Source organism: Poeciliopsis prolifica, unplaced genomic scaffold (assembly GCF_027474105.1).
Source record: "Poeciliopsis prolifica strain line A6 unplaced genomic scaffold, Auburn_PproV2 SCAFFOLD212, whole genome shotgun sequence".
NCBI lineage: Eukaryota > Metazoa > Chordata > Actinopteri > Cyprinodontiformes > Poeciliidae > Poeciliopsis > Poeciliopsis prolifica.
The window spans coordinates 40,393-171,125 of NW_026562587.1; the positions used below are offsets into that span (position 1 = coordinate 40,393).

Below are 130,733 nucleotides of genomic sequence, written 5' to 3' on the forward strand. Positions count from 1 at the left end.
GTCACTGTGGGTCCAGCTGTTGATTCAGAACCAGAACCTTTTGGATCAGCTGCTCTGCTTTTTTTTTAGCCGAGGCATGATTCCCAATCTGGACTTCCTGTTGGAGGGAGTGCGACCCGTTCCTGCGGTTCTGGTAGGACCCGTTTTGATTGGTCCAGGAATCTGTGTTCAAAGAGAACCACTAGCTGGTTCTGGAGCAGAGAACCGGGCCTCATCAGGTCCAATAGACCAGAGCAGAACCAACTGGATCAGATTGAGGATTCCGGTTCTGGTCCGAGGTTCTGCTGAGATTCCATCCAGCTTCAGGACAATCACCATAATTCAGAGTTTCTACGCTTTGATGACATCACTTCCTGTCCCAGGACCCGACCTGCAGCAGAACTTCCTGTCCTTCCATCATGAGGGAGTTGGAGATCCGGTTTGGACCCGGTTCAGCTCTGGGTTCTGCTCGAGTTCTTTGGATAGTGGTCCAGAACCAGACCGACCCAAAACATCAGGATGTCTCAGTTGTTTTGTTTCCTACTAAAAACTAAAATAGAAAAATGAGAATTTGCGTTTTTATTGAACACATCAGGAAGCCACGACCATATATGGAGCCCAGTGCGAATACTTAATGAGGACAAAACCACTCTGAGTGTATCAAAGCTCCTCTATGAGGACAGAGTGCCACTCTAACCAGAAACCCAGATCAGGAATGAGCTGCAGGAGCTGCTTTTACTTTAACTATGCAGTTCGAATTAACCAGTTGTTCCTCTGGGGTCAGAAGTCAGTCAGGGGTCAGTCAGAAGCTCCTCCCCCTGCGACCAGCTGCACTCTGAGTTCTCCTTCCAGGACGACTGGTGGGTGTCGTAGACCTCCTGTGGATCAGAACCGGTCAGAACCAGTCAGAAGTAAGGATAAGTGGTCAGTGTAGGGCCCGGTTCTGGCGCGGTTCTGGCCCGGTTCCCACCTTCTTCCAGATGGGGGCGCTGGCCTTGAGCTGGGTGACGGCGTGCTGGATGGCCTCCTGGCCGTCCTGGCGGTGCGGAGAGGAGATCGCCATGACGACGCTGGCCTCGCCCACCTTCACCCACCTGAGGGAGGAAGAGAAGGGTGAGGCTCGGCGTCGATGACATCACAGCGTGGCGGGCGGAGCCTCACCCAGGCGGTGGTGGATGCAGACGTGCAGCAGCGAGGGCCAGCGGGCCCTCAGGGCCCCCGCCAGCCGGCTCAGCTCCGATTGGACCATGGCCTCGTACGCCTCGTACTGCAGACCAATCACCTTCCTGCCCTCCGCCTGGTCCTCCCGGGTCGCGCCTGCACAGGAAACGGGTCAGCAGTGCCGACAGGGCAGCGGGTTGAGACCTGGTCTCTGATCGCTTGGTATTGATCCAATTGGTTGATCAGAACTGAAGGCCTGCCCTGAGGAAGAGGAGGATGATGAAGGTCGTACCTATAAACACAGAGACGGCGCCACAGCGGCTGCTGCTGACGGAGTCCACCACTTCCTGTACCGACAGCCAATCATGGCTCAGCCTGAAGATGTCCCTGGGCGGCTCCTCCATGTGCAAAGATCGGTCCGGTTCTGGTTCTGGTTCTGGTTCGGTTCTACCCTCCGCTCAGCGGCGGCACCACGGCCACCTCGTCGCCGTCCTGCAGGTGCAGCTGCTGGTTGCCGATGGCGACGTACTGCCGGCGCACGGCCAGCACCACGCGGCCCTGCAGCGCCACCAGCCTGCAGAAACATGACGAGTCAGAGCGACGAGTCGCCGTCGGAGCGTCGAGTCGCCGTCGGAGCGTCCAGTCGCCGTCGGAGCGTCCAGTCGCCGTCGGAGCGTCGAGTCGCCGTCGGAGCGACGTGTCGCCGTCGGAGCGTCGAGTCGCCGTCGGAGCGTCGAGTCGCCGTCGGAGCGACGCGTCGCCGTCGGAGCGTCCAGTCGCCGTCGGAGCGTCCAGTCGCCGTCGGAGCGTCGAGTCGCCGTCGGAGCGTCGAGTCGCCGTCGGAGCGTCGCGTCGCCGTCGGAGCGACGCCTCCTGAGATTCTGGGCCTTCCTACCTGGGCTGTTTCCGTAGCAACAGAGCCCACAGGTCCCCGCTGCTGATTGGTGTTGGCACGGCAACGAGCTGCTCCTCCCTTAGTCCGGTCAGCTCGGCGCTCCTGGCGAAGTACAGCACGGTCACCTGAGGAAGACACAGTTTTTCCTTCCACTCAACTTCCCACCAACCAGCGGGCTCTGAGCAGCCATTGCCATAGTGATGACCTTTGGCATCTATAAGACATTTCAGCAGCAAGACTGATCAATGCATCGGATTATTGATCAGATTGTTTATGAATGTGTCAAAAGCAGCTCAGTGATTAATGAAGGACAAATTATTCACTGACATTTTTAATCAGCTTTACAGACAAATGCGTCTCAAAAGCAAAATAAAAATGATTTCAAACAACATAAAGTCCATTTGACAGATTGAAAAGAAATCCTTGATTCATGAGAAATAAACCATTTAAGGAAAATGCATTAAAATTGATTATTAACTTCAGTGAGAGTCTCACTCTGATGGAGCTGACGAAACAACAACCTGATTTTATGATTAGATTTATGTGAAGGCGGCCATATTGTCGCTCTTCAGATCCATGACATCTTTACAATAAATCTAAATAAACATTTATTTCACAGAATTTAATCAAAATGTTGGAAATTGTCAGTGACGGTGTCAACACATCATGGTTGTGACAAACAACCAGGAATAAACCAGGGGTCCTCAGAGATTCTGGTGACCACAATAATGCCTGATTTTCTTACTTTTTTATGTCTGACGGGTGTTGACAAAAACTTGGGACAGAATATCAATCAGTGACGTGAAGCAGAGCCTCCCGTCATCATGGAAAAATAATTTATATTGCTGTTGTCACCCTGTGGTTTGGACTACAAAGTATTTATTTTTATTGAGCTTAACCAATTTTGATGATTATTTCTTCAAAATCTCTGAAGTTGTTCAGAAGAGCAGCAGGTGAGGCAGCATTGAGTCGAGCCTCACCTGGATTCATCAACCTCTGGCCCACTGCACTGCTGCTACTCAGCAGCTCCTCCTGTCTGACCGCCGCCACTAAAACGCTGACAAAATATTTCATATAGCAACTGATTTGACAACATTTAGCTCATCTATATAACCTTCAGCGCTTTTCCTCTCCAACTGTGTGTGTAACGTGTTTTGAGCTGAGCAGAAACCAGGGAACAGACTGGAGGTGAGGCAGGCAGTTCTCTGGCCTCATGGCAGGGGGCGCTCATGATCCCAGACACTGAGACTGCACACTGCAGAGGAAGAGACAGTAACAGGAAGATAGCCAGGGAGCTAGCCTTGGAGCTAGCCATGGAGCTAGCCCTGGAGCTAGCCAGGGAGCTAACCACGGAGCTAGCCCTGGGGCTAGCCATGGAGCTAGCCTTGGAGCTAGCCCTGGGGCTAGCCTTGGAGCTAGCCAGGGAGCTAACCACGCAGCTAGCCCTGGGGCTAGCCTTGGAGCTAGCCCTGGAGCTATCCTTGGAGCTAGCCCTGGGGCTAGCCTTGGAGCTAGACAGGGAGCTAGCCAGGGAGCTAACCACGGAGCTAGCCCTGGGGCTAGCCATGGAGATAGCCAAGGAGCTAACCACGGAGCTTCCTCTGGGCTTTGCACTCGGCACTGTTTCCATGGTAACATGGCCCGCTCAGCTCTTTATGATGTCATACAATATTTATGACAATATTATACATAATATTTAGAAAGGGATTTATATTTACTTTCTTACATCTTTGTATTTATTGTATCAATATTTATAAAGAACATGGATGTGAGTTCTTCACATACAACCACTGACAGTAACCCATGATGACCTGGAGCTAGCCTTGGAGCTAGCCCTAGAGCTAGCCCTGGAGCTAGCCTTGGAGCTAGCCCTAGAGCTAGCTTTGGAGCTAGCCATGGAGCTAGCTTTGGAGCTAGCCTTGGAGCTAGCCCTAGAGCTAGCCTTAGAGCTAGCCTTGGAGCTAGCCCTAGAGCTAGCTTTGGAGCTAGCTTTGGAGCTAGCCTTGGAGCTAGCCTTGGAGCGAGCCCTAGAGCTAGCCTTGGAGCTAGCCCTAGAGCTAGCCTTGGAGCTAGCCTTGGAGCTAGCCCTAGAGCTAGCCTTGGAACTTGCCTTGGAGCTAGCCCTAGAGCTAGCCTTGCAGCTAGCCTTGGAGCTAGCCCTGGAGCTAGCCTTGGAACTTGCCTTGGAGCTAGCCCTAGAGCTAGCCTTGGAACTTGCCTTGGAGCTAGCCCTAGAGCTAGCCTTGGAGCTAGCCCTGGAGCTAGCCTTGGAACTTGCCTTGGAGCTAGCCATACTGTAAAGTCATGTCATAGAACAGTCTATCGCCGTCCATCGTTGTCCACGTTTCCTCATGTAAACAACAACATGCAGCAGGTTTATATTTGTAAATCTGGTGACTTTCTGAACGTCACTGAATTTGAGGTTTTATTTAAAACCAGTTTTACTCAAGTTTTCTTCCAGTGGTTCTGGTTGGTACTGGCCCATTTGAACAGGGTGGGACTAAGGCTACTGTCTGGACCTCTGCTCTGACCTCTGACACAGGTGGAGGTTGCTCCATCCACACCACCCACCCGAGTGGATGAGGCTTAGTGCCATCAGCTGTCAGCGGGCTGAGCAGCGCGGTGCAGAGGAGAGAGAACTGTTGGATCATCCCGTCTGCGAAGTAGAGAGACCCGATTCATCAGAGGCCTTTAGAGACGACGGCCGGGGGGTCCGGGGCCTTGGGCCGGGCCGGGCCGGCCGGGCCCAATCAGACGTCCTTCAGCCGGTCGTTCTGTGGCCATGTTGTTGCTTGTATTGATGAAATGAAATAAGTTTGCAGAGAACTTCTTTCTCCCGTCATGACAGAATGTTGTTCACAGTATTTCCTGTTGGTGCAACCAGGAAAACCTTCCGTTTGTTTTCAGGGTTCAGCACGATGGAAAAGTTTTTCTCTGGCATCCGGATGATCTCAGGGTTTCATCTGCATTTGGGAAACACGTCACTGGTTGTCTTGGCTTTGCACCTCATAAATAAATAAATTCAGCTTCAGCCATAAAATTAATTACCTAAAATTTTATTGGATTCGGACCGGAAGGTTGCGACTGCCTGGGTTAGATCAGGTCACAGAGCCCTCTACATGCAGCATGTGACCTATGACCTGTCAGCGCTTCACGCGGCGGACTCTGAGGTCTCGTGCTTGTCCTGCGGGTCAGCCCCGCTCCAGAACTCCGTTAGGAAATCTGAGAATTTACAGATTTCTGCCTGTTACCGAAACAAGCACACCAGCAGAGGATCTGACCTCACTAATATGGAGTCTGGCTTCAGTTCGGCGATGGATCCGCATTAATAAACCTTTAATCACTTCCGTTCAGACCGATATTGGCGAAGGCTTCAGTTATGTTATCAGTTAAAAGTCAGCTAGAATCGGACAGAAAGTCAGAGGAGTTTGGTAGAGACTAAAACAACTACTACAAACTCACCTGCGCAGACATGAATCCTCCTGCCGCGGACAGAACTCACCTGAGCAAACTCTGACCGACCCCAGCGAATGTTCATACGCCTCCCGCTTCTCCTTCTGCTCCCTAAAGCAAACACATCGAACCGGTGTCGCCCCCTGGTGGACTGTGGTCGGCCTGCGCTTCTGCTCGAACACATCTGGACCAATCAGCGGCTGGTTACCTGTGCAGGGCGGAGTCACTGCGGAGGGAGGGCTGCACGGTGGTGGCAGCACGGGGATGTGGGCCTCCGGGTGTAGATTTAAAGCTGGATGATGAGTCAGGTTGGGGTGTGATTATGTTTACTGGGGTTGATTTTATTCCTTTACAATGAACAAAAACTGGATTCTGTGTTTCCTTTGGTATTTAAACCAGATTGATCTGAAACCCTGAAGAGAAAAATCAGAAACCAGGCGGGTGAGAACAATATGTTCTCAGTTACTGTCCAGCACAAAACAGACACTGGAAACCAGTGAGGTGGTGAAGCACTGAATCAGATTTACAAATATAAACGCTTTGCATTTATTGTTTATGTATGGAAATCGCTCATGCGCACAACACATGCGCACAACACATGCGCACAACACATGCGCTGCACAATGCTGGAGGCCAGAGAGACTTTTCTGTTGCATGCCGTCCAAAAGCCACATGAACTCAGAGAAGCTTGGAAATGCAGGTTTTATGAACACAGTGCTGTGCTGCACTGCAGAGGGAAACACCGGAGTTCAACTCCAAACCGCTTCCTTCTCACTCTGAGTGGAGGCCAAGCTCCACAACAACGACACTTTATGCTTCAGGATTCAACACCAAAAAACAGTCCAACAAAACATCCAGTGCTGCAGTGGTTTCAGACTGAAGGTTTACTAATCGGTGATCGCTGTGGTAGGTTAGAGCTGCTGCTGCTGTTAGTTTAGCTAAACAGCTAAGCTAACAGCTGCTAACCGCTGCTAACAGCAGCAGCAGTGTGTTGTTTCTTGTCTGCATTACTAACACATTGTAACCCACCGGCCTCCCCTGAGTCACATTTGTCCAGCAAATGTTGCTGGACAAAAACAAAACTGATTCAGTAAAACATTCAGAAAATATATTCATCCATGAACTGCAATTCATTATCAGATAATGATCAGATAATAATCTGATTATTGTCTGATTATAATTATAATAATCTCACGAAGATGTTTTATTGAACTGAGATCTTCCTTCAGACTAATTTTACCTAAAATATTACAGTTCATTCAGGTTGGACAAAAAGAGAAACAGTTGTCATTAAAACAGCTAAGAGAAAATATCGCAGAGAACACAAACAGACTCCTGAATGTCCTAGTTAAAACCTGTATTCCCATCTCAGCATTCAGCCTTAAAAACACACATATGGCACATTAAAGTCACATAAAACCAGAGGAGCAGAGCAATTCATCAGCTTCCTGTCAACGGTTTCAAACCTTCATTCCCTCCATCAGTGTTTCTGCGTTTCTCTCCTGTCATCGTCGGGACCCGACCTCCTGCTGGGAAAATTACTCTGGCAACTCTGGGAAAATGTTCCTGCATCTTTTGTATTTGAGAACTTAATGTTTGTGTAAACTCTATATGGGGGCCTTAGTCCTTCTGGGTCCCTCCTTGGGCTGAGGGAATTGTTCTAATTAGGGGCGATCCAGAAGCTGAGATCTGTCTTGACGGGCCCCGCCCCATAAAATGGACACCGCCCCCTAAATGGGCCGCACCTCCTAAAACGGGCCCCGGCCCCTGAACGATTCCCTGACCCTGGACGGGCCCCGGCCCCTGAACGATTCCCTGACCCTGGACGGGCCCCGGCCCCTGAACGATTCCCTGACCCTGGACGGGCCCCGGCCCCTGAACGATTCCCTGACCCTGAACGGGCCCCGGCCCCTGAACGATTCCCTGACCCTGGACGGGCCCTGGCCCCTCGCCAGTTCCTCTTCAGCCCCAACCCCACCAGACTGGATGACCATCAGGGCTCTGTCCAGCAGCTCTCTCTCTCCATCCTGCAGCCGCTCCCTCCTCTCTCTGAAAGCATTGGCATCGGTCAGCAGCTGGTTATGCACCTGGTGGAGCCATGGACCGCAGTACAGCCTGAAGGCAGGGTCAGGGGTCAGGGGTCAGCTAGGATACGGCCTATCAGAAGGTCAGCCGGGCGTTTGACTGCAGCAGGACGGCTCTGGCAGAGGGAAGCAGAGCAGCTGGTTCAGGTGGAGGCTCTGCCTCAAGCAGGTCAACCAGCGGCTGAAAGCATGAGCAGCAGCGACCTGCAGGGGGCGACGAGCGGCCGCACCGACAGCCGACTGGACCGCACTGCCTGGAACACAGACACACCATCCAACCATCATCCAACCGTCATCCAACGGTCATCCAACCACCATCCAACGGTCATCCAACCACCATCCAACCATCATCCAACCATCATCCAACCACCATCCAACCATCATCCAACCGTCATCCAACGGTCATCCAACCACCATCCAACCATCATCCAACCGTCATCCAACGGTCATCCAACCGTCATCGAAAGGTCATTCAACCACCATCCAACCATCATCCAACCGTCATCCAACGGTCATCCAACCACCATCCAACCACCATCCAACCGTCATCCAACCGTCATCCAACCGTCATCCAATGGTCATCCAACCACCATCCAACCACCATCCAACCGTCATCCAACCGTCATCCAACCGTCATCCAATGGTCATCCAACCACCATCCAACCATCATCCAACTGTCATCCAATGGTCATCCAACCACCATCCAACCATCATCCAACAGTCATCCAACCACCATCCAACCACCATCCAACCATCATCCAACCACCATCCAACCATAATCCAACCATCATCCAACCACCATCCAACCATCATCCAACCGTCATCCAACGGTCATCCAACCACCATCCAACCATCATCCAACCGTCATCCAACCGTCATCCAACGGTCATCCAACGGTCATCCAACCACCATCCAACCATCATCCAACCGTCATCCAACGGTCATCCAACCACCATCCAACCATCATCCAACGGTCAACCAACCACCATCCAACCATCTTCCAACCGTCATCCAACGGTCATCCAACCACCATCCAACCATCATCCAACCACCATCCAACCATCATCCAACCGTCATCCAACGGTCATCCAACCACCATCCAACCATCATCCAACCGTCATCCAACCGTCATCCAACCGTCATCCAACGGTCATCCAACCACCATCCAACCATCATCCAACCGTCATCCAACGGTCATCCAACCACCATCCAACCATCATCCAACAGTCATCCAACACCATCCAACCACCATCCAACCATCATCCAACCACCATCCAACCATCATCCAACAACCATCCAACCATCATCCAACCATCATCCAACGGTCATCCAACCACCATCCAAACCATCATCCAACGGTCATCCAACCACCATCCAACCATCATCCAACCGTCATCCAACGGTCATCCAACCACCATCCAACCATCATTCAACAGTCATCCAACCACCATCCAACCATCATCCAACCACCATCCAACCATCATCCAACAACCATCCAACCATCATCCAACCGTCATCCAACGGTCATCCAACCACCTTCCAACAATCATCCAACCGTCATCCAACCGTCATCCAACCGTCATCCAACGGTCATCCAACCACCATCCAACCATCATCCAACCGTCATCCAACGGTCATCCAACCACCATCCAACCATCATCCAACGGTCATCCAACCACCATCCAACCATCTTCCAACCGTCATCCAACGGTCATCCAACCGTCATCCAACGGTCATCCAACCACCATCCAACCATCATCCAACCGTCATCCAATGGTCATCCAACCACCATCCAACCATCATCCAACCGTCATCCAACCACCATCCAACCATCATCCAACCGTCATCCAACGGTCATCCAACAGTCATCCAACCACCATCCAACCACCATCCAACCATCATCCAACCACCATCCAACCATCATCCAACCATCATCCAACCGTCATCCAACCACCATCCAACCGTCATCCAACCATCATCCAACCATCATCCAACCACCATCCAACCGTCATCCAACCATCATCCAACCACCATCCAACGGTCATCCAACCACCATCCAACCATCATCCAACCACCATCCAACCACCATCCAACCATCATCCAACCACCATCCAACCATCACCAACCACCATACAACCACCATCCAACCATCATCCAACCGTCATCCAACGGTCATCCAACCACCATCCAACCATCATCCAACCACCATCCAACGGTCATCCAACCACCATCCAACCATCATCCAACCACCATCCAACGGTCATCCAACCATCATCCAACCGTCATCCAACGGTCATCCAACCACCATCCAACGGTCATCCAACCACCATCCACCATCATCCAACCGTCATCCAACCACCATCCAACCATCATCCAACCGTCATCCAACGGTCATCCAACCACCATCCAACCATCATCCAACCGTCATCCAACGGTCATCCAACCACCATCCAACCATCATCCAACCGTCATCCAACGGTCATCCAACCACCATCCAACCATCATCCAACCGTCATCCAACGGTCATCCAACCACCATCCAACCATCATCCAACCACCATCCAACCATCATCCAACCGTCATCCAACGGTCATCCAACCACCATCCAACCATCATCAACCGTCATCCAACCACCATCCAACCACCATCCAACCGTCATCCAACGGTCATCCAACCACCATCCAACCACCATCCAACCATCATCCAACCATCATCCAACCATCATCCAACCACCATCCACCATCATCCAACCGTCATCCAACAGTCATCCAACCACCATCCAACCATCATCCAACCGTCATCCAACCATCATCCAACCACCATCCAACCACCATCCAACCATCATCCAACCATCATCCAACCACCATCCAACCGTCATCCAACCGTCATCCAACGGTCATCCAACCACCATCCAACCACCATCCAACCGTCATCCAACCACCATCCAACCGTCATCCAACCGTCATCCAACGGTCATCCAACCACCATCCAACCACCATCCAACCGTCATCCAACCACCATCCAACCGTCATCCAACCACCATCCAACCACCATCCAACCGTCATCCAACCACCAACCAACCACCATCCAACCGTCATCCAACCACCAACCAACCACCATCCAACCATCATCCAACCACCATCCAACCGTCATCCAACCACCAACCAACCACCATCCAACCGTCATCCAACCACCATCCAACCGTCATCCAACCACCATCCAACCATCATCCAACCACCATCCAACCACCATCCAACCGTCATCCAACCACCATCCAACCACCATCCAACCACATCCAACAGTCATCCAACCACCATCCAACCGTCATCCAACCACCATCCAACCACCATCCAACCGTCATCCAACCACCATCCAACTGTCATCCAACCACCATCCAACCACCATCCAACCATCATCCAACCACCATCCAACCACCATCCAACGGTCATCCAACCACCATCCAACCATCATCCAACCGTCATCCAACCACCATCCAACCACCATCCAACCGTCATCCAACCACCATCCAACCACCATCCAACCACCATCCAACCATCATCCAACCATCATCCAACCACCATCCAACCATCATCCAACCGTCATCCAACAGTCATCCAACCACCATCCAACCATCATCCAACCGTCATCCAACCACCATCCAACTACCATCCAACCACCATCCAACCATCATCCAACCGTCATCCAACCGTCATCCAACCGTCATCCAACGGTCATCCAACCGTCATCCAACCGTCATCCAACCGTCATCCAACGGTCATCCAACCACCATCCAACCACCATCCAACCGTCATCCAACCACCATCCAACCGTCATCCAACCGTCATCCAACGGTCATCCAACCACCATCCAACCACCATCCAACCGTCATCCAACCACCATCCAACCGTCATCCAACCACCATCCAACCACCATCCAACCGTCATCCAACCACCAACCAACCACCATCCAACCGTCATCCAACCACCATCCAACCGTCATCCAACCACCAACCAACCACCATCCAACCGTCATCCAACCACCATCCAACCGTCATCCAACCACCATCCAACCATCATCCAACCACCATCCACCACCATCCAACCGTCATCCAACCACCATCCAACCACCATCCAACCACCATCCAACGGTCATCCAACCACCATCCAACCGTCATCCAACCACCATCCAACCACCATCCAACCGTCATCCAACCACATCCAACCGTCATCCAACCACCATCCAACCACCATCCAACCATCATCCAACCACCATCCAACCACCATCCAACCGTCATCAACCACCATCCAACCATCATCCAACCGTCATCCAACCACCATCCAACCACTATCCAACCGTCATCCAACGGTCATCCAACCACCATCCAACCACCATCCAACCATCATCCAACCATCATCCAACCATCATCCAACCACCATCCAACCACCATCCAACCGTCATCCAACCACCATCCAACCACCATCCAACCACCATCCAACGGTCATCCAACCACCATCCAACCGTCATCCAACCACCATCCAACCACCATCCAACCGTCATCCAACCACCATCCAACCGTCATCCAACCACCATCCAACCACCATCCAACCATCATCCAACCACCATCCAACCACCATCCAACGGTCATCCAACCACCATCCAACCATCATCCAACCGTCATCCAACCACCATCCAACCACCATCCAACCGTCATCCAACGGTCATCCAACCACCATCCAACCACCATCCAACCATCATCCAACCATCATCCAACCATCATCCAACCACCATCCAACCATCATCCAACCGTCATCCAACAGTCATCCAACCACCATCCAACCATCATCCAACCGTCATCCAACCACCATCCAACCACCATCCAACCACCATCCAACCATCATCCAACCGTCATCCAACCGTCATCCAACCGTCATCCAACCGTCATCCAACCGTCATCCAACCACCATCCAACCACCATCCAACCGTCATCCAACCACCATCCAACCGTCATCCAACGGTCATCCAACCACCATCCAACCACCATCCAACCGTCATCCAACCACCATCCAACCGTCATCCAACCACCATCCAACCACCATCCAACCGTCATCCAACCACCAACCAACCACCATCCAACCGTCACCAACCACCAACCAACCACCATCCAACCATCATCCAACCACCATCCAACCGTCATCCAACCACCAACCAACCACCATCCAACCGTCATCCAACCACCATCCAACCGTCATCCAACCACCATCCAACCACCATCCAACCATCATCCAACCACCATCCAACCACCATCCAACGGTCATCCAACCACCATCCAACCATCATCCAACCGTCATCCAACCACCATCCAACCACTATCCAACCGTCATCCAACGGTCATCCAACCACCATCCAACCACCATCCAACCATCATCCAACCATCATCCAACCATCATCCAACCACCATCCAACACCATCCAACCGTCATCCAACCACCATCCAACCACCATCCAACCACCATCCAACGGTCATCCAACCACCATCCAACCGTCATCCAACCACCATCCAACCACCATCCAACCGTCATCCAACCACCATCCAACCGTCATCCAACCACCATCCAACCACCATCCAACCACCATCCAACCGTCATCCATCCACCATCCAACCGTCATCCAACCACCATCCAACCACCATCCAACCATCATCCAACCACCATCCAACCACCATCCAACCATCATCCAACCGTCATCCAACAGTCATCCAACCACCATCCAACCATCATCCAACCGTCATCCAACCACCATCCAACCATCATCCAACCACCATCCAACCACCATCCAACCACCATCTAACCATCATCCAACCACCATCCAACCACCATCCAACCACCATCTAACCGTTACATATCATCCTTCTGAGTCTCACCTCCATTAGTGTTTCCTTGCAGGAAGCCAAGGACCAGGGCCTGGAGGCAGGGGATGTTGAACCTGTCTAAGGGGTTCTGCTGGCGGTTCTGGTACCAGAACCGGGTCACACAGACTGGCAGCTTGAGTTGGTCCGGGATCTGTTCAATGTCCAAGCCTGAACATCCCAGTGCTTCATACAGGACTCTGCGGCGCAGATCTCAGGAGCCTGCAGAGGAACTAAGTCATGATTTTATTTTCATCTTGATCCTGAGAAGAGAAGCAGCATGAACCGCTGTTCAGTTTGGAGCTTAAAGGTGCAGCAACAGTCAGGCTGTCCTTCATTCTCCCCAATGTCTACTGTGAAATAACATCCAGTCCCTCTCTTTCCCTCTCCTGCCTCTGACATCAACACTGTCACCTTTCTGCCCAGTCAGTGACTCTGCTTGTCATAAAAATGAATGTTAGCCCTGAAAACAACACTGCCCCCATGTGGAAGGGCTTACTTATAGGCTGCACTTCTGTATTTCTGACCAATGTTGCTAGTCTGTACCACACTGAGATCATAAGCTGCTCTTAGTCTAAACCTCAGCAGGTTGCCATGATGGAGCAACTCGGGGCAACGCCAAAGGCAACGTAAACCCCAGGATTAGCGGAGCACTCCAACCTGCAGGGGCAGCATAGCTTCTAGAGGTGTGCATCGTCAGAGGAGAACATTTATAGTTTACATGGATGCAGACAATAGAAATAAATGACCAGCAAGAACATAGCAATGTTCTAGATTTTTAGAGACATTAGTTTGTTTCACTCATTGTTTATTAACTGGATCTTGTTAAGAATTAAAAAGAGGAATAACTTGATCTTAGCTCGTTAATTAATTCTTTGTCCCGAATTCCTGTGTCTGTGTAAGTGTGCAGAGAGAAAAGAGCAATCATACGACGTCAGACTTCAGATATCCAGATTTTTATCCAGAGAAAATCAATCCAAAAAAGAACTTTACAATAATCATCTCACCTAGATCATCAAAAGTCCAAGACATTACAAAACAGAGACAAAGAACTGAGTAAAAAAAGACAAAGAATAACAGAAGATGCATCTTCTGGGAAACTCTCACTCAGCACAAGAGAGATTCCAACTTCTGCTGTGAAAACAAACATTTTTATAGACTGCATATTCTCCTCATTTAAATATATGCATTAGGAGGTGTGTTCTTTTCCTTTGTGTGGGCTGTCTCAATGTTAATTTTATTACCTCCTGCTAAAGAGCCCCAAAAACAGATATACGGCAAACCCTTCTCGTATCAGCCGCTGTCCAGTTTGATATATGATTGCAGCTGCAGCGCTATCTGTGCCTCAAAATGTTTCCACAAGAAAGTAGTTTGTATTTTTAACCAAGCTTGCACACAATGTAATGCTAAATCATGACTATAAGTTTGGATCTAAACTAACTAATTAAAAACATGCTTAAAGAAATATAGTTAATTGTAATATAGATAACATTATTTATAAAAAGTTTTAAGATCCTAGTGAACTTTTGAACCATGCTCAGGAATTTGTTAATTGTCTGGCAGACAGACTCTGTCTAAAGAGATCAAGGAGTCTAGGCCTGCTTTCTGTCTACTCCTCTGCGTTCAGAGAGTCACCAGCTGTCCCAGTTTGGATCTGTATCTAAGTTTATCTTAACCTAAAAGTTAACTTATGTACTATTGTGCTACTTTAAAATTATTATTCCAACAATCTCCTGACATGTTGTGTTACATGTTCCTAGCGTGTTACCAAGATCTCTTGACATCTTGTTACAGTCGTAACTCGTTGTGCCTCATGTATAACGAATTACTGGCACGTTACTGTTGGTGATACGAAATGTTGTGATATCTTGCTTCTCGTCTATTTTGAACTTTCATTGCAACAGGCAGCATGACGTGAAAAGCACGATCCAAGTGAAGCAGTTTTACCTCATTCAGATGTTCCAGCTGCAGTTTCTGCAGCTCCTCTGGTGACACACCTGCTAGGACAGGGGTGACCTGTTTAGGACGCATATCTTCAGCGCCCTCCCGGTCATATTCTGTGCATGGCTCCGTTCCAAGCATCAGTCCGTAGAAGAACTGTCGGATCCGGAGGGAAGCACTGTAGCTGCTGGGCTGGGAGAAGTCCTCCACCAGTGGAGTCAAGGTCATCGACTTCTGGGTCACAACAGATGTGACAAAGGAGGTCAGTCTTCCTCTCTGAATTTCCTGGATGACCCACTGAGGCAGGTTGGGACGCGGTGGCTCATGTAAGGCATATTGTTGAGCTGAATTCAGGAAAAGTTTGATGTCCTCCTGCTGAGATCTGCCAACCAGCTGCAGAGCTTCTGTCACAGCCTCTTCGGGTGTCTTCCACCAGAAATCTCCTAAAAACCTGAGGATGGCTCGCTGTCGACCAGTAGAGGATCCTCCTGGCTGCTGAGCTTCAGGATATCTTCTGATTAACTCTTCAATGTCTTCTTTTTCCAACTGTGAGTAATCATTTCCCAATAAAGCAGCAAAGACGGGCATGTGCTTCTTCTCTACATGAAAATATCTACAAAACTGTGAGATTCTGTAGCGCCGAGCAGGAATGGCTCCTTGAGTCACAGATTCCCACTGGAACCCATCAATTGAAAGAAAGCCTTTGTGCACATCAAAGATGTAAAAATCTGAGTCGTTGGACAGAACGGGACATTTCCTCTCATTGGCCCTCAGAGCAGCTGTCACGTCTGCCTCTCCGAAACACTGCTGGATCTCCACTGCAAGCTCCTGAAGAACCTGGATGAAGACGTCTTTGACCAGAGGAGGCAAGATGTTGTCCCACTCGCCAGCCCTGGACTCTGACAGTCTCTTTGCTTTCTGAAGTTTGTCTTTCAGACGATTTCCAACAGTTTTGTTCTTCACAGGTTCTGCGCCTCCATCCAGAACGACTAGTGGGGTGACTTTGCAGCTCTTCAGGCTGCTGAAGAATCGACGGACCAGACCTCTGAATGCAGAGTAATCTCCTCCATGCTGCTGGTCCAGCTTTGGCTTGGAGTTAAAATACAGAGAATAGTAGAGATTTGGACCGTCAATGATGATGGCGCTGTCCCTGAAGCCAACATCCTCCAAAGTGCCTGACTCTTCAACCAGAGTCTTCATTCCCTTCACGCCCATGGTCCCTGAAGGTCACAGAAAGGTCAACGTTGCTGAACGTCTGTGGACTCTTCTCTCTACCAGGAACCAGGAAGGAGGCAGGCTGCCAAACTGGAACCCACAGCACCAGAACCTGTTTCACCAGTGAGTCGGACCAACACCAGCTGCTGGTGCCAACTAAATTCAATAGTTTGAATTGTTTAGTTGACCTTTGACTTTGTGACGCTTCCTCCACAAAGAACCATCAGAGAAGACATCCAGATAAAACTGCAGGTTAACGCCTGAGAGCTTTTGGTTCTGTTCTCATTAACTTCTGTGATGCAAGACCCAATGGACCAATCAGAGTTCAGCAGTTTGGTCAGATGATTCCTGACAAACTGAAACTTAAGATCCTCAGATCACATTTCATTTCACACAGTTCCTGCTGTCTGTCTCACTGAAAGGTTTCCTGAATGTTTGTGACTCGATGTGTGAGGTTACAAAAACTAAAAATAAAGGAAGTCCTCCATTTTCCATTTAGAAAGTGTTGAAATAGAATTTTAAATAGCACAATAGCACACAGGCTAACCTTTACATTAAGACAAACTTAGATAAAGATCCAAACTAAAACAACTGATCACTCTGAACTTATATAAATCCTATAGGGAGGATCTTAAAGAAAGACAGACTGAGACTTCCTTAACTCTCTTTAGACAGGGAGTCTGTCTGCCAGACAATTAACAAATTCCTTAGTGTGGTTCAAAAGTTCACTAGGATCTTAAAACTTTTTATAAATAATTTTATCTATATTAGAATTAAATATATTTCTTTAAGCATGTTTGAATTAGTTACTTCTTAGATCCAAACTTATCGTCATTATTTAGCATTACATTTTGTGCAAGCTTGGTTAAAAATACAAACTTTTTCTTGTTGAATCATTTGAGGCAGAAAACTAAAACAGACAGAGGAAGTAATTTAGCTCAGGGAGAGTTGCAGGAGACGCCTGGTACGGCAGAGACCCAGTTTGACGATCCATATATCTGCCTTTGGGTTCTTTAGCAGGAGGTAATAAAATTAATACTAAGACAGACCCCACTGAGGAAAACACACCTCCTAATGCATATATTTACATTTAGAGAAAGGCACAGGCTTATAAAAGTTTTCGTTTGCAACAGAGAATTCAAATTGCTTTCTGCCCGAGTTCGCAATTCCCAGAAAAATGCATTTTCTGTTTTCTTTCTTTCAACTCATGCAATTATTTCTGTTTTGTCGCGTCTTGGACTTTTGATAATCTGGGTGAGAAGCTTATTGTGACATTCTGTTTGCATTTGAATTCTCTGGATAAACTCTGGATATCTCAGTCTGATGTGGTATGATTGCTCTTTCTCTCTGCACATATTGAGGCTCAAGAATCCAGGATCAGAGAATTAATGAGCTAAATCAAGTTATTCCTCTTTAATTCTTAACAAAAGATTCAGCAAAACCCAGCAGAACTTGTGGATTGGATCAACAGGGAGCAACTTTCTGAAGCACAAAATGACTCCAGATGTTTTCATTTCAACAATAATTACATTTTTATTGGACCAGATTTGCCCAGAACAGAACCAGAACAGAACCAGAACAGAACCAGAACAGAACCAGAACCCTTCACATTTTCTTCATCAGTTTCACAGAAAACAAAGAAATTTACAAAAATATTTCCCAGAATTCCCTTGTCCACAGAAAACAACCAACCAGATTCACATTCACAGGGAGAACAGTGAAACATCGTCTCCATGGAAACACACACACACTCTACTCCCATGTTGCCGCAGCAACGAGACAGTCGCAGTGTTTGACCTCAGATGGCTTTAATTGTGAAAGAGCCAGACTTCCTGTTTGCTGCTACAGCTTCATCAGTCGATCTCCACGCGAAATGCACCGATCTCCATGGGGCGGAGCTCCTGCGCCTGGTGGGCGGAGTCAGGCTGGTCGTGGTCCCGGAGCAGCGTCAGGCCGGAGCGGCGCAGCGAACGGAACCGCAGCGGAGCGAACACACCGTCCAGGTCCAGCTGCAGGAGACACAGATCATCGGTAAACCCGGGAAACTGACGCAAAACCTGAGTCCAGAGGAAGTCCAGAGGAAGTCCAACCTCATCCAAGCCAGTCCAGGAGCAGGCTGGGGACGGGGTGGGGGCGGAGCTACAGTCAAAGCCCTTCCTGTGGAGGAGCAGCGCCACTTCCTGTGACGGGCTCCCAGCTTCCTGTTTGTGAACAGAGACAGAGCATGGATCAGAACCGCTCTGGATCTCTTTCCTCCAGACAGTTGGACCCACCGGTTCTGATTCTTTCTGACCCATCAGAAAGGATCAGAACCAGATCAGACCGCTGGGACTGGTACAGACTGGACCGCTCGGATCAGGTGAACCCGGGGCGCTCTCAGTCCCAGACTCAGGTGTTGGCCAGGTGTGATTAAGTTACTGTGAGGAGAGACAGGAAGTGATGTCACCTTCGGGTCCTCCAGCGTCCTCAAGTTTAACAAGTGAAGGTCGCACGGCAGCGATGAGCGCAGCGCCTGGAAAGGGCGGAGCTTCGGCAGCTCGCCCGGGGCGACCATGGTGATGGGAGGATGGGAGAGAGAGAGAGAGGCCAGGTGGGCGAGCAGAGACAGGTGTTCCACTGAGGCTCCGCCCACTTCCTGTTGGATGAAGCGGAGCAGAGCCATCAGGGCCATGTCGGCGGTTTCTGATTTACCTGGACGGAACCAGTTCCTCATCGTCACCACGGTGACCTGGCGGACCCTCACCTCGGCTCCGCCCCGGTCCTCCAGCAGCAGCTGGTAGAGGGCGGCGGTCGGCTTGTTGTCGGTGACCCCCTGACCCAGGCCGCGGTTATCGTCTTGCTGCAGTCGCCGATCCAGCACCAGCTCCAGCTCACCTGCACAGGTAAACACAGAGCTCAGCTCTTAGACAGAACCGTGGCGCCGGTTCCGGAGCGGCGCTCACCGGGTCGCAGTGACGCCGCCGCCTGGCTCTGCGCCGACAGCAGCGACAGGCGACTCGACGCGTCCTGCAGGAAAGCCGCCGACGTCATGGGGTAGAAGTTGGCCTGCAGGGGGAGCTTCTCCAGCGAGCGGCGCTGCTGCATCTGCACAGCAACCCACCGATCAGCTGTCAGTGAGCAAGCTCCTGATTGGTTGCCTGAATTAAAGCTGATCAATAAAAGAAGAACCTGGAAACCGTTGAGGTCGGTATAGAAACGGTTGCCGCTGGCGACATCAGTGACGAGCCGCATAACCAGCTCCCTGTTGACCTCCGACCTGATGTCCACCATGTTGGACATCTCCAGGGATTTCCCAGCATGCCCTGCAACATACAGGACCCTCTTATTGTGAAAATCCTGAATCAGAACAGGAAGTTCCTGTCTGGCCGGAAACACAGATACCGTCCAGGTGGTAGAGCCGCACGGTGTGTGTGAAGTGTGGGAAACAGGAAGTGATGTCAGAGAAGACGGGGCCCCTAGTGATCCGGATCAAGGGGGGTTCAGAGGACGAGTAGGCCTGTAGGGGGCGAGAGAGAGATCATGAGAGAGAAAAAGAGAGGGAGGCGTGTTCTCCTGACTCACCTGAGGCCCCTCCCCCCCTGGCAGAAACAGGTACGCTCCGCTGCGGTCCCCTGAGGTTCTGGTTCCGTACCACAGGAAGCGGACCTGGACCTGTCGGACCCGACCGGACTGCAGCTGCAGCTTCTGCTCCACAATGAAAACAAACATTTTGGTTTTTTTTCTTGTTTGATCTGGCTTTTACTTTGAAGGGCCAGACCTGCAGCAGGCCGGTTTCCAGGGAGCTCCATATCTTAAGGTGCTTGTTGCTTAGCACCAAGTCGGCTTCAGGTCCTTGGAGCCGGGACACCTGGAAGTGCTCAGAGTGGACGGTTGGTGGGTCGCCATGGCGATGAACGACATAGCGTGCCCGGGGGGCGGAGCCAGCCGGAGCTTTCATCACATGATACACGGTGAGCGACAGAGGAGGAAGTTCAGCGGCGAAGGAGACCTGGAGGAAAGGAGCAGAGGAGGTCAGAGAGCTACTGCTGCTGGGATCAATAATCAATCAATCACTCACCTGGAAGGCTTCTGCTGACACTTTGCTAGGCTCCGCCCACACAGCAGAGACCTGCACTGCCATTGGTCGACCGCTTGCTGCATCAACGACACGAGCATCTGGAGAATCCACCACCAGCGTGATGACAGAGGTACGGAGCTGCTCAGTCGGGTTCAAAACGATCAACGACCTGCAGCAATTACCAATAATCAATATCTAAGTATACCTGAACCCTCACGCAGCTGTACACCTCCTCACCTGGGCTCATCACCGAGCATCAGCGTCGTCTTCTGAGGCAAAGCGTCCTGCGCCGAGATCACCTCATCCTGAAAAAACACAGTGAGTTCATGTGAGTTCATGTGTGCAACCAGAGTGGCAGTCATGTAAACATTAGACTTGAAAACAATGATCAAGTTTCAGGTGTCTGAGTTTGTATTATTAAACTAGTCCTTATAGATCAATCAGGTCAGGTAAAGGTTCAGTCACCATTTGCAAGAAGGGTTTTGATTGGTCTTCATGGTACTGGCTCTTGTCCAAGAGGATTAGCCAGTGGGCGGAGCTCAGCAGCACCTGGCGCAGGTTCAGGATGGCATGAAATAACCTGTAACACAAACCTGCTGTCATGTTGTCTTTCATTCGACAGCATAAATACGGTTGACTAACAATACAGGTACTATACTAAAACCAACAAGCTAGCAATGTCACCACAGGATAAAGGTCACAAACAGACCAACATCAGACTAAGCATGCTAACAGGCTAACCATGCTACATCATCGTCACAGCAGGTTGGTAACAACAGAGTGACATGCTAACCTTAACCAAACAAGAGGGTAACAAGATAACAATAAGAGTGTATCAACATGCTGATAGCTGGCTAACAAGGTCACAAACAGCTTAGGTTTTAAAATCAGACTCCCAAGTTGCTGATATCCTAATAACTTCATACATTATAGCAACAGAATAACCAGATGATTATAGTTGCAGCAGCCATAAAAAAAGCTAACATGTAGCAAACGGCTAACAAAGTGATAACATGCAAAACATGCTAATAACCTAACAAGGTAACAGGCTAAGAACTGGATATGAAAGTAGTACAAGGCTACTAGCATGTTTATATCGGTGAAATAATCTGGATGGAAACAACATGCCGACAACATTAACCAAGTGAACAAACTCAATAAAATGCTGATAATAAAGGGAGTTAATTCTGAAAGCTAATGCTAACTGAAGGAATGGGTGATGGGTTGTTAATACTAAAAGCTAACTGCTGACCTTGAACAGGAAGTTACCTCTTAGCATTTTCCATGTTGACAGCATCTTCAACAGAGAGTTTGGAGGGAAAAATAAGACACAAACAGGCTAATGCCAAAACAAGCTACAAAGAGGTTTTCATCACTAGAATAAATACATCAAAAATATAGATTTATGATATTAAGACAGGATGGTTACAAGCCTTATTCATAAGCTACATATTTCATTTTAATTTAGAACAAAATAGTTTTGGTTGGTTTTAAATAAAATTGATTATTTTTGTAAATAGTGTTTTTATTTCTTAAGATTGCAACTTTAAAATATGACTGACAAAAAAGAGTGAGCCACAAAGAGACTTTTTCCTCTGCACTGTTAGAGCAACGAAGTAATATTTTATTCTCAATCCATTTAGATTGAATTGTAGATATGGAGGCGAAAACATCTGACAAGTCATTTTATTTTAATTGTTGGTTTAAGCAGCTGTTGAGTGAAATACTGGCAAAGGTAAGCTGCTAGCGTAGCTGCTAGCGTAGCTGCTAGCGTAGCTAAAGAGCATCTCATTAAATGGAGGATTGGTTTTATTTATCCCTGCTGATAAAATTTTGCTGTAATTATGTGGGAACAGGAAGTGGTCACCTGCTTCCGTAGTCAATCACCACCGGGTCCCGCGCCGTTCCTGCGACGGCGTCGTGGTGCTGGAATAGCCCTAAGCTCCGCCTCCCCTCTGTCAGCCGCTGGTAATGTTCGCGTGCCGGAAATCCTTCGACCAGACGACCGTCGCCACGCAAACGACGCATTTCAGCCAGCGTGAGAGTGTAAAAGATTTCAGTGGCTCTGAGAAGAGAAGCAGGTGAAACCAGTGAGTTTGACTAGCAGAGAGCGCCGTGACCCCTGACCCATCAGAACACGCCCACCTGAGCGTGGATTCCAGGATCCGGTCCAGCCGCTTGTAGAACGGCCGCGAGGTGAAGTATCCGCTCCAGTAGTGGTCGTCCCGGTCGGCGTAGGTGAAGAAGTCTCCTCGCAGCGTGGGCAGCGTCGTTCCCTCCTCCGCCAGCCGCCGGTGCAGCGCCGCAAAGTAGTCCGACAGTGTCCCAAACCGTGCCTGGTACCAGAAAACCAGACTCAACTATGAGCCCTTAGCTCCGCCAAACACACCCCTAGGCTCCGCCCCCACCAGACTCAACTATAAGCTCCGCCCCCAGCCAGGTGAGCCCTCACCTTGATGTGCAGCTCGGGATGCTGGTCGAAGAAGTCGAACAGCTTCTGGTAGTTGCTGAACTGTGCGTCCCACTCCCTGGACTCCACGAAGCGGAAGTCGTCCCCCAGAGGAACCAGCAGCACCGAGGAGCGGAAGAGGCGGGACTTCTGCCGGTACTGGTCCAATAGGAGCAGAGCTCTGGGAGGAAGAGGCAGTCTGGTGTTCAGCCTCCTTGCTGGAGGAGGGGCATCACCCTTCTGAGCATGCTCAGTAAGAGCCACTGCAGCATTTTCAACAACTCAAAGCAGGCGACTAAACAGGATGTTGGCCTTTCAAAATAAAAATTCTGGTTCCATTAACATTCCTCTTGACCTCGCCACATATTAAACATCAGGTATATCAGGTGTGTGGCTGTGGCCCGCCCCCTGCTCACCTCTCCTTGATGTTCTGCTCTGTGATTGGCTGTGGCGGGATCCTCCAGGGACAGAAGACCCGCCCCCCTGGCAGGCGGTGGAAGTCGAACTGGCAGCAGACGGCCGGGTTCGGGCCGCAGGTGTGTGGGACGTCGTAGCTGTAGAACGGCATCATGTGACATGTGATGTCACTGCGGGAGGAGGAGTCTGGAAGACAGGAAGTGGGCGGAGTCAGAACATTAACATCAGCGGGCTCAGAGTCTCTTGTCCTCTGTCTCACCCCAGCTCTGTCGCCACAGAAACTCCAGCGTCCGTTGCTGGGCGAAGTGCTTCTTGATGGAGTAGTGCACCCTCTGGATCAGCATGTTGCTAAGCCCCGCCCCCTTCAGCAGGTACGTCATGGAGGGGGAGTGGCCAAAGGGATCGACGGCCCAGCCGCTGCTCGGTTTCACGCCTGCAGACAGACAGCGTCAGCGACGAGGGCGGAGCCTCGGCCGCGCAGACAGGTGAGCCTTACCCAGGTGAGTCTGCAGCCACTGGTGGCCCTCCATCAGCTGATCCAGCATAGCGAAGTAGTGAGAGTTTGCTTCATCCGCCATGACCCAACCGCCCGTCACCAGCTCCAGCTGCCCCGCCCCCACCAGGCTGGCCAATCACAGAGCAGACAGGAAACATGTGACCCCAGCCCACTCAGTCAGCTGACTGAGGATGAAGAAGAGCGTTGATGAAGGTTACCGTCTGACCAGCGCCCTCTTCTGGTCATCGATGTCGCTCCACCACTGGGAGAAGTAGCTGATCTCAGCCCAGATCATCTTCCTCCTGGGACCAACAAGCAGCAGAGCGTCTGTAGCGGGCCGACACCGCTAGCTCAGCCAGCAGGGCCGCTCAGTTCTGGACCGGTCTGCACCAGTGGCCTACCTGCTGTCCTCTCCCAGTTTCACCAGCATGTTGTCCAGTATATGTCTGGTCTGGTCCTGGTAGTAACCGTCAAACGTCTTCAGCCAGCCTGAAACACAGAGCAATCGGTCACTTCACAAACCTCAGGCTCCACCTCCAGGCCCGGCTCCACCCACTCACCCGGGTCGTTGTGGGAGTGGGGAACCAGGAAGAGCTCCAGCGGCTGCTCCGCCCACTCGTCTCCACGGTAACTGATCTGGAAGCCCTGCTTCCAGGCGCCGCCGTCGGGGTTGTCAAAGGGCAAGAGGTCGTAGACGTCCAGCAGCTGAGGAGGAAACAGACAGTTCTGATGGGTTCTGATGGGATCAGCAACCGTCCAATCAGACAAACTGCTCTGAGCACGCTCAGCTCACCTGCACTCCGTCGGCGCCGTCCTTCATCTCTTCGGCCTTCTGGCAGCCTGGAGGCGGAGCCGCTCGGTTGTGGGCGGAGTTTGAGCTGACGTTGACCCCGCCTCCTCCCTCGGTGACTCTCTGGCCAGCAGCGAGTCCCGCAGCCGAGCGACCAGCTGGTTGTTGTCCACCAGGAGGCGCTCCAATCTGTCGATTTTCAGCTGGAGGCGGGACAAATCCTGCACACAGACACCTGATTGGCTGACTGAGCCGTGGGCCTCCCGGACCCTGGCAGAACCGAGAACCTACTTCCTGCACCTGGCCGACAGGTGAGCCCCCGCCCCGGTCAGGCTCCGCCCCCTGCATCAGCTCCAGCATGCGGTACAGTGACATCACAGCCAGGCAGAAGACTCCGCCCACTAGGACCTGCAGCACCCGGCCCCTCTTCATTGCTATGGCAACCAAGAGACAGCCAGGTTAGAATGGGCAGGTGCATGATGGGAAACGTAGGCAGGAGGAGAACTCGACCGATGAGGACCGGTTCTGGTTCTGATTAGAACTTCCAGAGGCTGGAACATGTAAAACACTCAAACTGGAGGTTCAGGAACCAGAACCATGTGGAACCAGAACCATGTGGAACCGGAACCAGAACCATGTGGAACCGGAACCACAACCATGTGGAACCGGAACCAGAACCATGTGGAACCAGAACCAGAACCATGTGGAACCGGAACCACAACCAAGTGGAACCAGAACCAGAACCACGTGGAACCGGAACCAGAACCATGTGGAAGTAGAACCAGAACCATGTGGAACCGGAACCAGAACCATGTGGAACCAGAACCATGTGGAACCAGAACCATGTGGAACCGGAACCAGAACCATGTGGAACCGGAACCAGAACCATGTGGAACCAGAACCAGAACCATGTGGAACCGGAACCACAACCAAGTGGAACCAGAACCAGAACCACGTGGAACCGGAACCAGAACCATGTGGAACCAGAACCATGTGGAACCAGAACCATGTGGAACCAGAACCAGAACCATGCAAAAGTCTCAAGTCTGTGTTCCAGAGGTTCTGATCTGAAAAGAACCAGCCTGTGACGTAATAGTGCGGCATGCACACTCCGGACGCAATGACGTCACAACCGAAAGTGACATCATCACGCGGCTCCACAGGTCGTGAGCAGGTCTCTTTCCAATTTTCTAAATCTGCAGCTTCTGCTCTGACGGATCTAGACTGAGCAACATGAGCAGTTCTGGAGCTGAAAGCGGTTCTGGTTCTGGTGGGTCCAAGGTGTAGTAACGCAGGTACCAGGTAATAACGACGTCAGTACTTCAACCCGCCAGTTCCTCTTTAGTCATGGATGGAATCTGGTTTCCAATCTGAGCAACAACTTTACCTGCAGCTCCAAACTTCAAACTCCTCTTCCTCACTTCCGGTTTGATCCAGTCGGCAGCCGCCCTCGCGCTCCTTCACCTGTGTGATGACGTCAGCATTGCGTCAGCTGATCATGAAGACAGGAAACGGGGAAATTAAAGTTTTTCCAAATTCGAACAAAAGTTTGAAACGTTTTTACCCGCAGGACGTCGCGAGCCCAGCCTGCTACTGCGGCTGCGCGCTGCGCTGTTTTCTTTCCGGTTTGACTGAGCTGAGTCAGCGCAGCGCTGACGTCACTACCTGGGCAAAAAGTTTCGTTTTTTTTTAGACGAGCAGTACAAAGACTCGTTACAACATAGAAACAGAAACACATAAGAATAAAGCAAATGAAAAAATAGAGCAAAATTTAAAACTAAAGGAAGTAGAGAGCAGTTACACATTTCAAATATTTCAATGAGGTTTAAATTAATTAGGAATTTACGGCAGGGTTTATGACATTTAATATGACATTTAACAAGCAAGAAAACAATATTTCCCAGGTCAGATATTTGACTATCAAAGTCATCAATATAGTAATCGTGGGTGATGCTTTTCTCTGGGATGTCCTCAATTTTAAGACACAACCACTTTAATGTCTCTCCATAGTTGAAAAGGAAAAGAGATAATTAATGGACCTTCTGGACATTTACAAAAAATACATTGAATCAAATTTCAATCTTTTGTGCAAAAATTCAGCCACTGGGTAAAAGCTGTGAGATTTTGAAGTGTGCCTTTAACCGGCCATTTTACATACTTTCTCAATTCTAGACAAATATGTTGTTATTATCACAATCCTTAAATAATTTCGTTTGGCAGCCAGTCACATGCATTACATCATTGCTCTTTCTATCAGTTATTCTCCACTCTTCATTTTGGTAAAGATGAAGTAACAGTGGAATATCTGCAGGATGACATGGACCAGAGCTGCAGGAATATCTCTGCATACTTTTACATATTCATCACAAGAACAGTTCAGATTAAATCTCTATGATTTAACAAACACCTTCACTATCCATTAAGTCAGTTCAAATACGATACGTTTTTCATACCAGTCAGTTTTATAAAGATTTTCTATTTATTAATATGATCCGTTATTTCACACTACGGATCCATGTGGGTAAAATTGTGGGTTTAACCAAGAAGTCCGAGTCACCGAGCTGATTAAATACGGATTTATAGATATGAAACCACTTTGAGTTGGAAAGAGACAAAAAGATCTTCAGGCAGTTTATTCTAAATGAACCAATCAGAGATAAAAGATCAAATCCTGCAGAATCACAAAACTGAAAACTCAACGAGTCAAATGAAAAATGTAAAAAAAATATATTTATGTTCAGATTTCACTTTTCAACCAATTACCAAAAGATGATCAATAACATCAGGACTTCCTGTTACCAGGGGCAACCGGCCTGTAGCTTCTGTCTTGATCTGAGACAGGAGGTCAAAGGTCAAAAGTCACGCCTTTTCAGAGCAGATCAAAACGTGCAGAAATCCAGCTGCTGGCATAATTCTGCTAGTTTAGATGTTAATGAGAACAATTAATTATTGCCTTTATGATCAGTTTCCTGTCATCAGTTCAGGGAACATTTACATATTACTGTAACGTATTTATACTGACGAAACCCAGCTTTGATCACGAGTAGGTGATGTGTATTGACCCAGAACAAATAAACACACAATACATTGATCATAAAATTGATCCCTAAACCATAAACCAGACAAGAACGGAATCAGTTTCTGTTTCACTTCCTGCTGGGAGGAAGCTGCTCGTTACAAAAGATCAATAGATGAAACCGATGATGATGATGGTGGTGAAGATGATGGTCTGGATCTCCTGTCTTCGTTTCACGGTATCGTTTTTACCTCTGCACTCTGACCTCTGCAGATGACTTTCATCAGCCCAGATCAATCAATCACAGAGCAACAGAACCAGGAAACACTTTATTTTATGTGTGTCACAGCAGTGCACTCTTTGTGTACGACAGCAGACACAGTGATTGGTTGAACGATGCTTGAAGCTCCGCCCACCCAGACTCCAGTCTGGAGGAGAGGCGGAGCAACGTCTCCATGGCAACAGCATCCTGCGACAACGTGCGCAGATGGAGCTGAAAACAAAACAAACCTGCAGGTAAACAGGAAGCTGGGGCTCTTTCACAATAAAAGACCAAAGCTGTGCTCTGACGAGCTCACCTTCAAGAAGAGAGCCAGGTAAGCGTGAGCCAGGTCGAAGTCCCGCCCACCGGCCAGCATGCTGTCAATCATCTGGATGAAGGCGAGCAGGAGGCTGTTGGCTCCGCCCCCTTCTGACGTCAGACAGGTGAGCTCCACAGAAACGCCTGCAGGCCCACAATCCTTCAGGAGCCTCAGAGGCTGATCGACTAGGAGCGTTAAAGACGGACACAGGAAGTTCACCACAGATTATCAAAATAAAAGCACTGAGTCTAAATTAAAGAATTTATATCAATCAATCAATCAAATTTTATTTGTATTGCACATTTCCGCAACAAGGCATTTCAAAGCGCTTTACATCAAAAACACAAAGTCATGCAACACAGCATGACGACTCGCCTCAGTCCGGTTCTTCACTTAGGATTCTAAAGTTTTACTCGTATTCAATATTCAATTTTAGTTCCTAAAATCTCAACTTTCATTCAAATAGAACTTTAAAGTGAAGTTAGTTAGAATGGTGCTTTTATTTTGAAGGGTACAGATGGACTCACACGATCCGGAGTCCAGGGCCGACTCCAGAGCTGCTGCGAACTCTGACCTCTGAGCCAGTGAACCCCATGGCAGCACCTTGGACTGACAGGAAACACGGCCATATTTAGACACTCTGGGTCAGGTGACAGAAACAGGCTGGGGAGGGGCTGGCCTCTGATTGGCTGACCTGTGAGTCCTCCTTTGTTGTCGAGGGCAACGCGAACTGAGGCGTCAGACCAGGAAGTGTTGGCAGGAAGAAGGGGGCAGTGGGCGGAGCAGCAGGGGGCGCCAGCGGTCTGTTCCTCCTCTGCAAGCAACAGCAACAGGTGAGGGAGGGGTCAGCTGATCTCTCCTACAACCGCAGCCACCCAGCTCACCTTGATGGCGTCCAGGTGCAGCAGACTTTTCCACCGAGACTCGGGCATTAGCGACAGCGTCACAAGCTCCGCCCCCAGCTGCTCAGCCGACTGGAACCCGTCTTCAGACTCCTCTGAGGTCACTTCCTGTTCCATCAGGGCGGCAGCGGCACTGGGCAGCGTCTCCTCCTCTGGTTGGTAGTCAGCTGGGAGGGGGCGGAGCCCCACCGGCCCACACAGGCTCCTATTGGTCCTGGAGAAGAAGAGCTGGACTGTGATTGGCTGAAACAAGACCCGACCAGAAATCAGAAACCTGCCGCTCTCTGATTGGTCCACACCAGAGGTAAACGCCCAGACTGTCCACATGTGCTGTTGCCAGGAAGTCTCCGGTCGGCGACATGGAAACGCCAACCGGCGCCATAGCAACCAGGAAGCAGTCGACCAGACTGAGGAGAGAGAGGATGGATTAACGAGAGGGCGGGGCTTCCTGCTTCTCCTCCATGATGTCACAGCTCACCTGCCAGAGGGGAGGTCCCAGGTCCTGATGGTGCGGTCCATCGCCGTGGTAACCAGCCAGCGGCCGTCTGGGCTGAAGGTCTTAGGAGGAAACCAAGATGGAGGACAAGAGAAGACAGCGAGTCAGAGTCAGACTGGGTCAGAGCCAACCAGAGCCGACCAGAGCCGACCAGAGCCAATCAGAGCCGACCAGAGCCGACCAGAGCCGACCAGAGCCAATCAGTGACCAGCAGCTGCCCACCATGTCAGTGATGTTGCCATGGTGACCAGCGAATTTCCTGACGATCCGTCTGGTTTCGATGTCCGCCACCACCAGCGTGAAGTTGTCCAGCGCCATGGCGACCATCCCACTGGGGACACAGTGGGCGAGTCAGTGAGCGGCGCAGACTGAGCATGCTCAGTTCCTCACTGAGCAGTTCTTGGTTCCCGTCTCGGTTCCCGTCTCGGTTCCTGACTCACCTCTCTCTGTGAAGCCTCAGGCTCGCCGGTGCGCGCTCAGCTTCAGAACCGCTTCCTGTTTTCTCGTCTTAAATCGCCAGAACTTCAGCAGCCAATCAGAGCCGCAGCTGACGGTCAGCTGGTTGAGAGTATCCGTGGCGACGCCTCGCACCACGCCCTGTGCGCTGCGGGACAGAGGGCGGAGGTCAAAGGGACGGACGTTCGGTCGACCGATCGGACCAGAGCCAATCAGGGCTCACCTTTCTCCTCGTCGCCATAGCAACCACGGTGCAGACCAGACTGCAGGTTGTAGACGTCCACATGTCCACAGGACGAGCCAATCACAGCGAAGTTCCCACAGGAAGTGATGTCAACAGCCTGGAAAGACAGGAAGTCATTGAATCAATCCAGAGGGGCGGGGCTCAGACGCAACGCGGCGGTATCCGTGTCACGCCGTTACCGTGGCAACAGCATTCCTCCCCGGAGCAGGCGGCTTCAGGTGGTGAGCTCCCATGGTGCACCTGTGGTAGTTCCACGTGGAGGCGGCGAGGCGGCCGCGGTGGAGCGCCACGACGCCGTCCCAGTCTGACTGGCGAGCCACAGCTGGAGGACAAGGTAACCACGGTAACTAACCGCCTTGTTTAGAAAAAACAGGGCGGAGCCAAAAGTCATGGCTGCGTTGATGAAGGGGGCGGGGTTATCATGTTTCCATTCATCCACATCGGCGACATTTTGTTTTTGTGAAGTAGATTTTTAAAGAGAAAATGTTTCATTTGCATCATGCAGTGTTACGTAACACCTGACCCTGACCCAACCCTGACCCCAACCCTGACCCCAACCCTGACCCCAACCCCTGACCCCAACCCTGACCCCAACCCCTGACCCCGACCCTGACCCCAACCCTGACCTGACCCCAACCCTGACCCTGACCCTGACCCCAACCCTGACCCCAACCCCTGACCCCAACCCTGACCCTATCGCATTATAGTCGACATGTTTTTCATGCAGCTGCATACAAATAAACAAGATGTTTCTGTTGAAGTTCCCAGACGGTTATTTGGGAACTTGCTGTTTTTCCCTGCATGGAGACAGAGTGTTTAGTTTTCACATCCTGTAGACATGATAGTTATGAGCGTATGAGGTTGAACTGTTCCATCTGTTTTCCTTTGATTGGTCCTTGAAGATTGAGTCTCTGCTTCTGTTAGCAGAGAGGAGAATAAAGCAACTATGCAACTCTAAGTTCATTAGAGCAGATTTTGATTCTTGCTCTCCATATTAAAGATTGCTTTTGTTCCCTGACTTTTGTGTAGATCTCAGTTGTGCACTTCACATTTTTCAGACTTTTTATTAAAACAACAACTTGTGAAAAATCTGGCGACTATTTCTGTGCTTCTGCATCCCGACAGTGAGCCGCCATTAACCACTATTAAAATGTCAGTAGCCACCACTAGCCATCATTAGCTACCACTAGCTGCCACTAGCTACCACTAGCCATCATTAGCTACCACTAGCTGCCACTAGCTACCACTAGCCATCATTAGCTACCACTAGCTGCCACTAGCTACCACTAGCCATCATTAGCTACCACTAGCTGCCACTAGCTACCACTAGCCATCATTAGCTACCACTAGCTGCCACTAGCTACCACTACCCACCATTAGCTACCACTAGCCACCATTAGCAGCCACTAGCCACCATTAGCTACCACTAGCCACCATTAGCAGCCACTAGCCACCATTAGCTACCACTAGACACCATTAGCAGCCACTAGCCACCATCGGCCATCAGGTAAAACCCACCTGAAGCTAGCGTTGTGATAGCAGGAAGTCGCAGCTCCTCAAAAGTCAACCCTTTTTTCTTCTTCTTCTTCTCTTTCTTCTTGCTGATGGATCCTGAAACAGAAAAGCATTTTGCTGTAGAACCAGCGGAGTGGATCCAGGGCAACAAAGAGACCCAGAAGGAGCTCCTGGCGTCGGACTGACCGTGACCCATGTTCTTGTTGAAACGCTCATGGACGGTGGAGAAGGACTGCAGGGAGCCGTCCTGACCTGCAGGGGGCAGCAAAGGCTCTGGTGAGACCGGGAACCCGACGAGGAACCATCTGGTTCTCTTACCTGCGCTGAGGATGTTCTTCCCATCGTTGCCATGGTGATGGATGGTGGTGGGCGGAGCGCTGTGGCCCTGTCGGCACCTGAGGAGTCTGGCCCCGCCCCCCTCCTGGTCAAATATCCAGACCTGATGAAGACAAAGGTTAAAGGTCACAGGATCCAAAACAGAGCGACCGGTCGTTTCAACTCGCTGACCTTAATAGCGTTGTCGGCGCCGTTGGTGACCAGCAGCGGCTCTCCATGAAGGAACGTCGCCGCGGCAACAGCTGTTCGGTGGGCGTGTCTCTGCTGGGCGATCAGCTGCTGACGCGCCAAGTCCCACAATGCAATGTGTCCCTGTGGACTGCCGGACGCCATGACGGGAGGCCCATCTGGGAGAGAGCAGATCTATGGACCCGATAACGCTAACAGACCCGTTAGCAGTGCTAATGGACGTGCTAACAGACCGCTAGCAGGTGCTAATGGACGTGCTAACAGACCCGTTAGCAGGTGCTAATGGACGTGCTAACAGACCCGCTAGCAGGTGCTAACGGACGTGCTAACAGACCCGCTAGCAGGAGCTAATGGACCTGCTAACAGACCCGTGAGCAGGTGTTAATGGACGTGCTAACAGACCCGCTAGCAGGAGCTAATGGACCTGCTAACAGACCCGTTAGCAGGTACTAATGGACGTGCTAACAGACCCGCTAGCAGGTGCTAATGGACGTGCTAACAGACCCGTTAGCAGGTGCTAATGGACGTGCTGACAGACCCGCTAGCAGGAGCTAATGGACCTGCTAACAGACCCGCTAGCAGGTGCTAATAGACGTGCTAACAGACCCGCTAGCAGGTGCTAATGGACGTGCTAACAGACCCGCTAGCAGGTGCTAATGGACATGCTAACAGACCTGCTAGCAGGTGCTAATGGACGTGCTAACAGATCCTCTAATGTTAAAAGAACCCGCTAATAGACACTGACTTTTTCTGCTAATGGAGGCTAACGGGTCAGCTAACAGATGCTTGCGTTATCTGCTAGCGTTAGCAGGTCTGTATGTGTCTGTACGCTAACAGACCCGCTAACGCACCAGCTACTGGACCCACTCAGGTGAGACTACCTGTCCTGAAAGCCAGCGTGCTGATTGGTCCCAGTCCTGCATGAAGCTCATCAGCGTCTCATCCAGACGGATGTTGTGGATGATGATGCGTCCGGTTGCCGTGCCGATGCCCACCACGTCCACCGCTGGACTCTGGGGAGGAAGCAGACGGTCGGTCACCTCTCGAGAAAACTTTATTAGTCACCACTCAACGTTACAAACATGACCAGCTTTGTGCTTCAGATTACATTCAGCAGAACCAAAACCAAGCCCCGCCCCCCCAGACACCCGACCAATCAGGACCAAGCAGCCGACTTCTGACCTGCTGCAGGACGGTGACCGCCGCCGACCAGCCAGGAAACGTGAACAGCAGTTTACTGAGGAGGAAAAGGAGGCCGGTGAGCATCGCCATGGCAACACAGTCTGCGGTAGCAGAGCGGAGGGCGGCGCCCCCACCTGGTCCTGACGTTCCACAGCTGCACGCCCCCCTGGCGGCTGCCCAGCAGCACCTTGTTCAGGTACGTGCTCGGGTGCATCATGGCCGACACGTCGAAGGCCCCGGGGTCAAAGTTCAGCCGCAGGTAGATGTCTGGAAGCCACAAAGCAGACCAAGATGGAAGACGATGGAAGCCAGCTCAGGTGAAGACTGAAGCCCCGCCCCCTCTGCTCACCTCCTCCCTGAACGTCCCACACGATGACATCACCACCGCTGTCGACAGAGACCAGATGGTCACCAGCGGCAGCAGCAGCTGCACTTCCTGTTTGTGTCCATGGTAACGCATCACCACCTGGATGGAGATTCAAAAAGAACTTTATAGAGAGGCAGAAACGAACACAGCACCGGCGGCCAACAGGAAGTTCTCCTGCCTCTTTGGCGAAGGCACAGACAGTCGTTCCGCTTGCAGCAAACACCAACATCCGATCCGCCGCCAGGCACGTGATGTCATCGGGCAGGCTGTTACCTAGGTGACCACAGTGTTACACCACGACCAATCAGAGGGAATCGATCTGCCGCATCATCAGCGTAAAGTTCCAATACTCACTGACAGAAACGATCCCCAGGCGGCTCACCTGCAGGAAACCAGCACAGGTGAGCTGTGACATCATCACTATCCATCCAACCAGCATCCAATCATCCACAAGTCAGCCAGCTGTCCATCCATCCGGTCATCATCCAACCATTCAACCCCATGCATCCTCCCACTCTGACGTCACCCTCTCCTCTGATCGGTTGCTGATCACCGTCAGATTAAACTCCAATAATCAGCATCGATCACTTTCATCTTACGTTAAACGTGTGGAAGCTTTTGCCCACTGACGTCACCACGTAGAATTCCCGGTGCTTCTGGTGGTACCGGAGCGCGTGCGGCACGTGGTTGGAGTAGAGACCCAGAACCCGGAACCCGGAGAACAGGGCGCTTCCGGTGCGCGGCATGTTCAAAGACCGCTAATAAAACAATAAACAACAAAACAGAACCGAGAAGAACCGAGAGCGGAGCGCGAGCCCAGATCACACATGGAGGAGCGCCGAGGAACTTTGTCCGACCGGAAAACACAGCAGGATAGAACATTGGTTCCGCCCCGAGGGGGAAAGGTTTCGGAGAGACACGTTTCCGTCACAGTGATGTATAAAATCAGGTAATTATATAATAATGAGAGGCAGCGTTACTGCTATGAATAACTAGCTCAACAGTTGTTAGCCTCAAAGCTGGTGTTACGGGCTCCATCTTGTCTCTACCAAAATAAAAGTCACTCCAGTGAATATAATTGAGTAAATGCAGGTAGTTATGACCCACCTCTGGCCTGCTGGAGGACAAACCGACCACTTCCTCCTACTACTCTCCAGTTCTTTTATCTGCTCTTATTTTAACTGTATGTTGTTATTTTTCTCTAGAGAAGCAGCAGGTCAGACCTCTCCCAGCCACCAGGGGGCAGCAGCAGATCATATGAGCAGGGCTCTGTGTACAACAGGTTCATGAAGAAAGGCAATTATTCAAAAAAACAAAAACAAACATGCAATGCAAAACAAAACAAATTAGTAAATCAAAACAAAAGAAAGCAAACATGTCCACTAACCCGTCCACCACCCTGTCCACCGGTCCGTTCACCACCCTGTCCACCGGTCCGTTCACCACCCTGTCCACCGGTCCGTTCACCACCCCGTCCACCACTCTGTCCACCACCCTGTCCACCAACCCATCCACCACTCTGTCCACCAACCCGTTCACCACCCTGTCCACCGGTCCGTTCACCACCCCGTCCACCAACCCGTCCACCACTCTGTCCAACCCGTCCACCAACCCGTCCACCACTCTGTCCAACCCGTCCACCAACCCTGTCCACCACCCTGTCCACCACCCTGTCCACCAACCCGTCCACCACCCTGTCCACCAACCCGTCCACCACCCTGTCCACCGGCCTTTCCAAGCAGTAACAGTTTCAATCCAGAGCGCCCCAAACAAACACCGGCAAGATAAGACAGCAGGACGTCCAGAGCTCCAGCTCCAGAAAAATCTTGTGCCTAAAACAGAAAACTCATTAACCGGATTGAGGTAAAGTAAAATCTCATTGCAGGGAGCGGATCAGCAGGTCAGGACAAGATGGAGGCCGTAACAACCGCCAGCCGCAGCCACCAACAGCAGCAGAGCGACGCTGCAGAAATGCACAGCACCAAACACACCACAATCCCAGCCCATTGCTACAAACGGCACGGACAGTCTCAGATGATCAGATGGAGGACACAAGCCAGTCGGGCAGGACAAACACAGACACACTGACCTTGTGGCTTCCTGCCACTGTAGAGCCTTCAACCAACCAGCACAACAGAGACACCATAAAACTATCAGTTTTTATTTATCACCCTACAATGATGACTCAGAAATGGCCCAAATCAGGATGTATGTTTACTGCTTTTCTACTTATGGAAAGTTTCTGTTTAAATCATGTTTTTGGTGCCTAAAGAAAAAGATATAAACCTTCAGAAATTTCACTAAGACATATTAGCATTCATGGAAAAAGCTCCCATAACCTTGTATTAAGGCAGAAATGCAGCGGCCGCTGTAAGAAAGGATTCATTCTGCCTCATAACTGCAGGTTATAGTGAGGGAACAAGATTCCCTGGTCCTCCGGGAGTCCCAGAGAACCACAGAAACAAAATGCACTTTTTTGTCCATATTTGCAAAATTCCATGACTTTCCAGGTTTTTCATGACCAGTATGAACCCTGTATGAAGGGTAACCTGCAGTTCCCTGATGAGCCAGGCCTGACCTCTGACCTTCAGGTAGCAGAAAGCCCTCCATGGTGAACCGCCACCATAACAACTAAACGCTATGAAGGAAACCTGGAGGTTCATCCAGCTGCTGATTGGTCGCTTGTCTCAACTGACTCTCTGGGCTCTCCTGATTGGTTGATCAGAGTGATGGCTCCGCCCCCACCAGTCATTCTTACCCAGAATGCTCTACTGTAAATGTGTAGAAGAAGAGTTTGTTTCACAGGTTAACATCTGACAATTTATTTATTTTCAATTATGAGGAGGAAAATTCAGTATTTATTTGTCAACGAATCACAAATAATTTAATTTGAATCTACATTTTCACAGACAACGTTTCATTTTTTACACTTTTATACACAGAATCTGCTGGGCGGATCGCTTGTTTACATCACGTTTGTTTTCCAGCAGCCAATAGGAGACAGAATCTAAGTCGATCAGAGGAGAGGATGTGGAAATGATGTAAGCAGTGACCCCATCGAACCTTCAGTCTGCAGCTTATCAGCCAATTACCAAAGTCTGTGGTCATGACGTCTCCATGGCGACGCCTCAGCAGGCCCTGGCGTCCAGCAGCACGACCCTGAGCAGCGTCCTGGCGGCGGCCAGCAGCGCGCCGTGCAGCGAGTACTGCACCATCAGCGCGCCGAAGCCGCGGTAGAAGCCGGCGGCGCCTTCCTTCCTCCGGATTGGCGTGCAGGCAGTCCGCCAGGCCGTCGTACTGCGTGTTGACCGGCAGCACCAGCGGGCTGCCGCCGCTCCCGCCACCTCCGCCCCGTCTGTGGCGTCGATGATGGTGCGTGTCCCCTGCAGGCTGAGGCGGTGCAGCGCCAGGCCGTCCAGGGGGAACAGCAGCACGTCCGCCGCCAGAGACCCCGCCCACGCCGCCGCCAGCTCTGGAAGTAGGCGTCCAGGGGGTCGGACGGGACCGGGCGCGCTTCCCCCCGCCGCGCTGGTGCAGCCACAGCACCGCCCGCTGGACGGAGGCGCCACCGCGTAGCGCAGGATGGCGGGGGCGCCACAGGAAGCAGCAGGTAGCTGAGAGGAAGCAGGCGGCGGCTGTGAGGGGCGCCGACGCCCAGCAGCCGCGTCAGACCCTCACGGACGCAGTCCAGCAGACCAGATGACGACTCGTCCCGGACAATCTCACTCTGGGGACAGAGGTCAGTAGGGGGTCAGAGGTCAGAGGACCCGAACAACCCGTTACATTTTGGCCACCCGCTGGTACAGAAACTGAAGCGTTGGTCTCCTGGGTGACGCTTGGGGTATGGTAAGGACTCACCTGGACGGTCTCGATGAGGCTAGCGCAGTAGAACGGTAGCGCCACCACAGCGGTTAGCCTGTGGGACACAGTCGGGTTAGCTCAGTGACACAGTCGGGCTAGCTCAATGACAAAGTCGGGTTAGCTCAGTGACCAGTCGGGCTAGCTCAATGACAAAGTCGGGTTAGCTCAGTGACACAGTCGGGCTAGCTCAGTGACACAGTCGGGCTAGCTCAGTGACACAGTCGGCTAGCTCAGTGACACAGTCGGGCTAGCTCAGTGACACAGTCGGGCTAGCTCAGTGACACAGTCGGGTTAGCTCACTGACACAGTGCGGGTTAGCTCAGTGACACAGACAGGCTAGCTCAGTGACACAGTCAGGCTAGTCAGTGACACAGACAGACTAGGTCACTGACACAGTCGGGTTAGCTCAGTGACACAGTCGGCTAGCTCAATGACACAGTCGGGTTAGCATCAGTGACACAGTCGGGCTAGTTCAGGCTAGCTCAGTGACACAGACAGGTAGCTCAGTGACACAGTCAGGCTAGCTCAGTGACAGTGAGGTTAGCTCAGTGACACAGTCAGGCTAGCTCAGTGACACAATCAGGCTAGCTCAGTGACACAGTCGGGTTAGCTCAGTGACACACTCAGGCTAGCTCATGACACAGTCAGGTTAGCTCAGTGACACAGACAGGCTAGCTCAGTGACACAGTCAGGCTAGCTCGTGACACAGTGAGGTTAGCTCAGTGACACAGTCAGGCTAGCTCAGTGACACAGTCAGGCTAGCTCAGTGACACAGTCGGGGTTAGCTCAGTGACACAGTCGGGTTAGCTCAGTGACACAGTCGGGCTAGGCTCAGTGACACAGTCGGGTTAGCTCAGTGACACAGTCGGGTTAGCTCAGTGACCCGACTGTCAGTGACTAACCTGTTTGTGTAACGTGAGCTAACGCAGTCGGGTTAGCTCAGTGACACAGTCGGGTTAGCTTCAGTGACACAGTCAGTTAGCTCAGTGACACAGACAGGCTACTCAGTGACACAGTCGGGTTAGCTCACTGACACAGTGGGTTAGCTCACTGACACAGTCGGGTTAGCTCAGTGACACAGTCAGGTTAGCTCAGTGACACAGACAGGCTAGCTCAGTGACATAGTCGGGTTAGCTCAGTGACACAGTCGGGTTAGCTCAGTGACACAGTCGGGCTAGCTCAGTGACACAGTCGGGTTAGCTCAGTGACACAGTCGGGTTAGCTCAGTGACCCGACTGTCAGTGACTAAATGTTTGTGTAACCTGTGAGCTAACGCAGTCGGGTTAGCTCAGTGACACAGTCGGGTTAGCTCAGTGACACAGTCAGGTTAGCTCAGTGACACAGACAGGCTAGCTCAGTGACACAGTCGGGTTAGCTCACTGACACAGTCGGGTTAGCTCAGTGACACAGTCGGTTAGCTCAGTGACACAGACAGGCTAGCTCAGTGACACAGTCGGGTTAGCTCAGTGACACAGTCGGTTAGCTCAGTGACACAGTCAGGTTAGCTCAGTGACACAGACAGGCTAGCTCAGTGACACAGTCGGGTTAGCTCAGTGACACAGTCGGGTTAGCTCACTGACACAGTCGGGTTAGCTCAGTGACACAGTCAGGTTAGCTCAGTGACACAGACAGGCTAGCTCAGTGACATAGTGGGTTAGCTCAGTGACACAGTCGGGTTAGCTCAGTGACACAGTCGGGCTAGCTCAGTGACACAGTCGGGTTAGCTCAGTGACACAGTCGGGTTAGCTCAGTGACCCGACTGTCAGTGAGCTAACCTGTTTGTGTAACCTGTGAGCTAACGCAGTCGGGTTAGCTCAGTGACACAGTCGGGTTAGCTCACTGACACAGTCGGGTTAGCTCAGTGACACAGTCAGGTTAGCTCAGTGACACAGACAGGCTAGCTCAGTGACATAGTCGGGTTAGCTCAGTGACACAGTCAGGTTAGCTCAGTGACACACAGACAGGCTAGCTCAGTGACATAGTCGGGTTAGCTCAGTGACCCGACTGTCAGTGAGCTAACCTGTTTGTGTAACCTGTGAGCTAACGCAGTCGGGTTAGCTCAGTGACACAGTCGGGTTAGCTCAGTGACACAGTCAGGTTAGCTCAGTGACACAGACAGGCTAGCTCAGTGACACAGTCGGGTTAGCTCACTGACACAGTCGGGTTAGCTCAGTGACACAGTCAGGTTAGCTCAGTGACACAGACAGGCTAGCTCAGTGACACAGTCGGGTTAGCTCAGTGACACAGTCGGGCTAGCTCAGTGACACAGTCGGGCTAGCTCAGTGACACAGTCGGGCTAGCTCAGTGACACAGTCGGGTTAGCTCACTGACACAGTCGGGTTAGCTCAGTGACACAGACAGGTTAGCTCAGTGACACAGACACGCTAGCTCAGTGACACAGTCAGGCTAGCTCAGTGACACAGACAGACTAGGTCACTGACACAGTCGGGTTAGCTCAGTGACACAGTCGGGCTAGCTCAATGACACAGTCGGGTTAGCTCAGTGACACAGTCGGGCTAGTTCAGGCTAGCTCAGTGACACAGACAGGCTAGCTCAGTGACACAGTCAGGCTAGCTCAGTGACAGTGAGGTTAGCTCAGTGACACAGTCAGGCTAGCTCAGTGACACAATCAGGCTAGCTCAGTGACACAGTCGGTTAGCTCAGTGACACACTCGGGCTAGCTCAGTGACACAGTCAGGTTAGCTCAGTGACACAGACAGGCTAGCTCAGTGACACAGTCAGGCTAGCTCAGTGACACAGTGAGGTTAGCTCAGTGACACAGTCAGGCTAGCTCAGTGACACAGTGAGGTTAGCTCAGTGACACAGTCAGGTTAGCTCAGTGACACAGACAGGCTAGCTCAGTGACACAGTCAGGCTAGCTCAGTGACACGTGAGGTTAGCTCAGTGACACAGTCAGGCTAGCTCAGTGACACAGTCAGGCTAGCTCAGTGACACAGTCGGTTAGCTCAGTGACACAGTCGGGTTAGCTCAGTGACACAGTCGGGCTAGCTCAGTGACACAGTCGGGTTAGCTCATGACACAGTCGGGTTAGCTCAGTGACCCGACTGTCAGTGAGCTAACCTGTTTGTGTAACCTGTGAGCTAACGCAGTCGGGTTAGCTCAGTGACACAGTCGGGTTAGCTCAGTGACACAGTCAGGTTAGCTCAGTGACACAGACAGGCTAGCTCAGTGACACAGTCGGGTTAGCTCACTGACACAGTCGGGTTAGCTCACTGACACAGTCGGGTTAGCTCAGTGACACAGTCAGGTTAGCTCAGTGACACAGACAGGCTAGCTCAGTGACACAGTCGGGTTAGCTCAGTGACACAGTCGGGCTAGCTCAGTGACACAGTCGGGTTAGCTCAGTGACACAGTCGGGTTAGCTCAGTGACCCGACTGTCAGTGAGCTAACCTGTTTGTGTAACCTTTGAGCTAACGCAGTCGGGTTAGCTCAGTGACACAGTCGGGTTAGCTCAGTGACACAGTCAGGTTAGCTCAGTGACACAGACAGGCTAGCTCAGTGACACAGTCGGGTTAGCTCACTGACACAGTCGGGTTAGCTCAGTGACACAGTCAGGTTAGCTCAGTGACACAGACAGCTAGCTCAGTGACACAGTCGGGTTAGCTCAGTGACACAGACAGGCTAGCTCAGTGACACAGACAGGCTAGCTCAGTGACACAGACAGGCTAGCTCAGTGACACAGTCGGGTTAGCTCACTGACACAGTCGGGTTAGCTCAGTGACACAGACAGGCTAGCTCAGTGACATAGTCGGGTTAGCTCAGTGACCCGACTGTCAGTGAGCTAACCTGTTTGTGTAACCTGTGAGCTAACGCAGTTAGGGTTAGGGTTAGGGTTAGGGTTAGCTCAGTGACACAGACAGGCTAGCTCAGTGACACAGTCGGGTTACTCACTGACACAGTCGGGTTAGCTCAGTGACACAGTCAGGTTAGCTCAGTGACACAGACAGGCTAGCTCAGTGACATAGTCGGGTTAGCTCAGTGACACAGTCGGGTTAGCTCACTGACACGTCGGGTTAGCTCAGTGACCCGACTGTCAGTGAGCTAACCTGTTTGTGTAATGTGAGCTAACGCAGTCGGGTTAGCTCAGTGACACAGTCGGGTTAGCTCAGTGACACAGTCAGGCTAGCTCAGTGACACAGTCGGGTTAGCTCAGTGACACAGTCAGGTTAGCTCAGTGACACAGACAGCTAGCTCAGTGACATAGTCGGGTTAGCTCAGTGACACAGTCGGTTAGCTCACTGACCCGACTGTCAGTGAGCTAACCTGTCTGTGTAACCTGAGCTAACACAGTCAGGTTAGCTCAGTGACACAGACGACAAATTTCTCAACCAAACACTTCTGAAGCAGGGCTGCACCCGGGAAGCGGGCCGTCAGAACGGTACCAGATCTAAACGGAACGCTGACCAATTTGTGTACAGTGAAAGACGAGCTTCTGCGTCTTCATCAGAGGATCCGTTTACAGACTGCTACAGGACTTCAGTTTCCCTCTGACCGAGATGACCAATCAGGTGCTACGAGCAATTTAATTGGCTGCTGGAGCTCAGTGCGGAGTTACGACTGGCACCTTTAGTACCCCCGGTCTGGCCCGGCAGAACCTCCCGACCCGGCAGTACGACCCTTTGAGCAGCAGGTGTCCGGCCAGCTCCTTCCAGCTCCAGCTGTGAGGAAGCTCCCTGCAGGAGCAGAGGAGCAGAATCCAGAACCAGAACCTTAGCAGAACCTCAGCAGCGCTTGGTGGCTGGGCGGTTACCGTGGTAACGGTGTGAACTCGCTGATGACGCCCTCGGCGCCAGGGTGATGCCGTGGACGATGAAGGTGCTGCCCATGCCCTTCCACAGAGCCTTCAGCCCCTGCAGACAGAGCAAGCCTGTGTGATTGGTCACATGGTCCCTCTGCCACAAACAGGAAGCAGATCAGCTCACCTGGGCCTTGGTGATGGCGTACATGACGCCGACGGCGCTGAACGGGGTCAGGTGGTAGCAGTGGCCGTGGTAGTTGACCTGGGGACAGACACCAATCAGAGCTAAGCACAGACACCATGTGACCTGAGGTGCTGCTGGTCATACCTGGCACTGGCGCCGGAACACGATGCAGGATGGCCAAGACGTTCTCCGTGAACAGACTGCTGACAGAGACACAGAGACACCGGGTCAGCGGTTCCTCAGATCTGGTTCTGATCCACAACGGGTCCGGTAAAATAAGGACTCAATGTTCTGATGGACCTACACAACCACCAGAACCAGAACTTTTGAGCCACCGCAGCTGGTATGGACAGGACTCCCACTCTGGACTAAAAACAGAGACCATGGAAGCAGATGAACTCTGACCTGACCAGTCCGATCCCGAAGCCGGCGAACCGGTCAGCTGCTCTGAAACACACAGAGGAGAACCAACATGATGTCATCGCGATGATGTCACAGCTCTCACTGGTTTTCTTGAACATGTTAACTCAAGACAAATATTAAATATTACAATAAAAACAAATAAAGAATAATTACTGATATTAAGGGTCTAGAAGACAAAAGTTAAATAAATATATTTACATTGGGTAAAATATAACGATGTGTCAAAAATATATTCAATACATATGAAGAAAGGTATATTACAACAATAGAATAAAAAGGTAAAGAAAAGAAAAAAATAACAGGGATCTGAAGTTAAATTTTTGGATCAGAGTTTTTTACCAGTTTCTTATTATTAAAGTTAAGTTTTTTCAACAGAGGCAATAAATATTTTAAGAGGGAAGTTTTTCATCCCATTTATATTGTGGACATAATATTTTGCTAGGATTATAATAAAATTCACTGCACATATTTCATCTAAAAAATGTTGAATTGTTAAAGATGAGTTAAGTATGTAAATTTGATAAAACAATATTTTTTCCATTTTTTTCTGAAAGGATTTTTTGCAAATCCGACCAAAATATTGCAGCGTGAGAACATTCCACAAAAAATGATCATAATTTCACCTTCACACTAACAACAAGAGCAGCTGTTGCTGCATAATATATATGTTAATAATGTTATAATAAAAGTTCTTGATCCTGTTAGTCATTATATATTCATGAGGCAATAAAAAGACGTCAGTCCAAATAATCCCATCCATGTGAACTCATGGAGTGCAGAAAGTTCTGATCGATTATTGCAGTCATTCACCGGTAATCGATTTATCACGATAATATTATCGACCCACTGATGAAAAAGAGCCTGTCGGACCGTCTGGACAGGCTGTCCAGACGGTCGTCGTTCGTCCGTGAACGACGATGCGTTCACGGACCCCCAGCCAGAACACCGACCTACCTGGAGGAACGCCCGCGGCTCGCGGAGCCTCCCAGCCGCAGCCCGGCTCGGCCTCCTCGTACAGCGGCGTCCGCTCGCCGGGGTGGAGGTTCCGGCTGCCCGGGATGTCCGGCGGGCTGGTGACCCACTGGTGCTGCTGCGGCTCCCCGGAGACCCCGCTGACCGGGTATCCGGCTCCGTACTGGTCGCTCCGGAACCCGTAGCCGTCGAAGCTGTCCGGCCTTCTGGAGGCCATGAGGAACCAGGACCGAGAGAGAACCGCGGATCAGAGCGTAGAGGCGGGCATGGACCGGAACCGAGAGCCGGGGGGAGATGGACTCAAACCGAAGGAGAACCTGAACGACCTGATGGACGAACCGAGCTGACCCACAGCAAAACACACTCCTGCCACCGGAAACACTCGCTGCCGTTGCACTTCCGGCAGCAGGAGGACCGAGGGATCGGTGCTGCCACCTGCTGTCCGGCAGAGGGACCGAGTGAGGCGTGGGGTTTTTTTCAACTTCCGCGTTCGCGGAAAAACGGCTCAATTGTTTCCGATGTGTTGAAAACGGTACTTTGCGGCGGGTTTCTGCAGGGCTTTTCCAAGGTAACAGTTAATAGTGAACATCGATCAGAAGCCCCAACAATAAGCTGGAGAAAAGTTTTAAGATGTTCGCCTCATTTTGTATTCACAGATACGAAGGAGATTTACTTTCTTTAAACTTTGTGGCTAACATTAGCTTTAGCTTATTGTGGCTAATATTAGCTTTAGCTCATTGTGGCTAATATTAGCTTTAACTTATTGTGGCTAATATTAGCTTTAGCTTATTGTGGCTAATATTAGCTTTAGCTTATTGTGGCTAATGTTAGCTTTAGCTTATTGTGGCTAATATTAGCTTTAGCTCATTGTGGCTAATATTAGTTTTAGCTTATTGTGGCTAACATTAGCTTTAGCTTATTGTGGCTAATATTAGCTTTAGCTTATTGTGGCTAATATTAGCTTTAGCTTATTGTGGCTAACATTGGTTTTAGCTCATTGTGGCTAACATTAGCTTTAGCTTATGCTAGTAGACAATATTCTCTGACATTTTTCTTGTAAAAATCTGCTATTTAAGTATCTAAACATTTCTCTGCCATTCTAATGGACAATGTTTGTACCTTATTCTCAAGTATATACGTGTTTATTCTTTTATAGCAGTCATAGTAACTGAAAGCGGAAAAAAGAGCCACATTTGCGCATGAGGTTGTGCTGTCATCACGGCAGGTGCAAAGAGCCCGTTCTGACCATATGGTTCCGACCATGTGGAGAAGAACTTGCTGCAGCTACAGGGAGGGGAGGGACGGACCGCTGTTAGTCTCTTACTGTATTTGGAAATGGGACCATTGCACTCAGGAAGTGAAGGGGGCGCTATTTCCTATATTATTTATTGTCTCTGTTTTATTTTCTTTTGAAATCTCACATATTTTCACCGTTATGAAGGATTTTCACTCAGCATGAATTTGATCTTCTCTCTTTTATTCAGTGCAGCTCGGTTTTAACACATTCTGTAACTTCCTGTGTTCTTCTAAATCTGCTCCTGAGTTGCATCTTTTGGGCCTGACACTGCCTCTAGTGGCGTAGGGAGGTAACGCAACTACTATTAAATCAGAATAGCACCAAGTCTGTATTATTTATTGTTAATTTAGGCATTTTTGACACTGTAAAAGATAAAACACCACATATTTTCATTTCCTTGAAAATATAGAGCTAATTAAATGACATAATACTTTCATACATTATGAATAATATCTACATATCTCCATCAATTATACAAGGAACAAAAGAAATAAGGAGACATAAAAGACAACATGATCAATAATAATAAAATACCATTTGCAATGTATTGATGATCAATAAGCTGGAGAAAAGCTTAACAATCGGGTTGTTAAACAAATACAAGCAAAAATTCACATTTTTATTTTTACGCTGCCATGTATATTATTCTGAGAGACTTTTTGTTGGAAAAGTCTCATATATAGGAACAAATAAGATGAAACTATTTAGTCTATCAACATGGAAATTTTCCTTTGACTCTAAAACAATAAATCCTATTCATAGAATCACATGATCAACAATTTGTGAATAGAGTAAAACTCTCAGCAAGCTGGAGGTAAATGTTATCATTTAGCTGGTAAAGAATAATTATTGCCCTGTCAATAAATGATTTCCAATAGATTGTTATTACCAGAGGAAAACAGAAACGGCTTCATGAGGTCAGAGGTCAAACTGATGAAGAAAGAGGATGGATGCTCTCTGCTAAAATATTCCTGCATCTTCCATCATCTTTCAACAAACAGTTGAGATAAAGTTGGTTCTGGTTTCACCACCATTTACCTGCTGTTTTACCTGCCAGTGAAAGTTTCATTAAAAGCTTGTTAATCTGCAGCTCATGAGACGGAACCAGCCGAGGAGATGAAAATTTCAAACTTGAGTTAAATGTTGAGTTTTAACATTTTAGCTCAACAAGCTCTAGTTGGGTAACAAGGTCACTAGATCCTCTTAAAGATGGCGTCTCTGAGAAAGTCTTTAAAGATACAGGAAGTGTTTTCTGCAAAGTGGAGCTAAATGTCCAGGAACGACACCAGGAATTTAAAATTTGCCAGTTTCAACAGGTTGGCCATCGAGAGAAACTGGAATCACTTTCAGGTTTTGTTTAGCTAATTTAATTACCTCTACATCCTTCAGAAAATGAAAAGGTGTTTGGTGAGGGAATTTATTTGTTATGGTTCCAGTAATGCCAGAATTAATACTAATAATAAAGACTTTCTGCTATTCTGATTTAATAATGTAATGATATTAGTTGTGTTACCACCCCACGCCACTAGAAGCAGTATCAAGCCCAAAAGATGCGACTCAGGAGCAGATTCAGAAGAACACAGAAAGCTACAGATTCAGTTAAAAATTGTGAGCTGAAGTAAATAATAGAGAGAAGATCAAATATATGCTGAGAGTGAAAATTCTTCCTAAAGGTGAAAATATATCACAGATTTCAAAGGAAAATAAAAATGCGAGACATGGATAATATAGGAAATAGCGCCCCCTTCACTTCCGGAGTGCAACGGTCCTTTTCCATATGTCAGACTGACAGCGGTCTGTCCCTCCCCTCCCTGTTGCTGCAGCAGGTGGAGTTGCATCAACCTGTCCTACCTTGTGGTAATGCGCATATCGATCTTCATACTGCCTTCATCTGGATGCTTATAATTAATATGATATTTATTATGTTTATTGCCAGTCTCCTCAGGCTGACGTGAAGGTCCACAGATGGTTCCGACGGTCCAGCCAGAACCTCCAATCTGGTTAACTGGACCAGAACACAGCAGAGCAGAACTGGAAGCACTAATATTCATCCTGTCTGAGTCACAAGAACCAGAACCTCATTTAGCTAACATAAAACCCAACAGACTGAATGTTGGACCAGATCATCGAGGTTCTGTTGGTTCTGTCTGAACGTTCTCTTTTAAACCCGACCTCATTTTTGAGCAACGGAGAAAAGAAGTAGAACAGTTCAGAGGAACCACTCCGACCTCCTGCTGACTCGGATCATTTCCCCCAGAGCCGATACCGATTCAGAACTAACCCTAACCCACCGGTTCTGGATCCGGTCTTGTGTCTCCTCCGCTGAACAGGTCGGGTCTGGCTGAGGACTTTCAGGTTCAACCATAATCTGTGTGCGTGAAATGCGACTTACAAAAACCAGTTTTCTGATCTTTTTCTCACTTTTCCTCATTAAAATGAATAAAAAATAAATATTTTCCAGAGCTAAATCTTCTTCCAATCATCTCTCCTGGGAGTTGACCTGAATTTACATTTAATTAAATAAAAAATACTTTATTAGTTCCAAGGGGAAATTGAATGTTGTAACTCATACATTTGGATTCTTCAGTGTTGCTGCTGTTGGCAGGAAGAATCTCCTGTAGCAGTCTGTACTGCAGTGACCCTGAAGAAGCCTCTGACTGAAGACACTGATGAACACGACGTTCAGGGTCGGCCATCATTTTCTTGATTCTATGAAGAATCCCTCTTTGCATGATTATCACCAAAGTTTCCACAGTCACAACCAGAACAGAACCAGATCAGAACCAGAACAGAACAGAACCAGATCAGAACCAGAACAGAACCAGATCAGAACCAGAACAGAACCAGCCTTCCTTATCAGGCTGTTGAGCCTTCAAGAAGCTGGAAAACAAAATGGCGGCTCTGGTAGAAACTCCGATTCTCCAAAAGTTCCGACCAGTTCTGCTGGTTCAGACCCAGTGTGGTTCTGAACAGACAAACTCTGGGACTCTGCTTCAGGTTGAGTTTATTGGTTCCAGCTTCAAACAGTAAAAGTTTTCTTCACAACATTAAACATCACACAGACGACCTTTAACCTCTTCACTTCATCAGCTGGCGTAGGGGGCGCTGTTGAGGCCAAACAGGTCAACTTCTGATCAGTAAACTTTGATCAATGAAAAGTAACGACATGAATCACAGAGGTGAACATGACCTCACATTTAGTGTTTTAATGTGCTTTCCCTCCATCTTTGCCCCCCTCCTTCAGGTACAGCAGCCAATCAGAGGCTCCCTGAGCAGCACTGACGCCTCATTAACATCCCTGCAATCTCATTGGTCCACATTTAGCTCCGCCCACCTCAGTAATAAAAACAGCAGCTCAATAATTGATCCTTACTTGACTAAAACTACAACACTGAGGCCTGTCCGCGTCCATGGCATCAGGCAGCATGGAGGCCGTCAGGTAAGGCAGTGGCGGCGGCTGCAAGGCCGATGGCGGCGCCAGAAAAATTATCAGAAGATTATCTTTAAAATAAGATTCACTGTAAAAATTTACTTGATCTTTATCTGAAAAATGTAAACAGGAATTAAAAAGAGAATAAACGTGACTGGGTGGAGCTAGTCTATCCTGTCTGGTGATTGGTTGGTGGCTCTGCTACCCACCTGCTAGCTACGGTTGCCATGGCACTAAAACAAACATGTGATCCTCAGGTAATCTGCGCTCTGATTGGCTAAGAAAACTTAATCGCTAACCTACAGTATGATCGGACGTCACCATTGCGATGGCTACCGTGGTAAAGGTGAAGCTAGCTAGTGGCAGTGCTCCGTGATGTCCACCACCACCGCCTTCTGCCAGCTGAACAGGAAGTAGCCCATGCCGGCGCCGGCCGCCACGGCGATGCACAGGTAGGCGTTGTAGGTCATGAAGACGAGCATCAGGACGTAGCTCACCACCACCTGGACGATGTGCAGCGCCGTCTGCAGGAAGTGGGCGGGGCTTAGCATCCGCTGCCTGGGGGAGAGGAGAGCAGTTTGCTAGGAGCAGGACAGAACAGGAAACTGCTGCAGCAGGGGGTGGAGCTTCATGCTGACCTCATATTACTCTGAAAGAAGCCCCGCCTCCTAACGCATTGGTGAGGACTAATCCCCACCCCATAACTAATGTGCGTGGGCTCTTTGAAGATCTATTGGAATGACAATATCCTGTACATTTTATTTCAGCGTTATTCCATCTAAATCGTCTCAGTGCTGCCATCCGGTGGTCACACGGCCACACACTCTGCTGGCTGGAACTGCAGGCGATGCCATGATGATCAAGGGGGAGGGGCTAATGGCCACCAGGGCTGCTCAGGGCGCAGATCTCCATGCAGAGCAGGGCGCCCCCTACTGGCCCAACAGCACCAGAACCTGCTGGGTTACCTGCATGTGGATCCTTAGAGAACAGGCTCCGCCCCCTTGAGGACTTCCTGTTTGTCACTGAGCTGACAGGAAACATAACACCGCTCTCTCTCTCTCTCAGTGTGTCTCTCACCCCACCGTCTTGTGCGTCTCCATCAGCATGGTGCCGTCGGCTCCAGGTAGAGGCATGGAGTTGTAGCGGACGTTCACCTGGCTGCGCCGCAGCAGGATCTCCCTGCCGATCTTCAGGCCCTCGTAGAGAACGGCCAATAGGAACACTCCGACGCAGGCACCGAACATCTCTGATTGGACGACAGGAGGGGGCGGGGTTAGTGCCGGGACAGACAGGAAGTGGTGTTGGGTGGAAAGGATACTTGCCTCCAGGTGAGTTGATGACCAGTTGGGCGAACAGCAGCTCCACGTTCTGGTAGCCGAAGTAGAAGGTCATCGCCTAGGCAACCAGAAGAATCATGTGACCCCAGCAGTGACCCCAGCAGTGACCCCAGCAGTGACCCCAGCAGTGACCCCAGCAGTGACTTGACTCACCATGCTGTGGCCGGCGTGGCCGCCGCCGTCGCCGCCATGTTGGTGTACGGTGGTGGTGCTGATGCTGGGATGGACGTGGTCCGTTGCCATGGCACTGTGGTTCATGTGATCCATGGTTGCTAGGAAACAGACATCATCAGTTCACTGCAGCGCCCCCCAGAGCGCGGTACTGCAGATGGTTCTGATGGACCGGCCCGGTTTGGAGTCAAGGCGACAGGACCGGGAGCACCTGACTGCAGGTGAACTCACCTGTGCAGCGCTCTCTCTCTCTCTCTCTCTCTCTCTCTCTCTCTCTCTCTCTCTCTCTCTCCTGCACAGAAGGTCGCTCGTCCAGACCGACTCACAGTGACAGCTGATGACATCACAGTCTGCAGGCGTAACTATGGCAACGCCAGTGCCAGATATCCTTCTGTAATCTGATTGGTCGCCGGGCCCCGAGGCCACAGCGGTCAGAACCGACCAATCAGAGCCCATCGATTAGTGCTAATGATGTTAGCGCTAGCAGGAAGGTCAGTGGTTGCCTGTCAGAGTTTTACCTCCACAGAGCCACAGGTTCTGCTGGCTGGACCAGGACCAGAACCAGAACCAGAACCAGAACCCTTCTGGTTTGACATCCACCAGTTGACCAGGCAGGTCAGAACCAATGAGCTTCTGAACAGAACCGGCAGGACACGGACCAGAACCCAGGAAAAAGTCTAGTTCTGTTGGTTCGTCTGAATCTAAACCTAACAACATTCCAGGGAGGAATGTGGGGAAAAAACAGAACCGTCCAGAACCAATTGGAAAATACAAGCTGATTTCCAGAATGACCACTGGAGAACTGGACCCCAAATGAATCACAGAATTGAGCTTCCTGGGACAGAACCAGAACTAGAACTGACCCGGTTTTAGTCAGAATCCAATCCAGTAGAAACACAATGCATTATGGGTAATGAAGTTCCTGCTGAGCCTTACCTGGAGCAGAGAGAGCTGGGCGACCAAGGCACTGAAGACACTGGAGGAGAGAGAGAGGGGCGAGCTTTAAATCAGCACAGACAAACAGCTTCAGCCAATCAGAGGCCAGAATGATCCTATGGCAGCCAATGAGCTGCAGTGGGCGGAACCCCGACTGTTTATGGTTCTACAGCCACAGTGGATCGGCATCAATCATTAATGAACACAGCAGAACCAGAACCAGAACCAGTTTTTGAATAAAAACAAGATCCTGTGTTTCTGTGATGCTCCACTCTGACCCAGTATTGAGCAGAGCAGCGTGACAGCTGCAGCAGGAAAACGTTTCAGATTTAGTTCATAAACATGAACAGAATGAAGAATTACAGTAAGGGATCAAACTGGGTCGGACCGGGTCACAGTGTTCCTGTGGATGGCCACAATAATCAATAAACCAATTAATCATATGAGAAATTGAAACGTCTTCAGTCTGCTGTTTTGGTCTCAACTCGCTCTTATTCTGAAGAATCATTTTGTTTCAAAATTCATTTTTTGATGTTTTGTTTATTAATTTGGACATTTAAATGTCTTCCAGACCCAGAGTTAAATGTTAGACACAATTTAAAGTTTATTGATCTGTATAGTATTACATCAGTTTGAAATGTTTCCTAAACAACAATATTATTGCCACTTAAAGGTCAATTTATCATCCAGCACGGTCTGTCACCATCACTCAGGGGTGGGCACTCCTGGTCCTCGAGGGCCGGTGTCCTGCAACTCTTGGTTGTCTCCCTGATCCAACACACCTGAATGCAGCAGCTGAATCACCTCCTAAATACAATCAAGTTCTCCAGAGTCCTGCTAATGACCTCAGTATTTGACTCAGGTGTGTTGAAGTAGAGATACATCTAAAAGTTGCAGGAGACCCTCCAGGACCTGGAGTGCCCAGCCCTGACTCAGAACCATCATAAGTGATGGTTTGACCCCACATGAACTGGGGTCAAGGTTCATGTGCTGAACCATGTTGAACTTCCTTATAGCGGCGCCGTCTGCAGCCATAAACGTTTAAAAATAACCCAGGAGCCACCAATATGGCCGCCCGACTCTGTCCTCATGTTCCACCCTCATGTTTCACCCTCATGTTTCACCCTCATGTTTCACCCTCATGTTTCACCCTCATGTTTCACCCTCATGTTTCACCCTCATGTTTCACCCTCATGTTTCACCCTCATGTTTTACCCTCATGTTTCACCCTCATGTTTCACCCTCATGTTTCACCCTCATGTTTCACCCTCATGTTTCACCCTCATGTTTTACCCTCATGTTTCACCCTCATGTTTCACCCTCATGTTTCACCCTCATGTTTTACCCTCATGTTTCACCCTCATGTTTCACCCTCATGTTTTACCCTCATATTTCACCCTCATGTTTCACCCTCATGTTTTACCCTCATGTTTCACCCTCATGTTTCACCCTCATGTTTCACCCTCATGTTTCACCCTCATGTTTCACCCTCATGTTTCACCCTCATGTTTTACCCTCATGTTTCACCCTCATGTTTCACCCTCATGTTTCACCCTCATGTTTTACCCTCATGTTTCACCCTCATGTTTCACCCTCATGTTTCACCCTCATGTTTTACCCTCATATTTCACCCTCATGTTTCACCCTCATGTTTCACCCTCATGTTTTACCCTCATATTTCACCCTCATGTTTCACCCTCATGTTTCACCCTCATGTTTTACCCTCATATTTCACCCTCATGTTTCACCCTCATGTTTCATATTCAGAAATATGTGGGAGTGGAGAACCAGCCAGAGTCGGTGCTAGGTTATCACAATGATCAGTCACCATGACACCGCAGATGATATACAGCTCTACATTATGATGCCACCAGGTGACCTTTGACCCCATCCAATCACGGAACAGATAAATGAGTGGATGAGACAACATTTTCTGAACAGAAACAAAAGAGGAACAATCTAACTTTAGATCTAGAGCTGTAAAGCTAGAGCTATTGATCTAGTTAAAAAATCTAGTAAGCTTCAGTTCTTCCTGAGACTGGAGATCAGGCTGACCTCTGACCTCCAGAGCCACGTCAGGCCAGTTCCACAGTGGGCCTTCTAGCAGAACATTTCCAGAACCAGAGACCTAAAGAGAAACTCGTCCAGCTTTGATTCCTGCAGCAGGTCTGATGACAAACCAACGTCCAGAACCTGCAGCTGGAGTTCTGACCAGAACCAGGAGGATGGAGACACCGCCTGGTTCTACACCCCCTGGTTGTATACCGCTGGTTCTACACCACCCGGTTCTACACCACCTGGTTCTACACCACCTGATTCTATACCGCCTGGTTCTAAACTGCCTGGTTCTAAACTGCCTGGTTCTACACCACCCGGTTTTATACCGCTGGTTCTACACCACCCGGTTCTACACCACCTGGTTATACACCACCTGGTTCTACACCACCTGGTTCTACACCACCTGGTTCTATACCGCCTGGTTCTAAACTGCCTGGTTCTACACCACCCGGTTTTATACCGCTGGTTCTACACCACCTGGTTCTACACCACCCAGTTCTACACCACCCGGTTCTACACCGCCTGGTTCTAAACTGCCTGATTCTACACCACCTGGTTCTGAACCACCTGGTTCTACACCACCTGGTTCTACACCACCTGGTTCTACACCACCTGGTTCTATACCGCCTGGTTCTAAACTGCCTGATTCTACACCACCTGGTTCTGAACCACCTGGTTCTACACCACCTGGTTCTACACCACCTGGTTTAAACTGATGCTAGTTTATAAATCACTAAACTGATTACAGATCTGCTACTGGAACCAGAACCAGAACCAGTAAACTGCTGCTGCTATGGATCAGATCAGCAGAGTGTGCTTTGATCATCAGACCAGGTTTTCAGCAGTCGGATCAGAACCAGCGGGGCTCCAGAACCTCCCATTGTTTCAGAGGAACCAGGTGGAGTCTGGACTTCCTGCAGCCCGGCGCCAATGGCCCAGAACAACAAAAAGCCAGAGGCCCGGTCCAACATCAGAAGGGCTCGGCCCGGTTCAGATCTACTGCAGCAGAACCAGGAGGTCACAGACTGGGTCAAAGTTCTGGATTCCTGGAAACAGAGAAAATACAGCAAAGTACTACAGTACTACAGTACTACAGTAGTACCCACCTAACCCTACAGTACTGTAATACTATTCCTATAATACTCCACAGAACTACTGTAGTACAGCACAGTAAGTATAATATGCTATTATACTACAGTAGCTATAGTACTGTATAGTACTACGATTGTACTGTACTATAGTACAGACTAGAACCCCAGGGTTCTACCAGTGAAACTGGGTCACTCTGTTCTTCATCCTCCCGATAACTGACCCATCATCATCATCATCATCATCATCATCATCCTCCTCCTCTCTGAGTTCATGTCCAGCCTCTGGTTCTGGTTTTCCTGTAGACGTTCTGGATAAAAAAACAATCTGCTGTGGTTCTAGTCGGGGTTTGTGGACCATCACAGAGTAAATTGGACCTAACCGGGACAGACTGATGCGGGTCCAGAACCCGCCTCAGAACCATCAAAGGCTGGAAACCAATTAAAGAGCTCGCAGGTGGATTTTCAGCAGCCGAACCGACCTTTGGACCTGGCCGGTTCTGATGATGTAAAAACTTCCTATCTCTCTTATCGGTACCGGAACCAGAACTGTGAGAAAGTTAGAGTTTCATCTGCGGAGTCCGGTTCCGCTGCCCCGGGTCAGACCAGCATGAAGCAGCAGAGGTCACTGGCACACCAGCCGAACCAGAACCAACGCCGAACTCACCTGGAACTGATCCCCGAACTCCTGCTGGGTCTGCTCCCGGGTTCCGAACCGCAAACACGAACCAAAACACGAAACCACCAAAAACAGAGACCGAGGTTTTACTTAAACTTCAGAGCGGAGCCGCTTCCGTCCAATGCGTCATGACGTCACTTTGTGGCGTTTAATCTTCTCCAATGAACAGGGGCGGAGCTAAAGAGGCAGAGAACATATTTTACCCAATTAGAAAGTGATTTGCACTGTAAGGGGCGGGACTACTTTTCGCCACGTCAACGTCCTTCTCTTTCAAGAGAGGTCACGTGATTTTCTACGGCTTGAGTAAAAATATTTTATGGTAAAATAAATAAATAAATGTTGCTGAATAATTCAGTTAAAATTGGTAATAAAAATTATCAGGAAAAAATATATTACAGTTACATTAAATCAAAAATAATTTAGAAGACATCCATCTCTGTTGTTTCCTATGTTTGCTGTGACCTTGATTCCAAATAAAATTATTAATTAATACTTTAACTTTCAGCTAGACATTCTTTTCTGTAAGCGTTATTAAATCAAACGTAGTTCAATGAAAATCTGTGGAGTTGAATTTCAGGTTACTGTCAGACCTGCAGTATCTATGACCTTTAAAACGGTTTATCAGCTGTCTACCTGCTCAGGTGTTCAGGCTGCGGCCACGTGCCGCCGCCTCAGCAGGTTCAGGTCTTATTGCTGTTCCAGCTCAGCTGTTTTTGCTTCCTGCTTCGACCTGTGAGCAAGGAGAGCAGAAAGGGTTTTGGCTGCAGCATGCAGAAAGGGGCGGGGACGGACCACTGTCAGTCTCAGACCTTATATAGAAATGAGACTATTGCATTCCGGAAATGAAGGGGGCGCTATTTTCACAATCACTAATACCTTAAAGAAGCGGGGATAAGAGGTGGATTGGAAGAAGTTTGAGAGGTTTCGCCACTGACATTCGGAACGATATTCATAATGGAACAAGAACAAAGTCAGCAAAAGGTATTTTCTACCTTATTAAAACTTTTTTCACATAGTAAATCAAAACGCTTTTTCTAGATTAGGTTGAAAATATAATTGACAGCTGCAAACGAGTGAAATTCGTAGTTCTTACAGGGGAAGGCTAATTTTAGCATGTAGCATAGCTAATTATTTCCGTGCAGGGCACCATTAGATAAAATCGAAAAGTAGAAAAATGTATAAGTGAGAAATGTATTTTATGCCCCAATTTTTATTTTCATTATACTGATGCACTTATCACTTTGCAACATTGGGATCGGACAGAAAATTGTTCCCGTACTGTCTGAAGACAAATACCGCTGTCCCTTTGCTCATACAGTGCGGAGGAGTCTTAAAGGTACAGAACCACATAGCAACAACTGCTATGGTTCAGCATAATGGTATGTAAAACTACACTTATGAATGTTTATTTTTACATTCTTATCAGTTTTCTAGTGTTTTTATTTTATTTTAAAGGTTAATATTTTTTAAATATGTTTTTGTACACCAATGTTACATTTCTTGAAAGTCTAATATTTTTTTTATAAGCTAACAGCTTTTTTTATAAACTAACAGCTTTTTTTATAAACTAACAGCTTTTTTTATAAGCTAACAGCTTTTTTTTATAAGCTAACAGCTTTTTTTATAAGCTAACAGCTTTTTTTATAAGCTAACAGCTTTTTTTATAAGCTAACAGTTTTTTTTATAAGCTAACAGTTTTTTTTTATAAACTAACAGCTTTTTTTATAAGCTAACAGCTTTTTTTATAAACTAACAGCTTTTTTTATAAGCTAACAGCTTTTTTTATAAGCTAACAGCTTTTTTTATAAGCTAACAGCTTTTTTTTATAAGCTAACAGCTTTTTTTATAAACTAACAGCTTTTTTTATAAACTAACAGCTTTTTTTAGAAGCTAACAGTTTTTTTTATAAGCTAACAGCTTTTTTATAAGCTAACAGCTTTTTTTTATAAACTAACAGCTTTTTTTAGAAGCTAACAGTTTTTTTTTATAAGCTAACAGCTTTTTTTTATAAACTAACAGCTTTTTTAGAAGCTAACAGCTTTTTTTTAGAAGCTAACAGCTTTTTTTATAAGCTAACAGCTTTTTTTAGAAGCTAACAGCTTTTTTTAGAAGCTAACAGCTTTTTTTAGAAGCTAACAGTTTTTTTAGAAGCTAACAGTTTTTTTAGAAGCTAACAGCTGCCATCATAAGTGGGTGTAGAACCCAGAGATGATACTGTAATGATGAGCAGCACTACAATGTATTTTTAGTAACTGTGCAGCAAACTACACATTTAAAAGTAAAAAGTATTTTGTGAAATGGCTATTATTAAGTACTGTTTTACTGATTATAATATTACCCATTTATTTCAGCAGACATTAATAAAAATGAAGTTATGTGCACTGTTAGGTATTTTAGTACAAGACAACAAATTAAGGTTAGAGGAAACCTAACATAAACAACATTTATCGTGTTTTAATTCTTTTATGGATTAAAATGTGATCTTCATTCAGTTAAGTTACTCGCATTATGTTGCATATCAACAAAATTAACTCAAGAGTATAACATTTGGAAAAATAGTCCTAATTATTTTTTTTATCAAAGTTACAGAGTAATTGAGTAAATCTGATTAGTTAATCTTTGGCTGTTCATTTTGTGCAGAACATATATTTGTTATCTGGAAGCCATTAACTGTTAAATCCTACAAAACAGTTACAACAATGTTAAAGAATCTACAGTGATTAATTCAAACATGCCTTTTGTTCTACCAATCATTTGTATATTTCCTGGTGTGTAATAACCTTTTTCTTTTATCTTAGTAGCTATTAGGCTGAGTCCTCACTCTGTTCTGAGTGAGAATGAATCACATCTTGTTTAAACATATCTGCAATGTATAGATGTTTTTTTTTTTTTTTATTCATTTCTTTTTTTAAGATTCATTTATAATCATGTCATAGCCATTCTTCCAGTATGAGTCTTGCATTGCACATGTTTTTTTTATTATTATTATTTTCAGATGCCTTTGATTGCACTGGAAGCTGTTCTCCAGGAGGTGATTCTGGCACAGGGAGGCACATCTTCCCTCACCTTGGCATTGACCTGCAAGTGCTTAGAAGCCATTGTGTCTGACCCAGTTTCAGGAGGAAGACTCACTTTGCTTGGCTAGATGGTAAGGACCTTTGACTTTTTTCACCTAAAACATGTGAAATTAGATTCAACTACATAAAATCAGTTTTTCATCAACAGGTGAGATCAGCTGGGCGACATTTTCAGACTCATGCAAGGCAGAAAACAGGATTCCTTTTGCGGTTGTAAGATGTTCTTCCTGCAACCGGCAACATAAAGACTCTGTGGGCTTCACTGGACATGGAAGATGAGGAGAGTTCCCTTACTACTCTGATGGCACATCTGGACACTGCCCTGAATGCCAGTACTGAATGCTAGGACAATATTAGTTGTTTTCTGTAGTCTTTCACACATTTCAGTTGTCACACATTAGTTGTTTTTTTGTGAAATGCCATTTTAAATAATTTATGCTGAAGCATATTTGCCTTTTGACTTGTTCAGTCATTCGTTTTCATGTGTTATTTCAATATTATGTACATTTTTGAATGTTCCTTTTGTTGTAGCTCAGTTGATTTACATTATTTAGTTTTTAAAGAAATGATGTTATATTGTGGCTGCATTTTGTTGGAGAGAGTAGATCAAATAAAGTAGTTGTAAATATATTGTAACAGTGTTGTTTAGCAATTGGATCACCTTGTTTTAAAAATTTGTAATACATGCTAAGTTAATAACTTGTAATATTTTATATGTGTAAATGTAATGTTTCCTATACTTTTTAAACAATGACTGGAATCATTACAAATGTTCTTTACAAACCTGACATACGGCTAAGTTTGTTTAACAGTCAGAATCAACTGTTGTTTTATAATAAAGCAAGAACATACAGAAACATTGTTTAGTTACAGAGTCATAATCCAAACATAAGACTAAAGGTGAGCTGAGTGAAGGTGGAGACCAGGTGGAGGTGATGGAGGCTCAGGTGAGGAGCAGTTGCACATCAAGCCGGAGTTTGTGAAGGACGGAGGAGATGAGACCGGCGCCGTGATCAGAGGAGACGGTTACAATTTACACATGGATTTAATTTATGTATCCAGTGAATTTATTCAAAAAGGTTTTCATAGAGAAAACCCAACAGCGAATCATTCTCTCTGGCAGTTACCAGCGCAGTGTCTACTGCCGGGGTTCGAAGATCATTTCTTATCAAATGAACTTTCTAAAACCTGCTTTCTGTGAGTCTTTCCAGGTTGAAGCTACATTTAAAGTTTTAAATGAATCACTTTGGGTTTTGCAACAATTGCATATTTAAGGTCTTTGGGGCGCAGTTTATGAATCAATTGCAATTGGTAGAATAGATTTTGAATTTCTAAACAGAATAGTGGGACACCAATCAGTTTAGACATTATGGTAAACAATGATAATAGTCGAGCTTGTTAGAAGTTCTAAAGTCATTCAATTTGTTTGTAAATTATATTCACATTGTGAATAATAAGAAAAATACTTGGCAAATAAACAGAACAAAAGTGTTCTGTGAATGGATGAACCCAGTTGGGCAAAATTGACTAAACGTTTTACCGTTAGTCAACGATTTTGACTATCGGCCTATTTTCCATCTAGTCCTTATTAATAAGGCAAAGGATATTATATTTTAGATTTTAACTTATTTATTTTAAGAGTACCATTCACAACATCAAAATCTATTATTTGAACTTCAACACCAGCAAGTATTTGTTTATATCTGTTTTCTGCGATGGACTGGCGATCTGTCCAGGGTCCCTACAGCAGCTCTCATCACCCACTGCACGATAACCTGAGAGTAAAATCATTGATGGATTGATAAATGTGTCTTAATGTAGTGTACATTTGTCTCTAAAATGTTAATTTATGTTTTATGACTTTTGTTTGGGAAAGTTAGGGTGTAAGGATAGATAAATACATCTCCATAATGATTCCTTACTATTGCTTATTATAGATTGTTTGTTACTGATATAATTTTAACATCCGAAAACAAAGATTTAATAAAGATCTAAAAATAAAAAAGGGACATACCACGTGACAGACATACCACGTGACAGACATACCACGTGACAGATATACCACGTGACATAACACCTGTATGTCATTTCCTTACTGTTTAATTTGTAGTTAATTTGTAATTAATTTTAAATTTTAAAAGTGTTATTGGGTGTTTTGAAAGGCGTTGTCAAATAAAATGCGTTTTATTATAATTATTAAAACACGACTGGTACAGGAAAATGGTGTCACTGGCGCCCTTCATTTCCGGAATGCAATAGTCCCATTTCCATATAAGGTCTGAGACTGACAGTGGTCCGTCCCCGCCCCTTTCCGCATGCTGCAGCCAAGTGTACTTGGAAACATCTGCAGCTCCGCCTGGCGGATCACAGACGAACTGCAGCCTGCAAGGATCCCCTAACCCCTAACCCCTAACCCCTAACCCAGGGTTCGGCAACTTAACATGTTGAAAGAGCCATATTGGACCATAAAACCAAAACTAATCTAGAGCCGCAAAATATGAAAAGCCTCATATCAGGCTAATAGTGAAGGCAAAACAGAATTATCAAAATGACTAAGTGTAAACATAATTAGCATTCATGATCAAATGTTCATCTTCCTGCTGTGCGTCCTGGACGGAATGACGCACCACGTGACTCTGTTGTACGACGGCGCTTTAAGTTTAGCTCCCATTACAAGATTAATGTTTATGTTTCGTTGCATTGATAAAATTAAAGAAATGAAATAAAGAAATCTAATTTTCTTTTAATGTCATTTTTATGATGAAGATCAACAGGAAAAAGTATTTTTTTTCTTTTGGAAAATCTGCTCCAAATGCATTTTGCATAACGACAGTAAATAATCACGGTAAGTTAGGGTTAGGGTAGAACAGCAACGAAACGGAACGGAACGAAACGGTACGGAACAAAACGGAACGGAACAAAACGGAACGGAACAAAACGGAACGGAACGGAACGAAACGGAACGGTACGGAACAAAACGGAATGGAACGAAACAGAACGAAACGGAATGGAACAAAACGGAACGGAACGAACTCAACGGAACGAACTCAACGGAACGAAGCGGAATGGAACGAAACGGAACGGAATGGAACGAAACGAAACGGAACAAAACGGAATGGAACGAAACGGAACAAAACGGAATGGAACGAAACGGAATGGACCGAAATGGAACGAAACGGAATGGACCGAAATGGAATGGAACAAAACGGAACGGAACGAACTCAACGGAACGAAGCGGAATGGAACGAAACGGAACAAAACGGAATGGAACGAAACGGAATGGAACGAAACGGAATGGACCGAAATGGAACGAAACGGAATGGACCGAAATGGAATGGAACAAAACAGAACGGAACGAACTCAACGGAACGAAGCGGAATGGAACGAAACGGAACAAAACGGAATGGAACGAAACGAAACGGAATGGAACGAAACGGAATGGAACGAAACGAAACGGAATGGAACGAAACGGAATGGAACGAAACGGAACGGAACGAAACGGAATGGAACGAAACGGAATGGAATGAAACGGAACGGAACGAAACGGAACAAAACGGAATGGAACGAAACGGAATGGAACGAAACGGAATGGAACGAAACGGAATGGAACGAAACGGAATGGAACGGAACGAAACGGAACTAAACGGAACGAAACGAAACGGAATGGAACGAAACTAAACGGAATGGACCGAAATGGAATGAAACGGGCTTCACGTGCCGCTGATCTGGGCATTAAACGGAGAGCAACAAAACAACCTGCAGCTACAAAATAAAAGTATATGAAATGAAATGGCTGCAGTTTGTTTGATTTGTGTGGAAATGCCAATGAGCAACAAAAACATGAATGTCGTTAAATATATGGAGAAAAAAACTCACTAATGATGCATGAAACAGCCGCCTTGTTCCTAAATATATGTGCCAAAGGCAGGTGTGAAATGTCTTCCACACCCCGGATGTCTCAGGCACAAAAACGACACTTTGCACCGAACCGCTGCAGTCCGGCAGGAAGCTGAGCTCTTTATCCTGCATGACGCTTTATGGGACAAACCTGCAGGGTCCAACACTGGACGATGTCTCCTCAGTCCACCACACCGTGGGTTGTTAGCTCAACTTTCTGCCTGCCACAGCCTGCGACCCAAATCTTTCTTGAAATGTTGTGTTTATGAAAACGTTAAGAATGATTGTCATGTTTGTCCTCCAACAGAAACCAAAGTACAACAAAAACATATTTCCCACACTCATCTTTTTCAAACATTTTGAAATGTGTGGGAGCCGGGGTCGCTGACGAGCCGCGGGTCGCTGACGAGCCGCGGGTCGCTGACGAGCCGCGGGTCGCTGACGAGCCGCGGGTCGCTGACGAGCCGCGGGGTCGCTGACACCCATCTCATCTCATCAGGACTGGAAACAGAAAGTGAAAACCAGGAAACTGGGGAACGTCATGATGCACATTGAGCCAATCAGATTCACTTTAATGTTCCATCATCACAATCAACACAAAGTCACATGGTCACAAACAGGAAAACATTGTTGTAATAGCAGAGTTTCACAATAAGAGTGTCTTCTCCAGCCAATCAGGTGTTCCTCATATCAGGAGATTCTGTCACGTGATTGGCTGGATTACCAGACTTTTATTTTGTTAAATTCCAGAAGAAACAAACTTTATTTTGAAGTACAAATACTTTGTAAACAGCACAGGAACAGCAACACTAAGCCCCGCCCCTCAGGGCAGCGGAAGCCCCGCCCCCTCAGGGCAGCGGAAGCCCCGCCCCCTCAGGGCAGCGGAAGCCCCGCCCCCTCAGGGCAGCGGAAGCCCCGCCCCCTCAGGGCAGCGGAAGCCCCGCCCCCTCAGCCGGCCACGCGGTAGTTGGCGTGAAACTCCGGCTGGATGTCGCAGATCCGCCGCAGCAGCTCGTTCAGCACCGTCTCACGGTTACCGCGGTAACTGTCCTGGATGCGAGCCATCCTCTCCGCCGTGTCGCGGTCCACCTCCACGGCGCTGTTACCATGGGAACCGAGGGCCTGAGAGGGTCAGAGGTCAAACAAGTTAAAAACCAATGGGTCAGGTCCAGATCAGAACCGGGTCAGAACCCGGTCAGAACCAGATCAGAACCGGGTCAGGACCAGATCAGAACCGGGTCAGAACCGGGTCAGGTCCAGATCATAACCGGGTCAGAACCGGGTCAGGACCAGATCAGAACCGGGTCAGGACCAGATCAGAACCGGTTCAGGACCAGATCAGAACCGGTTCAGGACCAGATCAGAACCGGGTCAGAACCGGGTCAGGACCAGATCAGAACCGGTCAGAACCGGGTCAGGTCCAGATCAGAACCGGGTCAGGTCCAGATCAGAACCGGGTCAGAACCCGGTCAGAACCAGATCAGAACCGGGTCAGGACCAGATCAGAACCGGGTCAGGTCCAGATCAGAACCGGGTCAGGACCAGATCAGAACCGGGTCAGGTCCAGATCAGAACCGGGTCAGAACCGGGTCAGGTCCAGATCAGAACCGGGTCAGAACCCGGTCAGAACCAGATCATAACCGGGTCAGGTCCAGATCAGAACCGGGTCAGAACCGGGTCAGGACCAGATCAGAACCGGTCAGAACCGGGTCAGGTCCAGATCAGAACCGGGTCAGGTCCAGATCAGAACCGGGTCAGAACCCGGTCAGAACCAGATCAGAACCGGGTCAGGTCCAGATCAGAACCGGGTCAGGACCAGATCAGAACCGGGTCAGGTCCAGATCAGAACCGGGTCAGGACCAGATCAGAACCGGGTCAGGTCCAGATCAGAACCGGGTCAGAACCGGGTCAGGTCCAGATCAGAACCGGGTCAGAACCGGGTCAGGTCCAGATCAGAACCGGGTCAGAACCCGGTCAGAACCGGGTCAGAACCCGGTCAGAACCGGGTCAGGTCCAGATCAGAACCGGTTCAGGACCAGATCAGAACCGGGTCAGAACCGGGTCAGGACCAGATCAGAACCCGGTCAGAACCGGGTCAGGTCCAGATCAGAACCGGGTCAGGTCCAGATCAGAACCGGGTCAGAACCCGGTCAGAACCAGATCAGAACCGGGTCAGGTCCAGATCAGAACCGGTCAGGACCAGATCAGAACCGGGTCAGGTCCAGATCAGAACCGGGTCAGGACCAGATCAGAACCGGGTCAGGTCCAGATCAGAACCGGGTCAGAACCGGGTCAGGTCCAGATCAGAACCGGGTCAGAACCCGGTCAGAACCAGATCATAACCGGGTCAGGTCCAGATCAGAACCGGGTCAGAACCGGGTCAGGACCAGATCAGAACCGGTCAGAACCGGGTCAGGTCCAGATCAGAACCGGGTCAGGTCCAGATCAGAACCGGGTCAGAACCCGGTCAGAACCAGATCAGAACCGGGTCAGGTCCAGATCAGAACCGGGTCAGGACCAGATCAGAACCGGGTCAGGTCCAGATCAGAACCGGGTCAGGACCAGATCAGAACCGGGTCAGGTCCAGATCAGAACCGGGTCAGAACCGGGTCAGGTCCAGATCAGAACCGGGTCAGAACCCGGTCAGAACCGGGTCAGGTCCAGATCATAACCGGGTCAGGTCCAGATCATAACCGGGTCAGAACCGGGTCAGGTCCAGATCATAACCGGGTCAGGTCCAGATCAGAACCGGGTCAGAACCCGGTCAGAACCAGATCAGAACCGGGTCAGGACCAGATCAGAACCGGGTCAGAACCGGGTCAGGTCCAGATCATAACCGGGTCAGAACCGGGTCAGGACCAGCTCACCGCCGCCTCCTTGGTCTTGAACTCCTTCTCGCGCTGCAGACGGTACTGCTCGATCTCGGCCTGCGCCTCCTCTTTGGCCTGCTTCAGGCGCCGGTTCTTCCCTGCACACAGAACAAAACCCTCAGAACCAGAACCAGAACCAGAACCACAGCAGCTTCAAGCCAACCAACAGTTTCATTTTTCCTCAAAAGACCCGGTCCGGTCTGCGGTTCCGGCCCAGTAGAACTGGGTCAGTGAGCCAGAGGAAATGTTCAAACAAACTTCCTGAGCACCAAAATAAAAGTCCTTTAAATAGTTGGTGAGTAAAATAACCGTCATGGATTCCTCAGCAGGTTCCGGTTCTCCATTCAGAACCTCTGCATCAACTCAACTGGGTCGGAACCGAGCCCTGCTTACCGAACCAGCCAATCCCAGGACATCACGTGATGTCATCATCAGAGGGAACCGGACAGGAACCTCTACCGTCCTGACTGGGCCCTTCCGATGGACCGAGCCGAACCGATCCGGTTCTGGTAGTTCGGCCCATGTCTCAGTCCAAGAGCACGGATGGTTCAGTGCAGAATACCCTCCAGAACCGGACAGAACTGCATAAACTGTGAGCCGACGAAGCAAGGGTACTTTTTCGTTTCAGAAACCGGTTCCGGTTCGGTAAAATGTTCCGGTTCCGACCGCGCAGCTGATGATAAAAGTTAAATGCGCTGGTTTTATCACCGAGTTCTGCAGCGACCACCTGAAGGAGTCCACTGATCGGTCCTAGCGGGTCCAAACGGGTCCAACCAGACCCACCCGAGACCCCGGCACCGAGCCCCGCTGCCCGGTACCGGGTTCGGCTCTGACCCAAACGCTGCAGCCCCTCAGCGGACCGAAAGTTTTACTCACGTTTCCGGGCCTCCGTCACCTTCTCTGCCGCTCGTTTCTCGGCCTGCAGCAGCTGCTGGATCCCCTGAGACTGACTCGCCATGGCGGGGTCGGAACCGGGCCGAACCGGGACGGAACCGGGAACAGAACCGGGAACGGAACCGCAGAAAGTCAGCGAAACGATGAAGGTCGTGAGAAGGATGCAGCTTCCTCTGCAGTCAGCTGATCTGCGTCACAATGCGGAGCGTCACGTGACGCTCCGCATTCCGATGACAGCTTCCTGTTGTCATCGGAACCGGAACCGAACTCGATGGGTTTGGGGAAGTGGCTTTTAATCATCATTTTGCATCGCAATCATTGAAATCAATGACTTTTTTCCCAAAAATGTTGTTTATAATAATTTCTACTTAAAGTTATTTTTATTCTATTGTGGCCAGAAAAACCAAAAAACATTCAGTTTTGCTGTGTTTACGGCAAACAGACTGACCAGCGTGGGGGTCACCATGACCAGCGTGGGGTCACCATGACCAGCGTGGGGTCACCATAACCAGCGTGGGGTCACCATGACCAGCAGATCTTTATGAGATCTGATGTGTGAATTATAAATTGTTCTGATTTTGTATTATTTTTTGTCTCATCTTCTAGCTTCAGGTGGGAATATTTCTACAACAGGTTCTGGGGGTCACTGGGGGTCACTGGGGGTCACTGGGGGCCACTGGGGGACCAGCAGCCTTTAGATGCTCCTGGACAGAATAATGAGTCATCGAGGTTCTGGAGAACCGATCCACACCAGGAGGTCATGAAGACGTTTCATTCCAGCGTTTTGTCCCAGTGGTTCATCTAAAAACTGCAGGACACTTTGAGGACTGAACTTTGACCCTGTGTTCTACGACTTCACTCCAAAGTAGAAAAGATATGGAGGCCCGACTGGGTCAAAAAGCAAGAAGCTGTTAGAGGAAAGCCTGAAACGTGAGACTGAAATGTTTCAATGTGAGACATTACAGAGTTCTACAAGCTGCAACAAAGTTCTGCTCTGACCCAACCAGAACTGCAACACAAACAACACGAGAACTGGGGACACACCTGGAGACACTCAGAGACACCCAGAGACACTCAGAGAGACCTGGAGACACTCAGAGACACCCAGAGACACTCAGAGAGACCTGGACACACCTGGAGACACCTGGACACACCCAGAGACACTCAGAGAGACCTGGACACACCCAGAGACACCTGGAGACACTCAGAGAGACCTGGACACACCTGGAGACACTCAGACCCACCTGAAGACACTCAGAGACACCTGGACACACCTGAAGACACCCAGAGACACTCAGAGAGACCTGGAGACACTCAGAGCCACCTGAAGACACTCAGAGACACCTGGACACACCTGAAGACACCAGAGACACTCAGAGAGACCTGGACACACCCGGAGACACTCAGAGACATCTGGAGACACTCAGAGAGACCTGGACACACCCGGAGACACCTGGACACACCCAGAGACACTCAGAGACACTTGGAGACACTCAGAGACATCCAGAGACACTCAGAGAGACCTGGACACACCCAGAGACACTCAGAGACACCTGGACACACCTGGAGACACTCAGAGACACCTGGACTTATCAGTTCGTTCATTCCTTCAGAACTTGGTTTTGTGTGTCTTGATCCTTGGTGCTGATATTTCCTTAATGTCATTGAATGCAACGCTTTGATCGAGTGAGACAGGCTGAGTTTTTGTATGAAGAGAAAAAAAACAGTTTTATTCGCAAAGACGCCTCCAGATGTCATCCTGACAATAACCCAGAAATAGAGCAAATAGTTTGGATGTATTTTCATTTCTTTCCTTCTTACAGGAAGTTTCTGTTTATGGATGGAAAGAGAGGAAAACCTTCAGCCTGTTCAGCTTTTACATTTTGAACACAGTCTGATATGAATTTCTGTCCCAAAGAAAAAGATGGAAAACTTCACATATTTAGCAACCAAATATTAACATACATGGAGAAACCTGACATAATCCTCACATTCCAGCAGCAGGTGTCATGAATGAACTGATGAACGAACTGATGAACTGATGAATGAACTGATGAATGAACTGATGAACTGATGAATGAACTGATGAACGAACTGATGAATGAACTGATGAATGAACTGATGAACTGATGAATGAACTGATGAACGAACTGATGAACGAACTGATCGCTACTTTAGAGGGACGTCCTGCATGTCCCTTGTGGGGCTCCGTAGTCTCATCCTTCTGCTGTTTGTGGAAATTAAAGTTATTTATTATCCAGCAAATGTGACCCATTTGTGTCCATACTGGGCCCAGTTCTCCCAACCAACCCAGACTCACTGGATGAGAACCAGAACCAGAACCAGGCCTGAAAATAAGTTTACATTTTTATGTATTCATAAAAACCTTCATACATTACTTTGGACTAATTTATGGAAATAAGTCATAATTTATAATAACTTCCATTTTATTTACAGATAAGTTGGAAATTATTTATGAATAACTAGTTGCCATGCAGCCAATCAGAGCCCTGCTGGTTCTGACCCGTCTGGTTCTGCTGATGTCTCCCAGCAGGTCTGGACTTTGACTGGGCCGTGAATCTGGGGTGACATCACTTCCTGTCTCTTTCTGACACCAATCACAATAAAAGCCTTTTTCCTTTAATGGCAGCAGCAGCAAGTCAGAATTACTAGTGAAAACCAATGAAACCATCAGAGCGACTGCATCATATCAATGCTTTTAATGTGAAAGGTCAGGGTGTTGATCCGCTGATTTTCCTAAGTACTTCACAATAAAAGTCTGAGCAAATCCATCAAATCTGCAGAGATGATAATTTCCTCTACAAGACGCTTCTAGAAATATTTTCTATCATTAATATAAAATGAAAAATATTAATCAGAGTGATTGATCCGCTGCCGTGCTGTGATTGGACGACACAAAGTTTCCCATGAAGCTCGGCACCTGCAGGCCCGTTCCCACGGAGATTCCCCCGCACCACACCTGGAACACACATTACTACAGTCAGTACTACTGGGTACTACAGTCAGTACTACTGGGTACTACAGTCAGTACTACTGAGTACTACAGTCAGTACTACTGGGTACTACAGTCAGTACTACTGAGTACTACAGTAGCTGTAGTACCCAGTAGTACTGGCAATGTTGTTTTACTACTGCTGCAGTACTGCAGTACTATATAGTACTGTAGTACTGCTGTACTATATAGCACTATATACTACTATAGTACTCTATAGTACTACTATAGTACTACTATAGTACTACTATACTACTATAGTACTACTATAGTAGCACTATAGTACTATACTACTATAGTACTATACTACTACTATAGTAGTACTATAGTACTACTATAGTACTATAGTAGTACTATAGTACTCACGGTGAAGGCCGGGACGAGCGGCTGCAGGAAGCGGTTCCTGAAGACGTGCAGCAGGCGAAGAAGCCGATCGACGTCGATGAAGATCAGCTCTCCTGAGGAAGAGGAGGAGGAGGAAGAGCGATGACATCATCAGCTGTAAAACAGCTTCTGGATTTTATTCTGAAGGTCATATGTTGTCATGGCGACTCAGCAGACCGTTGTCATGGTCGCAGTAAACACCAATTCGCTGCGGCAACGGCCAATCCAAGGCCTTCGCTCGGTTGCCATGTTTGGCTGCCAGCGCGCTCTGCAGCCATTGGCTGGCGTAGAGACACCAGGAGGTGGAGCTCTTCCCTAATTGGTCGAAGCGTCCTAAGCTGCCCCGGTAGGCCACGCCCACACTGAGCGACTTCCAGTCAGCAAGGGGGCGGAGCTCCCAGTAATTACAGCCTCCATTGATCTCCTGGTCGCCTAGGAGACAGAAACACAAACTTAACTTGACCTACAATTACCAAATAAAAGCCTTACGTCCAACCAAGGCCTAGTTAAAGTAAAAGGTGTAGTTGCAGCACCCAGCACGGTGTAGGACTCCCCAGCGAATCGCTCGCGTCCGCCTCGACTTCCTGCTGTCTTATTGGGCGACGGAGTGGCGCTCCGGCTGCTGACCAATCAGAAGGAAGCAGATGTTAGCAGAGAGGAAACGCCGCAGCGAAAACAGCCAATGAGGTCGAGCCAAAGCGATGATGCGGCAGGAAGATGACGAGAACAGAAACGCTGAGATGGATACCGACCACAGCTGGGGTCATGACCTTTAACTTTTAACCTCACAGAACCATTACTGCAACGAATCTATCACAGCGGTGATGTCAGCGGTGATGTCAGCGGTGATGTCAGTGATGTGATTGTCTGCATGAAGGACATGGTGGATGGGGAGAGTGATTGGCGGTTGCTAGGCAACATGTGGGTGATAACAGTGACTACCTGGAAGGCAGAGGAGGCGGGACGGAGACTGAAGAGGGACAGAAAGGTCAGAGGTCACAGCAGCAGAGGAACAACTTCCAACCAGACACAACATTATGGCCTTGAGGCTGTGATGTCATCACACCTGAACAGGTGCAGCGACGTAAACTGTAAATGACAGCATCTGCTTGAGGGGCGGGGCTACTGGCAGTGGGCGGGGCTACTGGCAGTGGGCGGGGTTACTGGCAGTGGGCGGGGCTACTGGCAGTGGGCGGGGTTACTGGCAGTGGGCGGGGCTACTGGCAGTGGGCGGGGCTACTGGCAGTGGGCGGGGCAAGTGAAGCGTTTCTCTTCCTCACCTGTTTTTATTCTCTTTGCCCTTGAGACGTGCGTCATGACCTTTGACCCCCTGGGGCTCCCATATGACCGTGTCGCCCTGGATCTTGAGCTCAGCGTGAGCCGTCGCCGCGTCAAAGCCAAAGGTAAACGCTGCCAAAACCACAGAAGAAGAAAGTCTCAGAGAGGGTTCAGAGCTCCTGTCCCGTCTGCTGTGTTACCTTTGGTTTCCATGGCAACGGGCTCAGAGAAGTCTCCGGCGGCGGCCTTGTTTCGCGCCCGGACTCGGAATACGACGAACGGCGTATCGAACTTCAGACCTGGAAACGGAGGCGTTATTGCTAGGCAACAAGACCGAGTGACATCACATCTGGAGGAGCGTCTCACCTGAGCGTCTCACCTGAGCGTCTCACCTGAGCGTCTCACCTGAGCGTCTCACCTGAGCGTCTCACCTGAGCGTCTCACCTGAGCGTCTCACCTGAGAGGGTCACCTGAGTGTCTGTGATGTCACTGATCTTCTCCCAGCCGGCCTCCCCCGCGGCTCTCGGGGCGCCGCCGCGGTTTGCCTTGCGATGCTCCAGATCGTAGCGCTCGATTGGTCCGTCACCGTCGCTTGGTCGCCAGGCGACAGTGATGCTGTTGTCACGGACGACGCAGCTGGAGACGTCGATCTCTGGAGCTCTGGGAACTGAAAACAAACTCCCCATAAGGAAACCATCACTGCTGCTTCCATGGCGACCTGAGGGGCGTGGCTTCTGACCTGGCAGGAAGTTAAGGCGCAGAAGCCCCGCCTTCTCGCCAGAGAAGTCGACAGTAAACTGCGACATGTTTCTGACACCGCGGGCCGAGTGGCCATCCGGAACGCGGGAGCCATTGTTACCCTGGCAACAGCAGGGGGCGGAGCCGACAGGTGGCTAAGTGTTAGTAGGGGTTAGCATGTTAGCATGCAGATCCGAGCTTTAATCACAGGAAGCAGTTAGTTTTACAAAAAGGAAGTGAAAACAAAGAAGAAACAAAGAGACGACTGAGCGACTAAACAAAACATGGCGACCAAACAGGAAGTGAGACCAAACAGGAAGTGAGACCAAACAGGAAGTCAGACCAAACAGGAAGTGAGACCAAACAGGAAGTGAGACCAAACAGGAAGTGAGACGAGGTGCAACCTACCGCTCTTTGATCTGCTTGGCTGCCTGAGAGCAAAACAAAAACAGAAATATTAAACAGTAATCCTCATTAGTAGGAAGTTTTCTTGTCTTCCTGCGGCGCCGTGGAGCCGACCAACAGTCTGCGGTTCTGTCTGCGCCACTGTCCCCCCTCCTCTACCTGTTTCTGTTCTGTTTGTGTTTGTATGGCTGTTCCAATGCAAGAAGTTTATTGACATGTTTTCTTTGATCACAATTTGTTTTGGGTGAAATAAACTTGATGATGATGGGAACCTTCAGCACTCAGCAGCCAGCAGGTAGCCCCGCCCACTCTGCTTTCTCCTGATGTGTGTTTGAGTGAGTGTGCTCCAGTGTAGGTTGTCCAACATGCAGTGCGCGGGCCTGACCCGGCCCCCACTTGTGTGTTTATACAAATAGCGAAGAATAAAATCTGGCCTCTGTGATAAATTGTCCGCCCTCCCTAATCTGTCCACTGGGGGAGCAGCTGAGTCCAGTTTACAGTTTGCTAACAGGAAGTGAAAATGTTTCTAACCGTCAGAAACTCTTCTTCGTTGGTAATGGTCAGCGACTGGTTGGCGAACTCCAGCAGCTCCTGGCAGGACAGCAGGGCGGCCTTCCCCTCGGACAGCTGCCGCTGGGAACCATGGCAGCCAAACGGTTTGATTATGTTGACAACAGGAAACTACCACAACGATGACATCATACCTGAAGCTCCGCCTCCTTCCTTAGCTTCTCCTCTTTGATGATGTCACGGAGCTGAGTTCCTCTTTCCTCCAGGGTGGAGGAAAGCTTCTCCAGCTCCGCCTCCAGCTCTGACATCACCTTGCAGGACTCCTCCTGATTGGACAGTTCATTCATAGAACGACTTAGAAACAGGTAGAATTCCATTGAAGCCCCTCCCCCTGCTCTCGCTCAGCCAATGAGCTGCTGACCTGCAGGCCCGTCCGAGTGCTGTTAACTGACTCCAGGAAATGCTGGAGCTCTTCATTCTTATTGGCCAACGTGGTGATGATGCGGCGCAGAGCTTCCTGTTGGAAAGACAGGTTCAGATCACCAACTCACCTGGCCTCCAGGTGGAGCAGCTGCCCACTCCAGATGTTTGTGACACTAATTCAGAAATACTTTATTGATCCAAGGAGAAATTAAATGTATTTTCTTCTCTCTTGATTTACAGCAGCAGATCAACAATCCAGGATCTACAACGGCCTAGTTAAAGCCCAGACCTAACCTGACGGGATCTTCTGATCGATTCTAATGAACCACGTCACTTTCCCCTCCTGATCCTCTCCGATCAGGTTGCCATGGTTACCAGATCAGCTGATTGTTGCGGATTGATTGTTTTGCCGGAGGAAACAGCTAATCCGTTTCCGGTCTGTCCAGAGCTCGCCGTGGGAAGGGAAGCTAACGGCTAGCAGCTAACGGCTAGCAGCTAACGGCTTGCAGCTGATTTCACAGTCTGGGTCGGAACCGCTGGTCCATTTGGGTCTCAGCCGTCCGAGTCTTACCTTCTGAGTGTCCATCGCAATAGGACAAGCGGAAGTGACGTCTCCCTAGAGCGCGACACAACTTCGGCTGCGGCTTTTCAGAGTAAAAGACCAAAAGCTGGCGCCCCCTGCAGGTTCCCGATGCTGGTCTGGGTTCGGTCCGGATCGGACTCAACCACCTTCAGAATTTCAACTGGTACCAGTCAGAACTTTCTCCTCGGACTGGTTTCCAGCCTGGCTGTGGTTATCTGGAGCTGCTGCTGCAGTCATCATGCTGCTGCAGTCATCATGCTGCTGCTGCAGTCATCATGCTGCTGCTGCAGTCATCATGCTGCTGCAGTCATCATGCTGCTGCAGTCATCGTGCTGCTGCTGCAGTCATCGTGCTGCTGCTGCAGTCATCATGCTGTTTGGCTGACCTGACGCTGTGGTCCGCTATTGATCACTGCTATTGATCACTGTTATAGATCACTATTGTAGATCACTTTTTAAACAACTAATTATAAAACATATATATATTATTTTCCGTATAATCTGTGCAATTTGTATAATATGTACATAGCTCTCATATTTATACAAAACATTTATTTATCACATCAGTATTATTGTTTAGAAATATTTATATCCTGTATAGAATTTCTGGATAGATGCAAACTACATTTCGTTGCTTTGTACATGTGACAGTGCAAAGACAGTAAAGTTCAATTCTATTCTTTCAATCCCAACATCTGCAGCCTGTGACTCTAAAATACATACCTGTATTCCACTTTGAATACTTTAAATGAAATTCTTTCATGAAAATGATCAAAGGGTTTAGTGCGTTATTTATTGAGGTATTTATGGAGCTAAATTGGGACCATGAAGTTTGTTTTTGAAACTTAATAAAACTAAAACTCAAAGCAACCTTTTCATTTGTAAAGCAGTATTTGTCCTTTGAGGACAGCAAGTGTCTCCAGGCTCACCTGGGCGGTGCCGGCTCACCTGGGCGGTGCCGGCTCACCTGGGCGGTGCCGGCTCACCTGGGGGCGGTGCCGGCTCACCTGGGCGGTGCCGGCTCACCTGGGCGGTGCCGGCTCACCTGGGCGGTGCCGGCTCACCTGGGCGGTGTCACCAGATGAGAAAAGAGACGCAGGAAGCAGCTTGTGTTGAACTTTATTGATCATCTGCAGTGAGTCTCTGCTGCAGCTCAGTCGGTTAAATTAGCTGCAGTTTACAGCAATAACTTACGCTTTACAGTGTTACTCGTTTCCATGGCGACAGGGACAGGAAGCATCAGGTCCTGAACAAAGCCGGTTCTGTTGGACATGGGTCCAAAAGATGAGGTTCCGATCAGAAGCTTAACTGGACTTGATTGGATGGAAGGTTAGTGGGTCAATGCGACCCGGCACGAAGGTTCTGGTTGTGGTACCGGACCGCAGACCGGGCTACGTTCAGAACCAGACCTTCCAGACGCTACAGCTACCAGAAACATCAACATCATCGCCTTCAGGTCACCGTGGGAACGCCGTTCTGAAGGGGCGGGGCCATGCAGGGCAGGGGGCGGAGCTAAGCACTACAGATCAGTGGTATAAAAACATAGAAAGGTTCCTCTCAGGCAGGTGGGAGGAGCTAATCAAGCAGCAGTGGGGTGGGGGCGGAGCCAAAACATTGAATCACTTCCGGTACAGTTCCGTTCCCGGACATCACTTCCTGTTACAGACTCACACAGACGTGACGATGTAGGAGCCGCGCTCGCCGCCGCCGTCTCCGCCCTTCGGTTCTCGCTTCTTGGTCACGGGGGTGGGGATGAGCGATGGCCGTGCGGGCGTGGCCGACGGGCCGCCTGCAGGCTGCGAGGGAGCAGAGCTTAGCTCGCCGCCGCTCTTTCTGGGGCTGGGCGTGTAGTTGAAGGGGCTGACGCGCGCCGCCACGGCGCCGCTGCGCGGCTGGCTGCGGTGCTGCTGGCGGTCAGCAGGGGGCGGAGCCTGCTCTTCCAGGCTCTCACAGCTCCGTCGAAGGTTGAGGTTGGAAGAGGAAGAAGAGGATGAAGAGGGGATCTTGGAGGGGGCGGGGCTATCGATGACGGGCGGCACGTTGGCCGTGGTCGGCGAGCGCGCCGAGCAGGCGGACGGCGAGCGCGGGTTGTTAACGGGACAGTCCTCCAGGCGGACCCAGACATCCTCCGACTTGGCAGCCGTCGACTCGCCGCCGCTCTTCATCTTCCGCCATGTCCCCTTGGCGTCACCGCGGCCACCGTCCTCGCCCCGCCCCTTCTCGCTGGACTCTGAGGACGCCGACAGCACGGAGGAGGAGCTCCCGTGCGCTTCCAGGTGCCGACCCGCGGCAGCGAGGTCGAGTGTTTCCCGCCGCCGCTCGCTCCAGAGGTGCCACCACCGCTGGCCTCACGCTTCCAGGTGCCGGTGCGGCTTATGTGATGAGGTCACTTCCTGGGCGTGACGGGCTCTCTGAGTGCGAGCGATGGCGCGGGCGGAAGCGGCGTCTCAGGGCTGGACTGCGGCTCCATGGCAGCGGAGGAGGAAGACTCCTCCAACTTCCTCTTCAGCGTGGGGCTCGGAGCTTCCTTGATGAAGGTAGACTGGCGAACCAGCGCCGGCTTCTCTGGCTCCGCCTTCTGCTTCCTGGACGTGGCGGAGCCGGCGAGCCTGGAGGCCGATTCGCTCCTGGGGAGGCCGCTGCCTTTCGGCGCGCCCTTGGCGGCTCTGGAGGAAGATGAGGACGAGGCACTTCCTGGAGAGGCGGTACGCGGAAGCTGGGACAGCTTTCCTGCCTTCTGATTGGCCGGTGCAGAGGGCCGGGAAGGGGTGGAGTCTCGAGACGACCCGGCCCCTCTGTCGGCAGAGTCGCTGCCTCCCGGAGCCTTAGCGGCGGCGGCGGCTCGGGGCTTGCTCCGCCCCTGGCGGCGGGCTCTGCCCGGGTTTTCCTGTGATCAGACTGCGGTAGACCTTCTTCCCTCCGCGCAGCGCCTTCCCCTCCTCCTCTTCCTCCTCCTCCTTCCTCTTGGCCTCCAGGCTGCTGCGCTCGCCAGGCTTCAGGATGCGGGCGCAGCGTTTGACCTGCGACGCTGCCTCGTCGTCCTCGGTGGTCAGGCCGGCTGCCGGCAGGTGGAAAGGCGAGCCGACGGACTTCAGGGACAGGACGGAGTCGGAGTCTGAGGACGCCTGGCGGGACAGGGCCGAGGCGGCGGCGTTCAGGCTGCTAACGATGGAGTTGGCTCCTTCCTGGATGGCCTTCCAGTCGAAGGACTCCGAGTCCGGAGAGGGCGGACTGCGGGGCGCCTCCGAGGGCTCCTCCTCTGCCAGGATGTCCTCGTCTGCCTTGGCGAAGGGAACAGGGCGGCGGGCGCCGCGGTGGGAGAGGCGGCGGCGGCCGGTGCTGTGGACTTCTTTTCTTCTTGGGCATGGCGGAGCTGATGCACTCCTGCAGCAGGTCGTCTTCCGAGTCGATGCTGAGGGAGCTGAGGGACGAGTTCCTGGAAAAACAGACGGGCGTGTCCTCCACATGAAATGCTTTGGGGGCGTAGCCGCTGGCCGCAGGAGGGCGGGGCTTCGACTCCACCTGTGGAGGACACAGGGAACCATCAGACATCCTTTAGACTAACTAAGCCTGAGATCCACTGGTGTTCCTGATGAACTCTACCTTCCTGTAAGGCTCTTAATCGCTTTGCCCGTCTAATTAGTAGCTGACGTTTGTGTCGGGCACAGGCAGGCCTAGTGCTAGCCATACAGGAGGCCTCCGTCCTCTAAACCCTCACGATCTCCACCCGGTCTGCTGTATGTCTTCCCCTTTCCTGTCAGATTTCTCTCAGATGGAGGCAACTATTGCAGAACCTTTCAAAGTAAAACAGTGGCTGTAGCTAGCTGCCAGGACCATGCCTCTCGCCAGGTGACCTTGACCCGGCATGGATGGGAAGAGTCCAGGCCTCTGCTAGTTGAGGTTCATATGGAGACAAGGGAACTAACAGATGCCAACTCCAACCTCCTCCCACCGTTGGACGATGGGAAGAGTCCAGTCTCCCAGCCTCAGCAGCAGGTTGTTCACCTGGATCTCTGGGAAGGTGAGTCTAAGGCGGCCGGCCTCCTCCCTCGCTGTACGGGATGGATCCTTCTCAGTGTTCAGTGGACGAGGGCTTGTTGGTAAAGTTTCTGACACCGCCCCCTGGAGGCCGTTTACAGGATGACAGGGGGCGTGGCAGCAATATTTGGAGAGGGGGGCATTAAAGTTTAGCTGCTGTGAGGCCAACTTACTTTAAGTTGAATGTCTGTTACATTTTTCTTGAACATGTAAAAATCTTTTATTTCACATGGTGTTTTGCTCTCTAGGAAACTAAAGTGATGCACTTTATTGTTAATAGATACACAGGCAACAAAACAGACAGTAATATTTATAATTAAAGCTGCAAGCAGCCTCGAACGGCCCTCGCAGCCAAGCGCCGCTCCGGCCTATTGTCCACCGCGGGGTACGAGCAACCGCCGCCTCACGCCAGCCACCACAGAAGCTCTCACGCAGTTTTCAGCTCCTCCGCCCGCACCGCAGAAGCTGTTGCTCAGTTTCCATCAACGCTGACCACGTGCTAAGACAGAAGTTGTTGCGCAGTTTCCGCGCCCGTCCTCCAGGCGTACGCACTGATGCGTTCGGAGTCGCTCCTTGACGATGCAAAAAATGTGGTGCAGATTCATTGGTTTAGCGAGGAAATATAGCTGGCGGATTAATGTAGGACGCGCAGTGGAGTCAAAATATTTCAATGCTGTTGTTCTTTTTAGAGGTCAACAAAGGTCATACGTATCCAATTTGGCGTCAGTCGGATGATCCACGTGTCATTTACAGCCGATCGTATGCACATGGCGAAGTACTACAGTTCGTCATTTTTCATCATTTTCAGCTGTGTTTCTAAAGCACTCTATTTCATTGTTGGAGTAATACTTACTCAGAGTGGCGAATTACTGAAATGGTTTGAAAGAAGTAAGAAAACGCTACATTTACTGCATGATTTAATTCAACAAAAATTATCTGAGACATTTCTATCCTTTTAGAAATTTCATGGCAACGCTCTCACAAAGTTTTCGCGCCCATCCGCCCGTGGATCTGTTTGTCATTGGTGGAGGAACACTGACACCTACTGGCGAAATACTGATATTGTTCTTCATCCTGTTTATCTGCTGTTTCATTTGTGGAGCAATACTGACCCCAAGTGGCGAATTACTGAAATGGTTTATAAACGCCAAAAATGGGATCAAAATCTGAACTTCAATCTAAAATGGCCGACTTCCTCTGGGGTTTAGACCATGGCTCCAAGAGACTTTTTTGTAAGTCCTGACATGGTACACATGTGTACAAAGTTTCGTAATTGTAGGTTAAAGCATGGCTTGGGGCTGATCATTTAAAATTTTCTAGGGGGCGCTATAGATAAATTAGGCCACACCCTACAAATATTGTGATGGATTCCTGTCGGGGAGTGGATGAAGATCCATCCTTGTGAGTTTGGAGCAGCTGTGCCCAAAATGTGGAATTGAGAGCCAAACGTATGGCGATGGCGTTACAGGTCACTTCGCCACGCCGCCATGCCCAGCTGCTCCATCGAAGCTGGTCGGGGTTGGAATCCTCAACACACCAACATGTCTTCTGTGTCTGGGCACAGCTTCATGTTGATGAGGTCAAAGGGGTCAGATAGCGACCATTCAGAGTAAAACATGACACTTCCTTTTCTCAGGGGGCGTGGCCTAAGTGATGTCATCATTCGACCATAGGGTATTGTAGGACACCCGATGATGATCAATCACAGTAACTTTGGTGCCTCTGTGAGTTTCTGTGTAGGAGATATAGCAGTTTATTTTTTATGGGGAGTAGGTGAACTTTGACCCCTGCTAACCCCCCTTCAGCATACTCAAAAACTCACCGTTTTGATAACTTTAGATCGGACATGCCTTATGAACAGACTGACCGAGTTTCAAGCCGATCAATCGAAATCCCTAGGAGGAGTTCGATCAAATATGAAGGCTGTAAACGGCAAAAATGGGTCAAAATCCAAACTTCAATCCAAAATGGCTGACTTCCTGTGGGGTTTAGACAATGGCTCCAAGAGACTTTTTTCTAAGTCCTGACAAGGTACACACGTGTACAAAGTTTCGTAATTGTAGGTTAAAGCATGGCTTGGGGCTGATCATTTAAAGTGTTCTAGGGGGCGCTATAGAGAAATTAGGCTACGCCCACCAAATATTGTGATGGATTCCTGTCGGGGAGTGGATGAGGATCCATCTTTGTGAAATTGGAGCAGCAGGGCCCAAAAAATGTGGAATTGAGAGCCAAACGTATGGCGATGGCGTTACAGGTCACTTTGCCACGCCGCCACGCCACACCTGCTCCATCGAAGCTGGTCGGGGTTGGAATCCTCAATACACCAACATGTTTTCTGTGTCTGGGCACAGTTTCATGTTGATGAGGTCAAAGGGGTCAGATAGCGACAGTTCACAGTAAAACATGACACTTCCTGTTCTCAGGGGGCGTGGCCTAAGTGATGTCATCATTCGACCATAGGGTATTGTAGGGCAGCTAATGATGATTAATTACAGTAACTTTGGTGCCTCTGTGAGTTTCTGTGTAGGAGATATAGCAATTTATTTTTTATGGCGAGTAGGTGAACTTTGACCCCTGCTAACCCCCCTTCAGCATACTCAAAAACTCACCGTTTTGATAACTTTAGATCGGACATGCCTTATGAACACTGACGAGTTTGAAGCCGGTCAATGGAAATCCCTAGGAGGAGTTCGATCAAATATGAAGGCTGTAAATGGCAAAAATGGGCTCAAAATTGTACCTTCAATCCAAAATGGCCGACTTCCTGTGATACTTGCACTATGACATTAATTGTAAATTTTGAGCATCTTGGGGAGCTCTACAAGTGTACCAAATTTCATGTCTCTATGATGAAGTAAGTGAATAGCAAAGGGTCCTTTGAAAATTTCTAGGTGGCGCTATTGAGCCATTTCTTGTGGAATTTTTGCGACGACTTTAAAATACGTAAATTTGAAACAGGCTTAAGGCCTCCGCCAAGTTTGGTGAGTTTTTGAATATGATAAAGCCCCCAAAAAGCCAATTCATTTGGAGGGAGAATATAATAATTAAAGCTGCAAGCAGCCTCGAACGGCCCTCGCAGCCAAGCGCCGCTCCGGCCTATTGCCACCGCGGGGTACGAGCAACCAGCGCCTCACGCCAGCCACCACAGAAGCTCTCACGCAGTTTTCAGCTCCTCCGCCCGCACCGCGGAAGCTGTTGCTCAGATTCCATCAACGCTGGCCACGTGCTAACACAGAAGTTGTTGCGCAGTTTCCGCGCCCGTCCTCCAGGCGGTACGCACTGATGCGTTCGGAGTCGCTCCTTGACGATGCAAAAAATGTGGTGCAGATTCATTGGTTTAGCGAGGAAATATAGCTGGTGGATTAATGTAGGACGCGCAGTGGAGTCAAAATATATTTCAATGCTGTTGTTCTCTTTAGAGGTCAACAAAGGTCATACGTATCCAATTTGGCGTCAGTCGGATGATCCACGTGTCATTTACAGCCGATCATATGCACATGACGAAGTATTACAGTTCGTCATTTTTCATCATTTTCAGCTGTGTTTCTAAAGAACTCTATTTCATTGTTGGAGTAATACTTACTCAGAGTGGCGAATTACTGAAATGGTTTGTAAGAAGTAAGAAAACGCTACATTTACTGCATGTTTTAATTCAACCAAATTATCTGAGACATTTCTATCCTTTTAGAAATTTCATGGCAACGCTCTCACAAAGTTTTCACGCCCATCCGCCCGTGGATCTGTTTGTCATTGGTGGAGGAACACTGACACCTACTGGCGAAATACTGATATTGTTCTTCATTCTGTTTATCTGCTGTTTCATTTGTGGAGCAATACTGACCCCAAGTGGCGAATTACTGAAATGGTTTATAAACGCCAAAAATGGGATCAAAATCTGAACTTCAATCTAAAATGGCTGACTTCCTCTGGGGTTTAGACCATGGCTCCAAGAGACTTTTTGTAAGTCCTGACAAGATACACACGTGTACAAAGTTTCGTAATTGTAGGTTAAAGCATGGCTTGGGGCTGATCATTTAAAATTTTCTAGGGGGCGCTATAGATAAATTAGGCCACACCCTACAAATATTGTGATGGATTCCTGTCGGGGAGTGGATGAAGATCCATCCTTGTGAGTTTGGAGCAGCTGTGCCCAAAAATGTGGAATTGAGAGCCAAACGTATGGCGATGGCGTTACAGGTCACTTCGCCACGCCGCCACGCCCAGCTGCTCCATCGAAGCTGGTCGGGGTTGGAATCCTCAACCAACACATGTCTTCTGTGTCTGGGCACAGTTTCATGTTGTGAGAGGTCAAAGGGGTCAGATAGCGACCATTCAGAGTAAAACATGACACTTCCTTTTATGAGGGGGCGTGGCCTAAGTGATGTCATCATTCGACCATAGGGTATTGTAGGACACCCGATGATGATCAATCACAGAAACTTTGGTGCCTCTGTGAGTTTCTGTGTAGGAGATATAGCAGTTTATTTTTTTATGGCGAGTAGGTGAACTTTGACCCCTGCAAATCCCCCTTCAGCATACTCAAAAACTCACCGTTTTGATAACTTCAGATGGGACATGCCTTATGAACAGACTGACCGAGTTTGAAGCCGATCAATCAAAATCCCTAGGAGGAGTTCGATCAAATACGGAGGCTGTAAATGGCAAAAATGGGGTCAAAATCTGAACTTCAATCTAAAATGGCCGACTTCCTGTGGGGTTTAGACCATGGCTCCAGAGACTTTTTTGTAAGTCCTGACAAGGTACACATGTGTACAACGTTTTGTAACTGTAGGTTAAAGCATGGCTTGGGGCTGATCATTTAAAGTTTTCTAGGGGGCGCTATAGAGAAATTAGGCCACGCCCACCAAATATTGTGATGGATTCCTGTCGGGGAGTGGATGAGGATCCATCCTTGTGAGTTTGGAGCAGCTGGGACCGAAACTGTGGAATTGAGAGCAAAACGTATGGCGATGGCGTTACAGGTCACTTCGCCACGCCGCCACGCCCACCTGCTCCATCGAATCTGGTTGGGGTTGGAATCCTTAATACACCAACATGTCTTCTGTGTCTGGGCACAGTTTCATGTTGATGAGGTCAAAGGGGTCAGATAGTGAAAGTTCACAGTAAAACATTACACTTCCTGTTCTCAGGGGGCGTGGCCAAAGTCATGTCATCATTCGACCATAGGGTCTTGTAGGACACCCGATGATGATCAATCATAGAAAAACTGTTGGTGCAGTTTAGGAGTAGTAGGTGAACTTTGACCCCTGCTAACCCCCCTTCAGCATACTCAAAAACTCACCGTTTAGATAACTTTAGATGGGACATGCCTTATGAACAGACTGACCGAGTTTGAAGCCGATCAATGGAAATCCCTAGGAGGAGTTCGATCAAATATGAAGGCTGTAAACGGCAAAAATGGCCCCAAAATTGGACCTTCAATCCAAAATGGCTGACTTCCTGTGATACTTGCACTATGACATTAATTGTAAATTTTGAGCATCTTGGGGAGCTCTACAAGTGTACCAAATTTCATGTCTCTAGGATAAAGTAAGTGAATAGCAAAGGGTCCTTTGAAAATTTCTAGGTGGCGCTATTGAGCCATTTTTTATGGATTTTTGCAATGACCTTAAAATACAAAATTTTGAAACTCCCTTTACGCGTCCGCCAAGTTTGGTGAGTTTTTGAAAATGATAAAGCCCCCAAAAAGGCCCCTCTTTAGGGGGGCAGAATAATAATAAGAAACAGTAGGAAAACAATAGGCCTTCGCAGCGCTTAGCTGCTCGGGCCTAATAATAATAATAATAATAATAATAATAATAAACAGTAGGAAAACAATAGGCCTTCGCAGCGCTTAGCTGCTCGGGCCTAATTAAAGCTGCAAGCAGCCTCGAACGGCCCTCGCAGCCAAGCGCCGCTCCGGCCTATTGTCCACCGCGGGGTACTAGCAACCGCCGCCTCACGCCAGCAACCACAGAAGCTCTCACGCAGTTTTCAGCTCCTCCGCCCGCACCGCAGAAGCTGTTGCTCAGTTTCCATCAACGCTGACCACGTGCTAAGACAGAAGTTGTTGCGCAGTTTCCGCGCCCGTCCTCCAGGCGGTACGCACTGATGCGTTCGGAGTCGCTCCTTGACGATGCAAAAAATGTGGTGCAGATTCATTGGTTTAGCGAGGAAATATAGCTGGCGGATTAATGTAGGACGCGCAGTGGAGTCAAAATATATTTCAATGCTGTTGTACTTTTTAGAGGTCAACAAAGGTCATACGTATCCAATTTGGCGTCAGTCGGATGATCCACGTGTCATTTACAGCCGATCGTATGCACATGGCGAAGTACTACAGTTCGTCATTTTTCATCATTTTCAGCTGTGTTTCTAAAGCACTCTATTTCATTGTTGAGTAATACTTACTCAGAGTGGCGAATTACTGAAATGGTTTGGAAGAAGTAAGAAAACGCTACATTTACTGCATGATTTAATTCCACAAAAATTATCTGAGACATTTCTATCCTTTAGAAATTTCATGGCAACGCTCTCACAAAGTTTTCGCGCCCATCCGCCCGTGGATCTGTTTGTCATTGGTGGAGGAACACTGACACCTACTGGCGAAATACTGATATTGTTCTTCATCCTGTTTATCTGCTGTTTCATTTGTGGAGCAATACTGACCCCAAGTGGCAAATTACTGAAATGGTTTATAAACGCCAAAAATGGGATCAAAATCTGAACTTCAATCTAAAATGGCCGACTTCCTCTGGGATTTAGACCATGGCTCCAAGAGACTTTTTGTAAGTCCTGACATGGTACACATGTGTACAAAGTTTCGTAATTGTAGGTTAAAGCATGGCTTGGGGCTGATCATTTAAAGTGTTCTAGGGGCGCTATAGAGAAATTAGGCCACACCCTACAAATATTGTGATGGATTCCTGTCGGGGAGTGGATGAAGATCCATCCTTGTGAGTTTGGAGCAGCTGCGCCCAAAAATGTGGAATTGAGAGCCAAACGTATGGCGATGGCGTTACAGGTCACTTCGCCACGCCGCCACGCCCAGCTGCTCCATCGAAGCTGGTCGGGGTTGGAATCCTCAATACACCAACATGTCTTCTATGTCTGGGCACAGTTTCATGTTGATGAGGTCAAAGGGGTCAGATAGGGACCATTCAAAGTAAAACATGACACTTCCTTTCTCAGGGGGCGTGGCCTAAGTGATGTCATCATTCGACCATAGGGTATTGTAGGACACCCGATGATGATCAATCACAGTAACTTTGGTGCCTCTGTGAGTTTCTGTGTAGGAGATATAGCAGTTATTTTTTATGGGGGAGTAGGTGAACTTTGACCCTGCTAACCCCCCTTCAGCATACTCAAAAACTCACCGTTTGATAACTTTAGATGGGACATGCCTTATCAACAGACTGACGGAGTTTGAAGCCGATCAATCAAAATCTCTAGGAGGAGTTCGATCAAATAGGAAGGCTGTAAACGGCAAAAAGGGGTCAAAATCTGAACTTCAATCCAAAATGGCCGACTTCCTGTGGGGTTTAGACCATGGCTCCAAGAGACTTTCTTTTAAGTCCTGACATGATACAAATGTGTACAAAGTTTCGTAATTGTAGGTCAAAGCATGGCTTGGGGCTGATCATTTAAAATTTTCTAGGGGGCGCTATAGAGAAATTAGGCCACGCCCACCAAATATTGTGATGGATTCCTGTAAGGGAGTGTATTAGGATCCATCCTTGTGAGTTTGGAGCAGCTGGGCCTGAAAATGTGGAATTGAGAGCCAAACGTATGGCGATGGCGTACAGGTCACTTCGCCACGCCGCCACGCCCACCTGCTCCATCAAAGCTGGTCGGGGTTGGAATCCTCACACACCAACATGTTCTCTGTGTCTTGCACAGTTCATGTTGATGAGGTCAAAGGGGTCAGATAGCGACCGTCCACAGTAAAACATGACACTTCCTGTTCTCATGGGGCGTGGCCTAAGTGATGTCTCATTCGACCATAGGTATTGTAGGAGACCCGATAATGATCAATCACAGAAACTTTGGTGCCTCTGTGAGTTTCTGTGTAGGAGATATAGCAGTTTATTTTTTTATGGCGAGTAGGTGAACTTGACCCTGCTAACCCCCCTTCAGCATACTCAAAAACTCACCGTTTTGATAACTTTAGATGGGACATGCCTTATGAACAGACTGACCGAGTTTGAAGCCGATCAATCGAAATCCCTAGGAGGAGTTCGATCAAATACGAAGGCTGTAAACGGCAAAAATGGCCCCAAAATTGGACCTTCAATCCAAAATGGCTGACTTCCTGTGATACTTGCACTATGACATTAATTGTAAATTTGAAGCATCTTGGGGAGCTCTACAAGTGTACTAAATTTCATGTCTCTAGGATAAAGTAAGTGAATAGCAAAGGGTCCTTTGAAAATTTCTAGGTGGCGCTATTGAGCCATTTCTTATGGGATTTTTGCGATGACCTTAAAATACAAAATTTTGAAACTCCCTTTACGCGTCCGCCAAGTTTGGTGAGTTTTTGAATATGATAAAGCCCCCAAAAAGGCCCCTCTTTAGGGGGGCAGAATAATAATAAGAAACAGTAGGAAAACAATAGGCCTTCGCAGCGCTTAGCTGCTCGGGCCTAATAAGAAACAGTACAGAAACAATAGGCCTTCGCAGCGCTTAGCTGCTCGGGCCTAATAAAATAATATTCAGCGGCGGTCGGTGCGTGGCGGCCGCACCGGCGCACGCCAAGCTTGGTGTTGGCATGTCGGGGTCTGCCGACGCCTGGGAGGGACTTACAGCCAGGCATGGCTTCAGTCAGACATGTGGTGAAGCCCAGTGGAATGCTGGGTACTCTGGGTTGCTCAATGTAACCCCTGCTGACCCCTCCCAACTTGTCCCACCTGTTCCTCCTGTCCTACCTGTCCAGCAGCAGGAAGTGCCTCTTCCTCCTCCTCCTCCTCATCGTGCTGCGGCGGCTGGGCGAACTCCTTGTTGTTGTTCTCCTGGTCGATGTCGCTCAGCGAGCTCAGTGACGGGTTCCTGGAGAAGCAGACGGGCGTGTCTTCCATGGCGAACTTCTGCTTCTCGTCCGCCACCGTCTGATTGGCCGGCGGTTTGGTGCGGGGGTAGATGGCGACTGTCTGCTGCTTCCGCTTCCTGTTTTCCTCCTCCTTGCTCTTTCTGTCCTCGCCGTCCTTCTCGCCGGCCTCGTCTTCTTCGAAGTCCAGAGAGCTCAGCGAGTCGTTGCGTGAGAAGCAACATGGCGTCCCCTCGATTGGCGTGTAGTGGCGAGGCGAGTCGAAGGCGAATCCCGGCTTAGGTTTGGTGGCTGTCGCTGCGACGACACCATATGGCGCCCGCTGAGGCATGGGCTTCACGGGGAGGTGGGCTTCTTTTTCACCTGCGGCGGTGTTGGCGGAGACATGGTCGGGGGCGGGGCTTGGCAGCGCTCGCCGCTGTCTGGTGTTCTTATTGGCTTGCGGGGCTTGGCTTTGGGCATGGCAGCGCTGATGCACTCGGCCAAGATGTCGTCGCCGTTCTCACCCTCTGGGACCGCCGGCCGGGTCCTGGGGGCCGACGGGGGTGGAGCCGCCTCCTCATTGGGTGGCGAGTCGATGGTGAGGTCGCTGAGCGACGTGGCGGTGGAGAAGTTGAGCGGCGTTCCCTCCACGCAGTAAACACGGGGCACTTCCTCCGGCAATGGTGGCACCTCCTTCCTTTGCGGTGGTGGCGGCCGGCTCTGCGGTGGGAGGAGCTTGTAGACAGGAAGCTGGCTGGGTTTCCGTGGCGCTGCTGGTGGAGGCTTCTTGGGCTTCTGGGAGGACTTGGGCATGGCCATGTTGATGCACGCCACCAGGATCTCGTTGTCGTCGTCAGATTCGTCCAGAATGGGCTTGAGAGGCATCGGCTTCGTCTCCTCGCCGCCCGCCGCCGCCTCCTTCATCTCGGCCGCAATGTACGGCTCGTCCAGACTGAGCGCGCTCAGACTGGAGGCGCGGGAAAAGCCGTGCGGTGTGCTCTCCGTAGCAAAGTGCAGCAGCACGTCCCCCTCCTCCTCCTTCTTGGCGCCCTGTGTCGACGCATCGCCCCGGGTGGGCGGCGGCGTCTTGGCGCGACTGGGCGGCATGGTCTGGCCCGGGCTGTCGGGCAAGTCGCTGGGGCTCACCACGCCGCTCGGCTCGCTGCTGCACGGCTCGCTGGAGCGCACCGAGCTGGCGATGGACGACGTGGAGAAGCTGTCCAGCGAGCTGACCGACGTGCAGCGGCTGAACATCAGCGGCGTCTCTTGCGCGTACGGCGGCTCTGGCGGGCTTTTGGGAGTCCTGGCGCCCGATGAGGTCACGTGGTGGTGATGGTGATGATGGTGGCCGTGGTGGTGGTGGTGGTGGCCCCTGCGTCCCCTTGTGGACGGCACGGCCGACGTTTGACTCTCCGCCTCCTTCTGCTGCCGTTGCTGCTGCTCCTGAGCATCTTTCTCGCTGACAGGAAGTGTGGGGTAGTCGCTGCCTTTACTCTTCCTCACCACATCGGCAGCATCCTCATCTTCCTCAGAGGACAGAGACGATAGGGAGCTGCCCCTGGAGAAGCAGATGGGCGTATCCTCCACACAGTACGTCTGCGTAGACTCCTGGTGGCTCTTGGCAGCAGAGCGCGCGGTGGACGGCAGGGGGCGGAGCTTGTTGGCGGAGGAGGAAGTGGGAGGAGCTAGCGAGGGGATGGCAGTCTCTTTGCGCGCCGACTCATCTCCATACTTCAGGCTGTAGTCGATGGGCTGCTCCGGTACGGCGTCGCCGCCGTAGGAGGACGTTGCCGAGACGTCGACGTATCGTGGCGGTTGCCCCGCCGCCATGCCGCCGCTCTGCCCTCCTTCGCCGCCGTTCCCTCGGCGCAGCCGGGCGTCCGGCTCGCCGTCCTGGCTCGGACTCTGCCGCCCCGAGTTCAGCTGCTCGTCCGAGTATTTCAGGCTGTAGTTGATGGGAGTGTCCAGCTCGGCGCCGTCATCGTCTGCCATGTGGTTGGCGCTGCGGATCTTGTGCGCCAGGTCGGCCGGGTACTTCCTGTAGACGCAGCACTTGTTGGCGGCGCTCTCGTCAGAGGAGTAGAAGACGTCGGAGGACGGCTTGGTCTTGCCGCGGTTGCCGTAGCCATCAGTGCTGGTCACGCTGTTGAGGCTATCGCTGGAGGCGCGCACGCTGGGCGGGAATGCGGGCCGTGCGTACGCCACCCTCCTCGCTCGCTCTTTTTGCTCCCTCGCTGCCTTTCGGGCTGGACAGCACCGGCGTGTTGGTGTAGGAGCGTGTGGCGCTGCCTCCGGCGCCGTTGCAGCTCCGCCCCTTCCTGTTGGCGGCTTTGGGGCTCAGGTTGTCGATGTTTGTCGAAGGTCTCTGACAGCTGCTGGGCGTCCAGCTCCTCAAACAGCGCTTTCTGCTTGCGGGCATGGAGCGACGGTGCGCCGGCGCCGGGCGACACCACACTGGCGTCCTTGTAGCGCGCGGGGCGGTTGGCCATTAGGTTGCGCAAGGCGGCGGCGCTGCCCATGGCAATCATCTTGTGGCGGGAGTGGATGAGATTGCGCAGCATCCCCACGGCCCCAGCTCCCACAGCGTCTCCTGGTCACGGGCATCTCGCGCCGACAGGTTCCACAGCGTGCCGCAAGCGTTGGACACGATAGTCAGGCTGTGCGACTTCAGGTGCTGAAGCAGAGTCGGCAGGCAGCCGTGCTCCCGCAGAATCTGCCTGCAAGACGAGACACAGCGATTCAGCACGCCTCCTGCCACCGTGCCCCGCCTCCTCAGGAGCAGCGGGGTTACCTGTGCGCCTCATTGGTGGCGATGAGGCTGGAGACATTGCGCAGGATCCCTCCGCCGCTCTCGATGATGGCGAGCGTGTTGGTGTGGCTGCGGTGCGTGAGAGTTCCCACCAGGAAGGCCAGAGCGCCGTCCACCGCGCAGATGTCCGCCTTGTTCTCCGTGCAGTGGGCCGACAGGTTCCAGAGTGCACTCAGTACGGACTTCAGCGTCGACTCCTGCAACACCAGGAAGAGCGGTGAGAAGCAGCAGACTGAGCATGCTCAGCAGAGCTCTGGGATCAGGGGAGCATTTGTTTGTACCTTCTGCACTTCAAGAGCACAGCCCATCAGTGCTCGCACGCTGCCGACCTCACGCAACGTCTTCTTGCTGTTGACATCGGCACGCCACGACAGGTTCCTCAGAACACTGGCTATCACCTGGAAGAGCAAGGCACTGTCTATCTCTCGGAGCAGCGGGCCAGATCTACTTCCTGGAGCAGCCGAACGTACCTGCTGAAGGTCTTCGCTCTCAGACTTGAGCTGGGCCACCATGGCTCTCATGCAGCCCTTCATGGAGCACAGTGTGGCCTGATGGGAAACGGCAGCACGTCATTGGCTGCTCAGGGACAACAAAGGCAGTTTATTGTGTTCTATGGAGGAGCCTGCTGGTACCTTATTGGCCACGTCTCCGAAGGTGAGGTTGGTGAGCGCCATGCCTGCGTATCGCCTCAGGGTGACGCTGTAGTGGTCGCTGCTCAAACCAAACATCTCACAGTCCACCTGCAACAGCTCCGCCACCGCCTGAAGGCCTCCTGCAGAGACACAGAACCAGGTCAGAACCAGATCAGAACCTGATTTGAACCTGGTCAGAACAGGGTTAGAACCTACCCAGTTCATTCATGGCGTGGCGGTGCTCCTCGTCAAAGGACAGCTTCATGAGAACGCAGACGGCGGGGCAGATCTGATGCTCCACAGGAGACGGCACTGCAAAGACATCACACATCAGGACACAACTAGGCTATGCTAGGCATCGTATGCTACACATCATATGCTATGCATCATATGCTATGCATCGCTATGCTACCTATCTCCATGCTAGGCATCCTATGCTACCTATCGCTATGCTACCTATCTCCATGCTAGGCATCCTATGCTACCTATCGCTATGCTACCTATCTCCATGCTACACATAAGTATCCTGGTCCTGGAGGGCCGGTGTCCTGCGGCTCTTAGACGTCTCTCAGTCTAAGAGAGACAAACTTGAATCCAGCAGCTGAATCACGTCCTAAGAACAGTCCGGTTCTCCAGAGTCCTGCTAATGACCTCATTATTTGACTCCGGTGTGCTGAAGTACAGATACATCTAAAAGTTGCTGCAGACCAGCCCTCCGGGCCTGGAGTAGCCCAGCCGTGCTCTATGCACAAGGCCAGGTGCCGCACTCTGCTACACGGCGCAGCACCCGGTCATGCCACCGGACTCACTGGGTTGTCCTCCTGGTCGACGCCCCTCTCGTGGCTCTCCTGCCAGCTCCAGCACGCCTCGCAGTAATGGCGGACCTGCTCCAGCAGGTGCAGCACTCGGATCTCGCGCCGCCCTCGCTTGTCGTCTGGTTGGCTGTGGACGATGTTATGCAGAGCGGCCGACGCCCGCGCTCGTGCCTCTTTGCTTCCGCGAGAGTTACCTAGGAGACCGCATAGGCGTGAACACCGACGGCGACACGAGGAGGGGGGCCGTGGTCGCGGTGGTTACCTAGCAACAGGGAGTCCTTGTCGTTGCCATGCAGCAGCTGGATGAGCAGCGGCAGGCAGCCAGACTGGCGCATGGCGATGCAGGAGTCCTGCGAGCTGGACATGGCCAGCAGCGTGCGCGACATGTCGTCCTTGTCATGAGTCCCTAGCATGGACAGCAGGCTGTACACCATCTCCACCTGCAGGGGGCGACACAGAACCTACTCTCCTTCTGCTCTTCACACACCTGTGCATGCAAACACACACACACACACACACACACACACACACACACACACACACACACAGAAACACACACACACAAAAACACACACACACACACACACAGAAACACACACACACACACACACACACACAGAAAACACACACACACACACACAAAACACACACACACACACACACACACACATACACACAACACACACACAAACACACAACAAACACACACACACACACAAACACACACACACACACACAAACACACACACACACACCACACAAACACACACACATACACATACACACACATACACACACAAACACACACACACACACACAAACACACACACACACACACACACAAACACACACACACACAAACACACACACACACACACACACACACACACACACACAGAAACACACACACACACACACACAAACACACACACATACACATACACACACATACACACACAACACACACACACACACACAAACACACACACACACACACACACACAAACACACACACACAAACACACACACACACACACACACACCTTTGTTCCAAGGTGGCTGGTGATTCGTCGAGGCACTGAGTAGCTCGTCTCATTAGCAGACTCCTGGTCCAATCGGCTGCTGGAGTTCTAGAGGAGGAAACCAGGAAGTAAACATGGAGCAAACAATTAACCAATCAGAGGTTACAAATGTCGTAGTAACCTCTGAATTGCATTCTCACCTGAGCTCCAGCCAATCCACTACCATCCCCTGCACTCTGAGCGCCCTCCACCTGCAGAGACGCCATGTTGGTCAGCTAACAGGTGACTGCTACACAGTTGAGCAAGCAACAGGTGAGCTTACCTGCAGTCGGGCGCCCAGCTTCACGATGTCTTTCTCTATCTGCTGAATACGAGACACACGAGCCTGAAAACATACACACAGAGCTTATGAGATGAGTCTAAACCAACACTGTCCTCCAGGTGACCTCCAGGTGACCTCCAGGTGACCTGTCGTACCTGAGCTCTCCTCTCCATCTCCTGACAGGACCCCAGCTGCTCCTCCATGGCTGAGCGGATCTGGCGAGCCTCGAACTCCAGCTGACGGCGACTCATGTCTGTCTGCAGCGTGAACTGGTACAGACAGACACTCATCACTACTACATCTCCCAGCATGCTCTGCACTCATGCACTGGGTCTGCTTACGTTCTCGGTGAGCGGCAGGCTGTCGATCCTCTTGGTGAGGTTCTGAAGCTGAGCGTAGTACCAATCCTTCTCCTTCTCCTCCTTCTCCAGCTCAGCCAATAGGAGGGACCTGAAGAGAGCCAGCAGCCAATCACAGGAGAGTCAGAGTGTAGAACCCTCTGTGCTGACACAGAACCCTCGGTACTGACCCAGAACCCTCGGTACTGACCCAGAGCCCTCTGCGCTGACCCAGAACCCTCGGTACTGACCCAGAACCCTCTGCGCTGACCCAGAACCCTCTGCGCTGACCCAGAACCCTCTGCGCTGACCCAGAACCCTCTGCGCTGACCCAGAACCCTCTGCGCTGACCCAGAACCCTCTGCGCTGACCCAGAACCCTCTGCGCTGACCCAGAACCCTCTGCGCTGACCCAGAACCCTCTGCGCTGACCCAGAACCCTCTGCGCTGACCCAGAACCCTCTGCGCTGACCCAGAACCCTCTGCGCTGACCCAGAACCCTCTGCGCTGACCCAGAACCCTCTGCGCTGACCCAGAACCCTCTGCGCTGACCCAGATCCCTCTGTGCTGACCCAGAACCCTCGGTACTGACCCAGAACCCTCTGTGCTGACCCAGATCCCTCTGTGCTGACCCAGAACCCTCGGTACTGACCCAGATCCCTCTGTGCTGACCCAGAACCCTCTGCGCTGACCCAGAACCCTCTGCGCTGACCCAGAACCCTCGGTACTGACCCAGAACCCTCGGTGCTGACCCAGAACCCTCTGCGCTGACCCAGAACCGTCGGTACTGACCCAGAACCCTCTGCGCTGACCCAGAACCCTCTGCGCTGACCCAGAACCCTCGGTACTGACCCAGAACCCTCGGTGCTGACCCAGATCCCTCTGTGCTGACCCAGAACCCTCGGTACTGACCCAGATCCCTCTGTGCTGACCCAGAACCCTCTGCGCTGACCCAGAACCCTCTGCGCTGACCCAGAACCCTCGGTACTGACCCAGAACCCTCGGTGCTGACCCAGAACCCTCTGCGCTGACCCAGAACCCTCTGCGCTGACCCAGAACCCTCGGTACTGACCCAGATCCCTCTGTGCTGACCCAGATCCCTCTGTGCTGACCCAGAACCCTCGGTACTGACCCAGATCCCTCTGTGCTGACCCAGAACCCTCTGCGCTGACCCAGAACCCTCTGCGCTGACCCAGAACCCTCGGTACTGACCCAGAACCCTCGGTGCTGACCCAGAACCCTCGGTACTGACCCAGAACCGTCGGTGCTGACCCAGAACCCTCGGTGCTGACCCAGAACCCTCGGTACTGACCCAGAACCCTCTGTGCTGACCCAGAACCCTCTGTGCTGACCCAGAACCCTCTGCTCTGACCCAGAACCCTCTGCTCTGACCCAGAACCCTCTGCGCTGACCCAGAACCCTCTGCTCTGACCCAGAACCCTCTGCTCTGACCCAGAACCCTCGGTACTGACCCAGAACCCTCTGCGCTGACCCAGAACCCTCTGCGCTGACCCAGAACCCTCTGCTCTGACCCAGAACCCTCTGAGCTGACCCAGAACCCTCTGCGCTGACCCAGAACCCTCTGCGCTGACCCAGAACCCTCGGTACTGACCCAGAACCGTCGGTGCTGACCCAGAACCCTCGGTACTGACCCAGAACCGTCGGTGCTGACCCAGAACCCTCTGCGCTGACCCAGAACCCTCTGCGCTGACCCAGAACCCTCTGCGCTGACCCAGAACCCTCTGCGCTGACCCAGAACCCTCTGCGCTGACCCAGAACCCTCGGTACTGACCCAGAACCCTCGGTGCTGACCCAGAACCCTCGGTACTGACCCAGAACCGTCGGTGCTGACCCAGAACCCTCTGCTCTGACCCAGAACCCTCGGTACTGACCCAGAACCCTCGGTACTGACCCAGATCCCTCTGTGCTGACCCAGAACCCTCGGCGCTGACCCAGAACCCTCTGAGCTGACCCAGAACCCTCGGTACTGACCCAGAACCCTCGGTACTGACTGGTGATAGTCTGGCCTTAGCGCTGGTTTCTGTGGGTCCGTTTGCTTTGCCTCAGGTTCTGATCAGATGGGCTCGGTCTGTGTTCATCCGGATTAAATACTCTGTTCTCCATGGTTCTTTGTCAGGCGCCGCCATATTTGTTCAGTTTCTACTTGTGTAGGTTTAACCCCTCCATGTCAGTTTTCTGTCCTGCTTGGGTCCCACCCGGCTGGACTTCTCCGCCCGTTTCTCCGCCTCAGCTTTCGGTTCTTCGTCTCCTCTTCTCGTGTGTTTTCTAGTTAACGGCTTGTTACAAAGTTTAGCGGCTGGTTGGAGCCGGTTTGAGCGCATTACCTGGTACGACCGAACATGCACTGCTGGTTTCTTTTGCCACTACCGTAATGACTATAAAAGCTGCCCCGCTAAAACAGAAAGCTCTCAACAAGTTCTAACTGATTTTTTCATGATCTAATATCTAGAAGAATTGGTTTGATTCAGGGTTACAATTCAGTTCATCTGTTAACAGGAGCCTTCTGTAAACACAGTAGTGTAGGAGTCAGTACTTCTCCTTCTCCAGCTCCTCCAGGCAGCGGTCGTGGCTGTCTCTCCCCGCAGTCGCAGCTCCTCTCCTGGGGAAGGCGGCCGGGTTCGGCCCCTGGGCCCCGGCGGCTCCCGCCGCGGCTCCCGCCATCGTTCCAGAGGAAGAGGAGGCAGAGCTGGAGGACGACGAAGCAGGTGGAGGAGCCCTGGTTCTGGTCCTGAAGCCGGATGGGTCTAAACTCATCTCTGCAAGAAGAGCCCGGTGAGGGAGCTGTCCGAACCAGAACCAGGCCCGCGGCAGGCCGACCCGGTTCTCCTCACCTTTCAGTCGCTCTATGAGCTCCAGCTGGAGCCGGACGCCTCCCCAGACTCTTCTTCTATGGTGCCCTGCAGCTGCTTCAGCACTTCCTGTTGGACACAAAGAGCAGCGCTCCGTGACTGGCTGGGAATCCCAGACAGGAAGTGACAGGAAGTGGGGCCGAGGCAGGAGGCGGGGCTAACCACGATCAGCCAGCAGCGCTCAGACAGAACCATCACACACACACTGGGACAATAACACACACTTAACACAGAGCAGCAAACAGGAAACAGGAAGTCAGAGTTCCCATAGACAGGAAGGACAAAACAACAATGAGCCAGAGACCAGAACTGGATCAGAACCAGGAACCAGACCCAGAGGGACACACCAAGGAAAAGAAGAGATGCAGACAGAGCGCTCACTCTGACCGATTTTCTGGTTCCTTCCAAAGATCCACATAGAAAGAGACATCCCACTCTGAACAAAAAGCTCTTTCTAATAGCGCAGCGCGTGATTGGACTATCCTGGGGCGAGCGAGAGAGAGGGCGAGCGAGAGAGACCCCGCCTCCTCTTCCTACCTTCATGTTGGACGCCTCCGTCTCCAGCTTGGTCAGGTGGTTGGAGTTGTCCTGCAGCTCCTGTCTCAGGTTGGAGTTCTCCATCTTCAGCACCTCCACCTGCCTCAGCAGCTGGTCGTAGGACGCCGCCGCCATGATGGACGCTCTGCCTCAGACCTAAGCCGCACAGGTCAAAGGTCAACCCACAGCTGGTAGACATCAGTTCTACTAAACAGTCTTTCATTTTGAAGGATTTGCTAACCAGAACCGGTTAGTTCATGCATCCTCTGCATGGATCTGGGTCAGGACCAGATCCTGCAGCAAAGTTCTGGATGGTTCTGGTTCCTGCACACTGACATCAGAGCCTATCACCGGATCAATACTGATGATGTCACGGCTCCGATCAATAGCAGCTGATTCTCTACCCCCAGCAGGCGGCCATTTTCCTCTCTCCACCATCTAACCCCCCCTCCTCCTCCATCAGGGAGCATCAATGAATGAATGAATGAATGAATGAATGAATGAATTAGACCCCCCCTCACCCCGGAGAACAATGGACACCCCTGGCAGATGGAGGGATGCTGGACGGAGGATAAAGAAAGAGAAAATGGCAGCTCACCCATCGCTGTCGCCTCCATCAGCCTCCGTCTCCGACTGGAGCGGGTCAGCTGATCGGCCGGCAGCCAATCAGGAGCCGGCCTCCCAGAGGCAGAGAGGGAGGGGGAGCACAGCACCCCCTCCTCCCAGCATGCTCTGCTGCAGCACTGCAGGCTGACTGACTGGGTTACATACACCGGACCAGAACCAGAACCAGTCCAGAACCAGCAGGACCAGAACCAGCTGAATCAGAACCACAAGAACCAGAACGAGCAGAACCAGAACCAGTCCAGAACCAGCAGGACCAGAACCAGCTGAATCAGAACCACAAGAACCAGAACGAGCAGAACCAGAACCAGTCCAGAACCAGTTCAGAACCAGAACCAGCTGAACCAGAACCACAAGAACCAGAACCAGCAGAACCAGAACCAGTCCAGAACCAGCTGAACCAGAACCACAAGAACCAGAACCAGCAGAACCAGAACCAGCAGAACCAGTCCAGAACCAGCTGACATCATGTCTGGTGACCTCTGACCTCCAGCCAGTAGTGTCATCCGTGGGCCGTCCAGCTGAGCATGCTCAGTAGTCCGAGCGGACCGGTTCTGATGAGCGACTACACAGATTATTAATTAATGATTGAATCCTCTCAGCGTTTCCATCAGGAACCTGGTTCTGACTTTATCATTTCTACACAACACAAATGAACAACACACTGCTGACTGGTCAACCCAACGGAACCGGAACAGAACCGACCCATGTTCCGATTCAAAACCATCAACTCAGGCCTGAGCGATTAATTGTCTCAAAAATTATTGCGATAAACGATAATATTGTTTGAAGTCCATTTTAAAATGATGTAATGGTAATGACATAACAATGTAAACACATCCTAAAAAACTAGATACTTTATTTTGAAAGGAACACTAAACACTGGAACTGGTAAATAAAATAAACAAATCAACCAAAAACCAAAATAATATGGACTCTCAGTCTCCATCTTCATGAATAAAAACTAAACAACATAAAATCAAATGGAAATAAAAACTTCACTTCAGTCTGTATGATATATATCGAAATAATCATTCGATTCAGATAGACGGGCAAATCCGACGACCTTCACTTCAACCTCACCCAGGGTCACCGGGTGTCATCAACAGAAAGAGGCAGGAAGAAACCATAAAGCCCATCAATTTAAATGATCATTTTCATTTTTATGCGATTAATTGATTTATTGATTTATTGTGACAGGCATAACCCTGGAACAGCCCGGCGCTATGGACCTGAGCTGGGCGGGGCTACTGAGGGGAGGGCGGAGTTTGCATGGCCCAATGAAAACCTCCCAATGGTCAGCCATGTTGCAAATGACAAATATGTCGGATTCATGCTGAATTATTTTCCTGCTGATCTGGGATGTAAATGTGTTTCATGGTAACAGCGTTTCTCGGCATATTGAATATTTCTTTTTAAATCAGACTAAACTGTCGTCAGACGGCCCATTGAATGGTCCCGATTCGATTCCCAACCGCTTCCTGTCCAACTACTACAAAATAAAAGCCTCCACATCCACCGGAAGCTCCTTCCTACAGCAGCTGCACTTTTATTTGTATTTTTTATTTCCATCATGTACAACAAACATGGTATTGGCATCAGAAGAAGCCGACCCAGTCTGCTTCCATACGGACAGAAAGAACAGAACAAAACAGGCCATCAGGGTTTCCAGCAGTTTCAAATTGTTTATTATTTTATTCAGTTCTGCATCTGGTTGTTTGGCCATGAATTTTAGAAATAAGAAAAGGCTGCAGAGTTCCTTGTGAAAAGTGGGGAAGATGGTCTGGCTTTAAGAAAACAACATTTATGAATGAAAAACTTGCCCAGGATAATTATTACATTTAGTTACTTTTCACATTAATTTTCTTTTCTCCCAATAATAATGTATCTTAGAAAATTCAAGTAAGTTTGGAATTTTAGGGAAAAGCCAGTAGTGAACATCATAACACACATGCATAGAGAAGATGTTCAATATCACCGCCACAAAATAAACAAATATTATCATCAACAGCAAATCCAATCTGAGGATTCATTAGACCAGGGCTGTCAAACTCCAGTCCTTAGGGACGCTGTCCTGCAGTAGGGAATGCTGCAGGACATTCAAAACACAGGAATGAAATGGCTTCATTTCCTCCTCCTTGTTCTGCAGAGCCTTCATCACCTATTATTCTATTCAGGTGCTGCAGCAGAGGCTCATCTAAAGCTTGCAGGGCACCGGCCCTCCAGGACTGGATGGTGACGCCCCTGCATTAAACACCTGAAAAGGTTTGGAAGCTTTTGGAGGAAGATTTAAATCATTTCTTCTCATTTTCCCTTTGAACCTTTGAGAAGAAATGAGATATAAAATTTGGATTTGATACAATAGGACCACAGTACTAGTAAAGCATTCCCTAATTTTTAGTTTTTGAGTTTATTATCTGACCTTAATCAGAAGGTCAGAGGTCAAGAGTCTGTAATCAGGGATCTCATAAAAACATTTAGTTGAACATAAAATTTTTTTGGGGAAAAGCTCTAATAATCTTTTGAAATTCACTTTTATTTATTTGCAGGTTTTATTTAACACTGAAGTTTTCAAAAGACATAAAAACTACAGCAGCTAAATATATAACAGTACTGTAGTAGTACTACAGTCAAGGGTCTACACAGTAGTATTACTGCAGTACTCCAGCAGTACTACTGTGTAGCTTTAGCTCCTGCTAACTCCGCAGCGACTCATTCCAGGTTTTTCCCACAACCAAAATCCGCCTCCTCTATTTGCAGAAACTCCGGATCCTGTCAGCGGGTCCTGGTGGACCGGGACCTGTCCCGAACCGTTCTCGCTTCGGTCCAAACGCCGGTCCGGAACCAAAACAAGAGGCCAGCTAGCAGCTAGGCTAACAGCTCCTACCTTCTCGGTGACCCGGGCTTCAGGCGGCGGGCAGACGCAACCAGCCGGGGAACGGGCCGTCAGAGCCGGTTCGGGGAGCTCATGAATCCGGTTCGGACGGGAGAAATGGGGTTCAACAAAGTCCCGAAAAGTTCTACTGAACCCGCCTGGTTGAGGAGCCGCAGCGGCTGCTGTGCTCCGCCATCTTGTTTCTGTGTGTGAGAGGGAAGAGGGTTACTATCGCTGTGAGGACCGGCTGCGTCCTGCCGGTCCGCACAGCTACTGTGTGTGTGAGTGTGTGTGCACATGTGTGTGCTTCTGCGTGTGTGTGTGCATGTGTGTGTAGATGTGAATTTATGTGTGTGTGTGTGTGTGTGTGTGTGTGCATGCGTGCGTGCGCGTGTGAGACAGTGTGTTGCTGACCCTTCTGTGATGATTTGGACCTGGTTCTGACCGGGAGCAGAGAAAATGCTCAGATTAATATTCTGAGCATTTTCATGAGCAGATTATAATCTGGTCTCCTTCCCCACACAGACTCAGGTTCTCTTCCAGAAATAAACCCTGTTCATTAATAAATGTGACCCCGACCTCTTGCTGATGAGATGACCTAGATGACCTCTGACCCTACATCACCTTCTGCTCTCAGGTTCCATCTGCTGCTGTCATTTAGAAATCAGTCGTGGTTCTGACTTATTACGGTAAATAGATTCTTTCTGGTTCCTTCCAGAACTTTTTCTTATGATCCTGCTGCAGTTTGGACCAGAACCGGGCCAGCTGCTTGTTGCCTGGATGACTCTAGTCTCTGTCAACTTGTTTGGTGTGGAAATACATTTTACTAAAAATGAAATTATAGGTGAAATAAATCAAAACTGGACCTTTATTGATAAAATAACATAATCATACAGAGTGAAAATTGTCTCAAAATACCTGTGTGTGTGTCAAACTGGATTTGTCATTCATTAGTAACTTTGGATGGTTGTAACTCAGTTCACTTGTAAATATGTGGTCAAATGCACAAATATGAAGAAAAATAAAAGTACACACACATTTACAATTTCTACAAATGTTGTAGTTATTTACAAATTCAAATCTTCTTCTATGCCTTTTATTTGTGCATCAATGCGTTGGTGGAAAGCTGCACATCTGAGTTTTGCTTGGAGTTTGTTGGAAGCTGAAATAAATCTCAAAAATCTTTCTGCACTGTAAGCGGATCTGTTTGGTCTACTTATCTAATGTTTGTAGGTTTGGATTCCTAATTATCAGATTTATGAGGGTGAAGTTAAAAAATCTGTGTGTAGAAATGTAACATCTGTAGAAATTGTGTGAAATTTTAATTTGTCATTTCGTCATATTTGTGTAGATGACCACATATTTACAAACAAACTGAGATGCACAGTCATTTTCTTTCTGCGTTTCATTAATCAAACAGATAAAACCATCCAAAGATGCTTATGGATTATAGATCCATAACTCCTCCTCAGGTATTTTGAGACAATTTCTCTGTTACTGAAATGAATAGATGTATTTATAACCCACCAGCCGTTCCTTTGCGTGTTGGATCAGAACCAGAGTCGGTTCTGATCGGCTGGGTCCAGCTCAGCAGAATTCAGTCATTTGATGAATGAAGTCACTCTTTTCAAACAGGAAGGCGGGACTTTTACTGTGAAGGGGCTGGCAGGAAATGAGCAGCTTCTTCTCGGCTGAACATTAAAGATGGCGCCGGACTGTTTCCAGCCGTCGCCGCGTTAGGTCAGCTCGGTAGTGACGTCATGAACGGCTCGGTCCCGGATGCCTCGTGTGAACCGAACCTTCGTGTTTGTGCTGCTGCTCGCCTGCAGCTGCACCTTCCTGCTGCTGCAGCTCTACTACTACCGGAACTACGTCAGCAAGGTGAGGGGCGGGACTCCCCGCTCAGGTAAGATGTGCTGTGTTAAAGAGAGTCCGTGTTCACCTGAATGGGTCACCTGATGCAGAACAGCTGGTTCCGGTTGGTTCTGGTTCCGGTCCAGATCCTCAGCCTCACCCCCTCTTCTGTTTGAGGAATTTGGACCGATCAGAACAGTTCTGTTGGTTCCTGCACGGTAGAGGTGGAGGCATGAACTCCTCCTCAACTCGCTGGCCCACAGGGGGCGCTGTTGGCTGAGATGATATTTTGCAGCTGATGCGTTCAGACCAACCCAGGACCAGAATCAGACTCCGGTCCGTTTGTCTCGGAAGCCCTGGATGCAAGTTTGGATTGACTTAAAACCGAACTGTCTCGGTCCGGTTCTAGTGGACTCTAAACCGGTCTGAATGCAACTGACCAGAGACGCTTCAGCAGCAGGAAGTTAGCGACGGTGCAGGGCATTCTGGGTAATATATTGCTCTCAGTTGTCATATCGACGGGTTTGCGTGCCGACACCAAGCAAGGAAAAGCAAAATATAAATGATCTGAAGTTGTTTTACATTTGATCAGCTTATTGTCCCGTTGCCATGGCGCTCTGCAGCCGCTGTCATTTTTAACCCTTTAATAAAAAAAAACTGAACTAATTACCTGAATGTTTGATCATCATCATCAAACAGGATGGAGCAATTTGCTTAGTTCCTGCATCTTGACAGAAACCAGACCCGGATTTATATTAGATTTATATCTATAAACTGTTTACAGATTTATATCTATAAACTGTTACAGATTTATATCTATAAACTGTTTACAGATTTATATCTATAAACTGTTTACAGATTTATATCTATAAACTGTTTACAGATTTATATCTATAAACTGTTTACAGATTTATATCTATAAACTGTTTACAGATTTATATCTATAAACTGTTTACAGATTTATATCTATAAACTGTTTACAGATTTATATCTATAAACTGTTTACAGATTTATATCTATAAACTGTTTACAGATTTATATCTATAAACTGTTTACAGATTTATATCTATAAACTGTTTACAGATTTATATCTATAAACTGTTTACAGATTTATATCTATAAACTGTTTATATCTATCAGAAATAAAGGCGCTGCCATCGTTCTGTGATTCCTGCTCCAGATGGTTTAGTTTTGCTCCATCAACAAACTAATAATGTAGATCAGTGAAGAAATCCTAAAATCTGACACCGCTCCGTTTCCTTTTTGTGAAGAAGAAAGTGGCTGGTCTTCTTCAGAGGGTTGGAGTCGATTCCTTCAGTAGTTGTAGGTGCAGCGCCCCCACAGGCGACGGGGGGAACAGCTTTTTCACTTAGTTTCAGTGCAGTGTGAATGCGAACTACAGTTCTGAAAAGGTAACAACTTTAGTCCCTAATAGAACCGAGTCCACCGGACATCTGCTGTGAATAAACCCTTAGTAATTGTGTGGAAGGAAAAACTCAAGCTGCTGCCAGTGAAATACAGGAGAAGTTTTCAGAGACAAAATAATCTGTAGATTTTCAGATTATAACGGGTATAAAAATATTTAGTTTATATATATCAGAGCTGATTTATCAAATTGATGTTTAGTTGAACAAAAACCGACTTCTCTGAATCCCGTCCTGCAACAACAACACGACCTGACATGAAAACATGAGACTCGCTGTCTTTGTTCCTCCTCATGTGAAGGTGGCGCTGTTAGTAAATGAGACTGCCACAATAAAAGCATGAACAGTCCGAACCACTGATGGAAATCAAAACCGTCTCTGGCTTCACTGCTGATGCTCTAACATTTTAGGTTTATTTGTAACTTTTTTTTCGCACCAGTCGACAGACATAAATCATTTGATTTAAGATGCTGCGCCTCGCTGTCGCCACACCAAATAAACAGTTTGTTTACCTGCAGTACCTCGCTGACCACTAGGGGGTGCCCGCGGACCAGAGGCAAATTGAGAACCAACCTGAAAATCCGACCCAAAAGGTACCAGCAGAACCAAAAGGACAGGCTTAGGAATCCTGGGATGGTAGTCAAAGCCCAGATCATTTTAATTGAACCCTTTTATTTAACAAGTGAACAACCCAAAGTTCTGACCCGGTTACAGGACTGAACGCGGACCCAAACGGGTTGGCAGCAGGAAGTCCTAGCTCTGTAACTGAGTCAGTCCTGGTTCTGGTGCAGAACCATAGTCGGACCTTTGCCAGTGGAGTGAGAGTTCTGGACCCTCAGACGGGTTCAGTTCAGAGAGACCTGGTCTGATCATCAACTGGACCCGGACTAACGGTTCTGTGTGTTCTGCAGGAACGGGGCCTCCACCTGCTGGACCCCGCAGGTCATGTGACGTCCAGCCAGGTCCAATGGGTGAGTCAGAAACGGCGCCGACCCGGTCCGGCTCCACCAGACCCTGACCCGGTTTTCTCTATCTGCAGCAGAACCTGAAGAAGTTCTTGGCGCTGGCCCAGTTCTTCCGGATGCCGCTGTTCCTGGCCGACAGCGCCGCGCTCGCTCTGCTCTCCCAGGATGCTTTGCGGCAGCAGGACCTGGGGATGCGTGAGCCGCACTGCAGCTTCCTGTGCACCGGCCGGCCAATCACGTCCTTCGCTTTGTCGGCTAGCCAATGGCAGCTCAGCGTGAGTGCGCCGCCTTCAGGCTCCGGCTTCCTGACGGAGAACACAGCTTCCTGTTGACGCCTCCGTCTCTGTGCAGCCTGGCTTCCTATTGGCTGCTGAGCAGAAGGGCTTCCAGCTGCTGGAGGTGAGAGGTCGCGACCCCCGACTGGCCAGCCTGGACACCCTGTCAGGAGAAGAGATCCCGCTGCACTTCCTGTTCCGTCTCCACGGTTACATTATACATGTGGGTTCAGGTGCTGCCGGTTCTGGTTCTGGACGGTGTCGGGCTGCTGCAGTAGCTGTCCTTGTCTGCAGGTGGTGCTGCTGTACGAGCGCAGCGGGGGCTACTTGTGGCACGGCGCCCTGCGCCTCAAGGCTACCGCGGACCCGACCTTTGCCCCCTTCAGGCTGCTGGACTATGGGCGCCATGCCGGGGCCTACGATAGGTCAGCGCCTTCAGGTGGGGGTCATGTTACTGTGACGTCACCTGGATGTGACATCACTTCTGTGTCGCCCCCTGCAGGCCGGAACTGCTGCTGACGGTCGTGGACGGCCTGGACGTTCGCGTCCCGCGCAACATTTCCCGCTTCCTGGCGCAGCGGCAGGAGGCCCGGTTCCTGGAGTGCCGTTACCATGACGCCCACAGCTTCCTGCAGGTGGGTTCTGAGGTGAGCCAGGTGCGGAGTCATCTGATCTCTCTCTCTATCTCTCTGTGCGCAGCTCTACCCAGACGACTCGTCCGCGGCGGCGGTGGAGTTCCGGAGGAAAGCGAAGGCGCTGCTGAGGCTTGCGGCGCAGACCCTGGACCGGCTGGACGTCCCGTTCTGGATCAGCAGCGGCACCTGTCTAGGTAACTTCGGTTCCCGCCCCACCAGAACCACTGGGCCGGCCGCATCACCTTTCCTCTGGCTCTGCTGCCCCCTGCAGGGTGGTCCGGCAGTGCGGCGTCATCTCCTACAGCCGGGACGTCGATATCGGGATCTTCATCTCTGACTTCCGGCCCAAATCACGGCGGCGTTCCGCGATGCCGGGATGTCGCTCAAACACCAGTTTGGAAAGGTCCTGGTTCTGTTCTCAGTCGGACCCGGTCGGTTGGGTTTAGACTGAAGGGTGGTCTGCTTTTATTTTGAAGAGCAGGTGGGACAGTCTGGAGCTGTCCTTCCTGGGCGAAGACGTCAAACTGGACATCTTCTTCTTCTACAGAGACGGAGACGTCGTGTGGAACGGAGGAACGCAGGCGAAGAGCGGCAGGAAGTTCAAGTAAGAGTTCTACTTCCTGTTTGTCTCCATGTCCATCTAACACAGGGGTTAAAGTTCAGTCCTGGAGCCGCTGGGCTGCCCTGCAGACGGCGAGGTCACGAGGCCGTTTCATTCCTGTGTTTCGTACCTGTGGCTCGTTAGAACCTGCAGGAAGGCCAGCGGCCCTACAGGACTGGAGCTCGACACCCCTGCTCTAACAGAACCGGCCCGATCCAGAACCTTAAAAGCCTCTGGTTCTGGTTCTCAAGTCAGCAGAAGTTCATATTTCTTCTTCTTCTCTAGGTACCTCTTCCCTTCATTCTCCCTGTGCTGGGCGGAGCTTCTAGAGGTCAAAGTTCGTGTTCCATGTGAAACACTGGACTACGTGATGGCGAACTATGGCGCCACCTGGAGCGTCCCCGTGAAGAGCTGGGACTGGAAGTCATCGCCTAGCAACGTGATAGAAAATGGGGTGTGGCCTGTAGCGGAGTGGGCGGGGCTTATCCAGGTGTATTGAGCAGCTGCTACTGTCTGTCAAACAGGTTAAATAAAACTGTTGGGGAACCAGCGCCTCCTGCTGCTCATTATTATTCTCTTATTATTATTGGTGGAACAGTCGGGTTCCACCAATCAGGAACCTCCGTTCATGCTAAGGCGGGTTGGGCCCAGTTCTCAGAACCTTATGGGTTCCTTTTCCAGATCCCATTGATTTCAGAACCAATCAGAAAGTTTGGACCTTCAACAGACTGGTCGCTACACTGCTACTTCTGTGTGAAAAAACCAGAACCGTGTGATTTCAAGATCCAGGTTCAGTTTCGCTCTGAACCAGGACTCAGAACCTGACCGAGGAAAAAACCTGCAGATCCAGAACCAGGCCCGGTTCCTAGAGTGGTGCTGGTTCTGTTAACCAGAAACTGAACAGATTAAAGAACTCCAGAACCATCTGAGGATCCTGCATGACCCGGTGTGCAGTAACAGAACCAGACAGACACTCGAAACCGGAACTTTATTTTCTGAACAATTACAATGTCACAGCAGAAACCGGAAGTGTTATTTCTGTGGAACTTTGGTTCCAGCTGACAGTTCCAGAACCGGAACCCTGTTCATATGCCACCCCTCTGACGTCACTCAGCCACGTCACGCGGCCTCTCCTTGTGGACCACGTGACCTTTGCTGATGAGGTCCGGGATTTCCACGGCCAGCCAAGGCGCGAGCCCGAGCGCCATGAGGTGCGCGAGCCCGAAGCGGCACGTTGCGCGCCCACAGCGGGGCGAAGTGTTCGGTCAGGCAGATCTTCCCGCCTCGGAACATCTTGGCGGTCTTCCCGTCCAGCTCCGGAACCGCTACTTCCGGCGCTGTTTCCGGGTACGTCACCGGGATGTCGAACTCCACGCGAAACTCGTAGCGCAGCAGCTCGTGGACGAACCAGCAAGTCCCGGTCCAGCGCGTGCCGTCCGGGTTGGACTCCAGCCGGAACCAGTCGTTGTCGGCGGCCTTGTTCTGTTCCACGAACCGGATCAGAGCCTGGTACTCCTCCTTCAGCCGCTGCGGCCACAGTGCGCGCTCCCGCGGGCCCGCGTGCGTCTTCAGGAGCGGATTTGCGACACGGCTCTGCGCGTGGCCTCGTCCGCCATGGTGCCACGGTTCGGTTCGGTTCGGTGGGTTTGTGTCGGCTCTACTTCTCCCTGACGTGGAGCTGCGGCTCCAGAGAAACCGGAAGCTGCTGTAACCTTCGGAGCCCTTTCCGGTCCCTTCAAAGCAAAAGCCCCGGCGGGTTCTGAATGATGCTAACCGGATCAGAACCTCAGAGCTGCGAACCGAGCCGCGATGACGTCACTAACTCGTTCAAATGGTCAACATGAAGAACCTGCAGTCGGAGGTGGGTTTCAAACCGAACAGAACCAGGTTCTGATTCTGTTTGAAAGGAGCGGAACCGACCAACCCCGTCATCCAGTTCCAGTAGGGCCAAACACGACCTTTCTACCTTTCAGAACCACTGAGGTTCTGGACCTCTGACGAGGTTCTGGACCTCTTACCCCGGTCCAGCTTTTCTTACAAAGCCCAAAGGTATTCATACTCCCAGAAGTTTTAGATGGTTTTCAGATTTCTTCAATAATAAAGAACCGGGTCCAACCTGTCGGTTCTGAGTTATCTATATTAGGTCACATGCCCCCAGTAGGTCTGGTTGCTGAACCGGGTCCAAAAGAACTGGGTCGAAGTGCTTTCTCATTTGAAACTTGCATTTGGACTCTTTTCAAGGTTCTGAGTTCCCACTTAATGTGGGTCGGATGTTCTGATTCTGCTGGGTCTACAGTTCTGGACTGAGATCCGCTGAGGTGGTTGTGATCCGGATCATCAACATCATTTAGCAGGAAGGAGTCTCAGGCTCCGCCCCCTCTGAGCAGCCAATCAGCAGGACATCAAACAGGAAGTGACAAAATAGGCAGGTTTCAAGCGGAACATTAAAAAACTTTTAATATGAAGGATCCAACAGGAAACATCCAACCTTTCACAATAAAATCACTATCGTTTGTGTCATGTGACCCTTGGAAAGCCACGGCCTACTGTTGGCACCCAGGCTGCAGACTGACAGAGCATTCTGGGAAATGAAGTCACCATAAAAAGTTTGTATCAAATTAAAAGTTTGACCAAAGAAACTTTATTGAAGAAACTGACGCAAACACTGATGATGTCATCCTGCAGCTATTTATACATAATTTGAAAATGAAGGGGAAGTCAGACTGTCAAAATAAGAGCGGTCAGTTCCGTGAGATCACCTGCGGTACCGTCCCCTCTCCTTGTCCCTCTCTCTCTCCTGTCTCTGTCCCTCGCCCGCTCTCGCTCGCGGTCTCGCCGCGGCCCGCCGCGCTCTCGCTGTCGCTCACGCTCACGCCGGCTGCTCACCACTGCTTGCGTACGCCGCAGGAAGTCGTCCACTCGCATGTCGTAGTCGTGCTGCAGGACAGGAAACAGGAAGTCAGACCCAGAAGGTTTCCAGTCACTTTAGAACCAGATCAGAACTCACCGGGCTGGACGCGAAGGCGCGATGCTGCGGCACGCGCTGCTTGTCTCTGAAGCGAGGGGGCGGAGCCTCGTGTGGGGGCAGGGAGGGGTGGTGGTGGTGGAAGGCCTGGTGGGGGGGCGGCGGGGGGTGGCTGTGGTGGTAGTAGGGCGGGTGGTGGGGGGCTGCTGCTCCACGCCGGGGTACGCCGCCTGTCCACACAAACGGGAAGGATCAGTGGGTCGGGGGTGGGGCTTAGAACCGGTTCCGTCAGTGGGCGCCTCATGACAACCAATCAGAACGCTCTAGTTTAACTCCTCTCTGATTGGTCAAGTCTAAAGCAGTAAAACTTTGGATCCGAACAGAGAACGGCCCTGGCCCCGCCTCCAGGTGCACCTGCTCGGTGAGGTAGCTCAGCAAGTTAGCATGACTGACCCAATCAGAAACAAGAACCATACCAGAGTCTGCCAGGGAGCCGGGGGCCCCACGTTGTGGTGGTAGTCCCTCATGTAGTCGTAGGACTGAAACAGGTGAACACAGGTAGATGTCACACAGGTGAGTGCGCCGACAGCACGCCGCAGAGGCCACACCCCAAACTCACCCCGTTCAGGAAGACGTCTCGTCTAACGCTGGAGAATCTCCTGCATGAAGAAACATCACGTTTTATTTTCTACCTGAAACCGAGGCCCCGCCCACCGCCAGGAGAGTCTCACCTGTCCACCGGCTGGCTCCGGAGGTCCGGGATGAACCCTGGTGATGAGTAACAGTTAATGACAGGTGAAGAGGCTGAGCTAATTAGAGCTAAACTAGCATGCTAGCAGGCAGGTGAACAGGTGATCTGCACCTGGCCGCTGGTTGAAGTCAGGCGGGCCGTCGGCTCGCGGTCGCTTCCTGCCGTGAAGGTCATACTCTTCAGGTCGACGCCTACATGAACAAGTCCACAATTAAGACACACACACGCGGACAAAACCACACACACACACACACACTCAGCCTCACACACATCGAGGCAGGTACAGAATTCCCTGAGCGATGTCTGCAGGCACCTGACCGGGGAGGCGGGGTCAGAGCAGCCAGGTGCTGCTGCTGTCGTCGTCATGGTGCTGAACCCTGGTACGTTACCTGCTGCCGCTCTGATCCTGTCACCATGGCGACAGTTACCCGGTCCACAGACCTGCGCTCAGGTTAACGTCCTCCCAGCGGCGGTCCTGCGGGTCGGGTGGGTTCTGGTTCTGACCCTGGCTCTAGTCACACTCTCACTCACACAGGAAGGAAACAGAAGAAGCCTCTGGAGGGCGACATACCGCTGCTGGAGCCGTTAGGGACAACTAACAAACAGTTCCTCATCACGTCCATTACAGACCCTCTTATTTTGAAAGGGTGATGGTGATGATGATGGTGCAGTCCTGTTAAGCAACACCGAAAGCCCCGCCCCATTGAGCCCGAGCCCCGCCCCCTCCATACCAACAGTCCTGAACACAAGCAACCAATCAGGGCGTTCCGGCGTCCGTCGGCTCCTCCCCCCGGCGCCAGATCAGTCCATCGGCCCCCCTGCCCCCACAGTCTGCCCCAGCAGGGGGGAGGGGGGACAACACTGTCCTTCAGGTGGGGGGGCCCTGCTGTCAGTCCAAAAGTCCTTCGTTTTCTGTGATTTACCTCACAGAAAGCCAGGAAGCCCCGCCCCCAGCCCCGCCCACCTGCTCAAAGCCAAAACAGTTCCACCCCCCTCCCCCCCATCAGTCCATCGTCCTTTTATTCTGAAAGGTCAGCCACAGTCCGACTACCCGCCAACAACTTCCTGCAAAGACAAAATTTCATCATGAGAGAAATTCCATCTTGCGCCGCTCTGCCGCCGCCGCCGCCATCATCAGCAGCAGGCAGCGCTCCAATCACACATCAACTCCTCAATCTGGTGACCTCATCACGCCGCCGGGGAACTACTTCCTGCCTGACTCAAAGCTTCAACCAGAATGGCGCAACAACAAAGCGGCGCCGTGTCCATGGTCCGCAGCAGGTGGCGCCACGATGCGGCGGCAGAACAGGAAGCGGGGGGAGGAGCTCGGTGATTGGCTAACCTTCCCGGCTCGCGCTGCGGTGGGCGGCCGCGTGGCCGCAGCTCTGACGGCGTCTGGCCCTTCTGACGCACGCGCCGCGCCACGTGGTGCACGTCCACGCTCTCGTCCAGTGGGAACAGGGCGCACAGCTGGGCGCCCACCTTCGGCTGGATCTCCTGCAACAGAGCGCACGGTTGGAGAACCGGGACCAGAGCCGGAACCAGAACCGGACCGGAGGCGCTCACCTGGCCGTCCCGTCCGATCTTCACGGGTTTGTTGTCGTTCCAGGGGTTGAACAGGTGAGCCGTCTTGATGAAGGGCAGCTCTCTCCTGCAACACAGGGCTGTCAGAACCGGGTCCGACCAGAACGCGGTCGGTCCAGGTTCTGGAAGCAGCTGACCTGCAGAGCCAGTCGATCTTGAAGACTCCGCCCAGCATCTTGGCGTTCATCCCGGCAGGAAGAACCCAGTGGATCGGAGAACCGTCATGATGCGACTCTGATGACAGGCGAGCGAAACCTGCAAAAAACAGGAAGTCAGAGCCATGTAAACAGGAAGTCAGAGCCATGTAAACAGGAAGTCTTAGTGATGAGGAGGAATCGGGAAGCAGATGCAGGTACCTTGGAACTTGCCGCTCTCCCTGACGGAGAAGACGAGGATGACGCTGCGCGCCGACTGGAAGGCGGCGTTCAGTTTCTTCTCGTTGACTGGAAGCGTGGACCAAACGCCCTGAAGGCAGGTCACCATGGAGACAGAGCACAGGAAGCAACATTAGTGCGCGGCAGCTTCAGCGCCGCCAGCAGAGGGCGCCGCCAGCAGAGGGCGCCGTGGACCGACCTTCGCCTTGGCCAGGGAAACGTTCTCGTGGTTGTTGCTCTTGATGAGGAAGAAGCGGGCTTCCCGCAGGATGTAGCGCAGCTTGCTGGTGGGATCTGCAACGACAGAGGCGAGTTTCAGTCAGCGGATCGGAACCGCCGGGTCGGTACCGCCGGGTCGGTACCGCCGGGTCGGGAAGTTTCTTACTCTCCATTCCTTTCCGAACGGCTCGAACCGAGGACGACAGCTTCTCTCGCTTCTTCTCCGACCCTTTCAGAATAAAAGCACAGCACTGATTTCAGAATAAAAGCACAGCACTGATTTCAGAATAAAAGCACAGCATCGATTGCAGCTGCTGAAGTGAACGGCGGCCGCTGCCATTGTTACCTGAAGCTTCGGAGGCGGAGCCTGAGCGTCCCGACTCTCCGTCGGAGAAACTGACGGAGGAGGCGGAGCGAGAGTCGCCGGCCTCACTGCGCGTGTCATAGTCGTTCCCGTCGCCATGACGCTCATCGTATTCTTCATCCTCCTCATCTTCATCCTCCTTCTCTCCCTCCTCTTCCTCCTCTTCCTCCTCCATTCCCTCCTCCCCCTCTTCCTCCTGATTGTCTTCCTCCTCTTCCTCCTCCTCGTCTTCGCCGTGCGAGCCGGCGGGGGAGGAGCTTCCCGACGCTGGCTCTGAGCTGTACTCCACCTCCTCCTCTGATTGGTTGTCTTCGCCATGAGGGGAGGGACTCACTGGCCTCTCATCGCGCCGCAGCTTCTAAACACAAACAGGAAGTGAGCTGCGGCGTGAACGGCAGGCGGCACGCTCTGGGAGAGGGGCGTTACCCGGCTCAGAGCCTCCACGCCACGCTGCGATTCCCGGCGTCGGCCGTCCTCCGCGCCCCGAGTCCGAGGGCCCTCTCGCGCCCCGCGCCGCCCTTTACGGTCCTCGTAGTACTCGTGATGGTAGGCAGCGGCGTGGCGGCGCGGGCTGGACGCCTTCTTGGAGCTCAGCACTCGCTTCCCAAGGACCTGGAGGAGGCGTGGCCTGACGAGGGGCGGAGCCTCTTCACATCCTGGCTGTCCGATCGCTCGCTCTTCCTCTTCACTCCTGAGAGAGAAGACCGGCTAATGACATCATAGCCTCTGCTGTGTGCCACATCGTCGCTTACAGTGGCATCGTGTGAGGTCAGATTGAACCGATCCCAGAACCAGAACACAGTCCAGGCAGTTCAGGTTCTGTACCTTTCTTGTCGCTGACATCGCGCTCTGTCTCCGGATTGTAGAGTTCGTCATCCTGATCCGGCGCTTCGGTCAGCAGATCCTCCAGAACGTTCAGTTCCCCGTCTGAAACAGAACCGAGACACTGAGGATGTCCAAGAGACGCAGAGAGACAGAGACTGGACTCAAAGCCTCTCAGGGATGGTGAGGACATGTCCAGACAGGGACATGTCTCCAGCAATAATTCCTGAACCTTTTCTCCTTCATATTCCTGCATCTATCTGGACGTAAATATCGAGTGCTGTCAGTGTCTGGCGGGTTGGACGCCGCGCTGAGTCAGGAATATCAGAGGTCTGGAAAATCACCCAATCAAGCAAAGAATCTGGAGAACAGACACTTTGCTGTGATAAAGGCCACGCTTCACAGCCAGCAAAATGTTTTCAAAGATATGAAGACTTTCAGTTAACATGAACCACCTCTGCACTTTGCTGTGTGACAGAGTGCAGCAGGTGCTTAACTTAGCGAACCAATCACAGCAGGCATTCAGGTGATCACTTATTAATGATCAAAACATGAAAATGAAGGTTCTGGGGTTTTATGCACTTTTTGTCTCAAATGTTTGATGTTCCTGGTGTAATCTGTGCTCTCTGGGTTCATGCATATAATGTTAGCATGTGATGCTGGTTAAAACAGAGAAACCAGACTGTTTATAGATCTGCATTCAGAGAGAATACAGACATCTTTTACACATCCAAGCATTTCTGCTTTAATTTGAGTCTTTAAATACAAATTGGATCATAAATACGGGGCCAATTTTGGCTTCCTGCTCATCCTGCACTGAGTCGTCTGGCTCTGTGGACGTGACTCAATGCACAGTGAAGGCTCCTGTCACTAGCTGCTGCAGCTAACCGGCCAATACAGTAACATATGATCCCTCTGCTCCACAACAGCCCCCAGAAATCCCACTGAACATCTTTTCATGTGACCTGCAGAATCACAGCCGAGACAGAAAAACATATGAAGATAAATTAAAACCTGTCTTATTGTTTAATTTTACAGTAAAGAAATATGTTAGCTATTTAAGAACGCATCATATCTGGTCTGGTGTGTAACAACTTTATGCAGTTCAGCTGTGGAGTGACCAATAAAAATACAAACTTTCACTGACAAGGATTCATTTGGCTCAGTTATTATGCGTTCGATATCATTTTGATTATTATGAGATCTAAAGTTTCTGAGCATTTCATAAGATCCTGTAATAAAAGGAAACTGTTACTGTGATCATTCTTCCAGAAAATATTACTGAATTTTGTAACTATTTTGAACTGTAGGCAACCACTGAGCAAATCTAAACCATCAAATAAAATGACTGAAAAGTTCATTTTTTGAACTCTAAAAAATGAATATAGTGATTGTCGTCATGGCGACGGGAGCAGCGAAGCAGAAAGCCAGGCTCAAGTTTCAGGAAACCAGCTGAGACGTCAGAAGGGTTCCTGAGGCAACTGATGTTTTAGCACATTTGTATCTTTCTGTATGTTTTATACCTGGTAAAACCTGATTATTTTCAAAATGTACTATTATTGTGAAAGCCTCATCAGGATGCACATCCTAACTTATAAGACTGCATGGCATTTATATTTAAGTTTTGTCCTTAGAAAAATGAAAAGGCCTTCCAGCAGCTGCGGGTGCATCGAGTCTCCGTCTTCCCCACCACCGTCCTGCACAGACTCACAGCCTTGTTGAAAGTCCTGCTGCTCAGCAGCTCAGCTGCGTTTATGAAGTTTATCTCTGTTGTTCTTCAGTTTGTCCAGCAGGAAAACAATATCTGAGTAGTTCATGAAAAACTGACCCACAGCGTTCAGCAAAGAGTCAATGACCCTAACCCTAACCCTAATCTTAAAACAGCGGAGCCTTCTGGCTGATATTGGGGAAAGTATTGATTATCACCGATTTGATCACCTATTCTTTCAGAGTCCATCCTGGAGACCGGTTGCATCCTGCATGTTTTATTCTCTCCCTGGTTTTAGTAACAAACTTCTCAGCAAATCAATGTATCCAGATGCATTAAACCAGGGAGAGACTAAAACATGCAGGATGCCACTGGCCCTCAGGGGCCCACAGTGGAGCCCACTGGAAATGACTCAAAATACCCAACTCGGCGTCTGCATGGCTTTGTGGTGGCCAGTCACATTTACCAAACGCCACTCTTCTCACTAGGATGAACAAAGAAAACAACAACACGTGAATTGTTGTTTTCACGTTTATATTAGTTTCTAAACATTAGAAGCTAATATTTTTATTTCAAGTTGCATTATATATTAAGTTGTGTTACCGCGGGGCAATGTCGGGTTAGGTGGTCCATGTCAAGTGATCCCCAGCCTGGAGAAAGCTATAAACACCGCCTTAGAAAGAGAATCGCCTCTTGAAACGGATCATTTTCTACAGATGAACTGAAGCCGTCAGGAACAAAGACGCCGCCGTGTTGCTAATGCTAATAGCGTCCATTAGCTGCTAGCACCTTTAGCTCCGCTGCTGGTCAGTGATTCTCTTGTGTGCACCGACAGCTGTACATATCAGTTAGAGATATTGTGAATTTCGCGGGTGTTTGGTCAATTTTGATAGATAAATAAATACGTCACAGTGATGCTAATGCTAACAGCTAATGGCCTACCTTTGTCCTCGCGCCGGTCGGCCGCCATGACGCGCTCAGTGACGTTCTCCTGTCTCAAGGGCCGAAAACTGAGATGGACTGACAGGTTTTACTGGAAATAACACAAAACCACCAAGAAGACCAGTTAGACCATCTGGAGGAGTCAAATGGCCAACTGAGTCTGCGGCTGGTGCTGCTGCTTCTTGTTGTGGAGATAATGGCGTAAACAACGAGGTGGCGAATTACCGCCACCTACAGGTGAGGAGGATCAGGACAAGCAAGGCTAACAAACAAAACTTTATTCTCTTTATCAGCCCAGTTACGAATTAAACATGTATTTACATGTCAAATAAGCATTATTTAATATTCAGAATCCATGTATAACCGGCTAATTTTTAGCATCCATCTTTTAGTTTTTATTCTCACAATCTGCTCCCTTTAATTACACAACATCTCCACCAGTTGCGCTAATCCAGTAGTTCCCAAAGATTTCCTTCTGGGCCCCCTATGGATTACAATGAAATCCCCCCCAAAAAGAAAAAATATCAACTGGGCATGCAAATTATATAAACCTATACATATATTTAGTTTTCGAACTCCATTGAAGTTTATTTCACACTTCAGGTATCAACAAAACAAACTACAAACCATCTTTACAGTGAAACACTTTTGTGCAACAGTTTCTTTTAGCTCTATACTGTAGAAGAGTATTCTTTGCTGTCAGTGTTATTTCAAACATGTTTTTTTATTTGGAACAATATTCAACTTTGCTATCATCAATACAAAAAAAGCTTCTGTGCAAAATGGGGTTAACACATGAACATCTCCCTCAGAGGAAAAGAAATTAAAATAAAGGTTTGTTGTGCAAAATAACTTTAATCCTCCCAGCTTTTCAGTGGCTGGCTGAGCCTGCTCGTTGCTGCAGATCTTCTCAAATCTGGGTTGCAGTTGTAACACAGCAACCCAGTGTTTCAACGTTTAGGGAGCCCCGTCAAAAACCTATCCATTATGCTTAGTCAGGCACTGTTTTGTTTTTTCATTCATCCATACCACTTCCTGCACCCCCATGCAATGGCACTGCGCCCAGTGCAAAGGCACTGTTCACTGACCACTACCTGGTGGTCGGTGAACAGGAGGATGCCGGTCAGACCTGGCAGGCCCAAACGTGTTGTGAGGGTCTGCTGGAACGTCTGGCGAAGTCCCCTGTGAGACGGAGCTTTAAGTCCCATCTCCGGCAGAACTTTGAACACATTCCGGGGGAGGTGGGAAACATAGAGTCTGAGTGGACCATGTTCCGTTCCTCCATTGCCCAGGCGGCTTATCGGAGCTGTGGCCGCAAGTTTGTGGCGGCAACCCTCAAACCCCTTGGTGGACACCTTTGGTGAGGGATGCTGTCAGACTGAAGAAGGAGTCCTATCGGGCCTTTATTTCCTGTGGGTCTCCAGAAGCAGCTGATAGGTGAAGCGGCATGCGCCTCTGGTGGTTGCTGAGGCATGGAGAAAGACTTCCGCACAGCTTCGAGGTGATTCTGGTCCACCATCTGGCGTCTCAGGAGGGGGAAGCAGTGCAGTACCAACACTGTTTATAGTGGTGGTGATCTGCTGCTGACCTCGACTCGGGTTGTTGTGGGCAGAATACTTCGAAGACCTCCTCAGTCCCGCCAACATGCCTTCCATTGAGGAAGCTGAGCCTGGGGACTCTGTCGGGCTCCAATCTCTAGGGACAAGGTCATTGAGGTGATTATAAAGCTCCTTGGTGGCACGTGGATGAGATTCATCCTGGGTTCCTTAAGATTCTGGATGTGTAGGGTTGTGTTGGCTGACACGACTCTGCAAAATTGATTGGACATCGGGGGCTGTTCTGCTGAATTGGCAGACTGCTGTGGTAACAGGTTTTAACACATATTTCCTCCAGATACAGTTGGTATTTTGCAACGCTTAATGCAACTCTACAAAGGTGTGTTGATGCTAGCAGAGTAATTATTAAATTATTAATTTAATAAATTATAAATTTATTAAATTAATAATTTAATAAATTTATTTTTTTAAACAAACTTTTTGAATACAATTTAATTTTTTTCACTTGAGATTAATTTTTCTTTATTTAACAATTGTGAAACAAATTTACCTCCATAAGTTTTAGGCACTTTACAAGGTAGGAATTTAAAATGAAAACTCAATAACACCAATAAATAACTCCTTTATAGAAAAAAATGTATTTATTTATAAAGTTAAATATAACTAAGACATTTAAAAAAAATTTCACCTCAATTTTTTAGGGCTAGCAAAGAAGACCCTGCTGACAGCCCTCCGCTGTGCAAAGCTCACAAAAGTTTCTGGTGCAATACCAATCCCCGCCAGAAGATGGCAGTAGTAGCACATAAGCATTTCACAGAAGAAGCTCAGTGTGCGCGTTAACAGTGAAGTTAACGTCGCAGTGAAGCCATTCCTGAAGAAACCGATTTCTGCTTCCACAGGTGCGTTAAGTGCTCAGTAATGTACAGGTAACATTGTTAGAAGTGTTTGTAGGTTGAGGACAGTGTTTTATTGGAATATATTCTATTTCGAGATTTTTCTGGTAGTAGAAGTGACGGTTAACGGCCTCTAGCTTAAATGCTAATTACCGTTCGTGTGGCCATTAACTGCCATTAGTCGAAATGCTGCCGACTATTAGCTTCCTTTTAGAAAAGGTTAGGCAGTTTTACGGTTGTTTTCTGTTTGATTTTCGGTGGTATCTTGTATCTTAGATTTATTTAAGCATTGGAGCATTTTTTTCTATTCGCAATGTGACGCTTCTGATTATTTTCAGTGGTAATTAACCCGTTAATCCCAAATCTTTCCTTGCAAAATACGTGCACGCATTTCAAACCTTAAACCAGGGCCGTGCAGAGACCTTTTGGGGGGCGGGGGTTCAAAGTTAAAAAGGGGAACCTTGAACAAGATCTTAAAAGGATCCAGATTTAGTTGAACATGTTGCCTATTTGTGTTCAACTCTGTTGCAATTTTCCTGTTACTTAAAAAATTGCAGTTTTTGATACGCTGAAACTCATAATTACTTTAAAAAAGTATGTTTTGTTATATTTTTCATCCATGGTGATCTGCATTTTTTCACAATGGGTTGATGACGTCATCAGGTCCATTCTGTACTGGAGTCACCAAAGTAAACACAGGAAGGATAACTTTACCCCAGTAGTTGTTTATCTTTGACTGGTCTCATTTTAGATAATGCCACACTGTGGCACTGTTGGCTATGCTAAAAAAAAAAGAAATAATAAATAAAAGGAGCAATCTGGATAATTTTGTACATGAGAGAAAGGAGAGCGCAGTGTGAGAGCCGGAGTGGAACACAATGAAGGACCAAATCTGGACCTGGACATTTCTCCACAACCCGTTGGGTCATTTATACCAGCCGAACCAATGAAGGCGATCAATACCTTAACAAGCTAAAACTAAATGATGTGCAGCCGCTGAGACAGGCAGAGCTGGATGCTCTTGGAGATGCTAACAGGAGCTATACTGCCCGGGTGTCACCGATCCAACCGGGTCCATGGAGGTCCAGTGTCTGTTACCACCATTCTGGACTCTACACAACTGTTGCCAAACCGGTCACAGCGATACAGATGCTGGAAGAAACGTCAAAAACAAGCAGCACTAACAGAGCTATTACTACTGAAAATGCTAACGAAGTTATCACTACTGTAAATGCTACTGGAGCTATAGAGCTTTGGAGCTGACATCACGTCACACGCAGGTGGCCATTGTTTTGCCACATACCAAAACAAACTTTCTCTGGTGTTTTTATTGCGTTATCCTCCTCTTCCATAATGCTGAAAAGCAGTTTGAAAGACAGAGGGTCATATCGCGAAAAGCTTCTCCCAGAAGCTCTGACTTCCGCCTCTGAGTTGTTGACCAAAGGAAAGTGTTAGCAGCATAAAGTCCACTCTTCAAGTTCGGCCAGAGGGGATTTTATTGATTGATGATAATATCCAGGTTTTCATCATTTTGGGGACCAATAAGCGTCCTTAAAATGAAGGGCGCGATGCTTGCAGTCCAGCAGCTTTTCTTCTTTAGAGCTGCAGGTTCAGAGCTGCAGGTGTGTTGATACAGGTAGAGGACAGACTGAACACGCCAAGCGGCTGATGGTTACAGTGTAGCTTTACAGACAAACCGCACAATTAATTTGAAATCATCCCGGTCTGAACAAATGGGAGGCGGAGCATCGTGGTGGTTCATGGCTGGTAGAGGAGTTTCTGAGTGTGACGAACGAAGGTGCTGTAAATATCCTGTATTGCTCCCCAGTTCATACATTCGTCCCCTGGTCTATTTCCTCTCCTAACTCTCATCTTACGTTCATTCGTTCTCCTCCTCTCCTGCAGCATTGGAGCTGCTGCGCATCATGAAGCGGATCGCGCTGCTGCTGGTTCTGATCTGGGCCGCTCCTGCCGCTCGCTGCTACCCTCAGGCTTGGTGTCGGAGAGCTGCGCGGACATGACCCCCAACCACCACGCCGCTCCCCAGACCGCCGCCGCGCCGTTCACCGTGGGAGCGGAGCGGAGCGGCCCCGCGCATGGAGGACAGGTCAAAGGTCAGTCGCCGAGCCTTCAAAGGTAGAAAACACTTGACTGGTCCTCTAGACAAAATGTCATAATTAGGTTTTTGTTCGTTTTCTACAAACAGAAACCTGTCTGTCCACTGGTAACCAGCTTCTCCCCCACCCCAGTAGTGACTCAGCAGTATTCTGCCTTTCAAAATAAAACTCAGACGGTTCGCTTGTTTCTCAATTATCTTATATTTCTCGGTGTGCAGCAGGAAGTGGTCCGTCACTGATCTTCCTCCTGCCTCTGGTTGCTGTGGGTTCTGTTCCACAGAACCAGAACCTCCCATCATGGAACAGCAGGATCTTTACTGGACTGGGGGTTCTGGTCCCAGTCTGACAGCCTTCCTGTTCTCCAGTCTCTCTCCAGGGTCCGAGTTCCGGTCCATTTATCGGGTTCCTGCTGGAGGCCAGAGAGCCGGGAGGCCGGTCTGCTGTGGGCTCGTTTCTACTGGGTTCTGGTCCGGCCCGGCTCCTCGCTTGCTTCCAGAAACCCGTGAGTGCTCCTCCCACCTGCACTGAAATGCATGACTGAACCTGGAACCTGATGGTACCAAAAACGGAGTGACCTGGGTCCAGAACCAGGGTCCAGAACCAGATCACTCTGCAGAAACTCCAGGAATCACCAGAATCAGAGACCTCTAATGTTTGTGTCCTCAGAACTCTGCCGTCTCCCACTCCTCTGGTTCTCCAAAGAGCAACATCCAGGTGACCTGGCAGCCGGACCGAGACAGAACCGTTGGAGCGGTCCAGTTCCAGTGAGGCTCAGATGGGTCCTTCCAGGTTCTGCTGCGGTTCTGCAGCTCAGTCTGGACCTCAGGTGCTTCTCTCTTCTCGTTCCTGCAGAGCCTCCTTTGTTCAAAGCTACAGAACTTTCTGGGTCGGAGTGAAAAGTCCGGTTCTGAGTCTGAATGGAAGGGCCGCGGATACCGGCACCCCGCCTCCCGGCAACCCGCCTCCTGGCACCCCGCCTCCCGGCACCCCGCCTCCCGGGTTTGCTGTGAGTGACCGTCGTTCAACTGGAGTCTGGATTTAGTTTCTGATTCCAACCACAGAACCCCCAGTCACACAGGAGGAACCGGGCTGTTTGGGTCTGAGAGGCACCAGAACACTTAGTCCATTTGACCCGTAAAACTAAAACCAGAACTTTCAGATCAGCTGCAGCTCGAGAAACATCTGAAGCTCAGCAGGATCAGAATCAAGATCAGAATCAGTTCTAGCCTTTGGGTCTGAATAAAAACACTTTCTGTATTTTCTTTTGGCTTAGAGGTTATGTCAAGGTCAGGGTCAAGGTCAGGGTCAAGGTCAGGGTCAAGGTCAGGGTCAAGGTCAGGGTCACCCAGTGGAACCTGCTCAGATTTAGTCTAAATCCCATCATGTCTAAGTGCATCTCGGCTGAATCAGTTATTGCTTCTATCGCATTATAACTGCAGATTGCTGTGATTAAAGGCAGGTTCCACCAGCTGCTGCTAGTTTGTAGGGATTTCATCTTATGGTAATTGTTCTGCTCAGGGTGTCTCACTGAGATTGTGACAAAATCTTGTAATCTTTATGTAAATTGAGTTATTTTTCATGTTGTGGACTTGAATATGCACATATGGATGATTGAGTTTTTCTTTTAGATATCTCTGAGTTTAACCTCTTCTTTTCCTTTTGGCTTTTTCCCTTCAAAGGTTCCCACAGCGAGTCGTCCGTCTCCATGTAACCCTGTCTTCCGACTACATTCATGTCTCTCCTAAAGACAAGCTCAACATCTTCATCACTGCCACCGTGTCGCTCACCTTTCCTTTCATTCTCACTAAAACTCTTTCACATCTTGGACCCGTTTCTGTTGAGCCGAGGTTCTTCAAATCTTTCACTATCTTTATTTCTGTTCCCTGTAACCTCTTGTCTCCACTTCATTATGCATTGTGTCTTTCTACAGCCTTCATTCCTCCACTTGTTCTCTGCTCTCACCACAGATCACAATGTCATCTGCAAACATGAATATGAAGATTCATGTCATCAACTTGTCCATCCCCACAGAAACAGGAAAGGCTCAGAGCCCATCCTTAGTGAAGTCCCACTTCCACCTTGAACTGCGCTGTCCCTCCTGCAGCACACCTCACCACAGTCTGACATCCATGTCCTTCACCACTGTGACATGTTTCTCTGTTTGTCCAGACTTCCTCATGCAGAACCACAGCGCCTCTTTAGGAATCATGTCATACGCTTCCTCTAGATCTACAGAAACACAGAGCATCTCCTCTCATATTCTCTGGACCTTTCTATCAACATCCACAATGCAGTGATTGCATCTTTAGAACATTTTCTTGAATGTTTATGAAACCATAGTGCTGTTCACTTCTGACCTCAGTCTGGCTTCAACAACTTGTTCCTTTATCTTCATTGAATGAGTCATAACTTTATTCCTCTGTAATTGCCACAATTTTGGACATCTGCCTTATTCTTGAAAATTATTACCAGCAAACTTCTCCTCCATTCCTCAGGCATCTTGTCCCTCGAGAATCTCATTGAACAGCTTTGTCAAAAACTCTTCTGCTGGCTCTGATAGACACTTTCATTCCTCCACAGGTTTGTCATCTGGACCGACTGCCTTTAACTCTTGATCCTTACTAATCGCTGCTACTTCCTGATCCACAGGAAATAGATTAGCTTAAAGGCAAGAGACTCGTTATTACAGACTGCCGGCAAAACTGAGTGTCAAGCCAAATAAACCGAGTCACATCTACAGTTAAACAGGAAGTCTCATGTTCTACTTCCTGTTTCCTGGAACAGGACATAGGAAGCAAACAAGATACACCATCTTGAAAATAACTAAGAACCCAACCTGACTAGGTCAGAACCAGTTCTTTCCTTGGGTCAGAACCAGTTCTTTCCTTGGGTCAGAACCAGTTCCTTCCTTTGGGTCAGAACAGTTCCTTCCTTTGGGTCAGAACCAGTTCTTTCCTTGAGTCAGAACCAGTTCCTTCCTTTGGGTCAGAACCAGTTCTTTCCTTTGGGTCAGAACCAGTTCCTTCCTTTGGGTCAGAACCAGTTCTTCCTTTGGGTCAGAACCAGTTCTTTCCTTTGGTCAGAACCAGTTCCTTCCTTTGGGTCAGAACCAGTTCTTTCCTTTGGGTCAGAACCAGTTCCTTCCTTTGGGTCAGAACCGGTTCTTTCCTTGAGTCAGAACCAGTTCCTTCCTTTGGGTCAGAACCGGTTCTTTCTCTGGGTCAGAACCAGTTCTTTCCTTTGGGTCAGAACCAGTTCCTTCCTTTGGGTCAGAACCGGTTCCTTCCTTTGGGTCAGAACCGGTTCTTTCCTTGAGTCAGAACCAGTTCCTTCCTTTGGGTCAGAACCGGTTCTTTCCTCTGGGTCAGAACCAGTTCTTTCCTTTGGGTCAGAACCAGTTCTTTCCTTGGGTCAGAACCAGTTCTTTCCTTGGGTCAGAACCAGTTCCTTCCTTTGGGTCAGAACAGTTTTTCCTTTGGGTCAGAACCAGTTCTTTCCTTGAGTCAGAACCAGTTCCTTCCTTTGGGTCAGAACCAGTTCTTTCCTTTGGGTCAGAACCAGTTCCTTCCTTTGGGTCAGAACCAGTTCCTTCCTTTGGGTCAGAACCAGTTCTTTCCTTTGGGTCAGAACCAGTTCCTTCCTTTGGGTCAGAACCAGTTCTTTCCTTTGGGTCAGAACCAGTTCCTTCCTTTGGGTCAGAACCGTTCTTTCCTTGAGTCAGAACCAGTTCCTTCCTTTGGGTCAGAACCGGTCCTTTCCTCTGGGTCAGAACCAGTTCTTTCCTTTGGGTCAGAACCAGTTCCTTCCTTTGGGTCAGAACCGGTTCTTTCCTTGAGTCAGAACCAGTTCCTTCCTTTGGGTCAGAACCGGTTCTTTCCTCTGGGTCAGAACCAGTTCTTTCCTTGAGTCAGAACCAGTTCCTTCCTTTGGGTCAGAACCAGTTCTTTCCTTGAGTCAGAACCAGTTCCTTCCTTTGGGTCAGAACCGGTTCTTTCCTCTGGGTCAGAACCAGTTCTTTCTCTGGGTCAGAACCAGTTCCTTCCTTTGGGTCAGAACCAGTTCCTTCCTTTGGGTCAGACCCAGTTCTTTCCTTTGGGTCAGAACCGGTTGCTTCCTTTGGGTCAGAACCAGTTCTTTCCTTGGGTCAGAACCAGTTCTTTCCTTTGGGTCAGAACCAGTTCTTTCCTCTGGGTCAGAACCAGTTCCTTCCTTTGGATCAGAACCAGTTCCTTCCTTTGGGTCAGAACCAGTTCTTTCCTTTGGGTCAGAACCAGTTCCTTCCTTTGGGTCAGAACCAGTTCTTTCCTTTGGGTCAGAACCAGTTCCTTCCTTTGGGTCAGAACCAGTTCTTTCCTTGAGTCAGAACCAGTTCTTTCCTTGAGTCAGAACCAGTTCCTTCCTTTGGGTCAGAACCAGTTCTTTCCTTGAGTCAGAACCAGTTCTTTCCTTGGGTCAGAACCAGTTCTTTCCTTTGGGTCAGAACCAGTTCCTTCCTTTGGGTCAGAACCAGTTCCTTCCTTTGGGTCAGAACCAGTTCTTTCCTTGGGTCAGAACAGTTCCTTCCTTTGGGTCAGAACCAGTTCCTTCCTTTGGGTCAGAACCAGTTCCTTCCTTTGGGTCAGAACCAGTTCTTTCCTTGGGTCAGAACCAGTTCTTTCCTCTGGGTCAGAACCAGTTCTTTCCTTGGGTCAGAACCAGTTCTTTCCTTGGGTCAGAACCAGTTCTTTCCTCTGGGTCAGAACCAGTTCTTTCCTTGAGTCAGAACCAGTTCTTTCCTTGGGTCAGAACCAGTTCTTTCCTTGGGTCAGAACCAGTTCTTTCCTTGGGTCAGAACCAGTTCTTTCCTCTGGGTCAGAACCAGTTCCTTCCTTTGGGTCAGAAACAGTTCCTTCCTTTGGGTCAGAACCAGTTCCTTCCTTTGGGTCAGAACCAGTTCTTTCCTTGGGTCAGAACCAGTTCTTTCCTTGAGTCAGAACCAGTTCCTTCCTTTGGGTCAGAACCAGTTCCTTCCTTAGGGTCAAAACCAGTTCCTTCCTTTGGTCAGAACCAGTTCTTTCCTTGAGTCAGAACCAGTTCTTTCCTTGAGTCAGAACCAGTTCTTTCCTCTGGGTCAGAACCAGTTCTTTCCTTGAGTCAGAACCAGTTCCTTCCTTTGGGTCAGAACCAGTTCTTTCCTTGAGTCAGAACCAGTTCCTTCCTTTGGGTCAGACCGGTTCTTTCCTCTGGGTCAGAACCAGTTCTTTCCTCTGGGTCAGAACCAGTTCCTTCCTTTGGGTCAGAACCAGTTCCTTCCTTTGGGTCAGACCCAGTTCTTTCCTTTGGGTCAGAACCGGTTGCTTCCTTTGGGTCAGAACCAGTTCTTTCCTTGGGTCAGAACCAGTTCTTTCCTTTGGGTCAGAACCAGTTCTTTCCTCTGGGTCAGAACCAGTTCCTTCCTTTGGATCAGAACCAGTTCCTTCCTTTGGGTCAGAACCAGTTCTTTCCTTTGGGTCAGAACCAGTTCCTTCCTTTGGGTCAGAACCAGTTCTTTCCTTTGGGTCAGAACCAGTTCCTTCCTTTGGGTCAGAACCAGTTCTTTCCTTGAGTCAGAACCAGTTCTTTCCTTGAGTCAGAACCAGTTCCTTCCTTTGGGTCAGAACCAGTTCTTTCCTTGAGTCAGAACCAGTTCTTTCCTTGAGTCAGAACCAGTTCTTTCCTTGGTCAGAACCAGTTCTTTCCTTTGGGTCAGAACCAGTTCCTTCCTTTGGGTCAGAACCAGTTCCTTCCTTTGGGTCAGAACCAGTTCTTTCCTTGGGTCAAACAGTTCCTTCCTTTGGGTCAGAACAGTTCCTTCCTTTGGGTCAGAACCAGTTCCTTCCTTTGGGTCAGAACCAGTTCTTTCCTTGGGTCAGAACCAGTTCTTTCCTCTGGGTCAGAACCAGTTCTTTCCTTGGGTCAGAACCAGTTCTTTCCTTGGGTCAGAACCAGTTCTTTCCTCTGGGTCAGAAACCAGTTCTTTCCTTGAGTCAGAACCAGTTCTTTCCTTGGGTCAGAACCAGTTCTTTCCTTGGGTCAGAACCAGTTCTTTCCTTGGGTCAGAACCAGTTCTTTCCTCTGGGTCAGAACCAGTTCCTTCCTTTGGGTCAGAAACAGTTCCTTCCTTTGGGTCAGAACAGTTTCCTTCCTTTGGGTCAGAACCAGTTCTTTCCTTGGGTCAGAACCAGTTCTTTCCTTGAGTCAGAACCAGTTCCTTCCTTTGGGTCAGAACCAGTTCCTTCCTTAGGGTCAAACCAGTTCCTTCCTTTGGGTCAGAACCAGTTCTTTCCTTGAGTCAGAACCAGTTTCTTTCCTTGAGTCAGAACCAGTTCTTTCCTCTGGGTCAGAACCAGTTCTTTCCTTGAGTCAGAACCAGTTCTTTCCTCTGGGTCAGAACCAGTTCCTTCCTTTGGGTCAGAACCAGTTCTTTCCTTTGGGTCAGAACCAGTTCCTTCCTTTGGGTCAGAACCAGTTCTTTCCTTGAGTCAGAACCAGTTCTTTCCTTGAGTCAGAACCAGTTCCTTCCTTTGGGTCAGAACCAGTTCTTTCCTTGAGTCAGAACCAGTTCTTTCCTTTGGGTCAGAACCAGTTCCTTCCTTTGGGTCAGAACCAGTTCTTTCCTTGAGTCAGAACCAGTTCTTTCCTTGGTCAGAACCAGTTCTTTCCTTGGTCAGAACCAGTTCTTTCCTCTGGGTCAGAACCAGTTCCTTCCTTTGGGTCAGAACCAGTTCCTTCCTTTGGGTCAGAACCAGTTCCTTCCTCTGGTCAGAACCAGTTCCTTCCTTTGGGTCAGAACCAGTTCTTTCCTTGGGTCAGAACCAGTTCTTTCCTCTGGGTCAGAACCAGTTCCTTCCTTTGGGTCAGAAACAGTTCCTTCCTTTGGTCAGAACCATTCTTTCCTTGGGTCAGAACCAGTTCCTTCCTTTGGGTCAGAACCAGTTCCTTCCTTTGGGTCAGAACCAGTTTCTTTCCTTGGGTCAGACCAGTTCTTTCCTTGAGTCAGAACCAGTTCCTTCCTTTGGGTCAGAACCATTCCTTCCTTAGGGTCAGAACCAGTTCCTTCCTTAGGGTCAAAACCATTTTCCTTCCTTTGGGTCAGAACCAGTTCCTTCCTTTGGGTCAGAACCAGTTCTTTCCTTGAGTCAGAACCAGTTCTTTCCTTGAGTCAGAACCAGTTCTTTCCTCTGGTCAGAACCAGTTCTTTCCTTGAGTCAGAACCAGTTCTTTCCTCTGGTCAGAACCAGTTCCTTCCTTTGGGTCAGAACCAGTTCCTTCCTTTGGGTCAGAACCAGTTCTTTCCTTGAGTCAGAACCATTCTTTCCTTGAGTCAGAACCAGTTCTTTCCTTTGGGTCAGAACCAGTTCTTTCCTTTGGGTCAGAACCAGTTCCTTCCTTTGGGTCAGAACCAGTTCTTTCCTTGAGTCAGAACCAGTTCTTTCCTTGAGTCAGAACCAGTTTCTTTCCTTGGGTCAGACCAGTTCTTTCCTCTGGGTCAGAACCAGTTCCTTCCTTTGGGTCAGAACCAGTTCCTTCCTTTGGGTCAGAACCAGTTCTTTCCTTGGGTCAGAACCAGTTCTTTCCTTGGGTCAGAACCAGTTCCTTCCTTTGGGTCAGAAACAGTTCCTTCCTTTGGGTCAGAACCAGTTCCTTCCTTTGGGTCAGAACCAGTTCCTTCCTTTGGGTCAGAACCAGTTCTTTCCTTGAGTCAGAACCAGTTCTTTCCTCTGGGTCAGAACCAGTTCCTTCCTTTGGGTCAGAACCGGTTCCTTCCTTTGGGTCAGAACCAGTTCTTTCCTCTGGGTCAGAAACAGTTCCTTCCTTTGGGTCAGAACCATTCCTTCCTTTGGGTCAGAACCAGTTCTTTCCTTTGGGTCAGAACCAGTTCCTTCCTTTGGGTCAGAACCAGTTCTTTCCTTGAGTCAGAACCAGTTCTTTCCTTGAGTCAGACCAGTTCTTTCCTTGGGTCAGAACCAGTTCTTTCCTCTGGGTCAGAACCAGTTCCTTCCTTTGGGTCAGAACCAGTTTCTTCCTTTGGGTCAGAACCAGTTTCTTTCCTTGGGTCAGAACCATTTTTCCTTGGGTCAGAACCAGTTCCTTCCTTTGGGTCAGAAACAGTTCCTTCCTTTGGGTCAGAACCAGTTCTTCCTTTGGGTCAGAACCAGTTCTTTCCTCTGGGTCAGAACCAGTTCCTTCCTTTGGGTCAGAAACAGTTCCTTCCTTTGGGTCAGAACCAGTTCCTTCCTTTGGGTCAGAACCAGTTCCTTCCTTTGGGTCAGAACCAGTTCCTTCCTTTGGGTCAGAACCAGTTTCTTTCCTCTGGGTCAGAACCAGTTCCTTCCTTTGGGTCAGAACCAGTTCCTTCCTTTGGGTCAGAACCAGTTCTTTCCTCTGGGTCAGACCAGTTCCTTCCTTTGGGTCAGAACCAGTTCCTTCCTTTGGGTCAGAACCATTTCTTTCCTTTGGGTCAGAACCAGTTCCTTCCTTTGGTCAGAACCAGTTCTTTCCTTGGGTCAGAACCAGTTCCTTCCTTTGGGTCAGACCAGTTCCTTCCTTTGGGTCAGAACCAGTTCTTTCCTTGGGTCAGAACCAGTTCTTTCCTTTGGGTCGACCAGTTCCTTCCTTTGGGTCAGAACCAGTTCCTTCCTTTGGTCAGAACCAGTTCTTTCCTTGAGTCAGAACCAGTTCCTTCCTTTGGGTCAGAACCAGTTCCTTCCTTTGGGGTCAGAACCAGTTCTTTCCTCTGGGTCAGAACCAGTTCCTTCCTCTGGGTCAGAACCAGTTCCTTCCTTGGGTCAGAACTAGTTCCTTCCTTTGGGTCAGAACCAGTTCCTTCCTTTGGGTCAGAACCAGTTCCTTCCTTTGGGTCAGAACCAGTTCTTTCCTTTGGGTCAGAACCAGTTCCTTCCTTTGGGTCAGAACCAGTTCTTTCCTTGGGTCAGAACCAGTTCCTTCCTTTGGGTCAGAACCAGTTCCTTCCTTTGGGTCAGAACCAGTTCTTTCCTTTGGGTCAGAACCAGTTCCTTCCTTTGGGTCAGAACCAGTTCTTTCCTTTGGGTCAGAACCAGTTCTTTCCTTGGGTCAGAACCAGTTCCTTCCTTTGGGTCAGAACCAGTTCCTTCCTTTGGGTCAGAACCAGTTCTTTCCTCTGGGTCAGAACCAGTTTTCCTTTGGGTCAGAACCAGTTCCTTCCTTTGGGTCAGAACCAGTTCTTTCCTTTGGGTCAGAACCAGTTCTTTCCTTGGGTCAGAACCAGTTCCTTCCTTTGGGTCAGAACCAGTTCCTTCCTTTGGGTCAGAACCAGTTCCTTCCTTTGGGTCAGAACCAGTTCTTTCCTTGGGTCAGAACCAGTTCCTTCCTCTGGGTCAGAACCAGTTCCTTCCTTTGGGTCAGAACCAGTTCCTTCCTTTGGGTCAGAACCAGTTCTTTCCTTTGGGTCAGAACCAGTTCCTTCCTTTGGGTCAGAACCAGTTCCTTCCTTTGGGTCAGAACCAGTTCTTTCCTTGGGTCAGAACCAGTTCCTTCCTTTGGGTCAGAACCAGTTCCTTCCTTTGGGTTAGAACCAGTTCTTTTCTCGGGTCAGAACCAGTTCCTTCCTCTGGGTCAGAACCAGTTCCTTCCTTTGGGTCAGAACCAGTTCCTTCCTTTGGGTCAGAACCAGTTCTTTCCTTTGGGTCAGAACCAGTTCCTTCCTTTGGGTCAGAACCAGTTCTTTCCTTGGGTCAGAACCAGTTCCTTCCTTTGGGTCAGAAACCAGTTCCTTCCTTTGGGTTAGAACCAGTTCCTTCCTTTGGGTTAGAACCAGTTCTTTTCTCGGGTCAGAACCAGTTTCTTCCTTTGGGTCAGAACCAGTTCCTTCCTTTGGGTCAGAACCAGTTCTTTCCTCTGGGTCAGAACCAGTTCTTTCCTTGGGTCAGAACCAGTTCCTTCCTTTGGGTCAGAACCAGTTCTTTCCTTGGGTCAGAACCAGTTCCTTCCTTTGGGTCAGAACCAGTTCTTTCCTTGGGTCAGAACCAGTTCCTTCCTTTGGGTCAGAACCAGTTCCTTCCTTTGGGTCAGAACCAGTTCCTTCCTTGGGTCAGAACCAGTTCTTTCCTTGGGTCAGAACCAGTTCCTTCCTTTGGGTCAGAACCAGTTCTTTCCTTGGGTCAGAACCAGTTCCTTCCTTTGGGTCAGAACAGTTCCTTCCTTTGGGTTAGAACCAGTTCCTTCCTTTGGGTTAGAACCAGTTCTTTTCTCGGGTCAGAACCAGTTTCTTCCTTTGGGTCAGAACCAGTTCCTTCCTTTGGGTCAGAACCAGTTCTTTCCTCTGGGTCAGAACCAGTTCTTTCCTTTGGGTCAGAACCAGTTCCTTCCTTTGGGTCAGAACCAGTTCTTTCCTTGGGTCAGAACCAGTTCCTTCCTTTGGGTCAGAACCAGTTCTTTCCTTGGGTCAGAACCAGTTCCTTCCTTTGGGTCAGAACCAGTTCCTTCCTTTGGGTCAGAACCAGTTCCTTCCTTTGGGTCAGAACCAGTTCTTTCCTTGGGTCAGAACCAGTTCCTTCCTTTGGGTCAGAACCAGTTCCTTCCTTTGGGTCAGAACCAGTTCCTTCCTTTGGGTCAGAACCAGTTCCTTCCTTTGGGTCAGAACCAGTTCCTTCCTTGGGTTAGAACCAGTTCTTTTCTCGGGTCAGAACCAGTTCCTTCCTTTGGGTCAGAACCAGTTCTTTCCTTGGGTCAGAACCAGTTCCTTCCTTTGGGTCAGAACCAGTTCCTTCCTTTGGGTCAGAACCAGTTCCCTCCACTGCCCAGGATCCTCTGATGATTGGTCCGCTGTCCCTGCAGTCCATCTCTAATGTCGGCTGCGGTTCCACCAAGCTGTGCTTCAGCCAGCCCCCAAATGTAATCCGGCCATCAGCTCCAAATGCTTCTTCATGTCAGCCAGGCTTCTGACTCCGCCCAAATCCGGGGTCCGGTACGAGCTGTGCGGACCTGCTGAAGGATACATAGCTTTTGGGTGGTCAGATGATCGGAAGATGGTGAGGAGAACCAAATCAGATGTTGGTTATCAAGTCCAAATGTTTCCTGGACCTTTTCAGTGCTGCAGTGTGAGAAGGTCCAAGCAGACGGTTCAGTTTCTGCTCTTGTCTCCCATCCTCAGGGTAACGATGACATCTACCTCTGTGCCCTGAGCAGCGCTGGAATTGCTGATGTGCAGCGGGCCTTCTCTGTTGGACGGAAAGCTCCGGTGATTCAATCTAAGGTACTTCATCCCCACCAGAACGTCCTGGTTGAGGAGCGTCCAGAGGTTGGTTCCTGACCTCAGATGACCAGTGAATGTCTCTGGCAGGGACATGTCTCAGATATACAGATCTCCAACCAGAACAAGGTCCTGG

The 130,733-nt window shown here is 49.7% G+C and overlaps 9 protein-coding genes and 4 pseudogenes across 11 annotated transcripts; 1 reads left to right on the forward strand and 12 right to left on the reverse strand.

Moving 5' to 3' along the window:
* Positions 1-540: 540 nt before the first annotated feature.
* On the reverse strand, positions 541-1,544 carry LOC129356953 (molybdopterin synthase catalytic subunit-like). The gene is made up of 4 exons (XM_055026488.1): positions 1,433-1,544; positions 1,140-1,296; positions 950-1,073; positions 541-857 (listed from the first exon to the last, which is right to left on the reverse strand). Exons 1-4 carry the CDS (start codon positions 1,542-1,544, stop codon positions 771-773), a joined length of 480 nt encoding a protein of 159 aa, XP_054882463.1. The 3' UTR covers positions 541-770.
* A 43-nt stretch (positions 1,545-1,587) lies between these two features.
* On the reverse strand, positions 1,588-5,671 carry LOC129356954 (molybdopterin synthase sulfur carrier subunit-like). Of its 2 annotated transcripts, none has more exons than XM_055026490.1 (3): positions 5,538-5,671; positions 2,036-2,160; positions 1,588-1,714 (listed from the first exon to the last, which is right to left on the reverse strand). In XM_055026490.1, exons 1-3 carry the CDS (start codon positions 5,571-5,573, stop codon positions 1,588-1,590), a joined length of 288 nt encoding a protein of 95 aa, XP_054882465.1. In that variant the 5' UTR covers positions 5,574-5,671. The 2 variants fall into 2 exon arrangements, with proteins under 2 accessions (XP_054882465.1, XP_054882466.1); XM_055026491.1 differs by having other exon boundaries at positions 5,498-5,652.
* Positions 5,672-5,985: 314 nt separating this feature from the next.
* On the reverse strand, positions 5,986-16,658 carry LOC129356957 (protein asteroid homolog 1-like; annotated as a pseudogene).
* Positions 16,659-18,029: 1,371 nt separating this feature from the next.
* LOC129356960 (alpha-mannosidase 2-like) lies at positions 18,030-26,450 on the reverse strand. The gene is given in 25 exon segments (XM_055026494.1): positions 18,030-18,640; positions 18,722-18,832; positions 19,078-19,266; positions 19,375-19,505; positions 19,574-19,715; positions 19,800-19,933; positions 20,013-20,127; positions 20,193-20,315; positions 20,389-20,619; positions 20,689-20,857; positions 20,926-20,993; positions 21,154-21,268; positions 22,556-22,753; positions 22,834-23,024; positions 23,141-23,318; positions 23,554-23,740; positions 23,814-23,987; positions 24,051-24,178; positions 24,269-24,352; positions 24,452-24,539; positions 24,611-24,755; positions 24,844-24,956; positions 24,959-25,061; positions 25,132-25,274; positions 26,228-26,450. Coding segments are annotated over 24 exon segments (3,414 nt in total). The 5' UTR covers positions 25,273-25,274; positions 26,228-26,450; the 3' UTR covers positions 18,030-18,484.
* Positions 26,451-28,166: 1,716 nt separating this feature from the next.
* Positions 28,167-34,882, reverse strand: LOC129356966 (WD repeat-containing protein 36-like). The gene is given in 25 exon segments (XM_055026500.1): positions 28,167-28,349; positions 28,435-28,622; positions 28,965-29,046; positions 29,132-29,251; positions 29,322-29,553; positions 29,639-29,746; positions 29,818-29,897; positions 30,058-30,166; positions 30,276-30,312; positions 30,315-30,432; positions 30,495-30,632; positions 30,715-30,857; positions 32,054-32,146; positions 32,237-32,302; positions 32,369-32,489; positions 32,558-32,733; positions 33,457-33,486; positions 33,489-33,588; positions 33,758-33,812; positions 33,892-34,024; positions 34,107-34,172; positions 34,175-34,223; positions 34,303-34,397; positions 34,479-34,506; positions 34,724-34,882. Coding segments are annotated over 25 exon segments (2,664 nt in total). The 5' UTR covers positions 34,871-34,882; the 3' UTR covers positions 28,167-28,199.
* A 2,353-nt stretch (positions 34,883-37,235) lies between these two features.
* Positions 37,236-44,712, reverse strand: LOC129356963 (mitochondrial outer membrane protein SLC25A46-like; annotated as a pseudogene).
* Positions 44,713-48,608: 3,896 nt separating this feature from the next.
* LOC129356964 (high affinity copper uptake protein 1-like) lies at positions 48,609-56,017 on the reverse strand. Of its 2 annotated transcripts, none has more exons than XM_055026498.1 (6): positions 55,954-56,017; positions 55,309-55,497; positions 50,542-50,660; positions 50,374-50,446; positions 50,129-50,297; positions 48,609-49,609 (listed from the first exon to the last, which is right to left on the reverse strand). In XM_055026498.1, the coding sequence occupies exons 3-6, from the start codon at positions 50,653-50,655 to the stop codon at positions 49,408-49,410; spliced, it is 558 nt and encodes a 185-aa protein (XP_054882473.1). In that variant the 5' UTR covers positions 50,656-50,660; positions 55,309-55,497; positions 55,954-56,017; the 3' UTR covers positions 48,609-49,407. The 2 variants fall into 2 exon arrangements, with proteins under 2 accessions (XP_054882473.1, XP_054882472.1); XM_055026497.1 differs by lacking the exon at positions 55,954-56,017 and adding an exon at positions 51,496-51,535.
* Positions 56,018-62,841: 6,824 nt separating this feature from the next.
* On the reverse strand, positions 62,842-66,274 carry LOC129356959 (V-type proton ATPase subunit G 1-like). Its single transcript, XM_055026493.1, has 3 exons — positions 66,041-66,274; positions 65,162-65,262; positions 62,842-63,416 (listed from the first exon to the last, which is right to left on the reverse strand). Exons 1-3 carry the CDS (start codon positions 66,120-66,122, stop codon positions 63,243-63,245), a joined length of 357 nt encoding a protein of 118 aa, XP_054882468.1. The 5' UTR covers positions 66,123-66,274; the 3' UTR covers positions 62,842-63,242.
* Positions 66,275-68,763: 2,489 nt separating this feature from the next.
* On the reverse strand, positions 68,764-73,602 carry LOC129356965 (FSD1-like protein). The gene is given in 14 exon segments (XM_055026499.1): positions 68,764-69,038; positions 69,438-69,529; positions 69,633-69,887; positions 69,989-70,077; positions 70,736-70,865; positions 70,934-71,032; positions 71,191-71,400; positions 71,473-71,544; positions 71,547-71,593; positions 71,880-71,902; positions 72,408-72,509; positions 72,581-72,712; positions 72,808-72,903; positions 73,381-73,602. Coding segments are annotated over 14 exon segments (1,467 nt in total). The 5' UTR covers positions 73,396-73,602; the 3' UTR covers positions 68,764-68,933.
* Positions 73,603-74,494: 892 nt separating this feature from the next.
* Positions 74,495-99,511, reverse strand: LOC129356958 (adenomatous polyposis coli protein-like; annotated as a pseudogene).
* Positions 99,512-100,972: 1,461 nt separating this feature from the next.
* On the forward strand, positions 100,973-105,589 carry LOC129356956 (ribitol-5-phosphate transferase FKTN-like). Its single transcript, XM_055026492.1, is given in 11 exon segments — positions 100,973-101,178; positions 103,487-103,546; positions 103,615-103,815; positions 103,892-104,038; positions 104,110-104,240; positions 104,318-104,450; positions 104,515-104,650; positions 104,727-104,795; positions 104,798-104,859; positions 104,927-105,054; positions 105,337-105,589. Coding segments are annotated over 11 exon segments (1,383 nt in total). The 5' UTR covers positions 100,973-101,076; the 3' UTR covers positions 105,551-105,589.
* Positions 105,590-106,078: 489 nt separating this feature from the next.
* LOC129356961 (ubiquitin-fold modifier-conjugating enzyme 1-like) lies at positions 106,079-106,794 on the reverse strand (annotated as a pseudogene).
* A 687-nt stretch (positions 106,795-107,481) lies between these two features.
* LOC129356962 (YTH domain-containing protein 1-like) lies at positions 107,482-114,981 on the reverse strand. The gene is given in 19 exon segments (XM_055026496.1): positions 107,482-107,848; positions 107,851-107,988; positions 108,059-108,219; positions 108,222-108,246; positions 108,493-108,555; positions 108,636-108,675; positions 108,748-108,784; positions 108,879-108,958; positions 110,110-110,264; positions 110,334-110,418; positions 110,489-110,606; positions 110,708-110,816; positions 110,925-111,019; positions 111,111-111,173; positions 111,291-111,666; positions 111,735-111,916; positions 111,919-111,999; positions 112,134-112,235; positions 114,781-114,981. Coding segments are annotated over 19 exon segments (1,980 nt in total). The 5' UTR covers positions 114,809-114,981; the 3' UTR covers positions 107,482-107,806.
* Between the last annotated feature and the right edge of the window lie 15,752 nt (positions 114,982-130,733).

Excerpts from the sequence above, each read along its gene's own strand:
- LOC129356953 (XM_055026488.1), bottom strand. The coding sequence starts at position 1,544 with ATGGAGGAGCCGCCCAGGGACATCTTCAGGCTGAGCCATGATTGGCTG. Across the intron at positions 1,297-1,432 it reads CGCCGTCTCTGTGTTTATAG|GCGCGACCCGGGAGGACCAG; the intron begins GTACGACCTTCA and ends TTTCCTGTGCAG. Across the intron at positions 858-949 it reads GCGCCCCCATCTGGAAGAAG|GAGGTCTACGACACCCACCA; the intron begins GTGGGAACCGGG and ends TCTGATCCACAG.
- LOC129356954 (XM_055026490.1), bottom strand. The coding sequence starts at position 5,573 with ATGAACATTCGCTGGGGTCGGTCAGAGTTTGCTCAG. Across the intron at positions 2,161-5,537 it reads GTCGGTCAGAGTTTGCTCAG|GTGACCGTGCTGTACTTCGC; the intron begins GTGAGTTCTGTC and ends TGTCTTCCTCAG. Across the intron at positions 1,715-2,035 it reads TTGCTACGGAAACAGCCCAG|GCTGGTGGCGCTGCAGGGCC; the intron begins GTAGGAAGGCCC and ends ATGTTTCTGCAG.
- LOC129356964 (XM_055026498.1), bottom strand. The coding sequence starts at position 50,655 with ATGGATCACATGAACCACAGTGCCATGGCAACGGACCACGTCCATCCC. Across the intron at positions 50,298-50,373 it reads GGTCATCAACTCACCTGGAG|AGATGTTCGGTGCCTGCGTC; the intron begins GCAAGTATCCTT and ends TCGTCCAATCAG. Across the intron at positions 49,610-50,128 it reads GAGACGCACAAGACGGTGGG|GCAGCGGATGCTAAGCCCCG; the intron begins GTGAGAGACACA and ends CCTCTCCCCCAG.
- LOC129356959 (XM_055026493.1), bottom strand. The coding sequence starts at position 66,122 with ATGGCGAGTCAGTCTCAGGGGATCCAGCAGCTGCTGCAGGCCGAGAAA. Across the intron at positions 65,263-66,040 it reads GGTGACGGAGGCCCGGAAAC|GGAAGAACCGGCGCCTGAAG; the intron begins GTGAGTAAAACT and ends TTCTGTGTGCAG. Across the intron at positions 63,417-65,161 it reads TCAAGACCAAGGAGGCGGCG|GCCCTCGGTTCCCATGGTAA; the intron begins GTGAGCTGGTCC and ends TGACCCTCTCAG.